General features: G+C 37.4%; 3 protein-coding genes and 1 pseudogene across 3 annotated transcripts in view; 2 read left to right on the forward strand and 2 right to left on the reverse strand.

Annotated features, from left to right (window-relative positions):
• LOC122756370 (olfactory receptor 10J4-like) overlaps positions 1 to 14,085 on the forward strand; it is an 18,235-nt gene extending 4,150 nt beyond the window's left edge. The window contains exon 2 of the mRNA XM_043962327.1: positions 13,142 to 14,085. Within this exon, the coding sequence (XP_043818262.1) occupies positions 13,142 to 14,085 (944 nt within the window). The remainder of the gene's footprint in view (positions 1 to 13,141) is intronic.
• A 35,708-nt stretch (positions 14,086 to 49,793) lies between these two features.
• On the forward strand, positions 49,794 to 116,787 carry LOC122725355 (olfactory receptor 10J1-like). The gene is given in 3 exon segments (XM_043962435.1): positions 49,794 to 49,851; positions 49,854 to 50,120; positions 115,850 to 116,787. Coding segments are annotated over 3 exon segments (1,263 nt in total).
• On the reverse strand, positions 76,867 to 92,237 carry FCER1A (Fc fragment of IgE receptor Ia). Its single transcript, XM_043962436.1, has 5 exons — positions 92,183 to 92,237; positions 91,294 to 91,314; positions 85,554 to 85,811; positions 81,133 to 81,399; positions 76,867 to 77,210 (listed from the first exon to the last, which is right to left on the reverse strand). Exons 1-5 carry the CDS (start codon positions 92,235 to 92,237, stop codon positions 76,867 to 76,869), a joined length of 945 nt encoding a protein of 314 aa, XP_043818371.1.
• A 23,163-nt stretch (positions 116,788 to 139,950) lies between the features above and the next one.
• The window catches only part of LOC122754724, a 5,183-nt pseudogene continuing 954 nt past the window's right edge, over positions 139,951 to 144,179 (reverse strand).

The raw sequence follows: 144,179 nt of genomic DNA on the forward strand, positions 1-144,179 counted from the left end.
AATCTGAGTTCCCAGAGATAGGTTGCCACTTCAGTTACATTCAAATTTCATCAGGGTCCCAGTATAACCTTGTTAAAAATAAATATACTTCATCTACTCATTATTCCTGCTCTTGAGCCCCAATCCAATGTGTTTTCTATCTAAGCAGCCAGTTGCTCATATAACACTTTTATATTTTATATATAAGCATTTGCTTAGCAATAAGGCAAATGAAGTAATATTATAGATACTAATAGATTTACACAAATTCATAAATAATAAAACATTATAATTCCCACATACACCTGGATTCCACTATTCTACCAATGCTTTCTGTAGCAACTATGGTGAAGAGTGGGCACACACTAATAAAGAAATGGCACAAAATACACGTGGGAGGTAAACTAATGTGCTTAAGGTAACTCACAACTCTAGACTTCAGGTTTCAATGGTATTGATTCTTTCAGGAACATCTGTACCACTTGAAACTGCTTCTCTGCTCATTGTTGGACTCTTGTTTCTTTCTACACTTCAGCTCTGAAATTGTTCCTCTCTTCTCTACTCAAACATGCCTATTATACACTCTGTCACTTATCCTTAACAAAACACCTTTAGAAAGTGTTAGCTCTTAATTTTAAAGTTTTCTTTAAGCTAGACAGTAGCAAAGTTCATCAAACTGGATATCCCTGGACATACTACCTGGCCCACCCAGAGAACAAATGAGCAAGCCTACTATGTACCATGTGCTGTATGCAAAGAGCCTTACAAGTAGTTCATTTAAGACTCACAAAACTCCCATAAGGTAGATGCTATTATAGTCCCCATTTTACAGTTTAGGAAAATAAAACAGAGGTTTAGAAACTTACTGAGGGTCATCCAGTCAGTAAGTGTCTGAGGATGAATCCAAACTCACATCTTCCTGATTCTAGGACCAGGGTCCTAGCCACTGTTCAGCCTAGTGGCCTCTCAATTACTGACTCACCAAAATGTTGTGATGTCCAATGAGAATGCAACTCACCTCAACACAGCTTCAGCTCACCAAGATTCCAAAGCAATTACAAAACTTCTTTTGCTTTCCCAACTCAAACCAGAGGTGGCAGCAGAGAGAAACAAGCACTTATGACAAGCTTCATCTCTAGTCATCTCTAGATGGTTATAAAGGGCAAATAGCTGTCACTGGGGCTCTTGGCCAATGAAGTCAACAATCTCTTTCAATAATCTCTTAAATAAAGTCTTCTATCAGCTGACTGATTCTAACTACCACAACTCTGGCTTTTCAGTGCCCCACAACTATATCTTCAATTTTTCTTCTTAAATTCTTTTTCATCTGCTGCTTCTGTGTTCAGTGGCTCAAAAGAGAGACTTTTGACTCTCAGTGGCTCACTTTTTACTTTAAAAATTTCCCCTACCAAATCAATAAACCCCTGACCCAGCATACAACATACCAGCAGGAACTTTGTGAGGCTGAAAATTTTCCCAGATGATAATTTTGTTTTTTATTGCCTGTCTTTCCTATTGAGGAAAGTATATGCTTATTTCCTCTGGCCACTTACAGAGGAGAATCTGGGTTCTAAACTTTGAATACAGGTATTAATTCTTTATGTATTTGGGGCAGGAAGCTGTGCTGCCACTTATTCGGAGAACAGTCAGGGAGAATGATAAAACAAAAATTGTTAAAGGGGAGGTATGCTAATTTTACCTAGAGGAAAGAACATTGAGGAAAGAATTGAATACTGATCTTAAGGTCCTTATGCATGGCATGTAGTAGTCACTTAAATACTTGTTGATTGATTGATTGAAGATTACACTTCTGAATGCTTCTTATAAATCAGAAGATCTTAGTGTTTGGTCCATCTTTGGGAGCTGAAGCTTTCTGTGCTCTTAGGTCTTGAGACCCACAGAGCAGATAGTCATGAAATCATAGCCTTGATAGGATTCCAGGTTCTTACCCCATGGTTCCAGCCTGGGATCAGAGCTAACCCCAAGGTCCCAGAACATTTACTTTGAGAATTGGGTAAATGAGGCCCACCTGTTACAAGGTCCCTTAGTACCCTGTTGTTTTCATCTTGATGCAGACTCCTTAGGGATAGGCAATGAGACTTCAGGGAGAGAGACTCTAGAGTCCTGAACCAGAGGAAACGAATCTACTTCCCAGTATCAAACCTTAAAAGTTTGTCTTCTCCACAGGGAGGTGAGGAGCTACGAGGGACTTCATGTGACTTCCCTCTGAACCCTAGCTAGTTAGAAGAGGCACAGAACAGGTCAGGTTTCAGGTGGATTCTGATGTTCCTTCCTCACTAATGCCACATTCTGGAATTATATCTGCAGTGATAGCATAAGAGAAAAAAGAATTCTCTAATCTCCATCCTTTCCAGTCAGCTTATTTCTCTCTTGCAACCTGGATGAGCAACATTGCTGCTCAAAGTGGTAAGTGATGTTGAGGAAGGGAAATTGTCAGATGGCTAGGTCAAAGGAGCAGTTGTAGAAAGAGCATAGGGTTATGATGGACAAGATCTGGCAACAGTAGTATTTAGGTCTTATTGCTTGGTCATTTTCCAGGGGCAAGTTTGTTTACCTTCCTGATTCTCAGTTTCTTCATATGTAGGATGAAATTAATAATAATTAATTACCTACCCCAATGAGGCATTATGGTGGTTAAAGGGGGAAAATGAACATGTTAATTCTATTCATTTCTATAAATATTTATTATGCATTAGCTGGCATAGGGAATCTACAGAAACTGTGCCTAAGGAAATAAAGATAAAAATAAAATGGCCCTTGATGTCAAGAAGAACTACTGGGGAGAGAGAGAACACTAACATCTGAGTGGATCATAGATAGCTTCACAAAAGAGGAGACACTTGAATTAATCCTTGAAGACAGTTAGAATGAGGAAGTTATTTCAAGTCAGGGAGCAGTGTGGACATAATCATAAAGACAGGAACCTATAGGGCTTTTTCATAAAATATCTCCTAGTTCTCTGATCAGATCCCAAAGTAACGAAAGTTTTCAAGGAACCAGTAAGTCTCTATTCTAAGATGATATTTACTGTCAAAGCATACTTAGAAAATTTGGAAGCAGGAAAAATGGAGTTTAACTCTTGCCCCCAAAGAAAAGGAGTGCATATGGAGAAGGTTTATAAGGATCTGAGAGGCTTGTTTGTCCTTCATTCTCAAAGAGGATCGTGACATCAGGATGATGTCATGACTTGCAGTGAATTGGATTTGAGTGAGGAAGGGTTGTGCAAAATCATCAGCTTGATTCTCTCCTCCAGAGCTATCTGGGTCCCATGGCAAGATATGTGTCAGGATGACTGGGAATGGCCCTGTATGCAATTGGGGTTAAGTTACTTGCCCAGGGTCACACATCTAGTAAGTGTCTGAGGTGAGATTTGAGCTAAAGTACTCCCAACTTCAGGGCCAGTGCTCTATCCACTGCACACCTAGCTTGCCTTATTCTGCCAGACAGAGATGAAGAAAAGGTGCAGCCTACACATAGGAAACAACTTATACAAAAGCCTAGAGGCAGAAGAAAGAATATAGAATTCAGAGAATAGTTTTTATTTCAATTTGTCTGGAGAATCAGGTTTGTGAAGGGGTTGGTATGAAATAAAGCTGGATAGGTATCTACTGTGCACAACTTGCTATTCCTTTAAAATATACAACAAAATTATCAAGTAAACTTCTTTATTTCCCCTTTTTCCCCTTCTCTCCACTCCCACCCTAGAGATAACTACCATTAGACAGAAATAGGTATGTCACCCATACATATAGTTATTCTATACATACTTCTATTCATCAGTTCTTTCTCTGGATGCAGATAGCATCTTTATACATACTTTATAGCTAATTTGGGTATTTATAATAGATGAAATAACTTGTTCACTCAAAATCATTCAATGTTCTTTTGATTCTACTCATTTCATTCTTTATTTCATGCAAGTCTTTCCATGTTTTTCCAAAATCATTCAGCTAATCATTTCTTATAGCACAGTAGCATTCCATCACAATCATATACCACAACTTGTTCATCCGTTTCCCAATTGATAAGCATCAAAGAAGGCTTCTTGAAAGGGATAACATGAATATTAGATAGAGTTTATATTGCAATTTCTATATTCTATCTCACTAAATTCTTACAATAGTCCTATGAGGTGGGTACTAGTTTCCTCTTCTTCTTCTTCTTCTTCTTCTTCTTCGTCTTCTTCTTCTTCGTCTTCTTCTTCTTCTTCTTCTTCTTCTTCTTCTTCTACTACTACTACTACTACTACTACTACTACTACTACTACTACCCCCAATTTTACTGATTAAGAAACTGAAGTTCAGAGGTGCTGAGTGCCTTCCCTAGTTCACAATGCCAATGAAGGAAGGATTTTAAATCCAATCTTCTCCTCATTTCAAGTTCAAGATTTGTCATGATGTCATACTGCTTCTTAATACATTTGATCTCAAACTTAAAGAAAGGTTAAGAGTTAGAGTTCATGGTTTGGGGACTGAGGGGTAGGTGTGGGCATAGTATTTCATGTGAGGAAATAGTGTGAATAGAGGCTTTAAGAGAAGAAACCATGGGGAGTGTTCAGAAAAGATCTCCTAAGTCTATGTATAGAACTAAAAGTAAATGAAGCTCTCAATGAACACATAAATGTAAATAAAAATTGCCTCACTTTCATTTATGAATTTATTAGCTAAAAGCTGTCATTTACAACATAGAAAGAGATCTGGGATTTATTGGAGCTATCTCCTAAAAAAATAAGACCTAAATACTACCGTGGCCAAGAATATCTGTGAAATAAATATTTGGCATCATAAAAAGGGCACTCAAAGCAAAATTGAAGATGTTATCCATCCCTTGTATGCAAACCTGGTTAAACTGAACTCAGGGCAGAGGGTATAGTGCTGGTTACCCCTCCATTGTTAAAAAACAAAGGAGCTGAAAACAAACGAAAACAAACAAAACAATGGAATTGGAGCAGGCTCAGAAAAACACAGTGAGATGATCTTGGGATGAAAGGGCTGGCACATTAGGATTCTTCAGTAGCTTGAAAGTCCATATTATCATTGCTGTAAATATTTTCTTCATTGATGCAGATTACAAGTCCTCTGTGCCTTAAGAAATAGTTTAATAAACTGTTATGGCCTATTTAAAAAACAACAACAACAACAACAAATGATTATCACCTGGTGGCCTACTCTCTAATACTGAACTTCTTAAATAACTGGCCCAGAGGTGATAGGTATATAGTCCATCCTTGAGGCCAGACTTTAATTCTTTCTAGCTTGATAGGAACTTCCAGGGTTTACACTTGTTCTCCTCTGGCATATTTTTTTTTTGGTGGGGCAATGAGGATTAAGTGACTTGCCCAGGGTCACACAGTTAGTACTGTCAAGTGTTTGAGGCCAAATTTGAAATCAGGTCCTCCTGAATCCAGGGCTGTTGCTTTATCCACTGTCCTGTGGCATATTCTTAAAGGTCTCTGTGTCACTTTCACATCATGAAGAGGCATCAGAGTAGCCTAGCACATGACAACAGAATGACAAAGGAGGCTCCTTCTATCTCAAAAGGCCAAAAGGAGATAAGGTGGATTTTATCAAATCATGAAGGGCATGGTGAGACTGAATAAGGCTTGTTCTTTAAATATGTAATGACTATTCTTCTTCTCTCTCCTCTTCCCTCTTCTCTCCCTCCCTCCCTTCTCTTTCTCTCTCACAGACACATACAAATATTCCATTTATTTTTTAGAGTTTGAAAGAGGTTTAGTGATGGACAGATCTACTTTATAAATGTAAATATAAAGTTTTTAAGAAGATAAAAGAGAAATTTAGATAAATTCATTGATGACAAATCTAACCCAGATTATCAAGGGAAGCTGGGATGATTTTAGGTACATCCTAAATTCTAGAGGTTGATGTCATTAATGATACCACATCACCCATCACATCTTCTAGGCTCTATGAACAAAGAGAAAACCCTGAGTTTGTGTAGTAGGCAGCTGCTTTCCTGGTGTGATTTCCAGAGCACTAGAACTATTGGTCTGTTCCCTATCATTCACTGATGTTGAATTTTTTCTTTGATATTTTTTTATTATGAGCTCATGAATTTATAATTACAGCTTGAATTATTTTTCTTTAATACTTAGTTGTTCACCCTGAGCCTCTTCTACTTTGAGGTCTATTCATAGACCTGAAATATTTGTCCTGTAAAAACTCTATTTCATTTCTAAAGCTGGTTTACATTTACATAGTAAGTGAATAAATCGAAGAGTTGTGATTTCATTGTGTAGAGAAAACTTCGGTGTGGGAATTTCCTTCACAAACATATCTTAGAACCCATTTATGACTTTGTCTGTAGTCCTTAGTAATTACCTGAGGCACATAAATGTTATGTGAATTCACCAACTCTTCAAGTAGCAGAGGCAGAACTAGAACTTGGGTCTTCCTAACTTTAAGCCTAGAACTTTATCCATTATGCCAAATTGCCTCTGCATTTGCACAATATTGATATGTGAATATCATATGTAGGGGAAACATTCTTCAAAATAGTTTTTGCTAATATCTTTTATTTTTACATTGCCCAGATTTACTTGTTTTTACTTCTCTCCCATTATTAGAGAGAGGAATCCATCATAACACTTTTTTTTAAAGAGAGGAAGAAAAAAATCAGCAAAACTAACAGAAAAAATTTGATTTTGCATACAATACTCATACCTGTGGACACCCATCTTTTCAAAGGATGTGGGGAGTAGGGGATGCTTCTCAAAACCATTTTAGAGTAAATCTTGATCTTTATACTTTTGCAACATTCAGTTGTGACTGTATTCTAGTTCTTCATCTTTTTGTTTACATTAGTGTGTATACATATGTGTGTGTGTGTATATATATACAGTATAATAATGTAAACATATATACACACACACATATCTCATATTTATTTACTCTTTGAACCTCACAACAACCCTTTGATATATTACCTCTCTCATTTACACATGAGCAAACTGAGGTTAAGAGGGGGTAAATGTTCAGGGTCTCTCAGATAGTATCTGAAGCGAGAATTGAATTCAGGTCTTTCTGGCTCTAACTCTAGCTTTCAATCCACTACAGTGGATTGATTACTCAGTCACCCAACTGCCTTAGGCCTTTGTTATATCACACACACACACACACACACACACACAGACACACACACACGCACATATGCTGCTATAAATATTTTTGTGAATTTGAAAACTTTTTTGTCAACAGCCTCCTTGGGAGAGGTCTAGGCCAAAGAGATTTTTATTCACTTTATATTATTCCAAGTTATTTTCCAAGCTTATTGGATTAATTTACAGATCCACCAACAATGTTTGGGTATGCATTTTTTTTTTTCCTTTTTTTCCTTTTCTTTTTTTTTCCGGGGCAATGAGGGTTAAGTGATTTGCCCAGGGTCACGCAGCTAGTGTCAAGTGTCTGAGGCCGGATTTGAACTCAGATTCTCCTGAATCCAGGGCCAGTGCTTTATCCACTATGCCACCTAGCTGCCCTCTGCATCTTTCTAATATTGAAAATTCTCGTTGCTCTCTTTCCTAATTTGATTCATAAGTGGTGAAACCTCAGGACTACTTCAATTTGCATTTCTATTATAGTCATTTGAAGCATTCTATCATATTTTTGTTAACAGCTTATATTTCTTTTTAAACAACTATTGTTCATATCCTTTGACCAATTATTTACTGGAAATTAGCTTTTCCTTATACAGTATACTTCTGTTGTCTCTATATCTTGTATGTGAAACCCTCACAAGATATGTTTGATACAAAGATTTTTGTTTCCAATTGACCTTTTCCCTTTTTATTCTCCATGTAGAGTAATGTTGTAAATAATATTTAGTCACTAAATCTTTAGGGAGAAAGAGTATCAGATTCTTTTCTGAAAAGGGGTTTTCATAGTGGAGAAAGGAAGAGTACAAGAGAATTACTTGACATTGGGATTTGTTGGAAGTTTATATATCCGAGAGTAGGAAGGGTGAAGACTAACAATTAGAATCTAAGAATATTTATAAAGATCTTTCCCATTTCAGTTTTCTGTGGTTTGCCATAAATAGATTACATGAACCACACATTTTGTCCAAGGTAGAATTTTGTTTCTTTGTTGTTTGTTTTTAACTTAATATTTTGTTTTCCCCCAATTACATGTAAAAATAATTCATAACATTTTAAAAATCATTTTTACTTCCAAATTATCTCCTTTTCTCCCCCATACCCATTGAGAAGGCAAGCAATTTGATATAAGTTATATGTGTGATCATGCAAAATATGTTTACATGCTAGTCATGCTGTGAAAGAAAACACTGACCAAAAAAACCCCAAGAAAAATAAAGTAAAGAAAAAGAATGCTTTCATTTGCATTCAGATTCCTTCAGTTTTTTCTCTGGAGATGAGTTGAATTTTCCATCATAAGAACTTTTTGAATCACTGTATTACTTGGATCACTGTATAGAATAGCTAAGTCATTCACAGTTGACCATTGTATATTACTGCTGTTACTGTGTACAATGTTTTCCTGGTTCCACTAACTTTACTTTGTATCAGTTCATATACGTATTTCTAGTTTTTTTTTTCCTGAGAGAATCCTGTTCATCATTTCTTATAACACAATAGTATTCCATCATAATTATATACAAGAACTTGTTTATCCATTCCCCAATTGATTGGCATCCCCATAGTTTCCAATTCTTTGCCACCACAAAAAAGTGCTGCTATAAATATTTTTGTATATATGGGTCTTTTTCCTTTGCTCTTTCAGACCATCCCCTTCTACTCTTACTTTCCTGTATACCCAACTGGGTGTGTATGTTATTCTCTGAGCCAGTTCTGATGAGAGTAAGGTTCATGTGCTTCCCCCCCACCAAGTCTTTTTCTCCAGTATAAAAGCTTTTTCATGCCTCTTTCTTGTCAGATAATTAACCCTATTCTATGTCTCCTTTTCCCCTTCTCCCAGAACATTCCTCTTTCTCATTCTTTATTTTTTAACATAATTATCCTATAATATTCAATTCACAGCCATGCCCTCTGTCTAGGTATGCTCCTTCTAACTGCCCTAATAAGTTTTAGGAGTGACAAATATTACTTTTCCATATAAGAATGTAAACAGTTTAACCTTATTCAATACCCTAAGATTTCTCTTTTCTGTTTACCTTTTTATGATTCTCTTGGGTCTTGTATTGGAAAGCCAAATTTTCTATTTAGTTCTGGTCTCTTCATCAGGAGTTCTCCAAAGTCCTCTATTTAATTTAATGACCATTTTCAGTTTTGCTGGGAAGGTGATTCTTGGTTTTAATCCTAGCTCCTTTGCCCTCTGGAATATCATATTCTGAGCCTAGTAGCAGTTCTTAAATTCTTATGAATCAAATAAGTATTCAAATGTTTATTAATAGGATCTTCTATTTCTTCATCATGTAAGACTTCTTCTTTCAATGTGCAAGGAGATTAAAGCTCATAGATGTTAAGCTCACATTCACAAATCCAGTAAATAGAAAAACCAGACCTAAACCCAGACCTTTGACTCCAAATATAATGCACTTTCTATTTTCCTGTCCTTATTGTGTTGCCTACCCTCTATGACTTAATTGGATTTCATCATACTTCTTTTAACATTATTACTAGAAAAGCAATCAACATCATGGCCAAGGTTAATTATTGGTTCAATCATCATCACTTGCTGAGGAATAAGTTGGAGCCTAGACAGCTGGGTTTCTTTGTCAACATATAAAGCTATTAACCAAGGATTTAAGAACAAGAAAAGACTGATAACAAGTCACTTAAAAAAGAACAAGTCTGGCTCACTTGGATTGTCAGGCTATTTGCTTCTAGGAATTAACATGGGCATTAGTGAATTTTCTTGTGTTTTTCAGGGAGGAATTTCCCTGGTGTGTGTGTGTCTTTATGTCTCTTCTCCAGGGCACTAATTGGTAGAAAAATAGCAAGGAAAAAAAAACTTCTCTCTCTCTGTGTCCTTTTCCTTGCTTGAGTGAATGGCATCTTGTGACAGCAATTGCCATTTTCTCTGTGGGGTAAAGGGTCAGTGTTCTGATGAGGCAGGAGTCTGTGATGAAAAGGCCTTTCAGAAATCTTAGCTGGATTTCTGAGACTGGTGCTCATTCTGAGACTTTTTTCCTCACTCTAAAGATGTATTTTGAGAGTCAAAACATGCCTCATTAGATGTCAATCTTTCTTTTTTCTCAGTGATATGTATGAAAATCATTTTTTTTTCTCTTGGGGAGTGGAGATAACTTAAGACTAAAAATAGTGACTAGATGGACAGATGGAGGAAATGATTACAAAGTTCCTTCCAGAAAAATCTGAAAATGAGGAGTGATCGTGATTTTGAAAACAATAAATAAACAATAAATAAAACAATAAAATAAATGAATAAATAAATATTAACCACAACACAAATCCCTCAAAAAGGAGTGTGACAATCCCATCCCAAAGCAGATACAAGTAAAACTTTCTTTTTTTTTTTTTTTGGTAAGGCAATTGGGGTTAAGTGACTTGCCTAGTGTCACACAGCTAGTAAGTGTTAAGTGTCTGAGGATGGATTTGAACTCAGGTCCTCCTGACTTTGGGGCCAGTGCTCTATCCACTGTGCCACCTAGCTGCCCCTAGGTAAAACTTTTAAATAGCTTCGTTGATGAATCAGCCCCAATACACGCTTTTCCAGGCTTGATTTCAATTGACCAGTCCAAGAAGAAAATGTATGCAATTTACATCTTTAAGTATAAAAGACAATTTTAGGTTCCAAAAATACCCACTGGGGTGCAGGGACTCAAAGTATGGTGCAAAAGGAAATGCCTAACTCTAGGGGAACTGAAGGAGCCTAACTAACTTATTCCACTTCTCATTAGAGAAGACACATTGTTTTCACCTGGGAGAGGGGAGGAAAAGAAGAAACTCTTTACTCTTCTCTTTTCTTTCCCTTTGGCCTCAGTTCTATTTCAGGAAAGGAAGAGGAACACTTAATGAGAGGTCAGGACATGTGCTCCCTTCACCCAAGTTTCCTGAGTCTAGGAAAAAAGAACATTCAGGAATTCAAAGAAAGTTGCACACCATGCAGATAATTATCAAGCAATGTATGCTTAAACTGTTCCACTCCTTTTGAGGTCTGCACAGGGGACAATCTGTGTGAGTGGAGGACCCATGATGGAAGTGGACAACCCTTCTTTACTATTTATACTGTCACAAGAGTAATAACTGGAAATATTTTCACCATGGACAAGCAGTAAAAACCAGGCACTCAGGGCAAATAACCTGAAAAGTAGCCATGCTTAAATAGGAGGAAAACTATATCCTGTGAAGAGAGACAGAGATCCTGGGACATGAGGGTCAGTTACCTAGGTAGTAGAATAGACAGATGGCTGGACTCAAACTCTTGAAGATCTGAGTTCAAATTATGTCTGGATGCTTACTAGCTATGTGACCCTGGACAAATCATTTGCTTTTCTGGGTAAATCTCAGCTTCTATATCCCCAAACCTTTTTTTTTTTTCATCAGCTATTTTGCCCTGTTCAGTTTCTCAAACTTTGTCCAGTCCCAGAATCCAGGGGAAATAAATAAGAGGATGAGACATCATAGAGAAGAGGAGAAATACCCCCAAGACAACACCTCCCTAAAGGCACCTCAATTCAGAATTAATCTTTCCAAAGGAGTTTGTAATGAAATGGTAGAAGAACACTATGCAGAGACGTTAATTATGCTGAATTTGGATTCAGATGATCTGGGCTGGAATCCTGGCTCTGCATTTACTCATTGTGTGATTTTGGTCAAGTCGTTTAATTTCTTTGGGCCTCAGTTTCTTTAATTTAAAGATGTAATACAATGGTACACTAGGAGAACAACTCTTTATTTCAGGAGACCAGCACTCTGGACAAGACTGGAACTCACACTCCCTCCCTGTTCTCCCTCCACCTCCTCCACACACCTATAGCTACAAATAGAGCTCAAGTGCTGCAAGTATTGACCTTTGCCCAAAGAGACAATCAGTCTGTTCCCCTAGATAATTAACTGTTATACCAGTCAAAAAAGCCAGTGCTCCAGGTGGAACTTACTTATGCCTCTCCTCTTACATTCTTCACCTCATGTCCCCCACCTTCTGGCTCTGCTCCCACATTCTTCCTGAGAAAATACAATAAGTTCTCAGCAATCCTTTGAATTTCTTTCCCAAGAAAAAAATTCATCTCCCTTGAGTAAAACACTTACGACTGGCCCAATTTTCAGTTCCAATTTTCATACTCTCCTCAGTATAACATGCATTTATTAAAACTTTGTCACTAGAATTATCTTATTTTAGGCCTATGAAAAATATAATAGCCCCTAATGTACATGTAATTCCCTCTTTTGTGGTTTTAGGTAGTTTATTTTATATGAAAAATTATGAGCTCATTCTCAATCTTTATGAGACCCTATTTAAGTTAATTTCTAACACTTAAGTAGACATTGAGCTCTCTGCCTTGATTTACATTCATATCTATATCTAATAATCCCTAGGCCTCTTTGTGATTGAGGCAAAATTCAGGTTACTAAAAACATTTCTGTAACAGAGCAACAAATTATATTACATTATCTGTGGATGGAGAGGCAACATGAAGGAAAGGTGGGGAAAGAGCAATAATTTTCTCTGGAGTTCCCTCAGTTCTTGAGTTGGTTAGTACACTAGTGACATCAGCCAATGGCTTCAGTTCTAGGATGCTTTGTTAGCCATTGGCCCTTTTCAATTTGTCCCTTCTCTGATGTAGAACAGTTTTACCTCCATTCATTTCTTGCCCCTGGGTTGCTAGTTAATTTTGATTGAGCTTGGTATGACAACACTTTTTCCTTTTTGCTTCCTAACCCTCAGAGTCTTGATATGGTTTTCTGAGATAACTCCTTCATTCTTTACTTGTTACCAGCTCTTTCACATGATGGCTTCAATTGATTCATAAAGGTGTACAGACCCTGTATGTATTCAGTTCTGATAGATTAATTCAATCAAAAAGTGTTCATCAAACAAATTAACAAAATTAATTAATTTCAAGAGGGGTGGGATCATCAATGGAGGCTCACCATTACATTTTCTGCTTCATGATTAGATGCTAAACCTATGTGATCCTTTACCTCTCCTTGTGTCTTTCAGATTGACAAGACTTTTCTCAATGCCAAGACCAAATTCGACAGTTGTAAGTGAGTTCACCTTTGAGGGGTTTTCCAGCTTCAGGTGGCAGCACCGGCTTATTCTCTTTGTGGTCTTTCTAGGCCTGTATTTTATGACATTGACTGGCAATGGTATCATTGTGACTATCATCCGCCTTGACCGTCATCTCCACATACCTATGTATTTCTTCCTGAGTGCATTGTCCATCTCTGAAACATGCTATACATTAGCCATCATTCCTCGTATGCTGGCTGGCCTTCTAAGTCCATACCAACCCATTTCAATCCCAGAATGTGCCACACAGCTCTTCTTTTATCTTAATTTTGGCATCAATAATTGTTTCTTGCTCACAGCCATGGGTTATGATCGTTATGTAGCTATCTGCAATCCTTTACGGTATTCAGTCATTATGGGGAAGAGTGCTTGTGCTCAACTGGCATGTGGATCATGGGGAATTGGCCTTGGAATGGCCATTATTCAAGTGACATCTGTGTTTGGCCTCCCTTTCTGTGATGTCAGTGTCATCTCCCACTTTTTCTGTGATGTCCGGCCTCTCCTAAAGCTTGCCTGTGTTGACACCACTGTCAATGAGATCATTAATTTTGTTGTCAGTGTGTGTGTCCTTGTATTGCCCATGGGCTTAGTTTTTATTTCCTATGTCCTCATTATCTCCACCATCCTCAAGATTGCCTCAGCAGAGGGCAGGAAAAAGGCCTTTGCCACATGTGCCTCCCACCTTACTGTAGTCATCATCCACTATGGCTGTGCTTCCATCATTTACCTCAAACCCAAGTCTCACAGCTCTCTTGAGCAAGACAGACTTATTTCAGTGACCTATACAGTCATTACTCCCTTGCTGAACCCTGTGGTATACAGTCTAAGGAACAAAGAAGTCAAGGATGCTCTGCGCCGAGCTTTGGGCAAGAAATTCCTGTCCTCTTAAGTGATCTGAGCTAGAAAGGCTATTTAGTCATAGTCTCATCCTCCCAACATCCAACAAACTAGTATATTTCATCTTATTCTCTTCTCATGTGTTGCAAAGTAGATAGTTATAATCAGTTGACATGGCAATAGCCAGTTAATGCTCTCTTCCAGGACAGAATATTATACCCCTTGTTGAGTGAGGAACTTCTTGGCATATGATCTCTCATGTCAGGAAGCAAATGATTTTCCCTATCATTTGCCACAAACTCAAATCTGGAGAAGATATGGAGGTAGCAGAGGAGGCTTCCAGAGTGTTCCTGAAGACAGATTGCTTGGGGGTGATATTTCAACCCTGAAAGAAAAATGTGAGGATTAAAGAGCAAGGCTGAACAAAGAAAGCACTAGAATTCAGTTACTATAAAGAAGAGGACATGTGGGAAGCAAAGGGAGAGATTTCTATGGCAAAACAAGACTAAAACAATTCAGAAGTGAATAAATTCATGTGGCACAACTCCTAAGCTAGATGAAACTATACTTTATAATTATATTAGCTACTTGCAATTTAACAACTAGTATACAATTTGAACATGGTTTCCTCAAATTACATGTATATATTATATGTATGTAAATGGACATACATATATCTTCATTTGCATAGATATACATTCAAATGCATGTATGTGTACATATCTATATCAATGTACAACTACACTCACACACATATGTTTATATATACAGTTACAAAACTTACTATGCTCCAGACACTGGGGGTAACCTGGCCATACAAAGACAAGAAAGTGAGACAATCCCTACCCTCTCAAGTAGTTTTCATGCTAATAGGGGAAGAAAATAACTTATGAATGAAAACTGGATAAGGGAGACGTGTTTGTGGCAGAATCACATGGAAGCCTGGTTCTGAACAATACATGGTGAAACCTCACCTATGAAAGCCTAGTACCCCTAGGGGTGACAGTAGAAACAAGCATAAGTAACTAAAGGGGGGCTCTAATTTAAGGGTTCTCCTTAATTGTATCAGAGATATTCTTCATCAAACTGATTAGATAAATTTTCATTATGCCGGGCAAAGTGTCCATGTTTCTTGGACTTCAAGACATTCCCACTCCCATGTTTTCTAAAACGAAAAAATTGCAGGTCCTCAATGAGTGCCTAAGGAAAAAAAATATCTATTCCATTCTGGAGACCCTGCTCTTTCTCTTTAAATGATCCTATCTCTGAAATGCTTCAGGGATGTGCACAGGAGAGAAGGGCAGTCAGATCAAGCAGGGCATTGTTAGATCTCAGTATGTTAAGCCAATAAGCATTTATGAAGCAATTACTCTGTGTTGAACTCTGAGCTAAGTGCTATAGGTACAAAGAAAGGCAAAACCAGTCCTTGTACATAAGTTCATGTTCTAATGTGGGAAGATAACTTGTAAAAAACCAAATAATTATAGTGTGTATATATGTATGCATGTGTGTATGTGTATGTATGTGTGCATGCATGGCAGAAGGAAGACAATCACAGAGGGAAAAGTACAAGTTATTAAAAATGGAGAATTACCTCCTGTAAAAGGTGAGATTTTCCCTCCTCATGTTATGCAGTTTTCAAATAAATTGGATAAGCCAATTGATATCATAGTTACTGGGAAGTCCATTAGCTATGATGGGAAATAGCATTTATATCCCTCATTTATTGCTCTCAATCCATGGAATCGGGGACAAGCCATGGTCAATTAATCAACATTGAGTAATGTCAACATGACTAGGCTGAGGCCACAGGGTTGTGACCTATACTGTTCCCTATGTTTAGCAAGCCAATGAGGTTAGCTTAGGTTTAGCCTGACTTCTTAGTATTTGAAACAGGCTCCTAACTCTCCTAAATTATTGGTTCATTAAAACTCCCATCTAGGCTAGTCCAGGGACATTTTTACTTCTGTTTCTAGCCTTGGCTATTCTGCAAAGGTATTAATAAAAGAGGTACCCAATGTACAGCATGGAACTTGTTGTTATTGTTGCTTGTCCTTCATTCTCAAAAAGGACCATGACATCGGGAGGTGATGTCATGACTTGCAAGTGAATTGGATTTAAGTGAGGGAGAGTTGTGCAAAGTCAAAAGCTTGACTCTCTCCTCTACAGTCATCTGGATCCATTTTCAAGATATACATCAGGATGACTGGAGATGGCCCTGGATGTTTGAGGCAATGTTTGAGGTTAAGTGACTTGCTCAGGGTCACAGAACTAGTAAGGGTCAAGTGTCTGAGGTCAGATTTGAACTCAAGTCTTCCTGACTCCAGGGACAGTGCCCTATCCACTGTATAACATATCTGTTACATACACATTGGATTAGGTACTGAAAAGGTCAATTATTCCTACACAGAAAACAAAGGTGAGTATGAAAGAATCCCTGTAAATACGAACAGAAAAAGTTAAACAGGTTTCAGTGTTTTAAACTGTTATTATTAGTATAGTCAATTACAAGGCTATTCAAGTCTAGTTGGGATAAAAAATAATTTGAAAAGACTGTTAATTAGCCATTTCACCTCCATTGGCACTGTATGATATAATTATGGATTTGAGTCAGATTAAACTCTGAGGATGGGGTCTGGAAGGTACCCAGCCCTGCCCCAGTATAGTTCGTTTAGAAGTTTATTGCTTGTCAAATTCTCACTGTCTCCTTTAAGTTTTATTGCCAATTAACAGTATTTTTACTTCTGCTCAGTCTCCCCACTTGTCAGTTACATATTAGTTTTGTCTGCAATCCATCATGTGTCAGAACCCCAGTCAGTGGGTCAGGGAGTTAGCCCACCAATTCAATACTCAGGACTCAAGAAGAAAGGACGGGGCTCGGCACAGGATGCAGCAATTGAGTTGAGACCAGATGTTAAGTGGCATTGTCTCTTTTTCTCAGAGCAGAATCCCCTTGGCCCTGGGGTCCCAACAATAGATTATTCTTTTCTTCCCAACATAACCGAAGATAAATTTTAACCCTGTCATCCTTAACAATGCTGAAGCACCTGAGTGACTCTTCCTGTTATTCAGGTTGAATATCTTTAGAGACAGGGGCCGGGAGAGGGGAGTCAGTGGGAACTGTGAGATCTGAAACATCTGACTGTCACTCCCCTGTTTCCTCTTCCTTTGGTTTGACCTTGTTCCCCCTCCCGTTTTCTCCCTTGCTCCTGGAACACGTATGCATGTCTCCATACATTGATCACGAGCTGAACACACACCCTGGGTGAGACAGGTTTGGATGTTAGATTGTGAGCTCGACCTAGTGTGCGTGGGGACTTCCCCTCTGACCAACATTCCTATATAAAGTAAAGGCATGTATTAGCTGGCGCGGTTCAGGTATTGAACTTGCGCATTCCTATGGGAATGTAATAAATCTGTCTCTGCTTGACTTGGTGGTCTCCTCAAGTTATTTGGGTAAACTGAGGCAGTTTGCTCCATACAGCACGATACAATCAGCCAACAAAACTTGATTTTTCCAGTGGTTTCTCTCAGATGTTAACTTTTCCCTTGGTGTCAATTTGTTATTGTTGCTGCTTAGGCAATCTCTTTGTGCTGATGCTCAGGTGCCTGAGAAAGGAAAGATGTCAACTACTCTCTACAATCTCACAATACTTTTGGTGCTTACAAAGTCAATGCTATAACAAAGAAAGAAACAAGAGAGGCCACAGGTCCCAATTCAAGTTTGGCTAATTGAGTCCAATTTCTGCATAAGAAGTGGCAGCCCATGCCACCATATTTCTGGGGTAGAAAAGGACTGCCTTTCTCTTTCTCTAGATGAAAGGACTGCTTTTTTTGCTATGTAAAGTTTATTAACAATTGAAAGAAACATTCTTATTCACACAATTATGTTTGAGGTGGGAAAGACAAGGGGGGCTGGTATTTTGAGACCACCATTTTGAAATTGGAAAGGTGAGAGGGCCTTCTGCATTCTGCCATAGAGACCACCCTCTCTAGGAGAAAATTTCAGCATTTCATAATGTGAGCCAGAGTTTATAGTTCTGTTGGTCTATTTTTCCTTTCTTGATAAAAGGACTTCTAATCACCTGGGTGACTCTTCAATGGATCCAGAAGCTGGAAGCCACTACCTCTTTTACCAGGTAGGATTGCATATATTATTAATTCAACAAACAATTAGGGACTCTCAGCAATGAGTTATGAACATGACCAGAAGCTGACCCTCCAGAGCATCTTTTTCATGGAGAAGCCTAGATTAATAATAACCCCTTATTTTTTAATAATTTAAGAATTCTTTAAGTCTTTGCATATATATGGAACATTTGGTCCTAAAAAAGCCATGTGATATAGTTACAATAAATATCTCCTTTTAAAGATAAAACAAAGTTCAGAGAATAAAATGATTTGAACTTATAGTTACATGGAAATAAAGACCTTTCTTCCACGTATATCGTCTTTTTTGGGGGGAGGCAGGACAATGAGGGTTAAGTGACTTGCCCAGGATCACACAGCTAGTGTCAAGTGTCTGAGGCCGGATTTGAGCTCAGGTCCTCCTGTATACAGGGCCAGTGCTTTATTCACTGGGCCACCAGCTGCCACCCCTCCACACACATATAGTCTGCATCTGCTTGCTTCTTCCCACGTGTCTTCAATTTTTGTGCAGAGAATAAGGAAGGCAAAGGACTGTATCACTTAGAAACTACATCTGTTAGGGCTATTTCCCCATCACTTTCTAAAATACTTACATTTTATGAGAGAACACCAGAACTCAAACCTGCTTAAAGAGCCAGGGCTCAAAGGAACCCTGGAGTGTGCCAGATTCTAACAACCCTAGCACTCATTCATTTCAAACTCCCACAAATCCTTGTAGAGGCCTCTTGTTTTAGAGACTTCTCAAAACCTGGCTATAGCCCACCTCAATTTCTTTACATCGAGAGAATTGTGTGAAATGAACTGATTCCATCTTGTAAAACTGACTCCATATTGAGACTTAAGTTTCAATTTCCTATAAATTCTACCTGCTTCCTAATCATAGGAATGGAGTGACATCCTATTTCATTTTGGTTTAATTTTTGTTTTTTGCAGGGCAATGAGGGTTAAGTGACTTGCCCAGGGTCACACAGCTAGTAAGTGTTAAGTGTCTGAGGCCGGATTTGAACTCAGGTCCTCCTAAATCCAGAGCCGGTGCTTTATCCACTGTGCTACCTAGCTGCCCCCCATCCTATTTCATATATAGGAATGTATACCTGCTCATGCTACCCATCTCCTATCTCCTAAAACTTGCTCATCCCCTTATCAAATGAAAAAGTCTCTAAACATAATTCCAACTAGAACTCAGATTAAGTAGTCTTAAATCCTGGTTTATATACTATTAATTGTTTGCTTTTAATGCATAAAAATCTGTCTCCTCCTGTATTCCAGGTTCACTGTCAAGTTGTGGAGGCCTCATCCTGATTTGTAATGCAACTGGCATTGTATAATAAGTCAATATGCTTAGAAGCTCAAACCTTTGTTTCCTCAGTTATTTCAGACTTCGCTCATCACATCTTTTGGCAAAGCCAGTCAGGTCAATTCAGGACTCTGAACCCGATGATGACAGCCTTTCAGAAAAAATAAAAACAAAAACAAAAGCGCCTTCCTTGCTTCATGGAATTTCTTCATTGAGGGTTGCTTCTAGAAGTAGGACTCACTTCTTGATTTCAATTCTTTTTTCTTTTTTCTTTTTTTAGTGAGGCAATTGGGGGTAAGTGACTTGCCCAGGGTCACACAGCTAGTAAGTGTTAAGTGTCTGAGGCCAGATTTGAACTCAAGTACTCCTGACTTCAGGGCCGGTGCTCTATCCACTGTGCCACCTAGCTGCCCCCTTGATTTCAATTCTTATAAGTTAAGGTGAGCCCTGACATCATTAGGGTAGATAGGGCACTAAGTGCTAACATCACTAGGGCAGGGGTTTTCTGGGAAGTCCCATTCAGGAAATATGTAAATTTCCACTTAAATTCAGGAGGAGTATGCTATGTATCACAAATAACAATGTAGACAATTGGAATGGTTGACAGTCACAAATAACCATAGTTGGTAAGTGATTGACAAACTGGTAGTTAAACCAGTTATGTCAGTTAAAACTACAAGAGATTCAGCTAATAGACTATTTTGCCCTCAATTTGGCAGTTTTGATTATTAATGAAATTAAGATTGCTCTATAAAAATAAAAATTCAAATGGGTCCCAAATTTGGCTTGAAGAAGAGACTTTCAATTACTGCAAATTTTAGGAAATTGTTCACACTAAACTTTTCTGTCTTAACATATTTTTTGAGTTTTTGTCTTTGTAAAATGCTCAGGAAAAATTTTTGTCTTGTATTGTGTTTACTGTTGTTGATTCTGCTACATTAGAAGGTTTCTAAAGAGAAAATGCAGCCAGCCAGAAAAAAATAAAATGCTATAAAACTGCCTCTAAAGATTAATGAAGTTTCATATTTGGAACAGTTCCCTCAGTTTTCTGTAATCTGATGTTAAATTCCTTGTATGCAGGATTAACTGGTTAAAAGGGGAAAAATCCTGCATTATACTTTTACTCTGTCATTTCAGCCTTTAGGGTTACAGAAATAAAGTCAGATAATCAAAGAAAAAAAACCAACTTTTCCTGGTTTGTAGATATTTGTGGCATTATAAATAAATTAGAGGTTAAATTTGCAACTGCTAAAATGTAGTGGGTTGGAAGTTTGGAAATTAGGGAGATTGGCAATTAATCATTAAAAAGTTTGGAGATTAATCATTTTAAGATTGCAGGGGAGAACTCCTGGGACTTTGAGTAATTCCAGAAACCCACCCTTTTCTCCTTAGCAGAAGTTTAACAAATGTGAACTATCTTAGTAAGTTTGGGGGCCTTAGTCTTGGAATTTTTTTTAAGGATAAATAATAAGACTGAGATTGAAAGTTACAGGATTTATCACCCTTTCTCTGATGATTCATAGAGCATTGTTTTTGTGCAAGGAAGGAAAGTTGTTTCCCTGGTTAGAAAAAAAAAATCTGCTGTTAAGAACTGCCTCTTGTTAACTCTTTCTTGATCCAGAAAAGAGAAAAGCTTGTTTAAATCAGGGAACATCTTAAAATGAATATAATTTAATTAAGGAATGGAAAAAGTGACATATCAAAGAAGGATCCACTAGGAAGAACCACCTACCCTATCTCCACCCCCACTAAGACCCAGACCCTGTTCTGAATTATGGGGATAGGTATTCACAATGACAGGAGGGAGGGAGGTAACCAGGAACTAGGAATGTCTTTTGGGAAGGATTAAGTAGAATTTTCAAAGTCTTATACAACAATTAATTGTTTAGGTAAATTAGAAGCAAAGTCACTGAAGATTTTTTAAAAATGCATTTTTAAGCTCTTAGTTACCTAAAATAATAACAGTATTATAATTAATTGAGGTGTTTTACAATTTGTGCTAACTTACAAAGGAAAAATTCAATAAAAAAGATTAGTTATTTAGGTAGTTTGGCATATGATTACAAAATATGGTACATGATTATAGGGGCATAGTCCCCAGTCCTTAGAATCTCATGAGCTCAAAAGCAAGGAAATAGGAATCTATGGCTGCCACTTGGAATTTCTTCCTATCTTTCATGCAGAGTTAAAACTGAAAAGCCTCAGGGAAATAGAGAGTGGGGCTAGATTATGAACATGAAAGAAATTTCTTTGGCATTTGGGGAAATAAAGAAAAAGTTCTAGGGAGCTGGAAGTGCTACTGAGAATCTTTGAAAAGGAGTTAATTGTTTACAATGGGATCTGACATTTTGAAGTACTGCCACAAAGTGGCTTTAAGTAATTTCTTTTCTTTTTTTTTCTTTTTAAGATTTTACCATTAGTGATTAAAATATCCAGATTTTATTTGGACAAAATTTTGTTCAGAAACTAAATTGAATGCACTTGCTAATTGGTGTTAAGAAATTTATTAACTTTGTAACCTTAAGCAAGTAACTACCTCTTTTTGCCTATTTTTATTTATAAAAGGGATAGGATTATCACCCACCTTCCATGGTTGTTATGAAGATCAAATGATATAATAATTGTGAAGTGCTTGGAATATGATAAGCACTATATAAATGTTGACTATTGTTATTATTTCCTTAATTCAATTTAATTGCTCCTTACTGACTAAAGTTTTACCAGGTTTTATGTGTGATTAATATAAAATGCCAAATGTGATAAAATGAATGATTTTCTCTAGAAACAATTTGTAAATACATTCAACTGAACTGATTTCATCTGATTGGTAATAATTGTTGTTTAATATTTAAATACATGATATTGTGTATGTTATTATTATTTTTCTAATTTTTTATTCTATTATGAAATTTAAGAAACCAATATACCAGAAATGCCATTGGACAAATAAGTTCTCTTTTAATCTCGATGTTGTTAGATGACAAATTGAACTGTTAAAAGAATGTGATTAAAAGTATATATTAGAAAACTATTAAATATTTAATAGGGCATATTTTGTTTTAAACTTAATAATAACGATGGCAATGATAATGATGACAACAACAACAATATATTAGTAATAGTAATAATAATAAATAATTAACTCTCTGGGAGGGAAAGTTGAACAGACTCTTTAAGATATCCTTACCTGTGGGATCTCTTAAGACAGTATATTCAGGTTGAATCATAAGATCTTATCAACTCTGTTGGCCACATGTTGTAAAATTTTAAAGTGCTGAAGTTTGAGAACCTAGAACTAAGAAAATAGGATTCCCCTTTCCTACTCCTTGTCAATAGGGGAGAATTTACAAGTTTACTGTAATAAAGAATGAGTTTTCATCTGAAACATTTGGTTACCACTTGTAAAATTGATGAAAATTTATATGGTGAAAAAAAATGTATAAGGTGATTTGAAGATGTGACTTCAATACATTATCATCAGCCAACTATCATGTATTCATTATATGTGTAATTTGAAAAACTCCAGAATGGGGTTATTTTTAATTTGGAAATGAAGGACAAATGAGATGCACCTATTAGGAAAACATGAGAAAACTAATAATATTCAAGCCCTAAGGTGAAGTTAGTGAAATTTTGCTATTAGTGGAAAATGTCTTGGAACTATAGCTTAATATTGTTTTGAGTTTTGATTACAAGGATGGTTGTCTGAATTTTTATGAAGCCAATAGTCCACCATTCAAAGTGAAATTGACATATGTTGCAGTCTGAGAACTGCTACAAGTAGATGTCTGTCCCTGAGAAAGGTTTAGGGGAATGACATTAATATAGCCTAAGGTAAGAGCATCTTGACTCAGTTTCCCTGTGGTGTTATGACCTTCTAAACATGAAATTTTCTTACCTGCTTAATTCTCAGCCTCACTTTGGTATTCTGAATAATATGGAACTTTGTTATATGATTGTTTGTTAAATATGACTCATGCCTGGAATCGAACAGAGCTAAGGGAGTATTTCCCATTATGGTATGTCAGGTCAACATCTTCCCTTGAGGGAACAGTCTTGACATTGTAATTCCTACACCTCTCTTTTTTCCTTTCATGGCAAATTTCTATAAATAGTTTTGGAATGTAGATTATTTTTTGTTATTGAAATACTAACTCAATTGATAGATTAATACTGAAATATTTTAATTTTTTGTAGTAAAATTATTACATAGAAATGATATCCTCCTAAGCCAGGAATTAGACAAAGTAATAGGACAAAGATACAATATAAAAGTTTTCTAATTAAATGGAATAGTAAATTTTGAGAAATCAGCAGGATTAGGCAATTTTCTCTTAGAATTAGGATTTATCTATTTATATGATTCAGTTCTAAATTCAGGCTTTGAGTATGTTAAATTGTCAAAATTGGATTAAGGATTTTATATATAAAATTACCTTGATAATTATAAAGAAAGAGAAATCATTTTCCTATTTTGAAGCATCTCTTTTCTTCTTTTTTGCTATTTAGAATTATATTTTTCCCAAATTACATGTGAAAATAAATTTTGACATTGATTTTTTAAAACTTTTGTGTTCCAAATTTTCCTCCTCCCTCCCCCCAACCAAGAACTCAAGCAATTCAATATAAATCATACTTGTGTAGTCATGCAAAACATTTCCACATTAGTCAGGTTGGGAAAGACAACAGCCAAAAAAAAAAAACCTTAGAAAAAGGAAATAACAAAAAAATTATGCTTTAATCTGTATTCAGATACCATCAGTTCTTTTCCCATAGATGGATTGAAGCATCTGTTTTAAGAGACAGAAGGGTTCATTTTACAAGTAAGAACCTTGTGCATTTTAAAAATATTCTTCCTTCAGTCTTTTGTCCATATGAATTACAGGGTCTAGGTTAATATAGAAACAGCAAGGGGTATAAAACCATAAAATTCTTTGAAATTTCAGGTTTAGAAAACCAAATTTTAGAGATTGCTCTAAATTGTATTGTCTTATTACTGGCAGATTTTAGCAGAATCACCTAGGAATTTCTATACATGACTTGGAACCAGAGAAACAGAGCCCCCTTGAGATCGAGGTACTGAGAATGAGTTCTATTCCAGTATGTCCAAGAGAAGATATTTCCAGGGACCAGATGACTACATGGGATATCTGTAATCCATGACAAAATGTGCTGATTAAATCAACATTGGGAATGAATTACTAGGATTCAGACACTTGATTTTATGTAATATTGATGATCATCACTGTACTTCTTTGGCCTTTGGTTTCATGGAGTTTGTTTTCTTAATTTTCTTGGTGACCTTATTAAATCTCCCCTTTCAAAATTAGTCCATTGTAAACTCTCTAAGAAGTTTTATCTGAAGCCTGATTTAGTTTATCTATAGAGTCTATTCAACAAGGCAGTTTCAGAGGGGAGGGAGCTTTAAACTTAGAGGGCCCTCATTATCTCTGGGACCCCAATATTTAGGCGAGCCACCCAATTAACTCTTCATATATTAACTTTGGCCCCCACAATATCATCATTATTTTTCTTAGGGTCTGTATTAAATATTATACTCAGTTATGCAAGAGTGAGTCCCAATAGTCTTTTCTTGTTATGCAGTGTTGATAATGAGCATGAGCACATAAAAAGCCTTATAAATTTGGGTTCTAGATAAGTGATCCATGGGGTGAGTGGGCTGGCCTCTTCCCTCATGATTCAAAGTGGGAAACTGAGAATATTTGGGCAATTGTGTGAACAAACTGACACCACCTTACAAAACTTACTCATCTTTTAAATTTAAGTTTCATTTTTTGGTAAATTCCACATGGGAATTGATCCTCTTTAACATCTGGGAAAGTCAACTTGCTCACTCTACCCCATCTCCCAAATCCCAAACCTTGCTTATCACTCTCCCAACTCAGAAAGTCCCTAATCTTTACTCAAACCAGAAATCAGATTATCTAATCTTGTATCCTGGTTTATATCCTGTTTTTTGCTTTTAATGAATAAAAATCTGTCTTCTTTTGTATTAACAGTCCAGTGTCAAGCAGAGGAGGATTGGTTCTGATTTGTTATGCAATTGGCATGCATTGCTGAATAAATCAGATGCTCAGAAGCTTGAACCTTTGTTTCATTAGTTATTTCAAATTTCACCCATCAAAATGCACTTAAATTGATTCTCACTCTATTTTCTTCTTCTTTTCTTCTTCTTCTTCTTCTTCTTCTTCTTCTTCTTCTTCTTCTTCTTCTTCTTCTTCCTGTCTTTGTTTGTCTATCTCTGTCTCTCTCTCCCCACTCTATTACCTCCTTTGTCTAGCTCATTTTCTCTTTCTATTCTTCCTTTCCCCTTCCCCCATATCCCTCCTTTTCCCTCCTTTCCTCCTATTCCACTCTTTTTCTTTTTTTATGTTCTTCCAATTTCCTTCACTCCCTCTCTTCATTTCTCCTTCTTTTTTCTCTTCTTATTTCTGTAACCCTCTTTTCTCTCCTACCATACTCATTTATTCCTCTTCCATACCTTCTCTCTTCTTTCCCTGGAAAGTGGAGAGCTATAACTCTTTTAGTATAGAAAACCTAAGTTCATGACAGTTGCATCCAGTAAGAAAGCCAGCAAAAGCCAATCATAATCTTCAGGCTAATTTTAAATCTATTTTTTAAATCAAATCCACTCTAGGTCCCACTTAACTATATGAATCTGACTTGGGAATTACAACACTCTTTTTAACTCCTGGGAAATCTCTGATTGTCATTCTATATGCCCTCAGTCCATTTTGGGGAGATCAAAATTATTTTGGAGTTATGTGGCTCTCCCCTATGTTTTAACCCCAATGCTCTTAACATGCAAATAAACCTGAAGCAAGGAACAAGAGGGCTGGGTGAAACCAAGTGATTTTTGACCACTACTAGAGATTCTTTGTTCTAAATTACCATCTTTTTATGTCTATCTGTCAGCAACTAAATCATTGGTCATTGTTTAATTTTATTACTAGTGAAAAAGCCTTCCAGGTCAAGTCCCATATAATGTTTCTTTCTAGTTTCAGGGGATAATTATCAGTTTGGGGTAAAAAGTAAGCCCCTTTTGCCTTCTAACTCCCCTACTCTCCTCCCCCTACCAAACAGGGTTTTGTTATGACTCCACTGGGAAGGAGATTTCTGGAGACAGTTATCATGTCCATCAGTCCTCCATTAGTCAATTCTGCAATTTTCTAATAAGGCTTCTATCTGGATACAAGCTTTCTTGTACTTCTCATTCATTTCATTTCATTGCCTCTTATTGCCTGGCAAGCTCTACTTGCTCTCCCAATTCTAATCTTGGTTCCAATTTTACTATATTTATTAGCCTTCTATCATCTATATCCTCTTCCTGCTTCCTTTTAAAAAAAGTTATTTTTTTCCAATTAAGAAATGTAGCATTATGCTCTGGCCCAACTCAAGAATAGGCCTATTACATCTCTCACTTCAGGGTGGTAGGGCACCAGGAGAAGTTGGAATGTTTCTCTGCTCTAATTTCATAAACTTAAGTCTCTCCTAGCTGTGTTCCCTCCACTTTTTGGGGACCAGGACTAGCACCCTAGTTATAATTAAACCATTTAACATCAATTAGCTTTTTTTTTTTTTTTTTTGGTGAGGCAATTAGGGTTAAGTGACTTGCCCAGGGTCACACAGCTAGTAAATGTCAAGTTTCTGATGCCACATTTGAACTCAGGTCCTTCTGACTCCAGGGCTGGTGCTCTATGCACTGTGCCACCTAGCTGCCCCTGATCAATTAGCTTTTACAAGAAGATATTTGCTTTTCAGATATATCAAGAATAAACATGCAAATAATTTCCTCAATACCTCCAGGGCATAGTCTCTCCTCTACCACTTAAGTCTCTATTTCTATATAGGATTGGTCTAAGTTCATGTCCAGATATAGAACAACTTGCAGATAAATTCTTCTACTAAGGAAGATTTCCAAAAGTCACTCCTGAAGATCACTCCATTTCTCAGGTTTCTAGACCCAAACTCTGGAATTCCATAGAAAATTTATGATGACCTTTTGAATTCACTAAGTCATGAAACTCTACTTCTTTCACCTAGAAAAGAAAAAAAATGAATGAAAAATGCCAAGAACTGAGACATTTCCTGGGGGCCACATTGCTTTACATAGGAAGAAAGCATGAAAGTATTTCAATTGGGGCAGCTAGATGGCGCAGTGGATAGAGCACCGGCCCTGGAGTCAGGAGTACCTGAGTTCAAATCCGGCCTCAGACACTTAATACTTAACTAGCTGTGTGACCCTGGGCAAGTCACTTAACCCCAATTGCCTCACTAAAAAAAAAATTAAAAAATAAGTATTTCAATTTATTATCTCTCACTAAACACTGAGTAATAAAAGGACCTGTACATGAATGAAATCAAGAGGCAACCAAAGCTGATTGAGAATATCTTGAAGGTGCCAGTAATTCTGGCTACACAGCCACATGAAAAAGGTCCCCTCAATCACATTATTAGTCAATAGCAATCACTTATGTAATATCTAGAAATACTCCATAATTTCTCCAAGGTACTTTTCTTATAATTCTCCGAGAAGACATTTCTCTATGAAAATGGAGTTTTATTATCTAAGCAAATTAATGGAGTCTGTTCATGTGCAAGACCCCCACTGCAAAAAAACAAATGGAACAAAGCTATTTTCTCTTCTAGCTTCCATGGCCATATCATCCCTTGTCTTCTGCACTCAGTAAACTCAAGTGACTTCCTATTACTTTCAGGATCAAATATAAAATCCTGTACTTGGCTTTTAAAGCTCTTCACAACCTTTCCTCTTTCTACTGTTCTAGTCTTTTTTATACCTTGCTCCCCTCCATGTGCCCTGTGATCCAGTTTCATCGGTCACCTTGCTGTTCCTCACACATGACACTTCATCTCCCAAATCTAGGCATTTTCATTCATTAACCCCATGTCTGGAACACTTTTCCTCTTTATTTCCATCTCCTGGCTTCATCAGTTTCCTTCAAGTCTTTGCTAAAGTCACCCCTTCTGCAAGACAAGGATGCTTGATCTTAGTTCCTTCCTCTGGGATCATCTCTAATTTAGCACACTCACATGTGTGTATGAAGTTTTCTGGAAACAACTGTATTGAATCAAACATTCCAACATTAATCTATATTCAATACATTACTAGCTGGGATGTGTATATATATGGATTTGGAGATATATAGATATAGATAGATAGGTAGATAGATAGATAGATAGATAGATAGATAGATAGATAGATAGATAGATAGATAGATAGATATAGATATAGATATATAGATATATAGATATATATGGATTTGGAGATATATAGATATAGATAGATAGATAGATAGATAGATAGATAGATAGATAGATAGATAGATAGATAGATATGGATTTGGAGATATATAGATATAGATAGATAGATAGATAGATATAGATATAGATATAGATATAGATATAGATATAGATATAGATATAGATATAGATATAGATATAGATATAGATATAGATATAGATATAGATATAGATATAGATATAGATATATATGGATTTGGAGATATCTATCTATCTATCTATCTATCTATCTATCTATATCTCCAAATCCATAGTTTCCCATGCCCTCTTATATGACTCTGCCCCTAAATAACTTTTGGCAATGTTTCTAGGATTTTGAACAAGAAATCAAAGATTGTAATGTATTAAAGCAACAATCCAGAATAATCATGACTCCCTTTGTGGATTACTTCCTTTAGGGACTGAAAATATTTTCATCCTGTGACCAGTATTTTAACACTGAATGCAAAGGAGAAAATTGCCTTTAGGTGGACTAGGTACCAACCACTTCATGTGGTTTTGAGGCGATGATCTTATTTAGACAGGAATTAAGTTTGGCTATCATCCTTACTCCATTTCAAAGGAAATCTAGCTTCTGTTCCTAAAGAAAAGTCTGAAAAAGGTTTAGGTGAGAGAAACAGTGTTTCTTAATATTTTCAGAGAATCTAAAATTAGTCTTAATAATATACTTCAAAAATGCTTCATAGTGGTATTGCTGGTCAAAGGATAGACAAAGTTTAGTAACTTTTGGAGTATAGTTCCAATTTACTTTCCAGAATGTATGTCTCAATTCTTAGCTCCACTAACAATGTGTCAATGCAACTATTTTTCCACACTCCCTCCAGCATTTTTCATTTTTTGAGTCAACTTTTCCAATCTGACGTGTGTGAGGTGAAATCTCAGAGGTACTTTACTTTGCATTTCTCTAGTTATTAGTGATTTGGAGCATTTGTTTCATGTAGCTACTTAAAGCTTCAATTTCTTCCCTTACGCACTTCCTGTTCATATTCTTTGAACATTCATCAGTTGGAGAATGGCTTTAAATTTGAGAAATTTCAATCATTTTATTATATATCTGTGAAATGAAATGTTATCAGAGATATGCACTGCAAAGATCTGTCCCCTCGCCCCCCCCCAGTTAATTGCATTGGTTTTATGTGTGACAAAACTTTTTTTAAATTTTATATAATCAAAATTGTGTATTTTATCTTCTATGATCCTCTTTATCTCTTGTTTGGTCATGAACTGCTCCTCATCCATAGATTTGAAAAGTAATTTCTTCCTTACTCCTCTAATGTGCTTTATGATGTCATCCTTCATGTTTAAGCATTGCATCCATTTGTAGTTTATCTTCTTATATGATGTGAGATGTTCTACATTTACTTTTTGCCAGTCTGCTTTGCAGTTTTTCCAACAGCTTTTGTTGAATAATGATTGATTACCCCAGTAGATGGGTTCTTTGGGTTTATTGAACACTAGGATAATACATTCATTTGCTTCTGGATTTTAATACCTAATCTGTTGCATTGATGTAGCTTTCTATTTCTTAACCATTGCCAGCCTAATTGTTTTAATGGTTACTGGTTCAAAAAATATTTTGATATTTGGTGCTGCTAGCCTCCCCCACCAACTTTGCACTTTTTTCATTTCTCTTGACATTCTTGGCCTTTGTTCCTCCAGATGAATTTCATTATTATATTTTCTAGTTCAAAAAAAATAAATTTTAATAGTTTGCTATGACACTGAATAAGTAAATTAATTTAGATAACTTTACCATTTTTATTATATTGAGTCTATGAAAAATATTTCTTCTATTGCTTACATCTATATTCCCATAAAGTATTTTGTGATTGTATTCATATGCTTATTATATGGATCTTAGTGAGTAAGTGTCCATGTCCTTTTTATGTGTTTTAAATAGAATTACTTTTTCTACTTCTTTCTGCCAGATTTTGTTGGTAATACACAGACATTCTTATAGTTTTATGGATTTTTTTAATATTGAGTAATTTTGCTGTTAAGCATTTTTGTTGATTTTTATTTGACTTTAAAAAGTTTTTAAGGTAAACCCTAATATCTGCAAAAAGATAATTTTGTTTCTTCTTTGCTTATATGCTCATTCTTTACTTTCTTGGTCTTGATTCATTGCCATAACTAGTATTTCTAATACTATTTCAAATGATAGTGGTGATGATCCTTATTTGCTTATTTTGTTGGAGAGAACTCTAATTTATCATTACCTAAAATTGTGATTCTTGCCTCTAGATAAATACTGTTTATTGTATCAAGGAAGGTTTCACGTCTCCTTATGTATTCTAGTTTTTTTTTTTCTTTTAAGAGCACCAGATAATGTTTCTTGTCAGAAACATTTTTCATATCAATTAATAGAATCATATTAATTTTCTATTCTTGTTATTCATATGGTATTGATAGTTTTCCTAATATTGAACTAAACCTGTATTTCTAGTATTAATCTGGCTTACTCATATTGTAAGATCTTTGTGATAGTTTGCTGTAGTCACTTTTCTATTATTTTATTTAGAATTCTTACATCAGTGACCGTTAGTGATTGGTCTATAATTTTGTTTCTGTTTTTACTCTCACTCATTTAGATATTAAGACTATATTTGCATCACAGAAGGAATTTTCCGGGACCTCTTTTTTTTTGTCTTTTTCTTTTCAATGATTTCATGGAAAAATATTGAGATTCTTTGAATATTTAATAGAATTTCTTTGTTAATCTATTTGATCCCAGGTTGTTTTTTCTTTATGGAACAAAATTACTTATTATTTAATTTCTTTTTTTCTTGGATTACACTATTTAAATTTGATATTTATTTTTCTGTTATTCTGGACATTTTATATTCTTATAAATTTTCAGCCATTTCATTTAGGTTGCCAATTTTATTTGCATATAATTGATTGTAATATGCTAGAATAATTTGTTTCTTCTTCATCTGGTATGATTTTTGTGACTGATAAGTTGGATATTCTTTTTTAAAATCCAAGTTATTAATGGTATTTAATTAGCTTTTATAAATTTTTGGTTTTCTAGTTTATTTTAATTTTCATGCATAATTCATTGATGTATAATTTTGCTCTTGTTGATGAAAGTATTTAAATATATAAACATTTGCAAAGGACTGCTTGACTGCTTCCTAAAGCTTTGAGTATTTTGTCTTGTCCCTTTATTTGATTAAATTATCTATTATACACACACACACACACACACACACACACACACACACACACACATATATATGACAGGTACTTACCCATTTTTCCCCTTTAAAGCTCTACTTCATTATCCATCCTTCAAAGTTTGACATTTATTTTATTTGGCTAATCCTTCTCTGAAAATACCTTCCCTTTTATTTTCCCATTCCCTCTCCTTATTCATTCTATTTACTTGGGATAAATGCATTTCTAAACCAATCTGTTTGTGAGTGTGTGTGTACAAATGTGTGTGTGTGTGTATGGGTTCTACCCTCCTTTGACAAATTCAGAGGAAAGTCAAGTTCAAGCATAGTCCATTCCCCAACACTTTCCTCACTTTTGGTATAATCTTCTATTTGAGCACCTAGATTTTGTGAGGTAGTTAATTTTCTCCACCTTTCCTCCCCTTAAATTTCCTATTGTAATTGTTTTCTCTTCCTTTCTTTTCTTCTTTTAAGATCATCAAAATATAACATAATGACTCCATGGTCCTCCATTTTATTTAACTCCCTCTATGACCCCTGATGACATCAAGGATCTGAGAGGACACATATTATCTTCCTCTATTGGAATGTAAAAAAATCCTTATTTGGTACCTTATTTTGGTACCTCCTTCTTTGTATTGCTCTTTTTTGTTTTTCTTAATTCCTATGTTTGTATTGTAAAGTTTCTACTATGCACTGCTATTCTCTTTTCTTTTCTTTTTCTTTTCTTTTTTGCAGGGAAATGAGGGTTAAGTGAATTGCCCAGGCTCACACAGATAGTTTAGTGTCAAGTATCTGAGGTTGGATTTGAACTCAGGTCCTCCTAAATCCAGGGCCAGTGCTTTATCCACTGCGCCACCTAGCTACCATCATATGCACTGCTATTATCAACATCAACACTTGGAAGTCCATTATGGTTTAATCCCCACCCCCCACACCTTATCTTCTGTAGTACATAGTTTTACTGGGTAAGTTAGTCTTGGTTATAAGCCTTGGTTATTTGGTTTTTTTAATATTATATTCTAAACTTTCTTCTTCATTAATAGTGGCAGTTCCTAAATCATATGTGATCCTTACTATAACTATTTGGTACTTGAAACCTTTCTATCTGGTTATTTGTAGTATTTTTGTTTTCATTTGAAAACTCTAGATTCTGGCTATCAACTTCCTAGGAATTTTCACTTTGGGACTTCCTTTTAGGAGGTATCTGGTAAATAATTTCTATTTTTATTTTTCCTTCTGATTCGATTATATTTGAGCGATTTATATGAATGATTTCTTGACATATAACCAGCCTCTTTAAAAATATATTTTTAGGCATGAACATAATTTTTGGGTCATGATTCTTAAATTAACTCTCCTGGAACTGTTTTCCAAATTAGTTGGTTTTGAAATGATATAATTTATATTTTCTTCACATTTTTAGTCTTTTGACTTTGTTTTAATATTTCTTGTTGTCTCATAGAGTTTTTAACCTTGATCCTTATAATGTTAGGAGGTAGTGGCTCTTATTATCCCATGTTTTTAGTTAAGGAAACTAAGTTAATTAGAGGTTAAGATTGAGATTAAAGATCACATAGCTAGTGTCTGAGGACAGATTTGAACTCAGGTCTTCCCGACTCCGTACCCAGTGCATTATACAATCTTTAATTTTGGTGCTATTTGTGAATTATTCTTATTCTTATTCTTATTGTTAAAGAGTAGTAGTAGTAGTAGTAGTAGTAGTAGTAGTAGTAGTAGTAGTAGTAATGGTAGTAGTAGTAGCAGCAGCAGCAGAAGTAGCAGTAGTGGTAGTATCACTAGGTGGTACAATGGATAGTTTTCTGAGTTTGAATGCTGGAAATGCTGTGTTCAAACCCTGCCTCAGATACTAGCTTTATGACCCCTGAGCAAGTCACTTAATCTCAGTTTGCCTGTTTTCTCTTCCGTAAAATGGTGATAAAAATAAGCACCTTCATTACAAGGTTATTATGAGAATCAAATAAGATAATGTATGTAAACTGATTTACAAATCTGAAAGCATGCTAACTATTATTGGCATTTTCAATTCAAGTCAAAAAGAATTAATTATTTTTTAAAAAAAAAGGCCAAAATGGATACATGACCTAGATATAAAAAGAAATATAATGAGAAAAATTTGGACACTAATTCATTACTGGTGGAGTTATGAACTGATCCAACCATTTTGGAGAGCAATCTAGAGTTATACACAAAAAGTTATTAAATTGCCTATACTCTTTGGCCCAGCAATACCACTACTAAGTCTATTACCAAAGATGATTAGTGAAAAATTAAAATAACCTCTATGTTCTAAAATAGTTATAGGAGTAAAGAACTGGAAATTGCAGGAATGTGCATCAATTTGGTAATGGCTGTATGAATTATGGTGTATGATTGTGATGGGATACTACTGTGCTATAAGAAATGATGAGTTTCCTAATTTTAGAAAAAAAATAATAAATATACCTGCATGAAATAATAAAGAATAAAATGAGCAGAACAAAGAGAACATTGTATATAGTAATAGCACTATTGTTTTAAGAACAACTTTAAGCAATTAAGTAATTTTGACTATTATAAATATCCAAATTAACTACAAAAGACATATGAAGGAAGATACTATCTACATCCAGAGAAAGAACTCATAAATAGAAATATGTATAGAATGATTTTACATAAATACCTATTAATGTCAAATGGTAGCTGGGGGGGGAAATTGCATAATAACTATTATATGTTTAAAGGAATAACGAGTTGTACATAATAGATTTGTAGTTTCATGTGCAATGATATTTTCCACTGTGTTATGGAAATGCTTGTTTTATTTTATAAATTAAATTTCACAAAATAAAAATAATTTTTTAAGCACTCCCTACAATTCAGGCACTGTGTTTAAACTCTGGGAATACAAAGAAAATTTAAAGAAAAAAAAAAACAGTCCCTGCTTTCAAGGAGCTCACATATATAGTGGAAGAGACAACATATTTAAAAAGTATGTATAGGGGCAGCTATGTGGCACAGCAGATAAAGCACTGGCCTTGGATTCAGGAGGACCTGAGTTCAAATCCAGCCTCAGATACTTAACACTAGCTGTGTGACCCTGGGCAAGTCACTTAACCCTCATTGCCCTGCAAAAAAAAAAAAAAAAAAGCAAGCATGTACAAAACAAGACATATATCAGATAAATTGAAGGTAATCAATAGAAGGAAGACATCATTAAGGGGGATTGATTGGATAATGTTTCTTTTAGAAGGTAGGATTTTATTATTTCTTTTAATAATAAACATTTTTATTTAACGTTTTAACTCCCAAAATTCTATCCGTCCTTCCCTCTCTCCCTGACCCTCTCCCTGAGGCAGTAAACAGATATAGGTGATAAATGGGCAATTGGCAATTATGTAAAATACTAAAATACTAGTCATTTTGTATAAGAAAACTTGAATAAAAGAAAAAACAAAAGAGAAAAATAGCATGCTTCAGTCTGTGTCCAATCAAGATCAGTTCTTTCTTTGAAGGTGAATAATATTCTTTATCATTAGTCCTGTGGGATTGTCTTGGGTCACTGTATTGCTGAGAGTAAGGTTATTCATAGCTCTTCATCGAACAATATTGCTGTCACTGTACACAAGGTTCTCCTGGTTCTGCTCACTTCACTATATATCAGTCCATATAAATCTTTCCAGGCCTTTCTGAAATTGTCCTGTTTGTCATTTCTTATTTCTCAGTATTACATCACAATCATATACCACATTTAGCCATTCATTTGATTTCTAATTCTTAGCCATCCGAAAAGGAGCTGTTATAAATTTTTTTGTACAAATAGATCTTTTTTCTCTTTTTGGGGATGTCTTTGGGATATAAACCTAGCAGTGGTATTGCTGGCTCAAAGGGTATGCACAGTTTTGTAGCCCTTTGAGCATAGTTCCAAACTGCTCTACAGAATGGTTGAATCCATCGACAACTCCACCAACAGTGGATTAGCATCCTAGTTTTCCCACAACCCCTCCAACATCCAATATTTTCCTTTTTTGTTATATTTGCCAGAGAGGCAAATCAGAGAGATAGGTGTGAAGTGATACCTCAGAGTTTTTTTAATTTGTATTTCTCTGACCAATAGTGATTTAGAGCCTTTTTTCATATGACTATAGATAGCTTTGATTTAGAAGGTAGGATTTTAGCTGAGTCTTGAAGGAAGCCAGAGAATGTAGGAGACAAAGACAAAGAAGTAGAAGTATCTAAGCAAGGGAAACTATCAGTAAAAATGCTCAGGATTGGGGACCTTTTTTAAGGAACAGAAAGAAATCCAATATGACTAGGTTACAGAGTATATGTGGGGGGCAGCTAGGTGGCACAGTGTATAAAGCACTGGCCCTGGATTCAGGAGGACCTGAGTTCAAATCTGGCCTCAGATACTTAACACTTAACTAGCTGTGTGACCCTAGGCAAGTCACTTAACCCCAATTGCCTCACCAAAAAACCCAAAACAAACAGAGTATATGTGGAGGCATTAGGACTGGAAGGGGCAAGGTTGTAAAAAACTTTATAAAACAAATAGAAGATTTTATATTTGATCTTGGAGGTATTAACAACCACTGGAATTTATTGAATAAGGAAAGTGACATGATCTCATCTAGGCTTTAAGAAGTTCATTTTGATAACTTGTTGAAGGATAGCCTGGAGTGTGGAAAGATATGAGGCAGAGAGAACAACCAGAAGGCACTTACAATAGTCCAGGCATGAGATGATGAAGACCTCAATCAAAATAGTATCAGTGGCAGAGGAGAGAAGGGGAAGCTTATGAGAGAGGTTATGAAGATAGAATCTCTAGGACTTAGCAATATATTAGAAATGGAGGGTGAGGGAGAAAGTGAGGACTTAAGAATGACACATAAATTTCAAGCCCAAGTAATTAATTGAGAGGGTGGTGTTGCCCTCAACAGTAATATGGAAGTTGGGAAGCAGCAAGGGTTTTCAGGAAAGGATAATAAATTTGGTTTTGAACATTTTAAATTTAAGATATTGATAGTATATGCAGTTTATGATGTACAGTAGGCAATTGGAGATGCAAGATTAGAGGTTATCAGAGAGCTAAGACATGGAAAAGTAGATCTGAGATCAGCAGCATGAAGAAGATAATTGAATCTGTGGGAACTGATGAGATTACAGAGGGAATAGTTTAGAAAGAAAAGGGAAAAGAGCCCAGGACAAAAGCTTGGGGGCAAGCCATGGTAAATGGGCATGATCTGAATGAAAATCCAGAAAAAGAGAATGAGAAGGAGCAGTCAGATAGTGAGGAGATTATCTAAACCTCAATCCTCCTTTACCTCTCTGCAGAATCTGATACTATCAATCATCTCCATTCTCTTTCTTCTTTGCATTTTCATGACATCTTTCTCTCCTGATTCTCTTCCTATCTACCCAACCACTCCTCAGTCTTCTTTGCTGGTTTTTCATCTATGTCATGCCCACTAATTGTAGTTGTTACCCAAAGCTCTGTCTTGGGTCCTCTTCTCTTTTTCCTCTATACTATCTGAACTAGTGATCTCATCAATTCCCATGTATCCACCTCAGTGCAGATAATTCCCAGATCTATTTATCCAGCCCTAGTTTCTCTGCTGAACCATAGTCACACATATCCTCAGGCACATCTCAAATTGAATGTCCTTTAGGCAACTTAAACTCAACATATCCAAAACAGGACTCCTCATCTTCACTCTCACAACCCCCTCTGTCTTCCAACTTCCCAAGTACTTTCTTTTTTTTTAATTTAAATTTTTTTTCAGCAACAAGCATTTATTTTATTTTCCAGTTACATGTAAGGGTAGTTTTCAACATTCATTTTCATAAGATTTAGAATTCCAAATTTTTCTCCCTCCCTCCCTTTCCTCCCCCCTCCACAAGATTGCAATCAGGTTATATATGTACAATCCACAAGTGTTCTTTTTATCAGTTCTTTCTATAGGGGTGCATAGTAAGCTTACTCATTAGTTCCTTGGGATTGTCTTGGATCATTGCACTGCTGAGAGTAGCTAAGTCATTCACAATTGCTCATTGAACAATACTGCTGTCACTACACACAATGTCCTCCTAGGTCTGCTCACTTCACTATACATCAATATTCATTAGTCTTTCTAGGTTTATAGGGGATCATCCTGTTTGTCATTCATTGTAGCACAAGACCATTCCACTACAATCATATATCACAGCTTTTTCCATCATTCCTCAATTGATGGACATTCCCTTGATTCTCAATTCTTAGCCTCCACCAAGAGTTGCTATAAATATTTTTTGTACAATTTTTGCCCCTTTTCTCATTTTCAAGATTACTATTCTTAACTGTTTCCCTGCCATCCTATTCCCTTCCCCATGATATTTATCCTATTATCCATATTCTTTCATCCTATCACTCTTCAAAAGGGATTTGCTTCTGTCTGTCCCCTCCCCCACTCTGCCCTTCCTTCTTTTGCCCCTCTCTCTTTATCCCCTTCCCCTCCTATTTTCCTGCAGGGTTAGAGAGATTACTTCACCCAACTGAGTGTGTACATTATTCCCTCCTTGAGCCAATTCTGATGAGATTAAGGTCTTTGAGCCAATTCTGATGAGTGTTAGGCTCATTTGCTGCCTAGATTAAATAGATTACTCCACCCAGTTGAGTGTGTCTGTGAGTCCCTCCTTGAGGCAGCTCTGATGAGTTTAAGGTCTTTGAGCACTTTATGATGAGTGTAAAATTCATTTACTGCCCTGCTCCTCTCCTATCTCTTCCCCTACTCCATAAGCTTTTTCCTGTTACTTTCATGTAGGATTTCACTTCTGCCCTTCCCCCTCCCCCAGTGAATTCCCTTCACCCCTCAATTTAACCCTAAAGATGTCATCACCTAGCTAAGTGACACAGTGGACAAAGCATCACCCCTGGACCCAGCGGGATCCCAGCCAAAACCTGGCCTCAGACACAAGACAATCACCCACTGTACGACCCCAGTTATGTCCCCCAGCTGCAATTTTTTATCGTTCCCTAGGGTCCTGTATTTGAAAGTCAAATTTGTCATTCAGTTCAGGTCTTTTCATCACAAATATCTGAAAGTCTTCTTTTTCATTAAAGTCCCATTTTTTCTGCTGAAAGATAATGCTGAGTTTTGCTGGGTAGGTGATTCTTGGTTGTAATCCCATTTCCTTTGCCCTTTGGAATATCATATTCCATGCCCTCTGGTCCTTTAATGTAGAAGCTGCTAGATCTTGTGCTATCCTGACTGGGGCTCCACAGTACTTGAATTCTTTCTTTTGGGCAGCTTGCAATATTTTCTCCTTGACCTGAGAGCTCTGGAATTTGGCTATAGCATTCCTAGGAGTTTTCCTTTTGGGATCTCTTTCTGGAAGTGATCAGTGGATTCTTTCAATTTCTATCTTAGCTTCTTCTAGAATTTCAGGGCAATTTTCCCTGAGAATATCTTGGAAGATGGTGTCTAAGCTCTTTCCTTGATCATGGTTTTCTCGTAGACCAATAATTTTCAAATGATCTCTCCTGGACCTATTTTCCAGGTCAGCAGTTTTCCCCAGAAGATATTTCACATTGCCCTCTATTTTTTTATTCATTTGGATTTGGTTTATTATGTCTTGGTTTCTCATAAAGTCACTGGCTTCCATTTGTTCAATCCTAATTCTTAGGCAATTATTTTCATCAGAGAGCTTTTGTACTCCTTTTCCATTTGACCAATTTGACTTTTCAAGCTGTTGACTATTTTCTCATGTCTTTGCTGCATCACCCTCATTTCTCTTTCCATTTTTTCCTCTACCTCTCTAACTTTATCTTCAAAGTCCTTTTTGAGCACCTCTATGGCCTGAGAGCAATTCATATTTTTCTTGGAAACTTTAGATATAGGGGCCCTGATGTTGACATTTTCCTCTGAGGGTGCCCTTTGGTCTTCCTTGTTACTGAAGAAACTTTCTATGGTCCTCACCTTTCTCTATCTGCTCATCTTGCCTTTCTTTTACTAGACTTTTAGCTCCTTAAAGTAGGGCACTGTTTCTAGGCTGCAGTATCCCAAGCTTAAGTCCCAGGTGGTATGATTTAAGGAGAATCAGGTTCTTCACTCACCTGGCCTGTTCCTTGGTCCTTAGATGACCCCAGACCAAATTGCTAATCAGCCAGATTTGTGTATTGTGGTTGTTAGCTCCAACGAGCCTGTAATCCTCCCCCACCTGGGCCACTGCTACTCGAGCCTACCTCCTGGTTCTCAGCAAGGGTGTAAAATCCAAGTTCTGCCTTAGAACCAGCATAGACCTGTTAAAGCTAAAATTCTAGTGAAACTGTCTAAAATATCTAATGAGTGGTTGCCAATAAATTATAATCTTTAGCAAGAGTTAGACTTTTAAGCATTTATTAAGGAGAATAAGAATTTGGAAAAGAGAGAGAGAAAGGCCTAGATTCATCTATGTATTATAGGGAGAGCACATTTCTAGCTCTGCTCTCTGCTAGAGTCCCCAGGAAAAGAGGAAGAGGCAGAGCGCCCGGCTCCCCCTTCATCCTCCCACCAGCAAACGTCACTTCCTGACGCCAAAGAAAAGACTCCTGGTCTTGCCCTCAAAGACCTTCACTTCATGGCAGAACTTTCCTATAGTAAGTCTCCAGTAGGTGTTGTCATTCCAATCATTACAGTACCCCCTTTGTTTCCTTAAGAAACGGGGTGTTTCCTTGATGAAACCGTCAAAAATAACAGAATATAATAACCTATGCTAACTAACAATATGTTAATAATAATATAGAAAAGGAAGAGAGGAAAGTTTTGTCCAGAGGGGCAATTTTTTGTCCTCATGAACTGGTGATTTGACATTAGTCTTGCAAAGGGAGGGCCTCTTCAGAGAGTACATGTTACAGATGGTGTATATTATAACAGAAAGAGAAAAGAGAAAAACAACAACAACAACAACAAAACAAAACTGTTCATTTAAAGTCTCTGAAAGACTTTTCTCAGATGTCCTCTAGGTGTAGTCATGGAATGGCAGTCTTTTGAGGGGTTGATGTGTAGATGCTGGTAATCAGCCAGGAAAATTTCCTACAAAATTGAGCTTAACACAACTTTAAAATAGCTTTGTCAATAATCAAATCAAACAATTAAAGTTCTCAAAAACATGTCTAAGTGAATTCAGAATCTTAGTTGTTGCACATGAAACATGTAATAAAACAAAAATGGAAACATTCTTTAAAATTAATATTACTATAGTCCTCCCTTATGGAGGGTAAATTGAGAAGACAATTGCTGTGATATTAATTTTTAAAAATAATTTTTATCTTTGTTTCATCACTTTTTGCATCATCTGCCTAATTATCCTCACGCCATTATGAGAAATTAAAAAATCTAATATAATTGGTAACAGGTGTCAAGGCCAAATTCAACACTGTATTTATCATGACACCTGAGGTAATTATGGGGGTTACCATAAAAGAACAGAGAAATGATGGGATATGAGCATTCCCATACTTGAGCAATATATACTGCCCATGTAGTATGCCAGGCTTAAAATAGGTGGATGGAATATATGTCCATGCCACTGAACATATTGGAGGAAACTGAGTCAGACTTAATCAGATGCATGGGATTGAGATGTCCATGGCATCAGGCATATAGGAGGGGGCATAGAAGCCAGGTGAAGAATGAGATGGGTGGGATCAAAACTTCCAGCCATCTGTGTTAAAGTAGGGCACTGTTTCCAGGCTGCAGTATCCCAAGCTTAAGAAGTCCCAGGTGGTATGATTTAAGGAGAATCAGGTTCTTCACTCACCTGGCCTGTTCCCTGGTCCTTAGATGACCCCAGACCAAATTGCTAATCAACCAGTTTTGTGTGTTGTGGTTGTTAGCTCCAACGAGCCTGTACCACTCGCCCACCTGTATTGTGGGGAAAAATAAAATAAAATATTAAACCAAGAGAATACAACCTCAACATTTGTCAAAAGCCATTCCCTTGGCCATACCTTGACTTCATGCATGTCTCCCCTCATGTGACAGTTCAGTGTCTGCTCTTGCATGTATTCCTCTTGTGACTGGATGGCATCTTGGCCAACGGGCATCTGATAACTCAGAATAAAGGCAATTAATGTCTTAAATGATAAATTCCCATAATCCAAATCTCATATGGATTTAAAAATTGAGGATAATAAATGATTACAAAAAATGTGAATATATCTTGACTCAGAATATAATATGTAATTATGCAGCAATTTCAAACTTCTAGAGGGTGGGTCGTTGCCTCCAGGCATGCAAAATTAGAACTTGGAAAAGCTGCAGGAATCTCCTCAGGTTTCTCTGAAAAAGTATGGTTGGGAGAGGGGGAGATATTTCCTTGTGGAAGCACCTTGCTGGCTCTTCTAACAAAAATAAAAATATAAATATAAAATCCACAAAAACAAAGCATTAACATGATCTTATCTCCCATTTGTCTGGTTAAACAGACTAAACTCAAAAATAGGGTAATTAGGGAGTTTAAAAGGTCCATTTGAAAAAATTTAAAGGGAAAACACCTGGCAATTCAGCAGTACTTCGGATTTAAATGGACAGGGTAGGGGAAATTTCTTACCCAACCAGAAGATCAGAAGAGTGAGGTTCAGCTTTCCTCTTCGTGGTCAGCCATCTATTAAGGCTAAAATTCTAGCTAAACTGTCTAAAATATATAATGAGTGGTTGCCAATAAATTATAAGCTTTAGCAAGAGTTAGACTTTTAAGCATTTATTAAGGAGAATAAGAATTTGGTAAAGAGAGAGAGAAAGGCCTAAATTCATCTATCTATTAAAGGGAGAGCACATTTCTAGGTCCGCTCTCCACCAGAGTCCCCAGGAAAAGAGGAAGGGGCAGAGTGCCCGGCTCCCCCTTCCTCCTCCCACCAGCAAACATCACTTCCTGACGTCAAAGAAAAGACTCCTGGTCTTGCCCTCAAAGACCTTCACTTCATGGCAGAATTTTCCTATAGTAAGTCTCCAGTAGGTGGCATCATTCCAATCATTACAGACCCTTGTAGTCTCCCCCCTGTCCAGGGCTCAGCCCACTCACCAGACTGTGAGCTTAGTTCCAGACAACACTGGCAATTCAGCTGATTCAGAGGCTCTGGGGGTGTGTTTTTCTGGTGAGGTCTTCCTGGGACTGGATCTGTATCAGGGTGACTGTGGGGTTGGGCTCGACTCCTGTATCAGAACAGCAACTCCCTCCTTCTGACCTTCTAAGCCATTCTTTGTTAGAAGATGATTTCAGCACATTCTTCTTTGAGTTTTGCTGCTCCGGGCATTTTCCTGTGGCATTATTTGGATGTTTTTTGGAGTGATTGTCTCCCTAGTACTTTCAAGGGCATCACTGTCCTTCCAGATCCCCAGGCTGACAACCTCAGTGTTTTTTTCTTGATTCCTCACTCTGAATTACAGTATATAGTCAATTTGTTGCTCAATCACATTGTTTCTTTCTTCAAATATATCACAAATATGTTTCCTTCTTCCATACCTTCAACCACAATCCTTGTTGAGGCCCTCTTGACCTCTCACCTGCATTAGTGCAATAATAACCTTCTAAATGGTCTTGATCCATCAAGCTTTTCCTTCCTCCAATCCACCCTCCATTTGGTTGCTAAGATGATATTTCTATAACCGATGTCTTGCTATGTTACTCTATTACTCAGTGAGCTCCATTGGCTCATTTTTCCACCAGGATCAATTATCAAAACCTCTGTTTGGTATTTGAAGCCCTTCACAACCTGACACCCTCGTACCTATCTGATATTTTTATACTTTACTCTCCTGAATTCACTCTACAATCTAGTGATACTATCTTACCTGCAGTCCCTCAAATGTTATACCCACCGTTTCCAGTTTCTTTGCCCCAGTACTGGCTGTCCCCCATGCCTATGTATTCCACTCAGAATGCTCCCTCACCTCTGCCACCTACTTACTCTGGCTTCTTTATGGATTCAGCTAAAATCTTACCTTCTCTGGAAGGCCTTTCTCACTCTCCATCAATTGCCAATGCCTTCCCCTTTCAGATTACCTTTATCTATTCTGTTTTTTGGGTTTTTTTGTGGGGCAATGGGGGTTAAGTGACTTGCCCAGGGTCACACAGCTAGTAAGTGTCAAGTGTCTGAGGCTGGATTTGAACCTAGGTACTCCTGAATCCAGGGCTGGTGCTTTTCCACTGTGCCACCTAGCCACCCCCACCTTTATCTATTCTGTAAATATCTTGTATGTATCTAGGGATGGCTAGCTGGTACAGTGTATAGAGTGCCAGGCCTGGAGTCAGAAAGACTCACCTTTGTGACTTCAAATCTGACCTCAGACATTTACTAGTTGTGTGACTCTGAGTAAAAATGTAATAAATGCTTGTAGACTCACTGACTGACTGATATGCTTAGGCTCATGCAGCTAATAAGTGACTAGGGCAGGATATGAACTCAGATTTTCCTGACTCCAAGTTTTCTAATTAAATTTGATTTATTAATGAGAAAACTGGCTTTCAAACTCAGCCTTTCAGATACTGGATTGTGTTCTTTCCAAGATCCAAATGATGCTGAGAATTTTCCCAAGATGATAATTTGTTATTTATATCTGTGTTTCCTAATGTATAAAATACATGTTTATTCTCTTCAGCTATTTACTGAGGTAGAGCTATGTGTTGCTCTTATATGTTTTTTCAATTCCTTATGTATTGGAGTGGAAAGCTATGCTGCAATTTATGCTAAGAGAGGTCTGGGAGTATGTGAAAAATTAAGATTGAGGGGAATGTATGCTTATTCTATCTGGAGGACAGAAGATGGAAAATAAATTGAATACTGATCTTAAGGCTTTTCTAAATGGCACATAGAAAGCACTTCATGAATAATTTTAGATCGATGGACTAACATTTGGACATTTGTGTGCCAGATAGGAGAGAGATGACTTTTATGTTTAACTCATTTTTGCTATCTAAAGTCCTCTCCCTGTTCAGTTTTTGAGGCCCAGAGTATAGATAATCAGCAGTTCATAACCTTTGGTAGGACTACAGAAAAATCAGCTTCCCACCTCAGGAGTCCAGCTTGACATCAGAACTAACCCCAGGTTGCCAGAGAATTAACTCACATAATCTGGTATATGGGGGGCAACTGTAACAAGGGGTTTTGGTGTCGAGCAGGTTGGATCTTGATGCAAGCTCCTTAGGGATAGGCAATGAGACTTCAAAAAGAGGGACTCTGTAGTCCCAGACCAGAAGAGAAAGGTTTATGTCCAAGTGTAAAGACTTAAAGAATTGTTCTCCAGAGGGCAGGGGAGAGGGAGGGGTGAAGAGCTGGGGTGAACTGGTGTGATTTTCCTCTCAATCTTAGTCAGTCAGGGGGTGGGGTGGAATAGATCGAGTCTGTGTTGGATTGTACAGTTATTTCTTTACCAATGCCAAAGTCAGCAGAGTGATAGCAGAAGGGGAAGAAATTCAACAATCTCCATCCCCTCTAATCAACCTCTTTTGCAGTCTTCCTTCCCTGCATCTTGGCTGAACTACATCCCTGCTCAAAGAAATAAGTGATGTTGAAGTAGCGCAATGGTCACACTATTAGGTTAAACAATATACCTAAGGAACAGCAGCAGTAGAATAGAAGAAGCACTGAATGTAGAGTGAGAACTGGCTTTGAGTCCTAGCTTTACCATTTACTAAACTACTGACCTTCATCAAATCGCTATGCTTTCTGAGTCTTGTGTCATCATCTGAGGTTAACAATGGAAGGACTGGGTACATCCATTGGCATAAAATGTTTTTATTTAAATGTTATATAAATGTTATAATTTTACTCTGAAATAAAAATGTTCATCCAATTCATTTTCTTTGGCACATGAAAAGAGCATACCATGTCAATTGATGCAACTGATCCTTCTCTAATAATATTTAAATATTTCATAGCACTGTTATGAAGATCAGATGAAATGATATATGGAGAAGAAGGAAATTTGTTTTAGTACTTATTATGCATCTTTTATGTGCAAAGCAGTCGGAATACAAAGACAAAGAAGAAATAGAACCAGTTGAAAGAACACACCTTGGGGAGGGGAAGGGAAGGGTAGGGATATGACACATCCAAATAAGCATACTACAAGGAATTCTGAGAAGAGATCAAATCTTAACAATTGGGTAGGGGAAAGAGTTATGGGTCACAGAGGAGGCAATACCTGAGGAGAGCCATGCAGGAAAAGGTAGAGATGAAGAGGGAGTGCAATCCAGGAATATAGAACAACTTGTGTGAATATATGGAGGTGGGAGGTAGAGTCCCAAGTTCAGTTTTCTGATTCCTTTGGAACAATGAATTTGTGAAGCAGACTAGTTTGGAATAAGGTGGAAACTAGACTGTGTAGTATATTCAATCTTAGTTCAAGGAATTCATATATTTGGAATGAGGAGATATTGAAAACTTTAGAGCAAAAAAAGTAATGTGCTGTTAAGCATTTATATAAATTTCAGCAGTTATGATGATAATGATTTTTTGTTTGTTTTTTGGTGGGGCAATGAGGGTTAAGTGACTTGCCCAAGGTCACACAGCTAGTAAGTGTCAAGTGTCTGAGGCGGGATTTGAACTCAAGTTCTCCTGAATCCACGGCCAGTGCTTTATCCATTGCCCCACCTAGTTGCTCCGATAATGATGTTTTAAACTTAATTGACAAATTATTATAAATAAATCATAAGGGCTAAGTCAGGTCCACTTAATTCAACAGACATATATCATTCAAAAATTTTGAAGGGACAAAAGAGCAGGATTGTGGAAGTAGAGATCATACGGTATGATTTTTTATTATAGCCACAAAGCATACTGTAGGCAAATCACCAATGTGATGTCAGTCTCTAAGGTGGAAACCCTGAGGAAATAGATACAAATGATAGAGCTTCACTTCTATGCCTGGTAAAGGGTAGAATCCATAAACTATACAATCATTGAATTAAAAGACAATGTAAAATCAGTGGCAAAAAAAAGCAACACAACCAAGGAAGGCTTCAATGGGGACCTGGCATATACCAGCAAGAGTTAGTGGGTTTTTTTTTATATTTTTAATACCTTGAGATTCAGCATGGCATAATGGATAGAGAGCCAATGTTAGAGCTAGGAAAATCTGAGTTCAAGATCTGCCTCTGAGGCATACTGGCTGTGTGACCATGGACAAATCATGTCTTCTGACAGTTCTCTAGGCAGCTACCTAAAACTATAGGTTTCAAAGAAGGTATTAAACTGCATTCACAAAGACAGTTTCCTCATCCTGGATTCCCCTATCTCAAACAAATCATAGGTCCAGTCAATATTCCTTATATGCTTTACCTCATTTGATCCTCATGGTAGTTCTGTGAGGTGGATAATAAGGTTATTATTTTATAGATGAGGAAACTGAGTCTCAGGGAGAATAAATTATTTCTATACTTCACACTGTTAGCAAGTTTTGCAGGGAGGATTTCCAATCTGAGGCTCTCCTCACTCCAAATTCATAACTTTCCCCAATGTCAAGATGCTTTTCAACATGTTGTAACTCAGTCTTGAAGGAATGTTAGGAATTCTATGAAAGAATTAGTAGTTAGAGGGTTGGAATCAGGATAGTATTTCATATGAAGAAGCAATATTATGTAAGCATGAGGAAAGGAAGCCATAGAGAGTTCTCAGGAAAAAATTTCCTAGGCCTATGAAAAGATCCAAAAGTATATGAGGTACTCAATGAAGAAGCAGAAAGGAAAATAACCCAAACTTCAGTTATAAGCTAATGAGCTCAAAGCTGTCATCAATAGCTTAGGAAAAGGATCTAGGAGTTATTGGTAGCTGTTTCTTAAAGACATAAGCCTCAAATACTACTGTGGCCAAGAATATCTGTGAAATGTTGAGGAAGGGTATTGGAAGCCAAAGTAAAAATGCTATCTTTCCCTTGTTCACAACTCTGGTTAAAGTATACCCAGTACACCTGGGTGCAGTGCCAGTCACTACCCTCCAGTAAAGACAATGGGACTGGAATAGGTTCAGAGAAACATGAGCATAGTCTAGAGTTAACATCTCTTACTTTCATATAAAATCAAATGATGGGGGCACCTAGGTGGCGCAGTGGATAAAGCATGGGTCCTGGATTCAGGAGGACCTGAGTTCAAATCCGGTCTCAGACACTTGACACTTACTAGGTGTGTGACCCTGGACAAGTCACTTAACTATAATTGCCCCACAAAAAAAATTTTTTTAATTAAAAATTTTAAAAAATCATATGATGATTCAAATTACTATGCTAATGGAAGCTTATATTTCTACTTTTAATCCTGTGGACTAAATATTAAGTAATACAAATATTATTATTTTAATTTTACAGATAGTGTGAAGTACAGAGGGGTTAAATTCATAGTCTCACAGTCAGTCAATATTACAGTAAAGACTCTACTCCAGATCTTCTGACTCTAAGTATAGTCACTATACCATGCTGCCACCTTTCATGGAAGCCATAGAAGCACTTGTCCATGAAAAGCAGTGACCTGTAGGTCACTATATATATATGTCAGTATGGGTCTCATAGCTTAGAAAAAGCATATGAGGAGAGAGGAGACTCCTTGGCACTTCCAGTTTTCCTTTTGGCACCCAAATCAACTCCCTTCCTCTTGGGTGTGGGAACCCACATGACCAAGATATCACCTAAATATAGACACATTGCCTGGAATTGTGGGAATTTGTCTTGAAAGATAATGCTCATTTATCTCTTATTGAAACTGAGATTGAGCTAGGTTGGAGTCACATGGAGCCCAAATCTTACAGATTTACAAAATGCCAGAACTGGACTATATTCATAATATATAAGGAGTCATTATTTTCTTCTGTATTTCGTCCTCTCCAGGTTGTCTGATTGTCTTGCCCAAACCTCTGGACTTCAGGGCTAAAGAAAATTTGAGAAGCCAGAGAAGACAAACTTCAGGAGAAAGAAAAATCCCTGGTATTGGGAGGCAAAGAGGATTCAGAAAGCTACAGTTTAAATGCTGCCTCCTTGGTCTCCTTCCTTCCTCCTCAGGCAAATCCTCTATTCCCCCAGGCAAGCAAAGACAAGGGATACAGTGTAATCCTGGATCCTGGGATGTCCCCCTCTCTCCTGGCTGGTTAACTTACTGCAAAGAATCTCCTGTAAAGATATCCCCCATCTAACAGGGTTAACTTTCTGATTCAAGACTGAACCTCTCTCCCCACCTACAGCCTGAGAAAGAACAGGTTTTATTAGCCTTGCCCTTTGCCTGAGGAATCCTAGAAGACAATTAAATTGCTCCCCCAGATAATCTACTGCTTTGTAATAAGCAAGTCACTGCCCTGGATGTAACTTATTTATCTCTTTCCTTTCACCTGCTTGTAACAGACTCATTCCTCACCCCAAGTACACCATCCTCAGACTATCCCCTCCTTATTCCTGAGAAACCAATAGTTTGTCATTAGCCCTTTGAATTTTCTACTGAGGAGAAAATATGCCTTCCTTGGGTCAAATCCCCTGTTATTATACTCTTGTTTCATCTCTAGTTCTTATGCCTTCCCATTCCAACATGCATTTTAATTCCCTTACATTTTCTCTTTCATGCCTATGTCTTCACCCTGTCTGAATCCTTCTCCTCTTTTTGCTTTCAGAGTTAAAGGCTTTTCTCAATGCCAAAGCTGAATTTTATATCTGTGAGTTTGCTTTTGAGGTATTTTCTATCTTCAGGTGGAAGCACTTCCTCCTCCTCTTCATGATCTTCCTCCTTCTGTACTTGCTGACTGGCCAGCAATTGCATCATTGTGATCGTCATCTATCTGCCTTGACTATTACCATCACTATGTATTTCTTCCTGAGTGTCTTGTCCATATCTGAGACATGCTACAGCTTGTCCATCATTCTCTGGAATGTGGCCTCTTGAGCCCACACAAATCTGTCGCTCTCCCAGAATGTGGCACACAGATCTTTGTCTATCTTTTGTTTGCTATCAACAATTGCTTCTTGCTTACTCCAATGGGCTATGATTTCTATGAGGTCAACTGTGACCCTCTCTAGTCCTCAGTCATCATGGGGAAGAGAGAGTGTATTCAGATGGAATGCAGGTCATTGGTAATTGGCCTGAGTATGGCCATGCTCCTGGTGATATGTGTGTTTGACCTCCCTTTCTGTGAGGCCAGCATTATCTCCCACTTTTTCTGTGATGTAACTTGCCCCTTTTGAAGCTTGCCCATGTTGACACCACCATCTATGAGATCACTATTTTGTGATCAGAGTATATGTCATTGTGTTGTCCATGGGCTTGGTATTCATCTTTGATGTCTTCATCATCTCTTCTATTTTCAAGATTGCCTCCGCTGAGGGCAGGAAGGTCTTTGCTATATGTGCCTCCCACCATACTGTAGTCAGCATCCACTATGGCTGCACTTCCATCATCTACCTCAAACCCAATTTCCAGAACTCTCTTGAGCAAGACAGACTTATTTCAGTGACCTACACTGTCTTTTTTTTGGTTTTTTGTTTTGTTTTGTTTTTCTTTTTGTGGGGCAATGGAGGTTAAGTGACTTGCCCAAGGTCACACAGTTATTGTCAAGTATCTGAAGCTGGATTTGAACTCAAGTCCTCCTGAAACCAGGGCCAGTGCTCTATCCACTGCTCCACCTAGACTCCCCTCCTGCATTGCCATCACTCCACTTCTGAACCCTGTTATATGTAGTTTAAAGAATGAGGATGTAAAAGATGCCCTGTGCTGAGGTCTGGGCAAGAAACTCCTCTCCTTTTAGTTAACTGAACCAAAAAAGATCATTTAATAACAATCCTATTTTTCCAACATCTGATTCTTTATCCCACTGATTTCTAATGGACTGTTGTATCTAGTAAGAGTGTAGAGTCCTCAGATATGTCCTTAAAGAGTAGAATAGCAATGCCCTCTGGATTGCTGAAGAGGTAATAGATATGTAATCTACTTAGGGGCAATGATTCTTCCCAAAATGTGAAACAGGCTGATATATGGGGTAGACATGTAGGAGACAAAGGAGGCTCCCAGAATGGGACTTGAAATAGAACACAGGGAAGATATGTGATCAATACTGAACAAAAAAGGGAAACATGAATGAGACAAGTTAACCTCCCCTTCCATACACACACACACACACACACACACACACACACACTTTTAGTTATGTTAAAGAAGAGAACAGGTTGGAAATGAAGGGAACTAGATGGAAAAAAAATTCAGAACTAATGGAATTCCTATGGTATACTTATCTCCTAAGCTGGACAAAACTGGTCTTGGTAACTACATTCACTATATATAGTTTTCCATCTTGTATACAATTTGCACCTTGTACTAAAAGCAGCTGATTGAGTGTGATTTCTAAAGATGTAGTATGAAGGATGATTGCTGGAGAATCTTTAGGGGAAGGGCTATGTTCATAAAATCAAAGAGTTTGTGAGCTGGAAAGGACTAAAGCAGCTAGTAGTATGAGCCATCCACAAAAGGAAGCCCCATCATAACATTCTGAACAAGTCATTGTCCCGCTTCTCTATGAAGACCTCCAAGGAAAGAAGACTGATTCATCTGAGGACAGAGTATTCTCTATTCAGACAATCAGAATTATTAGGGAGTTTTTCCTTCTATCAATCCTAAATTTGCCTCTTCTTAACTTTCATTTAAGATCCTGGCTCTGTACATTTAGGAAAAATCACCAAGCCTAATCCCTTGATAGCCCTTCAAATTCTTCAAAACCTTTCTCATGTCCCCACTCACTACCCCAAGTCTTTTCTTCTTCATGCTAAATTTGCCCATCCTTTGACCTATCTCATGTCATGGGTTCAAGGTCCTTCACCATCTTTATTACCTTTCACTCAATAACCAACCTATCTTATCAATTTCTTCATAAACTTTGGTGCCCAGAACTGACAAAACAGTCCTGATGAGGTCTGATGAAGGCAAAGCAGTGTGACTTTCACAGGAGTGAGCTGAAGTCTGCTTTAACTGACTTTCAAGAGTCTATTGCTAAATTTTCACTGTGAGCATTTACACCTCTGAATTTGGCAAATGCTATGAATCAGGGCTTAATTTATTGCTTTGCTTATTTCTAGACTTTAAAAATGATGAAGAGAGTCTTAATGATGCAGATTAAACTTACAATGGTGTCTTGTGTGCATTTTTTTTAGAATGGTGCATACATATTTGGACTCTTATCCCTGAAAGATCATATTGGCTTTTGGGGGTACCATGCCACACCTCTGACTCATATTGATCTTGCAGTTTTCTAAAAGCTGCATATCTTTTCTCAGAACAACCAGTTTTTATCCATACCTCCCCCTTATTTTACTTGTGAAGTTGATATTTTTGTACCCATGTAGGACTTTGCATTTATCCCTTTGGAATTTCATCTTATTGTATTCATCTTGATGCTCCATCCTGTTATCATGCTTTTGGATCCTAAGTTTGTCATCCACTGTGTTAGTTATCTTTCCCAGCTGAGTGCCATTTGCAGATTTCATACCTTTTCCCAGGTCATTAATAAAATGCTAAATAGCATTCTGGGGTCAAACACAAATCCCTGAGATACTCCATCCACCAGAAACCCCCTGCCATCTCAGCATTGCACCATGAACAATTATCCTTTAATTCTAGTCATCCAGCCAGTTTGGGATCCATCTGATTATATTATTGTCTAACATATATATTTCTATCTCCATTAAATTCTTTATCATAAGTTTAGTAGGAATCTAGGTAAACTGTATCCACAACATACACAGCATCTATTAGTTTAATATTCCTATCAAAATAAGGTTAAACTACCCTGTCACTTCAGTTATGTCTGACTTTGTGTGACTCCATTTGGGGTTTCATAGCAAAAAATAAATTAAATGGTTTCTTTCTCCAGATCATTTTATAGATGAAGAACTGAGGCAAAGAGGGTAAAGTGCCTATGCTCACATAGCTAGCAAGTGTCTGAGGCCACATTTGAACTCAGGTCTTCTTGGTTTTAGGCCTGGTGCTCTGTTCACTGTGTCACTTAGGTGCCCGCAAGCAACCATTACTTGCTGGTGAAGAAGCCATGCGGGTTTCTAGTAATCATCGCTTTTTTTCCATGTGTTCATATCTTTAATGATTTATTCTAGAAGTTTCCCAGGTATCAACTTCAAGCTCACTGGCCTATCCCTTATAGACTTTGTTCTATTTCTTTTTTTGAAAATTGGGACAATATTTCACCCCCAATCTTGTGGTATCTCCAATATTTTCCACAATCTTTCAAATATCCCAGATAATCACTTACATCAATTACTCTAGAACTCAAATATGTACTTCATCTAGCACTTAGCAAAATTCCTGTTACATTAGTGGGTACTTACTAAATGTTTGTTGACTGATTGACAACTAAATAGGTGACTTGAATGCATCAAGGATATTTAGGTATTCTTTCCTTTTTTTTTAAGTGAGGCAATTGGGGTTAAGTGACTTGCCCAGGGTCACACAGCTAGTAAGTGTTAAGTGTCTGAGGCGGGATTTGAACTCAGGTACTCCTGACTCCAGGGCTGGTGCTCTATCCACTGCGCCACCTAGCTGACCCTAGGTATTCTTTCCCTGTGTCCTTACTTATGCTGTTCATCAACTCTCTCTTACTCATTTTTGTTCTATTATCTATCTATCTATCTATTTATTTATTTATTTGTTTGTTTGTTTGTTTGTTTGTTTATTTATTTGTTTATTTATTTATTTGTTTGTTTGTTCATTTATTTATTTATTTATTTGTTTATTTGCAGGGCAATGAGGGTTAAGTGACTTGCCCAGGGTCACACAGCTAGTGTCAAGTGTCTGAGGCTGGATTTGAACTCAGGTCTTCCTGAATCCAAGGCCAGTGCTTTATCTACTGTGCCACCTAGTTGCCCCCCTGATCTATTATTTATAGTCCAAAATTTTAAATAAAAATAACCCCCAAATCTAAATCACAAAATTGAGACTACTCCCCCAACTTTAAGCACTTCTTGGCATCACCAACTTCAAGGAAACTTTGTTTTGGGGTTCTGCTGAATTGTATAATAGATCCTTCACCAAGCAGGTCTGAAACATTCCCATGATGTCAGGAAATATTTCCACATTTCTTAGGCATCTGGACATTCCAATTTTCTAAAAATAATAAAAAAAAATCTAGGTGTACTATGACTCCCTGGGGGAACTCCCTTTGGTCTCTAGTGGACTCTTCTCTTATTTTGAATGAACCCTCCCCCACCCCCCCACTCAGTGCTCTGAGAATGTGGACAGGATAGAAAAGCATTCTTCACATCAAGCAGATCCTTCTACATTTTCTGCTTATACTAATTTTCTTCTTATGTTATATGTTGTTGAGTTGTGTCTGATTCTTTATGACCCTGTTTACGGTTTTCTTGGCAAAAGTACAGGAGTAGTTTGTCATTTCCTTCTCCAGCTCACTTTACAAATGAGAACTAAGATAAACAGGTTAAATGATTTGCCAAGGGTAACAAAGAGAATAAGTGTCTGGGTCGGGATCTGAACTCATGGATGCATTTTCCTAACTCCAAACTCAGTGCTCTACCCACTGTGCCACCTAGATGCTCTTTTGTGTTTTATTGTTTTCAATAAAATTCGTGTCCAGTTGGTGTCACTGTCTCTTAGGAAGCCAATCAGTTGTCTTTGAAATGGAATTTTGGCATCTTATTTATTGATTTCAGTGCATAAAGTCATGGTCACTTAGTACTAAGTCAACAATGACTAAGCATTCTCTGTGTACAGAAGCCTAGATTAATAATAATCCTTTAAATTTTGTAAGAATTGAAGAGTTTATTAAGTTAGGGCATACAGTTGGGGCAACTAGGTGGCTCAGTGTATAAAGCACTGGCCTTGGATTTAGGAGGACCTGAGTTCAAATCCGGCCTCAGGCACTTGACACTTACTAGCTGTGTGACCCTGGGCAAGTCACTTAACCCCCATTGCCCCACCAAAAAAAAAACCCCACCAAACCAAAAAAACAAACAAAAAACCCAAGTTATGGCATATATTATTAACTTTTCTCATTCTGTTCTTGATTTTCTAGACTTTTCTCATATTCCACTATCCTTCTCAACCTGTGGATCCCTCTGCCCATTTGACCCCTTCCTCTGATTGTTGAATTCTTGCTCAGAACTAATATTCATGCTTACTTCTCTTTTTATTCTGGTCTTGTTTTTAGAAATTTCTCTGTCTTCAATCAATCAATATTTATTAAGCTCCTACTATGGGCCATGCATTATGCTAAATACTCAGGATACGAAAAGAAGCAAAAGACAGTCCCTCTCCTCAAGAAGTTTACAATATAATGGAGGAGACAAAATGCAAACAAATATATACAAAGCAAACTATATTCAGGGTAAATAAAAAATAATGAACAGAAGGGTTGAGAAAGTTTTTTCTGAGTTGAGACTTAAAGGAAACTAAGAAAGTCAGTAGGTAGAGTTAAGATGGTAGAGCATTACAGGCATGGGGGACAGGCAGAGAAAATGCCCAGAGTTAAGAGATGAAGTATTTTGTTTGTGTGGACAGCTGGAAGTCAGCATTACTGGATCAAAGACTATGTGTTGGGAAGTAAGGTATAAGAAAACCGGAAGATAAAAGGGGAGTAGGTTATGAAGGGCTTTGAATGCCAAACAGAGCATTTTGAATTTGGAGGCAATAGGAAGCTACTGGAGTTTATCGAGAAGGGGAACAACATGGTCAGACTTGCACTTTAGGAAAATCACTTCAGTGACTGAATAAAGGAAAGATTTGCAAGAGGGAGAGACTTGAGGTAGGCAAACCCATTTGCAAATTATTGCAATAGTTCAGGAGTCAGGTGATAAGACCCTGCATCAGAATGGTGGCAGTGTCAGAGGAGAGAACGGGGCTTATTTGAGAGATGTTGTAAAGATGAAATGGATAGGCCTTGACAACAGATTGGGTATAGGAGGTGAGAGATTGCAAGGAGTTGAGAATAACTCCCAGGTTGAAAGCTTGATGGATTGAGAGGGTGGTGTTGCTTTCTTTTTTTTTTTTTTAAATAAAAGTATTTTATTATTTTCCAGTTACATGTAGAGATAGTTTTCAACATTTGTTTTTATAAGATTTCTAGTTTCAAATTTTTCTACCACCCTCCCCTCCCTGTCCCCCTCCCCTAGACAGCAAATAATCTGTTATATATATATATATATATATATATATATATATATATATATATATATATATAACATTAAACATATTTCTGCATTAGTCATGTTATAAGAGTAGAATCAGAGCAAAAAGGAAAAACAACAGCACCAAAAACAAAAGAAATAGTATGGTTCAATCAGCATCCATATTCCACAGTTCTTTTTTTTCTGGATTTGGAGAGCCTTTTCCATCATAAGTCCTTTGGGACTTTCTTGTACCATTGTATTGGTGAGAAGAACCTAGTCTATCACAGTTGATCAACACATAATATTGATGATACTGTGCACAATGTTCCCCTGGTTCTACTCATCTCACTCATCATCAGTTCATACAAGTCCTTCCAGGTTTTTCTGAACTCCTGCTGCTCACTGTTTCTTATACCATGACAGAATTCCATTACATTCATATACCACAACTTGTTCAGCCATTCCCCAATTAATGGGCAACCCCTCAATTTCCAATTCCTTATCACCACAAAAAGAGCAGCTATGAATATTTTTGTACATGTGGGTCCTTTTTTCCTTTTTTATGATCTATTTGGGAAAAAGACCCAAAAGTGGTATTGCTGAGTCATAGGGTATGCACAGCTTTATAGCCCTTTGGGCATAATTCCAAATTGCTCTCCAGAATGGTTGGATCAGTTCACAGCTCCACCAACAATACATTAGAGTTCCATTTTTTCCACAGCTTCTCCAACATTTATTATTTTCTTTTTTTGTCATATTAGCCAATCTGATAGGTGTCAGGTGGTACCTCAGAGTTGTTTTAATTTGCATCTCTCTAATCAATAGGGATTTAGAGCATTTTTTCATATGGGAATAGATAGCTTTGATTTATTCATCAGAAAACTGCCTGTTCATATCCTTTGACAATTTCTCAATTGGGGAATGACTTGGATTCTTATAAATTTGATTTAGTTCCCAATATATTTTAGAAATGAGACCTTTATCAGAAGTACTGGTCATAAAATTGTTTCCCAGCTTTCTGCATCCCTTTTAATTTTGGGTGTGTTGCTTCTGTTATGGTGTTGCTTTCTACAATAATAGGAAAGGTAGGGGAGAGGAAGGGTTTAGGGGAAAAGATAATGAGTTCTGTTTTAGACATATTTTATTTAAGATGTCTACTGGACATCCAATTTGAGATATCTGAAAGGTAGTTCGAGATGTGAGACTGCAAGTCAGCAGAGAGGTTAGGGCTAGATATGTAGATTTGAGAATCATCAAAATAGAGGTGGTAATTAAATCCATGGGAGCTGATTAGACCACTAAATGAAGTATTATAGAGGGAGAAGAGAAGAGGGCTTTAGGAAAAACTACTGAGGGACATCTCCAGCATAAAGGGTATGATCTGGAAGAAAGTTCACCAAAGGAGACAGAGAAGGAGTAGTCAGGTAGGAGGAGAATCAGGAGCAAGTAGTACCCAGAAAACAGAGAGAGAAAAGGGTATTAAGGAAGAGAGGGTGATCAAGGCTAAAGGGAGGTCAAAGAGAATTAGGATAGAGAAAAGGTCATTGCATTTGGCAACTAAGTAACACTGTTAACTTTGAAGAGAGTAGTTTTAGTGGAATAATAAGGTTGGAAGCCAAATTTTAGGAGGTAGAGAAGAGAGTGAGAGGAGAAAAAATGGAGGCTCCTATTGTAGATGACCTTTTCAAAGAGTTTAGCTATAAAGGGAATAAGAGATATAGGTGATAGTTAGCAGAGAGGGAAGGAGCAAGTGAGGTTTTTATTCAGGATGGGAGAGACATGGGCGAATTTGTAGGCAGGAGAAAATGAGCCAGTAAACAGGAACATATTAAAAGTATTGCTAGAAGGGGTGCAGTGGATAAAGCACCAGCCCTGGATTCAGGAGGACCTGAGTTCAAATCCAGCCTCAGACACTTGACACTTACTAGCTGTGTGACGGGGGCAGCTAGGTGGCGCAGTGGATAGAGCACTGGCCCGGGAGTCAACAGGACCTGAGTTCAAATCCAGCCTCAGACACTTCACACTTACTAGCTGTGTGACCCTAGGCAAGTCACTTAACCCCAAATTGTCTCACAACCCCCCCCCCAAAAAAAACCAACAAAAAAATAAACTAGCTGTATGACCCTGAACAAGTCACTTTAACCCTCATTGCCCCACCAAAAAAAAAATAGTGATAGAATGGGGATGGGATAGAGTTGGGTGGAATAGAATGGAATCACTTGGACAGGACCAGGGGTTAGCCTAAGTAAAGAGTAAGGGCTATTTGATCCTGTAAGATGGGAGTGAAGGAGGAGATAGGGGTAGACAGCATCTGAGTGATAGAAGTTGAAATAAGGGCAGTGAAGCAATGCTCCAGTTTTCCTAAAGGAAAATATGAGGTTGTGAAAAAGTCCTCTCCATCTCACCCTCTATTGAGACTTTCACAAGCTTTCAGTTCAATCCAGCTTTCATCTGGTCTCTTCTATAAACCTAGTTTTGCACTTTTCCAAATACTATAATGCTGGTCGAGGCTTGGGCAACTCTCTGGCCAGCAGGGCTTCTAGGGTGCTTGGTTACCACATATCTTTCTTCTTGTTTTTTCCATTTACTTTTCTATATTCAAACTAACTATATTACTGACTAGAGATTTCTTCAAAGGCAAAAACCAAACCAAAACAAACCAAACCAAAACAAAAAAACAACAACAACTTTGGGTATCATTGGATCTCTGTGACCATGTGCAATTTTCTGCCTTCTTCAGTCTTTCACTGAGATGCTATATACCTGCTACATTCAATAATGAACCTAAATCTGCATCAGCTATTTTCTACCCTTTGTTCCCCATCCCACCTTCCGGAGATAAACAGAATGTCTAGTCTCATTTCCCCAAAGACAGCTTTCAAATATTTGAAGGCAGTGATTTTGCCCCTTTTAAGGCTTCTCTTCTCTAAACGAAATATCCCTAATTCTTTCACCCGGTTTTCCTCTCAAGGGCCTGATCTCCAGTTTCTTCACCATCCCCAGAGATGCTCTTCTAGAAATGCCCTGGCTTGTCAATAAACTTCCCAACATATGCTATGCAGAATGGAAAACAACACTCTAGGTGTGGTTTGATTTTGGTTTGATTCTTTGTGGACAAGATGCCTTCCTAACCATAATCACATTTGCCTTCCTATTTGACTGACTAATATTGAACTCTCACTTCACTAAAATCACGAGATCTTTCCCACAAAAACTTATCTAGTGAAATGTCCCCACACTACTGAGAGTAGATTTTTTAAAACCTAAGTGAAAGATTCTCCATTTATTTTTATTCAGTTTCATCTTGTATTCACTTTATCATTCTAACCTTTGGGAACTTTTTGTATCCCTACTCTGTTATCCAGTGTGTTAGATATCTCTCTGAAGGTCATGCCATCTGAATATTTAAAATGCGACTTTTTAGATATGCAAATCTTTGATCCACAGGGACTTTATTGTGTCATATGTATGAGAGATGGATCTAATGCCACTTTTTCACTATACTGATAACCAATTTTCCTAACAATTTTTGGTTACTAAATAATCTTTTCTCCTTTTTAGTGATCTTGGATTTGTCAAATACCAGACTTTGGTTTTACTTATGGATTATCAATTTTATTTCTCTGCATTTCTATTTCAAAAAATCTATTACTATATAGATTTCATAACTATGACTTCATAACATAATTTGAGATCTATCAATTCAGTTCTCCCTTTCTTCATTTCATTCTTCTTGATGATATTGTCTGTTTATTTGTCCATATATATTCCATTAGTATTTTATCATATTCCATGAAATATTTCTTAGTATTTTGGAACTGGTTTCCATTGCCAACTTTATTGACTCACCTTAGTCATGAACAATGGATACTTCTCAAATTATTTAATATGTTTTTTATTTGTTTAAATTTAAATGATTATCTGTTCACAGAAATTTTAGGTTAATAACAAAGTATTTTATACTTTTATTGTCATTTCTTCACAGTTTTAAAAAATAATATATAAAATGCTAATTATCTTTGTGGTTTTATGTTATGGCCTGCTATCTTGCCAAATGTATTTATCATGTTTTTGTTATTGGTTAGCTCCCTTGGGTTTTTTAAGTGAGCCAACATAATATCAGAAAATAAATATATTAACTTCCACTATGCTTATGCTTATTCCCTGAATCTATTTTTCTTGTTATTGTCCTAGCTAATAGTTCTAAAATCTAAAATTTAAATAATAATGGTGGAAATGGCCAGTAGTACTTTACCATTCTTCTTTTTTTTTTCTTGCAACAAACATTTTATTTTTTCTAGTTACATGTAAAGGTAGTTTTCAACATTCATTTTCATAAGATTTAGAGTTCCAAATTTTTCTCCCTCCCTCCCTTTCCTTTTCCCTCCACAAGACAGCAACCAATCTGATATAGGTTATATATATACAATCCACAAGTGCTCTTTTTGTTTTTTTAAAGTCTGTGTTCAATCAATATCAGTTCTTTCTCTGGGAGTGGATAGTATGCTTCATCATTAGTCCGTTGGGATTGTATTGGATCATTACATTGCTGAGGGTAGTTAACTCATTCACAATTGCTCATAGAACAATACTGCTGTCACTGTGCACAATGTCCTCCTAGTTCTGCTCACTTCATTATACATTAGTTCATATAAGTCTTTTGAGGTTTTTCTGGAATCAGCCTGCTTGCCATTTCTTTTAATTAATTAATTAATTATTTGTTTGTTTGTTTGTTTGTTTATTTTGCCAGGCAATGAGAGTTAAGTGACTTGCCCAGGGTTACACAGCTGGTGTCAGGTGTCTGAGGCCGGATTTGAACTCAGGTCCTCCTGAATCCAGGGCTGATGCTTTATCCACTGTACCAGCAAGCTTCCCAATGCTTGTCATTTCTTGTAGCACAATAATATTCCATTACAATTATTTACCACAGCTTCTTCAGTCATTCTCCAATTGATGGACATTCCTTTGATTTCTAATTCTTAACCAACACAAAGAGTTGCTATAAATATTTTTTATACATTTATCCCCCTTTTCTCTTTTTCACAATTACTATTGTTAACTGTTTCCCTCTATCCTATTCCCTTCCCCATAATATTTACTCTATTATCTATCTTCTTTTACCCTATCCCTCTTCAAAAGGGATTTGCTTCTGACTGTCCCCTCCCCCAATCTGCCCTCCTTTCTTTTGCCACTCCCTCTTTATCCCCTTCCCCTCTTATTTTCCTGCAGGGTTAGCTAGATTACTCCACCCAGTTGAATGTGTATATTATTCCTTCCTTGAGCCAATTCTGATGAAATTAAGGTCTTTGAGCCTATTCTGATGAGTGTCAATTTTATTTACTGCCCTGCTCCTCCCCTATCTCTTCCCCCACTCCATAAGCCCTTTCGTGTTTCTTTCATGTGGGATTTCACCCCTTGCTACCTCTCCCCTTGCCCCTCCTCCAGTGTATTCCTCTCACCCCTCAATTTTACCCTAAATATGCCATCATGGGGCAAACAGGTGACACAGTGCACAAAGCATCCACCCTGGACCCAGGAAGACCCCAGCCCCAATCCAGCCTCAGACACAAGACACTCACCCACTGCATGACCTCAGGCATGTCACCTAACTCCAACTTTTTATGGTTCTCTAGGGTCTTGTATTTGAAAGTCAAATTTTCCATTTAGTTCAGGTCTTTTCATCAAGAATACCTGAATGTTCTCTTTTTCATTGAAGTCCCCTTTTTTCCTCTGAAATATTATGCACAGTTTTGCTGGATAGGTGATTCTTGGTTGTAAGCCCAATTCCTTTGCCCTCTGGACTATCGTATTTTAAGCCCTTCAATCTTTTAATATAGAAGCTGATAGATCTTGTGCTATTCTGACTGGGGCTCCACACTACTTGAATTCTTTCTTTTTGGCAGCTTCCAATATATTCTCCTTGACCAGGGAGCTCTGGAATTTGGCTATAATATTCCTGGGAGTTCTTTTTCTGGGATCTCCTTCAGGAGGTAATTGGTGGATCCTTTCAATTTCTATTTTATCTTCTGCTTCTAGAATATCAGGGAAAATTTTCTTGATAATTTCTTGGAAGATGATGTCTAAGCTCTTTCCTTTATCATGGTTTTCAGGTAGATGAATAATTTTCAAATTATCTCTCCTGGATCCATTTTCTAGGTCAGGAGATTTTTTCCAAGAAGATATTTTACACTGCCCTCTATTTTTTTATTCATTTGGATTTGCTTTATTGTGTCTTGGTTTCTCATAAAGACACCAGCTTCCATTTGTTCAATCCTTATTTTCATCAGAGAGCTTTTCCATTTGGCTTTTCAAGCTGTTGACTTTTTTCTCATGTCTTTCCTGAATTACCCTAATTTCTCTTTCCATTTTTTCTTCTACCTCTCCAACTTCATATTCAAAGTCCTTTTTGAGCACCTCTATGGTCTTGAGCACCTCTAATTTTCTTGGAAACTTTAGTTATATGGGCCCTGATGTTGCCATCCTCCTCAGAAGGTTTTCTTCTTTTTTAAAATAAAATTTTCCAGTGATTTATCTGTTTTATTGTTTTTCCTCATGAAACTAGCTCCTACTTTTATTAATTGTTTCATTTTTTAACTTTCAATTTTATTAATTTCTCCTTTGATTTTCAGGATTTCTATTTTGGTGTTTAATTGAAGATATTTTTTATTTGTTACTTTCTGCATTTTTAGTTGAGTGCCCAATTCATTGATCAGCACTTTCTGTCCTTTATTAATATATACATTTGAGGATATACATTTTCCCCTAAGTACTGTATTGACTGTGTCCTACAAATTTTGGAATGTTATTTTGTCATCATCATTCTCTTAAATGAAATTGTTGGTTGTTTCTATAATTTGTTCTTTGAACAACTTTTTCTTTAAGATTACATTATTTAGTTTCTAATTAATTTTTTTTATGTATGAGGTATTTTATTTTTTCCATTACATGTAAAGATAGTTCTCAACTTTTGTTTATACATGCTTTACAATTTCAGATTTTTCTCCCTCCCACCCCTCCCTCCCCCCTCCCCTAGACAGCAGGTAATCTGATATAGGTTATATCTATATATCTCTATACATATACATATATATATATATATATATATATATATACACACACACACACACACATATACACATAATAACATTAATCCTATTTCTGCATTAATCCTGTTACAAGAGAAAGAATCAGAGCAGTGATGCAAAACCTCAAAATAGAAAGAAAAAAAAAACCAACAGCACCCAAAACAAAAGAAATAATATGGTTCAATCAGCATCTATACTCCACAGTTCTTTTCTTTTTTTTTTCTTGGATTTCTAATTAATTTTTAATCAATGCTTTCATTGCTCTTAAAAACATAATTTTTCTTGCATTATGGTCTGAAAAGGGCACCTTTAATAGTTGTTTGTGACATTTTTATGTCTTAATATATGGTAAATTTTTGTAAAGGTTTCATGTAGAACTGAGAAAAAAAGGTATACTCCTTTTTATTTTCATTCAGTTTTCTACAGAGGTCTATGATATCTAACTTTTTGATAATTCTATTCATCTCTTTAACTTCTTATTTATTTTAATCTTAGATTTATCTAGTTCTGAAATGGGAAATTTGCAGTATCTTACTAGTATAGCTTAACTATTCCCTACTATAATTTATTTAGCATTTCACTTAAGAATTTAGATGCCATCGGGGCAGAGCCAAGATGGTGGAGGAACGACAATAAACTCACAGGGCTCCTGATACAATCATCCCAAAAATAGCAATAAAAGAACCCTTGGGGCAGAAAAGCACACAAAAATATGGGCTGAGAGTTTTCTCCAGCTATAGATAGATGTCAGGGGGCTGTGCTGGGCCACAAATGAAGCCTAACCTTGCAATCTGGCCAATATACCAGACACCAGCCAGAGGAATTTGCCCCATTGCCTCTGAATCAGCTGCAGCACCAGCATCTTCTGGAACTGAGTGCATGGTTGGGTTGAATGGCTGGCCTGGGGTGGGGGGTGGTGGTAAGTGCAGGCGTACCAGTGGACTGGGGGGGAAGGATTCGACTGTCCCACCCCAGAGGGCAACCAGGAAGAAATCCTGAGTGGCTGATGTCCCGGGTGGGGGAGGGGAGCAGGGAAGCAGGCTCATCTGAAGCTGAGAACCACACCACAGAAAGCTTTGCTTTGCTTTACTTTGGTTGCTTAGTAAGTAGGCCTAAGGTTATCTCTGGACCTGAGAACAGGCCAGGCAAGATTAAAGCTTTCCCCCCCTCAAACCAAAACACCTGGGACCCTCTGATTCTGGGAACAATAGCGGAGCCAAGAAGCATTCCCCCCCACCCACCCACCCCCACCCCCCATGGAGAGTTTAAAATCAAATGAAAGCAAGGCCAGGCAGGCTGAGAAGAAGCCCAACCATCTCCTGGGCCATGCTGTAGCTTGAACAGTATGTCCTGGAAGCAGCGACACACTTTAAGAAGGAGTTAAAAGCCAAGAAATAGTAAGCCAGGATGAGTAAGCAGAGAAAGCAGAAGACCATCAAAAACGTTTTTTGGGGTAAGGTAAACCACAATACAACCTCAGAAGAAGAAGAAGATAATAACAGGGTCAAAGCTCCAACATCCAAAGCTTCCAAGAAAAATATGAACTGGTCTCACGCCATGGAAAGTCTCAAAAGGCACTTTGAAGAGAAAGTAGGAGAAATAGAAAGAAGATGTAGAGAAAGGGAAGAAAGAATGGAAAGGGAAATGAGAGCGATGCAGGGGAGTCATGAGAAAAAATTCGACGGTTTGAAAAGCCAAATGGAAAAGGAGATTAAAAAACTGTCTGATGAAAAGAACTGCCTAAGAATTAGGATTGAACAAATGGAAGCTAGTGACCTTATGAGAAACCAAGACATAGTAAAGCAAATCCAATTGAATTAAAAAATAGAGGGTAATGTGAAATACCTCCTTGGAAAAAAAGCTGACCTAGAAAATAAATCTAGGAGAGATAATTTGAAAATCATTGGACTACCTGAAAACCATGACCAAAACAAAAGCTTAGACACCATCCTCCAAGAGATTGTGAGGGAAAAATTGCCCTGATATTCTAGAAGCAGAAGCTAAAATAGAAATCAAAAGAATCCACTGATCACCTCCTGAAAGAGATCCCAAATGGAAAACCTCCAGGAATATTATAGCCAAATTTTAGAACTCCCAGGTGAAGGAGAAAATACTACAAGCAGCTAGAAAAAAAGAAAATCAAATACTGTGGAGCTCCAATAAAGATAAAGCAAGATCTAGCAGCTTCTACATTAAAAGAACAAAGGGCATGGAATATGATATTCCAGAGGGCAAAGGAACTGGGACTACAGCCAAAAATCAAGTACCCAGCAACACTTTGTATAATCTTTCAGAGGCAAAAATGGGATTTCAATGAGAAAGAGGTCTTTCAAGCATTTGTGATGAAAAGACCTGAACTGAATGGAAAATTTGACTTTCAAATGCAAGACCCTATAGAAACATAAAAAGGTAAACAGGAAAAAGACTTCATGAGGGATACTAAAATATCAAACTGTTTACATTCCTACATGGGAAGATAATACTTCAAAATCATAAGCACTATCTCAGTAAGGAATTCACAGAAGACATAGGTCTGAACTGAATATGAAGAGATGATATCTGTAAAGCATTTATGCCTTGTTCTTTGTGGGGCAGCCAGGGTGGGGTGTCTTATGTCTGGGGCTAGATTTGGGCTTGGGGCCTCCTGGGTCCAGGGCTGGTGCTTTGTCCACTGTGCCACCTAACTAATCCATGATGACATCATTAAAATAGGGTTGAGGTGTAGGAGGAATAGACTGGGGGAGGGATAAGGGGAGAGATGATCTGGGGAGAGGTAGTTCACATGAAGGAAACAAGAAAAAAGCTTATGGAGGAGAGTAGAAGAGGGGGAAGGAGTTGGGGATTGAGTGAACCTTAATTTCATTAGAATTGGCTCAAAGAAGGACTAGCATACATACTCAAGTAGGTATAGTAATATATTTTTGCCCTGAGGGAGGGGAGGGAGAAAAGGGGAGGGGGGGAAGAAGGGAAAGAGGAAAGGGCAGATTGGGGGAGAGAGCAGTAAAAAGCAAAACACTTTCAAGGAAGATGAAGATGTTCTGCATTACTGCACAAGTATGACACATTGAATTTCTTGATCTCATAGGAAGGGTTGAGGAGGGAGGGAGGAAGAAAAATTTAGAACACAGAATTAGCTCAGGTACCCTGATCTCATTGGAGTGTGCTCATGGAGAGAATAGCTTTCATACCCAATTGGGAGGAGTAATCTATTTAACCCTGCAGGAAAGTAGAAGGGGAAGAGGATAAGGAAAGAAGGGTGAAAAAAGGGAGTGCAGAGTGAGGGAGATGATAGTCAGAAGTAAAACACTTTTGAGGAGGAATAGGTAAAAAGAAGATAGAGTAAATGTCATGGGAAGGGAGTAGGATGGAGGGAAATAGTTATGATGATTGATTATAATGGCAAAATGTATGGTACCTACTTTGCTGGCTTTTATGAAGAAAATTCTCTGTCAAGCTTAAGGTAATATATACAGGTTATAATGAACAAGATACAATCAGAAAAACCTGGAAAGACCTATATGAACTAAAGCAGAGTGAAATGTACCGTATACAAAATAACAGCGATACTGGGGGATGATCTGCTGGGAAGCATGTGGTTATTTTCAGCAAGGCAATGATCCAATATAACCCTGAAGGACTTATAAAGATTGCAGCCTATCTGCAGAGAAAGAACTGATAGTATCTGAAAACAGATGGAAACACATTTTTAAATTTTTTTTTCTTTTCCTCTTTGACAATTCCTTAATCTGAAGTTTGGGTTTTTTTTTTTTTACTGTTTTCTCTCACAACTAGCTAATATGGGAATTTTTCCATGACTACTTCTGTATAACTTATTTTGAATTGCTTGAATTCTTGTGGGTGGTGGGTGGGAATGGAGGGGGGAAGAGAAGTTGGAACACAAAGTTTAAAAAATTTGGTGTTAGGGGCAGCTAGGTGGCGCAGTGGAGAGAGCACCAGCCCTGGAGTCAGGAGTACCTGAGTTCAAATTCGGCCTCAGACACTTAACACTTACTAGCTGTGTGACCCTGGGCAAGTCACTTAACCCCAATTGCCTCACTAAAAAAAAAATGGTGTTAAAATGTTGTTTTTACATATATTTTGGAAAACAAAATTCTATTTAAAAAAAAGAATTTAGATGCCATGCCGTTTGGTGCATATTTGTTTAGTTTTGATAGGACTTCACTGTCTATGGCAATGATGCCATTTCTTTGTCTATCCCTTTTAATTAGGTGTATTTTTGTTTTTGCTTTGTCTGAGATCATGATTGCTACCTCTTCCTTTTTCTTACATCAGCATAATAGATTCTGTTCCAGCTTTATTTCTCTTTGTGTGTCTCTATCGCAAGTGTGTTTCATGTAAACAACATATTTTTGGATTCTGGTTTCTAATCCAATCTATCTTCTTCTGTTTTTTGAATGAGTTTATCCTGTTCATACTCACAGTTATGAGCCCTAACTGTGCATTTCCCTCCATTCTATTTTCTTCTGTTTAGCCTTCTCTCTCTCCTCTGTGTGTGCCTGCCTGTCTCCTCCTCTCAAGCTGTCCCTCCTCAAAAAAAAAAAATTGACAACCATTGATTTCTTTTATCCACCCTCCCTTTTATAACCCCTCGCCATTTCTCTTCTACCCTTTCCCTCCTACTATCTTGTTGGGTTGCTGTTCTTCCTTCATTTTTGAAGAAGACCAGTGACATCATAGGTGATGTCTTGACTTGTGTGTGAACCAGATTTAAATGAGGCAGAGTTGCATAAAGTCATAAGCCTCACTTTTCCAGAGTCATCAAAGTCCAGTGGTAAGACAAAATTTAATATGAATGGGAATGGCATAGGATTTGGTGGATGATCTTGTCATCTTTTATGTCTGACCAAGGTCTAAGCACTCCATGGTACCTGCTTCAGTCTCCTTCATGGCTATTGAAACAAATTGTTCTGATTCAACCATTCTATTGGGGGAAGTCCTTACATGCTTGAGAGAGAAATCACCCTAATTTACTGGTAGCCTTGAGTTCTGTCAGTTACCCTTAACCTGCTTTAGCTCATCTGCTGAGATTGTTTTATGTAGTGTGCCCACTGTAAATTCTCCAGCTTTTTGGAGCCACAGGTGAGAGTTTGGTGGTAGGTGAATGCTAAGGGTGTGTGAATAGCCCTGAAAAAAGCTCAGTAAGTCCTCACGCAAGAGGTGGTAATCCCCCCTGAACATCCCAACCCCTACCTGTTAGTGAGATAGATTTCTATTTTCAACTGAGTATATATCTATGTCTATATATGTATTTGTATGTGCACATATACACAAATATATATGCACACAATATATACAAATATATGTACAAAATAGAAATATGCATACTACATATACACAAGTATATGTATATGTGTATATATGTATATATATGTGTGTGAATATACATATACATACATACATACATATACAGTCCCTCTTTGAACTAACTTAGGTGTAAGATTCAAGTGTTTCCTGCTCCCTTCAATCTCCCCTTTTACTATAAAAGCTCTTTCTTGTGAGTCTCTTTAATATAATATAATTTCCTCCTTCTGCCTCTTCCTTCCCCTTCTCCCAGGACATCTCTCTTATTCACCTATTTTTTCACACTATCTTGACATAAATAACCTACTCCCATACCCTCTTTCTATATAGAATCCCTTTAACTGCCCTAATAATAATAAAATTCTTAGAAGTTATATTATCATCTTCCCATATAAAAAGCTGAACAGTTTAACCTTATTGAGTCCCTTATGATTTCTCTTTTATGTTTGCCATTTTATGCTTCTCTTGAGTCTTATATTTGAAAGTCAAATTTCCTATTCAGCTCTGGCCTTTTCATCAAGAATGGTTGAAAGTCCTCTAATTAAATGTCCATTTTTCCCCCTGAAGGATTATACTCTTCTTGATTGTAATCCCAGTTCTTTTGCCTTCTGGAATATCATATTTTAAGCCTTCTGCTCTTTTAACATGGCAGCTGCTAAATCTTGTGTTATTCTGACTGCAGCCCTATGATGTGTGAATGGTTTCTTTCTTCCTGCTTGAAGTATTTTCTCTTTGACCTCAGAGCTCTGGAATTTGGCTATACTATTCCCTGGAAATTTTTGTTTTTGAATCTTTTTCAAATGGTGATTGGTGAAATCTTTCAATTTCTTTTTTTACTTTCTTGTTCTAGGATATTGGGAAAGTTTTCCTTGATAATGTATTGAAATATGATGTCTAGGGTCTTTCTTTGATCATGGTTTTCAGATAGTCCAATAAGTCTTAAATTGTTTTTCCTTAATCTATTTTCAGGTCAGGTAGTTTTCTTATGAGATATTTCATATTTTCTTCTTTTTTCATTCTTTTAACTTTTAGTTATTGTCTATTTATGTCTCATGGAGTCATTAACTTTAAATCACCCAATTAAAGAATCATTTTCTTTGGTTAGCTTTTGTACCTCTTTTTCCTATTTGACCAGTTTTGCATTTTAAGCAATTATTCTCACCAATAAATTTTTGTATCTCTTTTTCCATGTGGCCAATTTTGTTTCTTAAGGTGTTATTTTCTTCAGTATTTTTGTACATCTTTTACAATTTGTTTAATGTCTTTTCATAATTTCTTCCTTAGCTCTCACTTATTTACCTAATTTTTCCTTTACAACTTTTATTTGATCTTTAAAAGCATTCTTTAGCTCTTCCAAGAATTTTTGTTGGGCTTGTGTTCAATTTATGTTTTCCCTTGAATTTTTGCTTGTAGCTGTTTTGACTTTATTATCTTCTGAGTTTGTGTCTTGATTTTCCCTGTCACTATATTAACTTTTTATGGTCAGGTTCTTTTTTTTTGGGGGGGGGTTGATTACTTTTAATTTAACTTCTGGGTTTTTAAACTTTATGTTAAATTGGAATCTTTTGTTAATGTGAAGAAGGGAGGGGCACTATCTCAAACTTCAAGAATTTTACACTGCTGTTTTCAGAACTAATTCTGGTCTGGGACTTTGGTAAATTTTCAGTGCTTCCAATGTTGTATAATCTGGGGGAAAATGTGGTCACTGCTCTCCTGATCTTTGTCCTTACCCATAAAGGAGCCTAGATCCCTTGCAATTTCAACTGATATTTCTTTGCAGGAATCCTATTACTTTTTACCAGAAACAATACTATTCCTCAAGGTCCTTGTCCCTTTGTGACTAAAAGTGATACTGTTGCTCAGAGCTCCTGCTCCCTCTTGAATGAAAGTGTTCCACTCTGCCTTGAGCTATGACCCAGAAGTGGTTATAGGCCATGGATTTGCTAAACAGCATCTGATCCTGCATCCAGAGCTAGTACAAGGATTCTCTGTAATTTCTTTCTGACCATTCATCAGATCCTTTTATTGTTTCTGTCTCAAGAACTCCCCAAACTGCTGCTGCTTCTGTCACCACCACCATCTTTACCAATTTAATCTGTGTGAAGTAAAACCTCAGAGTTATTTTAATTGAAATTTCTCTTATTACATATTTTTTTTTAGTGAGGCAATTGAGGTTAAGTGACTTGCCCAGGGTCACACAGCTAGTAAGTGTTAAGTGTCTGAGGCCGGACTTGAACTCAGGTACTCCTGATTCCAGGGCTGGTGCTCTATCCACTATGCCACCTAGCTTCCCCTCTTATTATATTTTAATATAGTTATTAATAGTTTGCAATTCCTTTGAGAACTGTTTGCAATTATCCTTTGAGTACTTTTCCCAATAATTGTCCTCAGGTTGGAAGTTCTTTTTCAAGTGATTTATGCTTTCAAGTTTATTGAATATTGGGTTACTGAGTTCAAATATTTCTAATTCTATCTTTATTATATTAGAGTGTTCTATTTTTATATTTTAAAAAATTATCAAATAATTTAACCATATTGCTTTATTTTGAGGACTTGATGTGCTGTTGCCATTTAAGCCCACTTCTTTTTCATTGTTTTTCATGATATTCTAGGTTTTTTTTCTTCAAAGAAATTTTGTTATTTTTTGTCTAGCTTAGTAAAATGGATTGTAATGACACCAAATCTTTAAATTAATTTAATAATTTATATAACTTAATCACAGTCCAGCCCTGAGCTTTAAATATTCCACCAGTTATTTAAGTTATTCCTTATGTCTTTAAGGAACATTTTGTTATTGCATCTATACTATCCTAAGGGTGTTTTGGTTATCTAACTTCTATAGAGGGATAGATAGATAGATAGATGGATAGATAGATAGACAGATAGACAGATATAAATATAATTATTTTGAATGGGATTTCTCTTTCATTTATTTCCTTCTGGATTTTGAAATCAATATATAGGAATGCTGCTTATTGGCATAAGTTTATTTTACATTTTGCTATGTTAATGAAGCTTTTGTCTCTATCAATTTAATTACTTATTCTCTAAATAAACCATTATATCTTGAGCAAATAAGGATAGTTTTCTCTATCTGTATGGTTTTGATTTCTTTTTCTTGTCTTTTTCCCACTTCTAGCATTTCAAGAACTATGTCAAATAAAATTGAGAAAGAAGGCATCCTTGATTTACTCATGATTTTATTGAGAAAGTTTCTAGTGTTTCCCCATTGTGTATAATGCTAATTTTTACTTTTATTTTGATATCTTTTTAATGATAATGGTAGCATTCATATTATACTTTAAGATTTATAAAATTTTTAAGATATATTATCTTATTTGATCCTTATTATCCTTGGAAGTAGGTGATGGGAGATAGATGGTATTATTATCAATGTTTTACAGATATGTTAAATGACTTGCCAAGTATCAGTTAGATATTGAACACCTTTTGGTGGGAATAAAATATATTATTTTATTCTTTTTTTGTAGTTTCTCTTGGATGTAGAATAATTTTGTATTATTTGAATTTACTTTTAGATAAAATATTTGATCATATAAATAATAATAAACACTTTAGGGGCAGCTAGGTGGCACAGTGGATAGAGCATCTGCCCTGTAGTCAGGAGTGCCTGAGTTCAGATCTGGCCTCAGACACTTAACATTTAACTAGCTGTGTGACCCTGGGCAAGTCACTTAACTCCAATTGCCTCACTAAAAAAAATAATAATAATAAACACTTTAGGGTTTGCAGAGATTTTCAAATATTATCCCATTTGATCCCATTTGAACCTCACAAACTTGGGCAGTAGGTGCTATTATTAAAATTTTAAAGAGATTTTATGTGACTTGACTAGGGTTGATTGTATTTTGAAATCCTTTGGTTTGTTGGGATAAAAAGTTTCTCATGGTTGTGGAAGAATTTTGTATTATTTGAATTTCCTTTATTTTATATTTGAGAGTGTTCAATTTAACTACTATGTGCCTTGAAAATTGAAGTATAGTTTTTTTTTTTCTAGAGGCAATCTATGAAATCTCTTTATTGATGTTTTGTTATATGTATAAAGAAATTCTTAGGAATTTTCTTGCATTATTTCCTGAATTGTAGTATTCAGGGTATTTTGTCATATTCTCCTGGGCAACTTATGATCTTTAAGTTATGCCTGAATACCCTGTTTTCAAAGTGAGTCACTATGACTTCTATACAGTTTATGTCTTCTTTTAATGTTGTGCCTTTTGATTTTTCTGACAAGTTTTCTTGTAATTCAGTATTTTTGTTGCATTACCATTGTTCTATCTTTCAATTCTTTAGGAACATTTTTTTGATTTTGGATGCAATTTTTTCTAACATGTCAATTGAGTTTTAAAATTCTGCACTGAAAGCTCTAAGTAATGACCTATATAAATTCCTAACTACTTCTTTTATGGATTTAATTTTATTTTTAAAATTATTTTTGTATTTTCTGTTCCATGTTCTATTGGAAGCACTTTTGGGATTTTGTATTTCTCTAGGTATTGGTTCATTTTTCTTTTTATCATTTTTTGTTAAGAAAAGTTTATATTATCTTTGATAATTTAGCACTCATCCTTACTTCTGTGTTAGGCTCTTCTCTGTTGATTTAACTTCTTGCATTCTAGGCCTTTATTGAGGTCTTTTCTCCTGAAATATTTGGTATTCCATTTTTTTGTATTCTCTAATCACTAAATTTTTATCATTCCCCTTTGCTGATGGGAGTATACCCCCAAAGCTTGGTGGAAAGGCTACCTTGTTTCTTGTCCTGAGTAATCTCTGAGGGGACAAAAATGACCTCAAGTGGTATTATGTTGCCTCTCTTTCAGGTTTGACACAACTGACTATGCTCTTTGATTCCTACCTTGGCTCTCCCTTGTAATTCTCCTTGTATTCCTTTCCCATAGCTAGTCTGAACTAGCACCTATCTTATTCAGTGGGATGTGTAAAGAGGAAAGGTGTTCCAGTCAAATACATCTTAGCCTTAGGTTTTCCCAGTCATACCCTACCATAGTCAAAAGACAGTGTTCTTTCAGTATTTGAAAATGAGAAGGCTTTTTTGTTAAATATCAAGTTATAAGGTAATTCATTCTGGAGGGAAACTTCATGAATGTAATCTATGGGAAGAATTTTTTCTTGGAGTTCATATTTGGCTCATCATCTGGTAATTCATACTGAAGGGAAACTTTGAATTTATTGAATATGGGAAGGCTAAGTACAATCTAAGTACAATTTTTGCTATCAGAAAAATCCATAGTGGAGAGTAAGCTTATTAATATATTAAATGAGAAACGGCCTTCGACTGGAGCAGTGACTTTATTCAATATCATATTGGGAGAGTATGTGATTAACTACATGAATGTACAGAATCAGGGAAGGATTTCAGCAAGAAATACAGTCTTTGACTGAAAGGTAATAATGTGAACTAAAAGAAAAGCTTTTAGTTGAAAGACATTTCTAATTTCTTACTGTGGTTTTTTGCAAACCTGTTTCTTTATCCTCATGTTCCTCCCTTCTTAACCATATTTGCAATAGCTGATTTTGCCATAGTATTCTTATTTTTTTACAAGGCAATGAGGGCCCAGAGTCACACAGCTAATAAGTGTCAAGTGTCTGATTGCCATAGTGTTCTTAAGAAATTACTGGTCTTTGTAACAGGTCCTAAATTTTACCTCACAAATTCTCAGAATCATTAACCATTTTGTCCTTCTATTTATAGAAGAAAAGATATGCCTGCTTCTTGCTAAGTCTAATTATTTTTTCTGCTCCCTAAATCCCATTCCCAGTTCATAACTCCAGCAATCATTCCTTTTTCCTGCTTACTCATCTCATAGGGCTTTTCCTACCATGCCAAAGAAACCTCTTTACCCTGGAAGCTCATTCTACCCTTGAACTAATTCTCACACTGGAAGGACTCTCTGTCCCTGAGAACTCACCTTTTGGTTGACTGATTCCTCTTCATATCTCCAAATTGAGGAGAGAGACTTAGGCAAAAATTCCTTTATTGAGAAGGAAATGGCAAACTACTCTAGTATCTTTGCCAAGACAACCCAAATGGGGCAGGAAGGGTCAGACATGACAAAAAAAATGACTGAACCACAATGACATCAGTGAGGGTAGGGGGACAACAGGGATCCTAAAATGTGTATCAGTCAAAAAAAAAACATTAGTTAGTTAAATTATTCTCTTCTCTTAGCGTATGTAGAGAATAGGGTAGTGGTGGGGTGAACTTGCTGATTGAACACCTTACATTGGTGCAGAATTCCTTGTTTTAGAGGGTTAAAATTAAGATATTTTAGAGAATGTGACTAATTAGTCATCTTGTTGGTCATGTGATACTATCATATCTAATTCTTTTCTCAATTCAATTAACTTTTCCTTTATTAATTTAATTTCTATGCCATTAAATGCATAAATGTTTAAAACTCATTCTTTCAGTGTCACTGATATCTTTAATTTTCTATTTCTTTGCTTAATAATTTATGGTGTTTCCTTATTTGTCAGATACATATACTTCAACTCCAAAGTCCACAGAGGTAACCAATAGTAGAGCTGCAGTTTAAACTTATTTTTTCTGACCACCAAATCCAGTGTTTTTTCAACAAGGCCATGCTAGCCCTACATGTTATAGTTTTCTGCATATTGTAATACACCTGTCATTTTTCATTTTTTTAAAAAAAATTCATGTAATTTATACTGATTTTTAAAAATATGATGAGCATCTCTTAATTGCATGGAAATGATTTCCTTATCATAGTGGTCTTGAAGCTCAAAAATAGTCATGGGATCTCAAATTTGGAAGAAACCTTAGACACCACCAAATGCAATCGATACTGAAACAAGTATCTCCATGATAGCATACCAGCCAAGTGGTCATCCAGCCCCATTTTGAAGACCTTCATTGAAGAGAGTCCTTTTATCATTCAGATTGTCCTCCTTTGTGTCCTGTTTATGTTATCAATGTCCTTACTAAAATGTCACACTCAGGATTAATAAATATGATCTGACTAGGATGGACTAGAAGGGGACTATTGTTTCCTTGGTTCTGGACTCCACTCTTCCCTTTAATGCAATTTAAAAGATTTTCCTAGTAGGAGTCTTTTAAACCAGTGAAAGGGAGAACTCATATATTTATAGACTTTCTAACACAACCCTTTGATATACACTACTATTTTGCATGAATATCTAAAAGAGTAGGGGCAGCTAGGTGCCACAGTAGATAGAGCACCAGAACTGAATTCAGGAATACTTGAGTTCAATCTGGCCTTAGACACTTATTAGATGTGTGACCATGGGCACATAACTCTGTTTCCCTTAGTTTCATTGTCTGTAAAATAAACTGGAGAAGGAAATGGCAAGTCACTCCAGTATCTTTGCCAAGCGAACCCCAAATGGGGTCATGAAGAGTCAGACATGATTTAAATGACTTAGCAACAACATCTAGAAGAGTTACTTCCAATGATGGATAACTAGCAGGATGGTGGAAGGGGAAAAGCTTCCTCTCCCCTCAGGGTTAAGCATGAGAAGTGATGGTATAGAAGGAAAAGTACTAATATATTGACATTAAAAAGGGTTCTTGCAAACTTTTTCTTTAAGTTCTACACTCCTATTTTACAGGCAAAGAAAATGAGGCCCATGGGGAGAATTGTATTTGTCTATGGTCATACAGATAGTAAGTGGTAGAGCTGGAACTAGAACCCAGGTCTCTTGACTTCCAATGCAGTACTTGAGTCCCAAAGGTCATATGCTTTTGGGGGGTGTGATTAGTGCTTCTTTTCCTTGTGTGGTGCTCCTATAATTAATAGACATAGGAGAACAGCTATTAAAATGACTGGGTTTTTTTACTTCAGAACCTTCTTAGTGAATAGCTCCATCTTTTTCTCTTTCTAACATTTTAGCTACTATAAACTCAAAATATGCACCACACTAAAGAACTCAGAGAGGAATATCACTCCTTCACATGATAACCTTCCCCTAGCCTAACCATGGAACATTTTAGTTAACTTCAGCCACTGATGTCCATGCTCTACTTCACAACCAGTCTCTGGAATGAGAGGAAAGAGGAGGACACTGGCTATTGAATGAGATCAAGATGAAAAAAGAAGGAAGCTGGGCAGAAAGGAAAAGCTAGAAGGTTCTATGGGTCTATATGTCAAGAACAAGGATAAAGGAGGAAGAGTGCAGACAAAAAGAGTAAGTGGCAGATACTATTAGAGCTGGGAGATACTAAAATTATTTACTACCACTTCATTTTATAGATGAAGAAAAGTAGTCCTGGAGCAACATGTCTGCTCTGTGGTCTTGAGCCTCTGTTGCTCATCCTGTGACATCAGATACCAATTAGTAAGGCATTGAGTCAGGATCAGGTTCAGGATCAGGTTCAAGATCAGGATCAGGATCAGGATCAGGTTCAGGTTCAGGTTCAGGTTCAGGTTCAGCCTCAGGTTCAGGTTCAGGTTCAGCCTCAGCCTCAGCATCAGCATCAGCCTCAGCCTCTGCCTCGCTCTTAGACTCAGCTTCAGTATCAGCCTTTGGAGGGCGTCTGGATGCTAAAATCCTCTTCTTTTCAAGGAGGCAATTGAGTTGCTTCTGGGTCAAAACCAATAAGGCCGTATCCACAACAAATAGAGTTCCCATCATCAGAGGGACCAGTAATCGCATATACTTTAGACTTCGAAGAAAATCTGAAACAGGCAGACACATGAAATAGGTCCTAGTCTGAAAATCAAAACTTGGAAACGATAATTGAATGCAACTGAGTACTTCTTGTCTCTCACTTTTAGTTCTACATGGTCTTAAGATGAATGGGAGGAATGAGGAGCAGGAGGGAAGCACTCATGATGGTTGGGAGGTAATACAGATTCTTTTCCCATAAACCTTTTCTCCATAACCGGACCACTTCTTGAACCAAAATTTTGGAACATTGTCTGATAATCAGTCAAGAAAATTTTATTAAGATCTGCTATGGGGCAGCTAGGTGGTGCAGGGGATAGAGCACCTGCCCTGGAGTCAGGAGTATCTGAGTTCAAATCCGGCCTCAGACATTTAACACTTATTAGCTGTGTGACCCTGGGCAAGTCACTTAACCCCAATTGCCTCACACACACAAAAAAAGACCTGCTATATGCTAGGCACTGTCCTAGGCCCAGGAATGAAAAGACTGAAGTGAATCAGTCCCTTCCTTTGAGGAACTTGTATTCTATCAGGAGACATGGGGTAGGAGATAGTACTAACATCTAAGGAGATCAGAAAGAGACCCATGCAGAAGATAGGTATAGTCTTTGTGGGGCAAAAAGGGTTAAGTGACTTGTCCAGGGTCATGCAGCTAGTAAGTGTTAAGTGTCTGAGGCTGGATTTGAATTCAGGTCCTCTTGAATCCAGGGCCAGTGCTTTATCCACTATGCCACCTAGTTTCCCTTCTTCAGTTATAGTTTTGAAGAAAAGTAAGAATTATAAGGGGCAGAGGAGTACATTCAAAACATAGGAGAAAGTTAATACAAAGACAATGAGTAGAAGAGCAAAAAAAGAAAAGCAAGTCAATTAAACTGAAGGAAGCAAGAAGTAATGTAGAAAAAGGAGTTGGAGTGGAGTTATACATGACACTAAAATACCAAAGAGAGGATGCTATATTTGGTCCTAGAGATAATAGAAGGCCACAAGAGTTTGTTCAGTAAATGGATGATGTGGCCAGACTTCTAATTTATTAAAATCACTCTGGGAGTCCTAGTGGGTGGGAGTGGAGATAGAATGGATTAGATAGAGATAAAGGAATGAGTCCAATGAGAAGATTAATGCAATAATCTAGATGAAAGATATTGAGTACCTGAATTAAGGTGGGTTAGTGGAGAGAGGGGATATATTGATAGAAATGATAAGATTTGGCAATTTATTTGGCAATTGAACATTAAAGAAACAAGGATATTACAGGTTGCACATTGGGATGAGTGGAAGGATGGTGGTACCTTCAAAAGACATATTAAAGTTGGAAGAAGAAGGTTGGATTTGGAGGAACATATGAGTTCCAGTTTGGACATGTTGAGCTTAACATATCTGAGGGATATCTAGTTAGAAATACCCAATAGGCAGTTGGTAATCCCTAGATGGAGCTCAGTGTAGACAATAGGGCTGAATATATAAAAATAGGATTCACTTATATAGAAATGACAGTTAAATCCATGGAAGTTTATGATATCATCAAATCAGAGAATATAGAGAAAGAAGAGAATGGGGCTCAGATTACCCTAGATCATTGAAGTATAGTTACAGGGTATGATGAAGTACATTAAAGTGTAGTTAGGGGACATGATATGGATATAATAATCCAACAAAGGAGACCAAAAAGTAATAGGAAAAGAAAAAAGAGAAAATAGTATGGCAGTATTCAAGAGAAGAGAAAGTATTCAAGGGAAAGGAATGGTCAGTAGTATCAATTGACTTACAAGGGTCAAAAAGAATGAGGACTAAGAAAAGGTCATTGGATTTGTCAATTGAAAACTTTCAATAGTGTTTTCACTTGAGAGGTAATATTTGAAGTCAAATTCCAAGGAGTTGACAAATGAGTGAAAGGAAAGCAAGTGGATGTACCAAATTTGGATGACATTCTCATGGAGTTTAGGTGAGAAGGAGAGAAAAGCTACAGAAAAATAACTACAGGGTATGGTGGTATCTTGTCAAGTTTTTATGAATGGGTAAGAGAGGTACATTTGTAGACATCAGGGAAGGAATGAATAAATAGGGAGAGTTTAGAGAGAAGGTGCATAGTAATGATAAGAGCTAACATTTGGACAGCAAGTGCTTTATGTATCTGTATCTCATTTGATTTTCAAAATAACCCTTTGAGGTAGTTGTTATTATCCTCATTGTACAGATGGCTGAGGAAGAGAGTAAATGAGTTGCCAGAGGTCACACAGGTAGTAAGTATCTGAGACAGGATTTAATCTCAGGTATTCCTGACTCCAAGTCAAACATTCTATTCACTGTACCACTTAGCTGCCTCAACTGTGGATGCAGTTTTTTGGGGGAAGATGGATGGGAATAGGATTAAGGGCAATTATGGCAGTGTTGACTTGGGCAAGGGTTTGGGCTAACATCATCAGAAACAGAGAGTAAAAGAGGAAATATTTGTGGAAGGATGGTGAATTTAATGGGGTCTCAGTTATGCAGTGAAGGGGAAGAGAGAGCTCACAATTAATGTGACTTCTATTCTTTTCCCAGTAAAATACAAGTAAGTTTTTCATAAGAGGCTTGAGGATAGAAGAAAAAGTTTGGAATTTCTATTCAGAGCAGTAGTAAACAGTGTAAATAATGGTTCAGCAAAAAGGACTGTTTTATTATAAGGCACCAGTTAAGATTAGATAAGAAATTCATAGTAGACCCAGGCAACTCAGTTGTGTGATTTGATCCAGCTCTATCCTGCAACATGCTAAGTAGGGGAAGAGAAAAAAGATGAGGAGAGTCACCTAGGGCTTATGTTTGGCAAGCTGTTTGGCAATAGGAATGCAAGTAAGGAATAGAGAATAAGTGACTAAGTTGCATTGAACTGGTTAACTTAAGGGTCAAAATCTAGAAGGGAAGAAAATGAAGCCAGTGCAGGTTTTGGAAAGAACTAATGAGCACAAAATTTGAAAGTTATGGTAAGGATGAAAAATGATCTAAGTTTAGGAAAAGTGAATCATATGGGAAAATAGACTAAGTGGAGATATTATACTATAAAGGAATTTCATAATTCTTTATCATGGAAGTGGAACTTGTACAGGTGATGGCAAGATCAAAGGTATAACCATTCCTGAATGTGATTGATATGGACTAGAGGGATAGACCTTGAGAAGTGTGGAGACAAAGGGTTATTTTTAAGTGGCGCTAAAAGTGTATATTATTTTTCTTGAACGTGGGACTATCCCACATAATATAGGCTACATGACTTTCCAAACTGAACACTACTGACTTAAAGGGTTGTTTTTTACAAGGTAAGTTAGAAGCAAAATATTTTTCCCTAGGACTTGAAGATCTAAAGAAGAAATGGAGAGAGGAAATGGGATGAGACAAATTAAAACAAGGGGCAGAGCAAGACATTTAAAGATAGTTATTAATTGGCCTTTTAGTCGATTAATAAACAAATGACGCAACTGAATATTTATTGGGAATACACTATCTTAAAATGGGGGAGGGGGTTGGAATAGGTGACCATTAAATCAGTTTCTAGCTCTAACATTCTCTGTCAGATTTTATGTATAATGCACTAACTACTCTCAATAATTCTTTAAATTGGTATGGATAATGTCGACAAAACAGGTCAGAGTAATTCCCAAGTTGTTAGGTAGTTTCTAGGGGCTCCTTTACTTTCTTCAGAAAATGTAACAAGGATAAATTTCCCCATAGGTCATGGAATTAATATCAATTGCCTTCTAGGAGAAGCCTGCTTTACTTCCTTTCCACCTTCTGTCCCCATAGACACTTCCTCCCCCCCCGCCCCCCCCCGCCCCAGCCATCATGTGGCTTCCAATGTCAATTCAGACCTTCTACTCCCTGAAGTATGAGATGCCCTTCTCAGTCCTAGGGCCCTTTATTAGCTATTTCTCTGAACCCTAATGATAAAGAGTTTCTTACCTTGATCTTCATCTTTGAAATCAATATACAGAGGCTCTGAGGTGTAGGGTATTCCCCATAAGATGCCAGTGCAGTGGTATGAGCCTTTGTTCTTGATTGTGGCATAAGAAATGGAGAAGTTGTGGTTCTCATACCAGTATTTGAGGGCTTTGTTATCATGGTAAAATGTCACCTTGTAGACAGCTCGGTTCTTCCAACCATGGCAACTCAGGATTAGGGGTTCTCCCTTTTTTATGATTGGAAGTGAAGCTTGGAGGAGCAGCCAATCTGAAAGTGGCATAGAAAAAGTCTTAGGGACTTTTCTGTGGTTTTGACATCCCCTCTCTCTCCCTGAAGTATTGGAAGGATGGATAGGTGGGAGCAGATAGGGAATGGAACAGAATCTTTCGTTTTTCTCCTAGGGATTCATCTAGATCAGGCATTCTTAACCTCTTTAGTGTCATGGATCATTTTGGCAGTCTGGTAAAGCCTAGGAACCCCTCCTAACAACCCCACCTCAGGGAACTTTAAAAAAATTATTACTATGAAAAACTCTAATCTAGGGATTCTTCATTATGGGTCAGAACTGATATGTTAAGCCCATTTTAACTGTTTCTCCCCCAACCTAAGCTATATATCATTCAGGCACACCAAGCTCTTATTGGCAGTCTTAATGTGTGGGAAAGTCTATTCCCTCCTCTTCAATTCATCCATGAGTATGTCATAGTTCCTCCCTTCACTCTTTCTACAGTTCATTCAAAATATGGAGACATGACTGGGCAACCATGTACACTGGGACCTACTTTCCTTGTCACCATCAACATATATTCTACATGCCCAGCCAAAATCCCACAGCTATCATCCTGGGAAAGAATCCCTGTGGAGATGTGACCTGGCATTTGCTCTCAGGGTACTGGAATTCTTGCTTCCTCAGCAACCACAGTCACCAGAAACCCAGAAAATAAGGTTCTCACCAACAAAGTCCAGTTCCTGGCATTGTCAAATGGTTCAATTTTTATAAATGGACATGATTTTCAGTAGAAATGACATTAGAGAATATGCATTACTGTCTGTTTTGCCATTGTACCCTATGTAGCATGGAACCTTTCTATATGATTTGCTGCTGAAGTCTTCTGTTTGTTATCATTCCCATTAGAATGTGAGTTTCTTTCACTATTTGACAAAAACTTCAGGGAAAACTGGAAAACAACATGTCAGAAACTAGGTATAGACCAACATCTTACACTGTATACTAAGATAAGGTCAAAATAGATACATGATTTAGACATAAAGGTTGATGCCATAAGCAAATTAGGAGAGCAAGGAATAGTTTATGTGTTAGATCTATGGAGAAAGGAAGAATTTGTGAGCAAACAAGAGATATAGAGCATTATAAAATATAAAATGGATAATTTTGATCATATTAAAATATTTTTGCACAAACAGTACCAATCCAACCAATATTAGAAGGAAAGCAGAAATCTGGGAAACAATCTTTAGAGCAAGCATCTTTGATAAAGGACTCATTTCTCAGCTATGCAGAGGACTGAGTCAAATTTAAAAGAATACAAACCATTCCCAAATTGATAAATGGTATAAGGATATGAATAGGCAGTTTTCAGATGAAGAAATCAAAGCTATCTATAGTTATAGGAAGAAATGCTCTAAATCACTATCAATTAGAGGAATGCAAATTAAAACACCTCACAACTATTAGATAGGTTAATATTACAGAAAAAGAAAACAAATGTTGGAGAGGATATGGGAAAATTGGGACACTAATGCACTGTTGGTGGAGTTGTGAACTGTTCCAATCATTCTGGAAAGCAATTTGGAAATATGCCCAAAGGACAATCAAACTACATATTACCCTTTGATCTGGCAATGCCACTACTAGGTCTGTATGTCAAAATGATCACTAAAAGGGGAAAATGACCTACATGAATAAAATATTTATAGCAGCTCTTTTTGTGGTGGCAAAGAATAAAAAAAATGAGGAATGACTGAACAAGTTGTGGTATATGAGTGTTATGGAATACTATCGTACTATTGGAAATGATGAGCAGGCAGATTTCAGAAAAACCTGTAAAAGCTTACATGAACTGATGCAAAGTGAAGTAAGCTGAACCAGTAGAACATTGTACAGAGTATCAGCAATATGATCAACTATGAATGACTTAACTCTTCTCAGCAGTACAATGATTCAAGACAATTACAAAGAACTCATGATGGAAAATGCTATCCACAGCCAAAGAACTGATGGAGTCTGAATGCAGATCAGAGAATACTATTTTCACCTTCTTTATTTTTTTGTATTTTTTTCTAATGACTTATTTCTTCTTTCATAATGTGGCTACTATATGTTTTCATGATTGAACATATATAACCTATATTAAATTGCTAACTGTCTTAGGATGGAAGTGGTGAGGGAGAGAGATAATTCTCAACTCAATTTTTTAAATGAAAGTTAAAAAATGTCTTTACATGTAACTGGGAAAAAACAAAATACAATTTTCAAAAATGAATTCCTTGGGAGCAAGTACTGTCTCACTTTTCTATTTGTATATCTAATGCTTATAACTGTACGTTGCTTATTGTAATTAATTAATCCTTTTTCATTGGTTCATCCATGCACACATTCATTCATTTATTGCTAGGACAAGGGGTGGGAACACAAGGATGAGTCTTATTATATAAGCTCCTTAAGAGCAGAGCCTGTTTTTGCTTTTCTTTGTTTGCCCAAGCTTTAAAACTCTTAATGTTCCTGGCACATAAGAAATATTTAATAAATGCTTGTTGGCTGAAACTTCTAGAAACTAGTACTATCTTGGATAATGACCTAACTGCACCATATTGAAGTTAGAAGGAACTTCAGGGGTCATCTAGTTGAAACTGGATATGACCAAAAACTTTGCCTTTGACACACCCAACCAATTTTCATCTTATCTTTGACTAAAGACCTCTAGGTGGGTGCCTCCTGAGATAACCCATTCTACTTTGGATAACTAATTAATTTTTTGTTGGTTTTTTTTTTTAGTGAGGCAATTGGGGTTAAGTGACTTGCCCAGGGTCACACAGCTAGTAAGTGTCAAGTATCTGAGGCCAGATTTGAACTCAGGTCTTCCTGAATCCAGGGCCAGTGCTTTATACACTGTGCCACCTAGCTGCCCCCGATAACTATATCTTTTCTTAATGAAGCCTATTTTAGTCATCATAGTGAGGTTATTGACATTATTTTTGACTCAGATTGAAATTGCAGTCTGCTCCCCAAATCCCAAGATCCTTTCCAAATACACACACACACACACACACACACACACACACACACACAATGTAGTCATGTCTGTTGCATCTTGAACTTATGGAGTTGAGTTTTTAATACAAATATGAGGGTTTGTATGTGTCCCTATTAAATTTGATCATAGTAGAGCAGAGGACTTAGAGTGGGAAGGGTTGGAAGTAACTTCTGAGAACATCTAGCCAAGGCCATCACTTGACTAAGAGAATGCAGGTAATAAGCATCATGGAATGATTTGAAATGAGGTCCTCTAACTCAAACCAGAGAGCTTTCTCTTATAACATTCTGACTGTCCAACATTCAAATGTGTCAAGATTTTTTAGATCTTGACTCTGTCATCTAATGTGTTAGGTATCCTTCCAGCTTGGTATGATATGCTGACAATATAACTCTAAGTGCTCCTATCTCAACTTCCCTCCTAACACAGTTAAGGGGGCTTAGATCAGCCTTGCCTGTCTATGGCTGAGGCAATTTGAGAGCCATGACTTTCAGTTAACCCCTTTACCAGATCCCTACTATCAAGGAAGGTTGGGGCCCATGAACCAAACAAGTCCTAAGTCTTTCAGAGAAGGAAAGGGGGTGGTAAATGGAGAATATTCAGTATGGAGAATCAAAAAGACCTCAGCGAGGCTGTCAAGCAGCCAGGAAGGAAAAGCCACTAGAAAGGTATTTTTCCCTCTTTCCTTAGCCTCTTTAATAACTTCCTGGATACCAAGAGGTGTGGTCAAGTAGAAAAACTGATGTGGATGTTTATCCATTTGGATCAACTGCAAGTCAACAACTACAAGATTTCTGGAGATTTCAGGATCACCACCTATCCTGCCATTATGTCCTACAGACCCCTAGGAATTGTACTATCTGATTTGCTAATGCCCTCTAAGGACCCCTGAACCTTGACACACACTAATGCTAAATACTTAGAACTTTCAGGCCAATTTAACTTTCCTGCAACTCTATTACTTTATATGTCTTCTCTCTCCCAATTAGAATGTGAACTCCTGGATAGAAGTCACTGTGTTTGTTTGGTTCTGATTCGTACACCCAGTATTTTGTGCCCAGTGCTTAAAATACACTTGAAATGCACTTGAAAAAAATTTTTTTTCATTCCACCCTTGCCCCAGATCTCCCTAGGTCCAACACTTACCACTGTAAACTCCTAGATGCATAGGGTCACTGAAGATAGAATCTTTAGTCTTGCATCTATATTCTCCACTGTCATTGATGGTGGCAAAAGTGATGCTAATGCTGGGAGTTTGAAATGGGATTCTGGAGTTATTATGAAGCCATTGGGTCTGGTTGCTACCTGAAGTGCCGGGTCCCTCACAGTGAAGAGTCACATTCTCTCCCCTGAAAATTCTGTTCCATGGAGGATTCAGAGATAGTAAAGCCTTTGAAGTATCCTCTATAAGTTAGAAAGGAAAAGATGTCCAGTCCTGAAAACTCATACATTCAATAGTCCATTTGACAATCAATTAGTTGTCCTGACTAGCTCTGAGGCCCTATATGTTCTAGGTACTGAAGGGAGACCCAGAGGAAGAGGTCCTGACTTCCTAGCCTCCCTACCAAATCTAATAGCCTGTTCTCTGTGTTCATCCTTCTTGGCCTCTTTGCAGGCTCTGATGATGTTGATCACCCATTTCTCTTGATATTCTTTTTTTCCTAGACACTGCTTTTGTGACACTGCTTTCTCTTGGTTTTCCTCTCCCTTCCCTCTATTATCTGACTCCTCAATCTCTTTTGCTAGATTTCATGCACACCATTCCCCATAACTGGGTGTATCCCTCATTGGCCTTCTTCTCTACTCCCTTTCTACTATCTCACTTGGTGATCTCATTAGCTCCCATGGATTCAATTATCATCTATATGCAGATAATTCTCAGGTTTATTTGTCCAGTCCTAACCTCTTTCCTGTCTTCCAGTCTAACATCATCAACTGCCTGTTAGACATCTTGAACTAGATTTTTTTGGGGGGTGAGGCAATTGGGGTTAAGTGACTTGCCCAGGGTCACACAGCTAGTAAGTGTCAAGTGTCTGAGGCCACATTTGAACTAAGGTCCTCCTGAATTCAGGGCTGGTGCTTTATCCACTGTGCCACCTAGCTGTCCCTTGAACTAGATCTTGTAGCCATAGTAAACTCAATTTATTCAAAACAGAATTCATTATGTTCTACCCCTCTCCCAAACTTTCCCTTCTTCCTAACTTCCCTATTACTGTCAAGGGTACCACCATATTTTCAGTAAACCAAGCTCCCAAACTAAGTACTATCCTTGACTTCTTACTCCATCTCACCCTCCATATTCAATCAGTCCAATTCAATTGCTACATCCTGTTATTTAACCTTTCTGAGCTTCAGGTACCTAATCTGTAAAATAAATGACATAATATACTCCTTACCCCTCTTAAAGGGTTGAAGGGTTGTTGTGAGGAAAGTACTTTTTAAGTTTCAAAGGACTATAGAAATGGGAGTTATTATTATAATTATTATTATAAAGGAGAGACAGCAGGTAGGGGGAACAAAGAGAGGATAAGTCAGACATGCTTACCTTTGGGCCTTCTTAGAGCTATAAAAGACAAGAAAATAGATATTAGTTACAAGGAAGAAGTGAATACCCAAACAAGTCAAGCAAATTATCTTTATCAAGATAGGGACCTCAGAACTAAGTAGTAATTTAGATATGCCTTAATCTGGGCAGAATATAATGGGATTATCACTTAATGAAGCCTGTATGGTATATAGTTCTTAATACTGCTGCAGTACACATTGTCTATTTTGTCTGACATACTGATATTATTGAGATTATCATATTAATTTATATTGAGATTGCAGTCTCTCTAAATCCAAAGATCTTTAAAAAAAAAAACAACCTTCTGGCTAGTAATGTTTCTTTTTCCATTTTATGCTTGTGAAGTTGACATTTTTAAATCCCTTTTAATTATCTGGTGTATATAGCTTGTTGGTACATATTTATTTGCCTGTTGTTTCCCCCATTAGATTAGTGAGCTCTTTGAGGGCAAGGACTGTCTTTTGCCCTTTTTTGTATACCCAATATTTAGCATAGTGCCTGGCCCATAGTTGGCACTTAATAAATGTTAATTGACTGACTGACCTGACTATAAGAGTTTACATGTATCCCCATTGAACTAGATAATATTAGAGAAGAGGATCATAGATCTAGAGCTGGAAGCAACCTCCAAGGCCATGTAAGCCAACTGTGTCTTAAAATTGATTTAAACGTGAAAGCACTTGTAAACTGGAGCTCTTCTGTGTCTGGAAGAGATTGTTGACTGGGTTGAAGAATAACCTTCTGGAAAGGAAATTCTCATTCCAGCCAAGGTTCAGAGAAAGACAGATTGTTCCCTCCCACTCCTATTCCATGGAAGAAAGAGCTACAAAGGGTTCTCCTTCATCTTAGTTCAATTGATGCATGTAGGAGGTCTCTGACTTTCTAATAGAGTTGTAAAAATTCTTGGGGCTTTAAGCTATAAGAGTAACAGGGCCTGTTCTTCCTCTAATAGCAAAGAGACAGTGCCTCAACTGATGATTCCAGCTGAAGCCAGGAACTGGAAGCGGGGAGAAACTTCACAACTTCATGACAACCTATGGGTCACATATGGACAGCAGAACACTGACCAAGTATTGACCATTTAGTATCAACAGAGGGAGGCACTAGGCAGAAAATATATACCACACCCATGGGAGTGGCAGAGAGGAGACATTTAGCAGAGACTGTATGCAATACGAGACCTGTAGGAAACAAAGCTAATAGGAGTGACACAGAGACATCATTAGGGTGATTCTGCAGAGTCAGGGCCTCAGTTTCTCTTCCATAAGTAACACAACTACATGTGAGCCTCTCCTAATGTGTGAATTATGTTTGTTTACTTGCCTACTGGTGTGTGTGTGTGTTTGTGTGTGTGATGTTTGTGTGTGTGTGTATGTATGTATGTTGGGAAGTGTACCCAGGTTTCTGGGGACAAGATTTATTGCTATTTTCTGACTTTGCAGTTTCATTAAGAACCTTTGTTTCAAAACAGTTGCAGATTGTGGTAACTAGAAAAACTAATCATAATGGTGGGGCCTCATGAACTATGTTTTGAATTGGACCTACAAAATACCTTGAACCTGGGATAACATAATGAGGGTGTCCCACTGTGCAAGGTGGGGTTTAACCTTAAGGTTGTTTTATTTGTTTGTTTTTTGGTGAGGCATTTGGGGTTAAGTGACTTGCCCAGGGTCACACAGCTAGTAAGTGCTAAGTGTCTGAGGCTGGATTTGAACTCAGGTCCTCCTGAATCCAGGGCCAGTGCTCTATCCACTGCGTACCTAGCTGCTCCTCCCCTTATGGTTTTATATCTGTTTTTGAAGCTGAGGAATACAGGAGAGTGAAATAAAAATTTTAGATGGGAAATATAGGGAGGGAAATCCTGGGATAAAGGCAGAGTAAGAGACAGATATACTGAGGATGGTTCTTTCTTCATTACACTGAGTAAGGTGTGTTAAGAATCTTCAAATTCAGAAAGCAAAAATATAATATCAGGAAAAAGAAAAACAATAGAATCCATTCTGGAGTTGTGATAGGAAAAAAAAAAACCCTGAAGACCAACTTGTTAACCTGCGACTAGGCATCCCTGAGGAACTTCTCCCTTCCTTCCTATCTTCTCCCAACCCTCCTGTTTGCCTAGCGTGACCCCATGACACACAAGGATGTTGCAATTTGAGACAACTTTTAGCATTAACTCCCTAATAGTGTGTGTTTCTGTGTGTGTATACAAATGCTCAAGGTTTGTACTATTAGGACAAGTGAAGCTTCTATCAAGACAGGTGCTTTGATCCTCAACACCCTTCTCTCACACAGCTTGAATTGCCCCAAAGCAGCCTGTCTGTGACTGAGGCAGATTGAAGTGGCCAGCTTTCAGAGTGAACATCTCAGTGAGAACCCCACAACCATGGCAGTTAAGGTCAATGAATCAAATCAATCCTAAGTCTTTCAAAGAAAGAAAGGGGGTGGATGTGGAGAAGTGTCTAATATGGAGAACAAGAAAGTGGGGAAAGGAAAGAGATTAGAAATGCAGCACTGATCAGAACTATTTTACCGTAGCACAGGAAGTATGCATATGTATGTGTGTATACACACATATATGTATATGTATATATATATATATATATATATGTCTATACATGTACACACATACACATGCTACATCTGATATATGTAAATATGTTTATATGAAATATAATGCACAGGTACATTTGGTACATACATTCATGTATATATCTATATATGTATGTGTGCATGCATCCTTTTTTTCTTACTGCTGTTGCTATCACCTGACAGGTACTTCATTCAGGCAGCAGTTGCGGGTCAGTGCCTTTCCCCCTTATTCCCCTCAACTTCCCACACACCATGAAAGATAGCCAGGTGAGAAGCATGATATGGATCTTCATATCACTTGAATGAACTAAGAGTCAACCACCATAAACCTTCCGGTGAGATCAGGACCACCAGTTATTGCCATCTGCTCTGCCAAGTGCCCTAGAGCCCTGGGCACTATTCTCTGACTTGCTAGTTCATCCTAACGTCCCTTGTACCATGACATCCATACCCATGCTGCATTCTTAAAACTTTCAGGCCTTTATACCTACTCTGTAACTCTTATCTTTCCTAATTGAAACATGACCTCCTGGAAATACCATCTTCTTGTTGTTGTTTTTAATTTGTATATCCAAAATGTAGCATACATTAAACACTTAAAATACTTTTTCATTCATCCTCACCTTCCTGGACCTTTGCCCCAGATCTCCCTAGGTCCAATACTTACGAATGTAGACTCCTAGATACACAGGGTCACTGAAGGCAGAACCAGGAGTCCGGCATCGATATTCTCCTTTGTGTCTGGTGGTAGCAAAAGTGATATTGAAACTGAGAGTTTGGAATGAGATGCTCTTGCCATCGTGGAGCCATTCGGTGTGATTGTTACCAGAAGTGCTGGGTGATTTACAGTAAAGGGTCACCTTCTCTCCCATGGAAACTCTCCATGAGGGACTCAGGGAGACAACAGCTCTTGAAACAGCATCTATGGGTTAGAAAGAAGGAGAGGTAAAGGAGAGGATGTGTATAAAGTTGTCAAGACTCAGAAATTCGGATAATTCAAAATTCTATCTGAAAGCCAATCAGTTCTACCTTGCTTTGAAGTTCTTATATCTAGGGCATTGAAGGGAGACCCAGAGGAAGTAAGAAAATCTTTGCCTTCCTAGGACTCCTAGTTTGGTAGGGAAAGGCAAGATTCATATTCAGGAAAATGTTTAAAACTGAGAACTATGAATAAGTAGAAATCAATATGTTGAGCCAATGTTATGACAGGAAGAAACAAGAAGGGAAGGTTGTATGTGTAACTGTGGCCAAGTCATATTACATTCCCTGGGCTGCAGTTTCCTCATTTTAAAAATGAGTGACTTGGACTAGATGTCCTCTGAGGTCCCTCTTAGCTCTAGAACTATGTTCTTTGAGGTGGTGAGTATAAATTAGAATTTGAGAGAGAGCTTGTTTCAGGCAGTGACAGCAGTCTAAAAGCAGGGCAAGGTATAAAAAGGAGTGGGAAGCAGGTGGGGCAGTGTGGATATAAGAGTGGAAGTCATAAAAAAGCAGAGATGGTGAGATTCTGACATTTACCATGGGACTCCAATTAAATCATTCAACTTCTCTGAAACTCAGTTTCCTAGTTTAAAGCATGTATAATAATACATGCCCCTCCCACCTCATAAGGTTATTGTGAAGAATGTATTTTGTTAGGCTTAAAGGGCTTTAAAAATGGGAATTATTGCTATTATTATAAAATAAGAGGCAACAGGTAGAGAAGACAAAGAGAATGTCAGGAGTACTTACCTATGGACTTTCCACTTGAAGCTGTAAGAGACCAGAGAATAATGATCAGCTCTAAGGGAGAAAGGAGTACCCAATGATCAGGCCATTGTCAGGCTAGGGACTGGGATATGTGGGGAAGGTAGCCAGAATTCAAGGACAAGAGTTCCAGCATGCCTTTTTGTGGCACCCTGCCCCTATCCCTGCCCTGTGCAGTTGGAAGTTATCTTCAGAACCAGCATGTACCTACATAACCCTGACCAGGAGTTGAAGGATGCTCTGAATGCTGGGGCTCCCATATCCTTCTCCTTCCTCTAGTCATACTTAATCAGAGCTGTCACCCCAATCCAAGTCAGACCTCTGAGTTTTCATTGAAGACTTTGGTCATAAAAAGTATTGAGTGGCTCCATCCAAAAGCCAAGGGGGTGAAGGCAAACCACAGCCTTTTTACAATCTACTGACATTGAAGAATTTCTTTGCAAGCCCTTGGCTCTAGGAATTCTACACTGATGTGGCTAAAGCCTGAGATTCCTGAGAAGTCAGACCTGGGGGAATCTCTCACCTGGATTCCTTCAGCCCTTAAAAGGGTCAATGTTCTCCAGGGATTTACACCAAAAGATGTCATCTCTTTATAGGAACTTTTTTCCTCCCTCATCCAACTCTGCCTTGGCAGAGATATCTTAAACCAAGTAGGAATTAGGGTTGTCAGATTCTTAACTTCAGACCTTCATTAAGCTCAACTCAGCCTTGTTTCTTCTGCCTTCTAGTCAGTCCCCAAATCAGAATCTACAGGCACAGGGAGAGATCAGAGATCCCTAACATGCCATCCCCACTTGGGCATCTGTATAAGTAAAAGATCCATCTCTATATTTCTGTGCCTACATCCCAGCTTTTTCCAGGCCCCTCCACTTACCCCAGAGCAGTAGAGTTACCCAAAGCAATTTGGGGGTGAATGCAAAACCTCCCATAGGAACATGAACTACCTCAACAGCCTGCAAGGACTGGAAAGAGAGGAGAGAACTGTAACCAACAAGAGTACATAAAAAAGAGGAAGTATGTGCTTTTCGTATCAGATTTCATTAGTCACCAGTAACCTCTTGGCTTCCTTCCATTTCCATAGATGATACTCAGTAAGATTACATGGTTATCCAATTCACATCCACAAATTCACCTTCTCTTCACTTTACCCACTTCCCACAAACTCAAAAACTTGACAAGAGTTTGACTGAAGGGAGCAGCCAGAGCAGATCCTTGACTGACAAAGGAGAGCCATGGGTGTATAAGGGTAAATTGCGGGGGTGCGGTATATATTCAGTTAAGCAAGCAATAATTATTTGTTAAATGCTACCCTTTGGAGGAGGGGACAGAATATATCTTTAGTGTCAATTCAAGTAAAAAAAAAAAAGAAAAAAGACATTTATCATGTTGAAAGCTCTGAGGGAAACACAAGATAAAGACATAGTCCCTGCCCTCATTGATCATAGGATTTTGAACTTGAAGGAACATTAGAGATTGCTTTATTCAAAACCCAGTTTTGATTGCTCAGAGTGAGTGTAAATAGCAATTGTTTCTCTTCTGGTCCTCCCAAATTGATTCTTTTGTGAAAGCAAATTAGGCTATCTTTTCCCTCCATTCCTACCTAGTTTTTAATAACTGAATGGATGTTTCCTTAGACAAATTGAGACCTGAGAAGGACCTAGCTTAAAAAGGTTATCTCCAACTGCATCCAGGGCCATTGCCAGTCATTCTGACCTATGTTTTGCCACTGGACTCTGATGACTGAAGGAAAGAGGGAGGCTGATGACTTTGTACAACTTTGCCTCACTCAAATCCAAATCATTTGCAATTCAAGACATCACCCTCTTAATGTCATTGGGCCTCTTTGAGAATGAAGGATAGACAACAACAACAGCAACAATTTTACAGATGAGGGGACTGAAACTCAGAGATAAAGTGACTTGTTCAAGGTCATACAGCTTGTAATTAACAGCTAAGATTCAAACAATTAACAGCTAAGATTCAAACCTAAACCATACGGCTACAGAATCAATGGTCTTTCAGTGGCAGGAACACATTCTAGTTGGGCACAATGAGGACTAAAATGGAATGAACAGAACTTTGCTTCAACATGAAAACATGATGGGAGGGAGGGGAGAAATGGTGTTCTTTTGCCCCAGAATTCCATTGCCTAGCTGTCCTCCACCTCCCCCTAAAATCCCAGAGTGACCATCGCTATTCACTCTGAGTGTCCCATTATCATATTGCCACTTATCTAGGACATGCCTTTTTTCTTTTTAATGTCCTTTGCCTTCCACCTCTTCCTTAGGCTCTCCTTCCTTCTTCCCAGGGCTTTAAAGCATTGTTGGCTGCACATCAGGGGTATAGGCTGGATTCTCTGACTATCCCTTCCCAAAGGCAACTATGTCTGATTGGGGAAGATTGTCCAGTACCCACTCCACAACTGAGTGTGTCCTAATTCAGAGTTTCAACTCTGAGCTTAGGAAATATGACACAGTCACAAAGTGACAACAATAAAAGCAGAATAGAATAAGTCCGTATAGAAGACATAAGGCATGTTATTACAAAGTAGAAAATGTGTTATTTTTGACTGAGCAAATCATAGAAAGCTCTGTGGATGAGGTGGCATTTGATCTGGGATAGGAAGGGGGACGCTTGAAGGAATTCTACCAGTAGAGGTGGAAGGAGAATATGAACAAGCATAGGAAGCAGTGTAAGCAAAGGTTCAGAGACAGGAAAGCTCCTAAGGCATTCAAGAAAGCACATAGTATATGAAATAGTAGTGGGGTAACAGGCTGAAAGATAGCTTGGAACAAAACTCATAGACAGCTTTAAGTGGTGTTCTTACAGCATGTCAAATTCAACATGTCCAAAATGAAATATTATCCCTCCCCCAAAAACCCAGTTTTTCTTTCTCTGTCTCTCTGTCTCTCTGTCTCTGTCTCTCTCTCTCTCTCCATTTTCCTCTCCTCTTTCTGTGTCTGTCTCTCCCTATCTTTTCCAATTCTCTCTCTTTCCTGGTTCTCTCTTTCTTTCCTTATTTTCTCTCTCTGTCTGTCTGTCTGGCTTTGTCTGTCTGTCTATCTGTCTATCTCTCTCTCTTGTCAAAGACGGTATCATTTTAAAAAAAGACAGTACCATTAACAGAATCTACCACATTCAAAAAACTTGCAGTTATCTTTGACTCTTCCTTCTCCCTCACTTTTTCATCTAATCTCTTTTCTTTAGTTCTTAATTCTTTAGTCTTTCAGATCCTACCTTAATATAGGCTCTTATTATCATCTATCTAATCAAATCCCTCCTAACAAGTTTTTGTACCTTCCCTGTTGCCCTCCAGTCTATCTCTCACATAGCTGTCAGAATAATCCATATGATGCATAGAGATGTCCCTTTAAAATGCTCTGTTCAAAAATTCAGGGAACCTTCAGTGCTCCCCTATTCTTACCCCAGTGGTTCTTTAACTTTTCAATTTCAGGGACCCCTTTTCACTTTTAAAAGTTACTGAGGACGGCCCCTCAAGAGTTTCTGTTTATGTGAAATACTTAGAATATTACAATACTTCCATTATTAAAAATTAAAGTATATTAATATGACTATGAAAATTGTTTTGAGTTCATTGGCCCCCTGAAAAGGTCTTGAGGTCTTTCTAGGAATCCCCAGGCCACACTTTGAAAAGCTCTGGCTTTTTAAATAGACACCAATTTCCTGAAGGAACCATATAATTTGGTGCCATAGTACTTTTACTACCTTACCTGGCCACTACTTTCCATTACTAACTTGATGGTCTAACTGACCTGGATTATTTTCATGCATCCCAAGTTTTCTCACCTCTAAGTTTTTGTCCATTTTGTTTCTTAAGCATGGAATACTCTTTCACCTTACTGCATTGCTGTAAAATGGAAGCTTTCTTCCCACTAAGAGCTAGCACTGTGCCTGGCACACATAACACATCCGTTTATTGCCTATTGAAATTCTGTCCATCCCAAGAGACCTATCTCAACTCACATCCCTTCCATAAGGCATTCCTTGATTCCTCCTGGTAGGAATGATCTTTGCTTCTTCAAAATATCCAGTACATTGGGCCTTTCTTATGGCCTATTGTTCTATTTAACATACATTCTACTTATGTGTCATTTCCCCTCTGCTGGGTGGTAAGCTTCATGAAGACAGAAACTGTCTTATTTACATTTGTATCTCTTCTAGACATTTTAGCTCTGGACAGAGTAGGCTCTTAATGAAAATGCATTGAATCTGTGGCATTTGAATGATTTAATCCAAGAGATAGCAAGTATAGCCAAATGGATAGAGAACTGGCCTTAGAATAACTAAGACCTCAGCTTACATCCTATCTCTGACACATATTGGCTATGTGACACTAGGCAAGTCAATGAACAACTATATGCTTGAGGCAACTCTCTTAGGACTAAGTTGAAGAGAAGATGAAGACATGCAGTTCTACTTCATTTGGGAGATCCATATATCAGTGAAAAATCATGGGTCCAGTGTTTATCTATAACTCTATTATTCAGGCAATAGGGAACCATTTTTGATGTGTGATAATTTAAAAAATATTCCTGAAATACAACTATGTTACATAGGTGAAAATGGACCAGGGCCCTAGTTGGGGGATGAGTCTGTTAAAATAGTCCATCTAAAAGGCAATGAGGTCTGGCAAGCCATTTCTCCTGGATTGGCTTCACTTTCTTTATGTGAAAAATAAGAGGGTTAAATAGATGTTCTTCAGAAGTCCCTTCCAACTCTGATAGTATCATGACAGTTAGTTTTAGAGGAGTTTGGAAAACTCTGATATGATGGGAAGACTAATTATTGATTGTCTGCCCTGCAATCCAGGGCTTTAGTGTGGATTATTCCCCTTGGAGTACTTGTGACCTCTGCTGGCTCAACACAGGAATTATTCAAGCTGACCCAGAGATAAGTCCATTTTGGAAGATGTCTGTCTAGGCTTCTGAGATACTTCCATGGGATTGATGGTGGTAAAAAGGAGAAAGGACAGCAATGAACTGGATAGGTGGAAAAGAGGCAAGAATGGGAGTATATGGGATTCCTAGGCTGTGAACCTTGGAGATAAGAAATTGAGAAAGGGTAACTTAGAGAAAGAAGATAAACTTAGTTTCTAATAGGGGAACTAGTTAGCATCCGAGGCTGGGCTAGGGCCACAATTTGCCCATTATCTTCTGAAAATGCTAAGAACGAGCACGAATAATAATATGTTTCTTAGTGCTTTGAACATTACACAACACTTTCCTCACAACAACCTTATGAAAGTAATATTATTTCCATTTTACATATGAGGATACTGAGTTTCATAAAGGTTAAATGATTTGTCCAAGGTCAAGCTAACAAATAATAGGGCTACAAATGTAACCCATATCTTTGAACTCCAAACTTTTCACTATTAAATACTGAACTGCTCTCATAGAATCATATAGATTTAGAGTTGTAAGGAACCTTATAGATAATTTAGTTCAATCCTCTTTCTTTACAGATGAAGAAACTGAGGCACAAACAGGTTCAGTGACCTACCCAAGGTTACATAGTTAACAAAAACAGGAGTGGTATTAATTATATTTCCCCCTAACCACTCTGTTCTTCCAAACTTCATTTCTGTAGATTGCACTACCATCCTTATAGTCACCCAGGTTCACAAACTCAGAAGCATATTCTCCCTCCCTGACCTCCCATATTCATCTTCCTAGTACTATATTTCTATCTCCACAACATCTCTGACATTTGTTCCTTTCCATTCCTACAGACCCTGCTCCACTTCAAGTCTTCTTCACCACTTGCCTAGGCTATTGCAATAGCCTGCTAATTGGTCTTTCTGCCTCAAGTCTCTTCCTTCTTTAGTTCAATTTCCATAGAGCTGCTGAATTAATGTTCCAAAAACACAAATATGCCCATGTCACCCCTATTCAAAAATCTTCAATAAGCCTCTTGTCTCTAGAATCAAATCCAAAATCCCCTGTTTGGCATTTAAAGTCCTTTACAATTTTGCTTCAGACTACCTTCTGCACTTATTGTGCATTATTCACCTTCATATAATCTATATTCCAGTTAAACCAGCTTGCTATTATGTTGAAGCAATAAAGAACCATTTATGATTTGGGATATTTAGGAAAACCAGTCTCGATATTATGTATAAGAGGGAATAGACAAAGGTCTTTATTAAGCCTAATTCCACTCATTTCATTTCTTTGGAAATTTACATGTTTTTTTTTACAAATCCCAATCATAAGAAAAATCAGTAGAAAAATTGGGAAAAAGTAGTATAATTCTCCTGTGAGAATTAAAGTTTAATGATCAACATGGAGACATTACTGATTCAAAGAAATTCATTGACGTCAAGTCAAAAGTAAGAGCAGTTACCAAGGACATGCACAACATTTCTGGGAACTGAGATAGAAGCACACAGGAGAAAAGTGATTATAATCTAATCAGTTTTGCTTGTAGCTGTTGCCATGTTATAAGTGTGTGATCATGACCCTGTTTGCTGTTAAGTGAGTCATTCTTTCAAGCAAAATAAATATTAATAAGTTTATACTCAGTATATTTTTATACAAACCCTACGAGTGATGTTCCAAGAAATTACAAGTTTTGGAAGCAAATTAATTCCTCAAATTGGCAATTTTTACATGTGATTGATTCTGTGTAGTGCTGAGAGCCTTGCTAGGGTATCTGAATATTATATCATTTGAATACTACCCAATAATGTTTGCTAGAGTTTTCTGGTGTTTGAATATTGCGGATAGGCTTCAGTCCCAGTGCTTAGCACAATACCTGGCACATAGTAGGCATTTGGCAAATGTTTACAGATTGACTTATTGACTTTTCATAAATACTACTTAATTTAATATTTCTATTTATTAAATAAATTTTAAGATAGCAATAATAATGAGTAAAGTATGAAGGATGCTTGAAGTAATTTAAGAAAGATAAAGGAAATCAGTCAGCTCATTGACAGATATGTTTAAAATTGTCAAAATATATTCATTGACAATAACAATAAATCATGCATTTGTTATCACATTTTTTTATAGAAAAATCTATGAAACTTTTAATGTAACATTATTACAGAAGAATGTTTCACTGTCATTCATTATTATTTTTAAATACAGAAATAAAATGTTAAGAAAATACAGGATAACATGATTTTAGGAATTCCCAAATCCCAAATATTAACATCTATTAGGAATTTAGAAACACTATGAGAAAAGGTAGTAAGGTCTGGGAATTCACTTACCATGTTTGTGCCTCACTTTTTTATCTGGAAAATGAGATGGTTGGAGTAAATGGTCTTCAAGGGTCCCCATACATTGCATTCTAAGTTCCATCTCTTTGCCTTTGAATATGAGTAGTCAGTCCCCCATTGCCAGAAGATAATCCATCTTAATGTCTGTCTTATAGGATCCCTAGTTTTTTTTTGTTTTTTCAAATCAGAGATCCAGTTCCATCTCCTTCAAATGGTTTGTTCTGATCTTCCCATCTTCTCCTTCCCCATCCCTCAGTACTTAGCATTCTTTTTCTTTTTATTTATTTTTTATTCTCTTTCTCTTAAAACTACTTTGCCTTACTCTCCATATACATTTTGTATTTAGTCACTTGTAAATATATTACACAGTCCTGCAAAATGGAATATAAGCTCCTTGATGACAGAGACTATTTCCTTTTTATCTATGCATCCCCAGTGCTTAATACTCTCCCTCTTTCACGTATTAGGAATCGAATGCATTCTTGCTGAATTGAATGAAGTAAAATTGAATGAACTCAAGACCAGTGTTCCAACTTCAAATCCATACCTCCTTCTACTTATACCATGAGATAAGTAGAGACTAGATGCAAGGGACCTCAAACAATTTCTAGTCCAATTTCTACCTGATTCACAAACTTCCTCTTAGACATTTCCACTGTTTTTCACCCTATAACAGTTGAACACCTCCAGTAATGAAGAAGTCACTAGCTCCTTCTGCTTTTGTACAGGTCTATTTCTTAGGAATATTTTCTTTGTTGTTGTTTTTGAGTTGTTTTGTGACTCCATCTGGACTCACAAAGATACTAAAGTGGTTTGTCATTTCCTTCTCCAGCTCATTTTACAGATGAGAAAACTGAGGCAAACAAGGTTATGTGATTTACCCAGGGTTACACAGCTAGTAAGTGTCTGAGGCCACATTTGAACTCATGTCTTCTTGACTCCAGGTCCAATGCTCTATTACCTGGGTGACCAAATAATATTTTCCATATTTTGAGTCTAAATCTGTTTTCTTCTAGTTTTCAACCATTGGTCCTATGTCTCCTCTCTGGGATCAAGCAGAAAAAAACTTGAATCTCATTTTACATGGAAATCCTTTAAATATTTAAAGACATCTACCAAATACTAATTACTACTCACATAGTATGTTAAGACTTGCAAAGCACTTTACATATGTTATCTATCTCATCTGATCCTCACAACATTGTGAGATACATGTTATTATTACTTCCATTTTACAGATGAGGAAATTGAGGTTGAGAGAAGTTGAGTAATTTGCCCAGGATGACACAGCTAATTTTAGAAGCAGGATTGAAATTCATCTTCCTAACACCAAGTCAAGGAAACTGAGGCTTCCCCAGGGTCACATGGCTAGTATTTGACTTGAGAAATACTTTGAGGTAGGTGCTATTGTTACCCCATTTTACAATTGAGGAAACTGAGGCTGAGAAAGGTTAAGTAATTTTCCTAGGGTCACTAGTTTGTTTTAGAAACAGAATTTGAACTCAGATCTTCCTGAAATCAAGTCCAACACTCCTATCCACTAGACTACCTAGCTACCTAAACCTTCTCTGCTGAAAACTAAACACCTCTCATCCCTTCAATCAATCTTTATATAGCAGAGTTTGAAGTTTCCTCACCACTCCTTATTCCTCCTCAAGAACCATTCATGCTGTTGCTATGTGCCTCCTAAAAGGCAGTGCCCTAAATTGGACAGATTACCACAGTAGGGGACAGTGAAAAGAGTGATGGGTTTGGAGTCAGAGGACCAGGGTTCAAATTCTGATATTTTTACTTCTGCACTTTATGACCGTGGCTCGGTTATTTCTCTCTGGATTGCAGCTTCCTCATTTATTTATTTTTAATGGCTGTAAGGTCTCTGCTAGCTCTAAATCTGTTACCTAGAGATCCAGATGTGGCCTGACAGAGTGGAGTGGGAGTCTCACCTCCTTCATTGTAGACACTGTGACTTTATCAATATATCTTACAATCACATGATGTTTTCAGTTGCCACATGACATTGCTGATAATATTGTGCTTTACAACCCATGAACCACTCCCCACCTCTCCCTTCTAAAATAATTTTAATTGTTTGTTTATTCTCATACATTGGTTACCTCACAACAAACTATATTTTTTTTTGGCTAGGTATATGATTTTACTGGCAAAGGGAACTTTTGATGTGGAAACTTCCTCTACAAAGCAGATTAGCAATTGATCTGTCTGTAATGTAGGTTCTTGAGTGTTTTCTGAGGCACTGAGTGCTGACTTGAATGTAGGTTCATGGCCAGCATTTATTTGTTAGAGAAAGGGCTTAGAACCTGGTGTTCCTGACTCCAAGTCCAACCCTTTATCCACACTTAATAGTGCTTTTGTTAAGACTTACTAGGGGGACATTAGGTGGCACAGTGGATAAAGCACTGGTCCTGGTTTCAGGAGGACCTGAGTTCAAATCCGACCTCAGACACTTGACACTTACTAGCTGTGTGACCCTGGGCAAGTCACTTAACCCTCATTGCCCCACCCCCCAAAAAATTACTCCCATAAATAACTTGTGATAAAATAATAATAATGATAATAAATTAGTTAAGCAATACTGCCTGACATAGCATTTATGAATGTCTATGAATAATTGCTTATTTTTATAAATATGGTAGTTCTCAGAACCTAGAGAGTCTTGGCTTGCCACACAATAATATAAGCGGGAATTTGAAATAAAGAATTTCAATAGATGGCAATTCCTTGAAATAATTTTATGTGTAGGCTTTTGTTTCTTTTCCTTTCCCCTTCTAATTCATTTTCATGGAAGACCAAAGGAATCCCAGGGTTGAGAAAACTTTAGATCTCAATAGGCTTTGCCAATTTGTTGGAATGTCACCCCCTAAAATTATGCTAAATAGGTGTGTTTAACAATTGATATTAAATAGGGAATTACAAAGATTTTCTAATCTTAAATTAAATAGAAGCTTAGGACAGGGACATTGTGCTTAGTGAGGAGGAGATTGAAATTACAAAAGAGACAATTCTTATGGGCACTACTTGGTTGTCTGTCTGTTTTGTCTTCAAAAATACTCAGGGTCTAGGATGAGAACTTTCCTTCAAAGAAAATGAACTAAGCTTGTTAGAGCCTACAGACCTACAAAGTTTACTTGGGGTGGGGGGAGCAGAGAAGAGTTTTTTCCTAATGATAAGTGTGTGAAAACTTTGTCTTTGCAAGAAAAAATGTAATTAAGGGTTTAGGATTTTTTACATTAAGAGATAATGAGCTAAGGATTTCTAGTGATGTCAAAGGTTGGATGCAAAGAAAAGTATCACAATTTCCTACCCAGTTGAGCTGTCCTTGTCCGCAACTACCAGTGATCATGGGGCCAATGGATTATTATTATCCAGCAGTCATCACATTTGACCAGAAGACAGTAATTACCAGAAGATACTATAGGCCATACCCACATACCTAACAGAAAATACAAAACTGACAGAGAATATATTCCACCCAAGACTAGTAGGAAGCAAGATTAGTTGGAACAACCCAATGACATTACCAGAATACATTGGGAGCCCTGATAAATTAGAAAAAAGACAATCAAATGTATCCTGGACATGTGTCTGTGTGCTTCCTAGTGGTATACACTCTTCCCACTGATGGCACTTACTTAATTTTGGGAGAAAATGTTCTCTTGTTACCTTTCTCACTCTGATATTTTGTTAAATATCTTTATTTTGAATTAATTTTGTCCTCTGGCTGACTAGTAAAAGTCAATACATTAAAGGAGATTTGTGAATTATGTTATTTTAGTTGGTTGGAACATGCAGGTTTCATTGAACTTGAGATAACTCGGTCTTAGGTGAACCATATTCTAATAGTGAGGTTTCCCTGGGTACTATGTAGTTTACCATTTGTTGGGGGCGGCTAGGTGGCGCAGTGGATAGAGCACCAGCCCTGGATTCAGGAGTTCCTGAGTTCAAATCTGGCCTCAGACACTTGACACTTACTAGCTGTGTGACCTTGGGGAAGTCACTTGACGACCATTGCCCTGCAAAAAAAAAAAATAAAATTACCATTTGTTAACAGAGGAAGGGTGTGTAGTTTGGAAGCAACATTATCTGTTGTATTTGTCATGAACTTTGTTTCCTTTTAGTTTTGTGTTCACTTACATGATTCAAATCATTGTGGAATTTGTTTGGATAGGTATTTCTTTATTCAGCATCAATTCAGACTATACTTCTAGTTTTTATGGGATATAGTTGTGAAGGAAAAGGATGAGCCAGGTGGATGGAAAAGGAACAGTAATAGAAGCAACTATGGAGGTGATTTGGAGGCCTTTGCAATTGTGAAGAAAGCAAGAAATTTAGCTGGTTAGGGAAAATTTGGGTGGACTTTAAAAGAAGTTGTATAGGATGATTTAATCTGAAGGAAAAGGGCTAGAGATAAGGGAAGAGAAGAATTTGAGAAGGATTTGAGAAAGATGAAAATCAGGAGAAAAAGAAAAAAAAGACTAGAGAAGAAAGAGGGAGATGAGGGTACTGTGATTAAATAAATATAATAGGAATGAATGAATGAATGAATGAATGAATGAATGAATGAATGAATGAATGAATGAATGAATAGCATTTGCTAGGTGCTTACTCTTTGCCAAAGGGTATATAGGTTACTCAGGAAGGGCTAGCACCTCTGGTGTGTGGACTTGCTGAGTCCTTTCCAGGCCTGCTCATCCACCTTTGTTGTCCACCTCTCACCTGTGGCTCCAAGAAGTTGTAGCATATGCAGTGGCCACACTGTTGTAAAACCATCTTGGTAAAAGAACTCAATCTGGTTGAAGGTAATCAAACAAGCCTCAAACCTGTCTGTGAGTTAGGGGGATGTATATTCCAAGCACTTCCCCTGGAGGATTATACGGATGAGAACAATTTCTTCCAATGTCCATGAAGGCAGCTGAAGTAGAAACCATGGAGCACTTAGAGCTTGGTCAGATATAAAAAAATGCTAACATTATCCACTACAATCTAGGCCGTGACCAATCATTTTGACTTTTGTCTTGCCACTTGACTTTGATGACTCTGGAAAAGACAGTAAGGCTGATGACTTTGTACATCTCTGCCTCACTTAAACCCAATTCATGTGAAAGTCAAGACACCACCCAACACATCTTAATGTCATTCAAAAAACAAAGGACAAATAACAACTCTTTGCCAAGGACTGGGTGAAGTGAAAGGACATAAATACAAAAGCAATACAGTACAATTCCTTAAGAAATTTACATTTAAACAAGGGTTAACACATGGAGAGGAGTAGAAACAGGGAAAGGTGTTTTGGTTTGAGAGATAACAGGGATGATAAATAGAAGGGAATAAATCACCATGCCTTCTTCATACCAGACAGAATGATATTATTAATTCTATTGTTATATCCAGAGAAAGAAGTTATAAAATGGAGGGGGTGGGAGCAGCTAGGTGGTGAAGTGGATAGAGCACCGGCCCTGGAATCAGGAGTACCTGAGTTCAAATCCAGCCTCAGACACTTAACACTTACTAGCTGTGTGGCCTTGGGCAAGTCACTTAACCCCAATTGCCTCACTAAAAAAACAAAAAAGCAAAAAAAAAATAAAATGGAGGGGGTACAAGAGGAGGGAAGAGTTATGCACAAGTTGTCAAGGTATATGAAAAGAAGAATGCAAAGGTCAATGGTTGTATGGATCTTAAATGTGGTTTAGTGCTGGTTACATGTAGTATATCATGTGAATATATTGAAACTCTTCATTTTACAGATGAAAAAACTGAAGGCCAAAGAGAAAGATGAAGATCAGAAGAAAAAGAAAAAAATAGATGATAAGAAAGAGGAAGATGTGGGGGTACTATGATTACAGAAATAGAATATGAATGAATGAATGAATGAATGAATGAATGAATAATGAATAAAATAGCATTTGTTAAGTGCTTACTCTTTGCCAAAGGGTATATGGGTTACTCAGGCAGGACTAGCATCTCTGGTGTGTGGGCTTGCTGAATCCTTTCCAGGCCTGCTCATCCACCTTTGGTGTCCACCTGTCATTTCACTCTCACCTATTCCTCCAAGAAGTTGTACCATGTGCGCCTCTCAAGGTTACACAGGTAGTATACAGGGGCAGAGCTGAGATTCAAGACAAGGGCAATGAACCAATCAACATTAGGTACCTACTGTGTGCTGGATACCATGCCAGTCACTAGGGATATAGACAGAAATAAAATAGCTCTTGATCTCAAGGAATTTATATGCTATCATAATGGGCATTTAGATATATAAGTACATACAAGATATATACATAATAATTTTATGGGGGAAGAACTAGTAGATATGAGGATCAGAAAATACTTATCTATTTCTGTCAAGAACAACACCATCCTTCCAGTCACCCATGCTCATAATTTCAGAATTATCCTTAACTTCTTGTTCTCCCTCATCTCACAAATGGAATAGGTTGTCAAATATTATAAATGCTACTTCTACAATATCTCCCACATCTGTTGTTTTCTCTCCATTCATGCAACCAGCATTCTAATTCAGGTCTTTGCCACCTCTCACTTCGACTCTTGCAATAGCCTTCTACTTGGTTTGCCTTTCTCAATTCCCTCTTGTTTTTTGCTCATATTTTCAGCCTATTTCCTGACTTTTAATTTCAAGTTTAAGTTGTGCTTTGCTCCCAGGTTGGAAGGGACACTTTCCCAAATTTCATGGGTTTTGTGCTGCTGCTTTCATAGATAATTCTGAGGTATCTGTAAGTTTTTGGTTCTTCTAATGTGGTATGATATAAGGAGAGGTGTGGTCACTGATCTCCTGGCCTATGCTTTTGTCTATGAGTGAAAACAAGCACTCTTTTCCACTTTAGAAGTGTTACCAGAGCCCCCAGTTCCCTGTGGTTACAACTCTGTTGTCCTAATGCTTGTCTTTATCCTTGGCTTGTGACCTGGAACCATGTATGGGTAACTCAAGAGTCCTGCACCTAATGCCAGCAAAGTTTCACTATAATTTTCTTCATTCTGGTGGGGCAAACCCCTTGCCTTCTGTGGGCTGAGATCTCTGGAAAATGTTTCCAATGCAGCTTCCCCCAAGGCCTGCTGCTGGCATGCAGGGGTATATCCTGTTTTCCATTCTCATCCTTGTGAGATTGACCTTTTTTGCTAACCTTCTAAGTTGTCATGGGCTGGAAAAATCTGTCACCCTGATCTTTTGTTGGTTCTGCTGCTCCATAATTTGTTTTGAGCAGTTATTTTAAATTTCTTTGGAGGGAAATTTGGAAGAGCTCAGATAAGTAAGTACCTGGCTTTATTCAATCACCTTGACCTTTTTTCATTTATTTTATATCATATTACTTTACTGAAACTATTGCCTCAAGATTTTTGATGTTGATTCTCTGTGGTTTTCTTATTTAACCATCATGATAATATACCACCATGTCTATACATGGGAATAATTTTTCCTCCTCCTTGGCAATGCATACTGTTTTCATTTCTTTTTGTTAATTTATTGCTACTGCAAGTATTTCTAGTACTAGTCAAGGCATCTTACTGGAAAAAAACCCAAGTATTTTTCTATTTCAAAATTACTAGTTCTGGGGCAGCTAGGTGGCACAGTGGATAGAGCACTGGCCCTGGAGTCAGGAGTACCTGAGTTCAAATCTGGCCTCAGACACTTAACATTTACTAGCTGTGTGACCCTGGGCAAGTCACTTAACCCCAATTGCCTCACTAAAAGAAAATACTAGTTCTTAATTTTTAGATATTTTTATTATATTAAAGGGGCTCTTCTGTTACTTTTCTTTTTCATTTAAAAAATTAAATGAATTCTATATTTTGTCATATGACATTTCCCTTTAATATCTTTTGATATCATCATATATTTGTTAACATATAATTATACTCATTGTTTTTCCTGAAGTTGAAGCATCCTTGGTATAAATACAATGTAGTCAAAATTTTTAAAAATGTTTTTGGATAGTAGTAATAAGTTTTTAAATTTTGAATTATAAATTCTCTGTCTCCCTCCAGCCCTTTCTTCCCCATTGAGAAGGCAAACAGTATGATGCCCATTATACATGTGAAGTCATGCAAAACATATTTCCATATTGGCCATGTTACCAAAAAAAAGCAAGAAAAATTAAGGACTTGAAAAAATCTTTCAATCTGAACTGAGAGTTCATCAGTTCTTTCTGGAAGTAGATAGCACTGTTTATCGTGAGTCTTTGATAGTTGCCATAGATCATTATATGTAATAATCATTCATTTTGTGAAGTAGTATGCTTTAGTAGATAGAAAAATAACCTTGAAGTTGGGAAGACATGAGTTCAAGTCCCACTTTTGACAAATTCTGGCTATATAATCCTTGGTCAACCTCTCAGTGTGACTTCATGAATGCCTCATCAACTTATTAAAATTGTAAATTGCAAAGCAGTTACTGTTCTTCATTGGTAGGAATGTCCTCATCAGAAGTTACATCAATTGGAGCTCCTGAACTCAAGACATGATTGCTCAAAAAAACATCCAAATAATACCATAGGAAAATGCCTGGAGCAGCAAAACTCAAAGAAGAATGTGCTGAAGTCACCAGAAGGAGGGAGCTGCTGTGCCAATACAGGAGTCGAGCCCAACCCCACAGTCACCCTAACACAGATCAAGTCCCAGGAAGGCCTCACCAGAGAAGCAGACCCCCAGAGCCTCTGAATCAGCTGAAGCACCAGTGTTGTCTGGAAATAAGCTCACAGTGTGGTGAGTGTGCTGAGCCCTGGACAGTGGGGAGACTACAGGGATCTATGCTGGTGCTAAGGCAGAACTTGGATTTTACACCCCTGCTGAGAACCAGGAGGTAGGCTCCAGTAGCAGTGGCCTAGGTGGGGGATGGGCACAGGCTCATAAGAGCCAACAACCAGAACACACAAAGCTGGTTGATTAGCACGTTGGTCTGGGGTCATCTAAGGACCAGGGAACAGGCCAGGTGAGTGAAGAACCTGATTCTCCTTAAATCATACCACCTGGGACTTCTTAAGCTTGGGATACTGCAGCCTGGAAAAAGTACCCCACTTTAAGGAGCTAAAAGTCTAATAAAACAAAGGCAAGATGAGCAGACAGAGAAAGGTGAGGACCATAGAAAGTTTCTTCAGTAACAAGGAAGACCAAGGGGCACCCTCAGAGGAAAATGTCAACATCAGGGCCCCTATATCTAAAGCTTCCAAGAAAAATATGAATTGGTCTCAGGCCATAGTGGTGCTCAAAAAGGACTTTGAAGATAAAGGTAGAAAGGTAGAGGAAAAAATGGAAAGAGAAATAAGGGAGATGCAGGAAAGACATGAGAAAAAAGTCAACAGCTTGAAAAGTCAAATTGGCCAAATGCAAAAGGAGGTAGAGAAGCTCTCTGATGAAAATAATTGCCTAAGAATTAGGATTGAACAAATGGAAGCCAGTGACTTTATTAGAAACCAAGAAACAATAAAGCAAATCCAAATGAATAAAAAAATAGAGGGCAATGTGAAATATCTTCTGGGAAAAACTGCCGACCTGGAAAATAGGTCCAGGAGAGATCATTTGAAAATTATTGGTCTACGAGAAAACCATGATCAAGGAAAGAGCTTAGACACCATCTTCCAAGATATTCTCAGGGAAAATTGCCCTGAAATTCTAGAAGAAGCTAAGATAGAAATTGAAAGAATCTGCCGATCACTTCCAGAAAGAGATCCAAAAAGGAAAACTCCTAGGAATGCTATAGCCAAATTCCAGAGCTCTCAGGTCAAGGAGAAAATATTGCAAGCTGCCCAAAAGAAAGAATTCAAGTACTGTGGAGCCCCAGTCAGGATAGCACAAGATCTAGCAGCTTCTACATTGAAGGACCAGAGGGCATGGAATATGATATTCCAAAGGGCAAAGGAAATGGGATTACAACCAAGAATCACCTACCCAGCAAAACTCAGCACTATCTTTCAGCAGAAAAAATGGGACTTTAATGAAAAAGAAGATTTTCAGATATTTGTGATGAAAAGACCTGCACTGAATGGCAAATTTGACTTTCAAATACAAGACCCTAGAGAACCATAAAAAATTGGAGCTGGGGGACATACCTGGGGTCATACAGTGGGAGGCTGTCTTGTGTCTGAGGCCAGGTTTTGGCTGGGATCCCCCTGGGTACAGGGGTGATGCTTTGTCCACTGTGTCACTTAGCTAGGTAATGACATCTTTAGGGTTAAATTGAGGGGTGAAGGGAATTCACTGGGGGAGGGGAAGGGCAGAGGTGAAATAACAGAAATAACAGAAATAGCAAAAGGCTTATGGGGTGAGGGAAGAGATGGGAGAGGAGCAGGGCAGTAAATGAATTTTACACTTATCAGAAAAGGCTCAAAGACCTTAAACTCATCAGAGCTGCCTCAAGGAGGGACTAACAGACACACCCAACTGGGTGGAGTAATCTATTTAATCTGGGCAGTAAATGAGCCTAATAGTCATCAGAATTGGCTCAAAGACCTCAATCTCATTAGAATTGGCTCAAGGAGGGAATAATGTACACCCTCAATTGGGTGGAGTAATCTCTCTAACCTTGCAGGAAAATAGGAGGGGAAGGGGATAAAGAGAGAGGGGCAAAAGAAGGAAGGGCAGAGTGGGGGAGGAGACAGACAGAAGCAAATCCCTTTTGAAGAGTGATAGGATGAAAGAAGATGGATAATAGAATAAATATTGGGGCAGTTAGGTGGTGCAGTGGATAGAGCACTGGCCCTGGATTCAGGAGGACCTGAGTTCAAATATGGCCTCAGACACTTGACATTTCCTAGCTGTGTGACCCTGGGCAAGTCACTTAACCCCAATTGCCTCACCAAAAAAAAAAAAAAGGAATAAATATCATGGGAAAGGGAATAGGATGGCGGGGAAACAGTTAACAATAGTAATCATGAAAAAGAGAAAAGGGAGAAATATTGTACAAAAAATATTTATAACAACTCTTGGTGGAGGCTAAGAATTGAGAATCAAGGGAATGTCTATCCATTGAGGAATGATGGAAAAATCTGTGCTATATGATTGTAGTGGAATGGTCTTGTCCTACAGGAAATGACAAACAGGATGATCCCCCCAAAACCTGGAAAGACTAATGTATAGTGAAGTGAGCACAACTGTAAGGACATTGTGCATAGTGACAGCAGTATTGTTCAATGAGCAATTGTGAAGGACTTAACTACTTTCAGCAGTGCATTGATCCAAGACAATCCCAAGGAACTAATGAGGAAGCTTACTATGCACCCCCATAGAAAGAATTGATAAAAAGAACACTTATGGATTGTACATATATAACCTGATTGCGATCTTGTGGAGGGGGGAGGATAGGGAGGGAGGGAGGGAGAAAAATTTGGAACTCTAAATCTTATGAAAATGAATGTTGAAAACTACCCTTACATGTAACTGGAAAATAAAATAAATGTTTGTTGCTGAAAAACAAACAAACAAACAAACAAATGTACATCAGTTAATTAAATCACCAGTCCTGCCTCCCCAACATCCCCCAAAATAGTCTTTTTGTTCATTTTTAAATGGAAAATTTCATAAATATATTTAATTATGTTGGTCAATAGCTCTTTCTCTGGCTTATCTTTCTTTGATTTGATCTCTAGACTATATTTATACCATAAAAGAGTTTGTATAAGAGTATCTTCTTTATTTATAAGACCAATTTAAGTAGCATACAAACTAGTAGCTCTTTAAATATTTGATAAGGTTCACTTATAAGTTTGTTAATAATGAGACTTTTTCCTCTTTGAGTGTTCAGATATAGTCTCTTTGGTGTTTTATTTTTTTTTCCTGGGATGGGGATATTTGTTTCCTGATTTGTTGGTATTGATTATTTTATGTGTTTTGGACATATTTATGTAAAATTTTGTTTTGTTTTGGTTTTGTGCCATCATGGTTGGCCTGTTTATTTTACATGAACTCATTTCTGGACATTCCTTACTTGTCCATTTCATTTTTAAAATCCAAGTATAGGACCTTGTACTTATTCCTATTAAATGGAATCTTACTTGATTTGGCCCATCATTCTAGCCTGTTACCATCCTTTGAATCTTTATCTTATCATCCAATATATTGACTTTGTGATATCTACAAATATGATATACATGATATTTTTGCTATTATTTATAATCTGAGTGAACCTGCTAAGGGGAAAAAAGTTGTTCTTAGATCCAGAGGCTGAAAGTTAGAGCAATTGGAATTCCCTTGGCATATGTCTTCTATGTTTGTACAGGCATACTTCATTTTATTGTACTTCACTGTATTTCACTCTGAAGATATTGCATTTTTTAAAAATTGGATATTTGTAGCCACCCTGTATCAAGCAAGATTTTAACAGCATTTTCCCAACAGTATTTGCTCATTTTTTATCTCTGTGTCACATTTTGATGATTCTCACCAAATTTTTCACCAGTTCTCATTTTGGTCACATTTTGATGATTCTCATCAATATTTCAAACTTCCATTGTTGTTATTATTATTATTATATCTGCTATGATAATTTGTGATCACGATCTTTAATATTACTATTGTAAATTGTTTGGTGTGCCATGAATCACACCCCTATAAGACAGCAAACTTACTCTGTAAATGCTGTGTGTGTTCTGACTATTCCAATAACCCCCATTGCTCCATCTTTCTCCCTCTCCTCATGCCTCAATAGTCCCCGAGATACAACAATATTGAAATTAGGGCAATTAATAACCCTACAATGAACTGTGAGTATTCAAGTGAAAGGAAGAGTCAATTGATGCCCAGTAAATTTCGTTGTTGCCTTATTTTAAGAAATTGCCATAGCCATCTCAATCTTCAGCATCCATCACACTTAGCAGCCATCAACATCATGGCAAGACCCTCCACCAGGAAAAAAAATTACAACTAGCTGAAGGCTCAGATGATTAGCATTTTTTTTAGCAATAAAGTATTTTAACTAAGGTATGTACATTTTTAGACACACTTTAATAGACTACAGTATAGCATAAGCATAACTTTTATATGCACTAGGAAATAAAAAAAAAATTGTGTGAGTCACTTTATTGTGATATTCACTTTATTGTGATGGTCTGGAACCAAATTTGCAATATCTCTGAGATATGCTAGTGTTTATTTTTAGCATAAAATTTCTGCAGGGAATAGATCTGTGATTTCATTGGTCTAGGGAACTCTTAGTATGGAAACTTTCTACCAATTCAGATCAGCACATTCTCTGAAATGTGTGATCTTAGATAATTGATGAGCACTGAAAGGTTAAATGATTTGTCATGAGTCCCACATGTCACTGGGACAACTGTAACTTGGATCTAATATCCACTATGGTACACTTTCTCATTTTCTCTGATGGGCCTGATTTCTTCAACTCAAGTGATTTTGATAATCAGAAATTAAATGGAAACAGCTTTCCTTTCTTAAGTTCTTAATGAGGCCTCCAGAGAAGGGGAGTCAGACTCTGTATTGCCTAACCCCCTGTGCCTCTGAGTGATAGGTACTCTAGGGGAAGTTCCCTGGAGCTTTGGGACAGACCTATCTCATCCTCATCTGGAGGCCAAACAACCAAAGATGCTTGAAATTCAGATTTGAACAGACTCCATCTCTCCCTTATGAAACTCTTAGGCTACAAGAGCCAATGGCTTTGACCTCTCATTTCATAATTGTGGTTGGAGGTCCACTCTGGCCCCAGGAGAGCTGGTTTCTCCTTGGATTTAATTTTAAATTTCTCCTATCAGGGCTTCTTGGAGACCGGACACTCTCTCTTGTTTTTCTCTGAATAGGTAACAGTTACTTCAATTCTTCCTAAACTTTCCTGGTTGGGGATAAACCCTCTCCTCCCCTTTGATGTGGGCCAATAGAAATGAGTGGTCTTTGGTAGCAGTGAGTGACAATTTCTTAAAGTCCCCCTGAATTCTTAGTCGTAGTTTCTCGAGATGGGTATGCCATATTGATTTTCACATTCCCTCATGCCATTCTTGCTATAGTGATAGACAATAAATGACAAAAATATATTTTAAACTACCAGGTAAATAAGTAATAAACTAAGCAGTTTGAAAATGGTGGAAGACTATCCTTACAATGAGATGCTCATAGTATGAAGTAAATGACAGCAGCATCTTTACCACAGAGATTATCACTCTCTAATGGCAAATGGCTTCTCTCTACCAGCCTAGGAAAAAAAAAATGCCCTCTGCGGGGAGTTCTGAATTCAGGAAGACTTTCCTTCTGTTACTCCTAGTTGGAAATCTAGAACCCAAGACAAAGGGAGGTAATATTTTTATTACATTTTTCCTTCACATGACTAAAATATGAGGAGATTCAGGATCTAAGGAAAGCAGAGTAGACCCCAATACCCCTAATGAGGCCACACATCACTGTGACTTTGCTTTCTTTTTGTGTCAATGGGTTTTGAGGTTGTTAGGGAGAGAGAGGTTGTAATTCTATTACTTTTGTGACCTTGGGTTAGCCACTTAGATTTTCTTGTCCCCAGTTTTCATATTTATAAAATGAGGCAAATTAGACTAGATGATTTTTGCTTGAAGCACCTTCCAACTCTAGATCTGTGATCCTATCATACTAAGTCTTGCTACATTCAATTTCCTCTCTTCTTACCCAACTCCTTTCTTTTCTCATCATCTCCCCCATTCCCTTTATCACCAGGAAGATAATTCTCTTAGTGATAGCAGTGTGCCTTCTTCTTCCTTGTTCAATAATGCACCACAGAATAAAGCTTAGAGTTATTGAGGGTATTCAAACTTCTCCCTCTTCTTTACCATTATCATAACAAACATTTTTATATATGTTATCTCAATTTATCCTCACAATAGCCCTGGGAGTTGGGTGCTAGTATTGTTCCCATTTCATAGATGAGGAAACTGGGGCAGAGAGATTAAATGACTAACCCAGAGTAATATATTTTGTAAGAGTCTCAGGCTACATTCAAATTCACGTCTTCCAGACTCCAAGACAGATACTCTGTTCACTCTACCACCTAATCTCCACACAGAATTTTACTTTATCTTTTTTCAATGACTTCATTCCCATATTTGTAAGGATCTTCAGAGGCAAAAATTCTCCAACCTAATACAATTAACCTTTCACATTTCATACTGGTTGTCAACAGAAAGTTCTTCCTTATGTCTGACCTAAATTTGTCCTTACACAGTAAGAGTTAATATTCTCTTGGTCTATCTTCAGTAGAAATAAAGATTCTTAAGTCACCATTCCCATAAAATGTCTTTAGAGACTTGAAGGATGACATTTTTCTCTCCTTCAACCCTCCCTTCTCTCAGCTAAAACAAGTCCATTCATTTGTCCTTTCCTCCTCAGTCTTTCACTCTTGCCTAATGCTTCTTCTGACAGAGGATGCATTGTTAATATTCATTCAAAGATATGACATGCCAATATCTTCAACAAAATGTCAAATTAAGACTTGTTTTTTGCTGTGTTTTAACCCTTGAACACAGCTCTCATTTCTGGAACTCCCTAAGGTTTACTATGCATCTTTTAAGGCACAATCTTTTGTAGTTTGTAGGACAAATAACTTCACTTGTTTTATAAATGAGAGAATAAAGTCCCAAAGAACTTAAAAGACTTTCTCATGATCAGGTAATAAATTCATAGCTTGGATATAAACCCACATATCTTGACTCCACATCCTGTACTCTTTCCTTTATATTCTCTCATTCTTTTCTGCTTTTCAAAGGTGAGGGGCCTGTGATTGGGCAAAAGCCCTCATGGATTCTGCCTCAATGGACTGTCTCCTAAAGCCAGAGCTTTGCTCCAGTGGGCCAGCTCCCATACTTTTTGAATTTCATTTTCTTTCTAAGATGGAGGGGAACAAAGGATTTGAAAAGTAATGCCTCTGAGGTCACCCTTCTTATAGAGCTCTTTATTAATGTTATAAGAGCATTAGTCCCTCATAGAGCTCACCATTTAATAAGAGAGATGAGAGAACTATGATTATATACATTAAGATAGCATCTGGAGGGGCAGCTAGGTGATGCAGTGGATAAAGCACTGGCCCTGGATTCAGGAGTACCTGAGTTCAAATCCGTATTCAGATACTTACACTTACTACCTGTGTGACCCTGGGCAAGTCATTTAACCCTCATTGCTCCACAAAAGAAAAAAAGATACCATCTGGAGAAACCTGAAAATACAGAGAGAACCCACTATAGCCTATCTCACCAAGACATTTTAGGAATACAGATTTTAAACTGTAAGGAACCTAGAGGCTTTATAACCCAGGGCCTTCATTTTACTGATGATGAAACCAAGAAACAGGGAGCCAGGGTGATTTGCCCCAAATCCCACAGGTAGCAAGGGTCAAGGGCAGGATTTGAACATGGATCATTTTGATACCAGAATAAGGACTCTTTCCACAGCACCATATTACCTTGCTGCATAAAAACTTGGTATAGGCTGAAGAATTGGAATTATGAGTAGGATTAGTGTGAAGAAGCAGAGAGCTGAGTCCACTTTTAAAGGAGGGAGGTGGGCCATGACTTGGTGAAAAGATTGCCATCTAGTGGTCTGGGTTTAGGGAATGAACTAGGTGGCATTGCTCCATGGAAGGAATGGGTGAAAATTGAGTAGAAAGTAATGGGTAGTTTTGTGTGACTCAAGCAAAGAGTGGAGTCTGGATTGTAATGAGAAATAAGGGCAGTTTGTTAAGCATGTATGTAACCTTAGACAAGCCACCCTACCTTTCTGAACTTTAGTTTTCTCATTTGAAAGTAAAGGCATTGAACTAAATAATTTCTAGAACCATTTCAAGTTCTAGGATGTTAACTTCTAAATAAAAAAAAGACAATGGGAGAAGCAAAAAGTATAGATGGGTAAACGAGTTTTTCCCATGGAAAATACTGAAGTTATGGTTGCATCTATGACAATGACTAGGACAGGGTGACAACAAGAAAAATTTGAAAACCTTTATTATTCACTCTCTCATCCTTCCATTTTCTTCCCTAAGTCCATAACCCTTTCTTCATACGATGCATTTATCAATGCACCTTGCTTTTCCTGGCACTACAATTCCAAATAAGGTTAACTTTGAATTCTCATCACTACATTTCTCCCCCAGCAGAATTTTATGAAATCCCATATAACCATAAATTTCTTTCTGGTTATGCTAAGTTAGATTTTTGACACATGTGTTCTGTTTCTCCAAATATACCAGGAACAGCTTGGGATTATCTCCATTTCCCTTAGTTAGTACAAAGTTCTCTGAATAATGTATGCTTTTTTTTATTACATGACCAATTGACTAAATCTATGTTTCTTATTTTTCAGATCCAATGAAGAGAGAAAACTATTCAGAGGTGAGTGAGTTTATTTTTCAAGGGTTCTCCAGTTTTGGGGAGCACCAAATTACACTTTTCATGGTGTTCCTTGCTCTGTACATCTTAACCCTTGCAGGCAATACTGTTATTGTGACCATCATCAGCATGGACCGTCACCTCCATACTCCAATGTACTTCTTCCTAAGTATGCTGTCCACTTCTGAGACCTTGTACACATTGGTAATTGTCCCACGAATGTTGGCCAGCCTCACCGGTCTGAACCAGCCCATCTCTTTAGCAGGTTGTGCTACCCAGATGTTTTTCTTTATCACCTTAGCTATCAACAATTGCTTCCTGCTCACAGCAATGGGATATGATCGTTATGTGGCCATTTGCAACCCCTTGAGGTACACAGTAATCATGGATAAGAAGATGTGTGCCAAGTTAATATGTGGCGCATGTGGCATTGGTCTGACTGTTGCAACAGTTCAGATTGCATCTGTGTTCAGACTTCCCTTCTGTGAAGCAAAAGTACCCCATTATTTCTGTGATATCCTCCCAGTAATGAAACTTTCCTGTGCTGACACCTCTATTCATGATATCATCAACTTCATCATTAGTTCATTAGTGATTGTAGTGCCCATGGGTTTGGTCTTCATCTCCTATGTCCTCATCATCTCCACCATCCTAAAAATTGCATCTGCTGAGGGGCGGCAGAAGGCCTTTGCTACGTGTGCTTCTCATATCACTGTGGTCATTATCCATTATGGATGTGCTTCTATTGCCTACCTCAAGCCAAAGTCAGAAAATACCAGGGACCAGGATCAACTGATCTCAGTGACTTATACTGTTTTCACTCCACTGCTGAATCCTGTTGTATATACTCTCAGGAATAAGGAGGTCAAAGATGCCCTGCGCCGGGCTATGGGAAAGAAATCCCTATCCTAGCATCTCTGTGAGTTTGGCACAAGGTCAAAAGACAGTATATCTGCCACAAACTAGAAAATCTTTTTTTTCTGACTGGCCCACTGTAGAACAGCATGAATTTAAGTAGTGTCAGCAGTGGGGCATGGCCAATAATGGCTTCTACTTGAGGATAATGATTCTTAGAACATGTAGTAAAACGTGTGGAAGACTTGAAGTCAGAGAACCTGAGTCTGAATCTTGGATTAAATATTTACTTTCTCTGTGATTATAGACAAGTCATTTAGCATCTAAACATGAATTTCCTACACTATAAAATGGAGTAATAATGCTTACACTGTACAACTTACAGGGTTGTTATGACAGAAACACTTTGTAAACCTTAAAGTGATATAACTGACTTATTATCAGTAATAATAACAATATTTACCCATATTAAATACCATTTTCCCAGGGAGAATAAACTAAGGGTTTTAATGAGTTTGATATTAAAGAGTCAACCCACTCCTGAATTTTTGGTCTGATATTTTGTGTCTTATACACTTGGTGTTCATGTCATATGACTCTTTGAGGCTTAGTTAGCCACTTTCTACAAACTGTGGGACTGAGAGCATTTTTATTTGATGGATTATTATAAACTTAATAGAAACAATCAGATGAGTAGCCAGAATATCAATGCCCAAAGAGGTGAGAGGTAGAAATGGAAGGGCCTTAATACAGACAAAATAAGAGATACAGCTCCATGGTGATGAGCAAGACATAATCTGTAAAGTCTAACATAGGATTTGATGGCTTCTAGGGAGATGTTAAGGTTAGATTTTACTAGACTGGAATTTCCATGAAAAAAGGGATGGTATCCTAAACTTAATTTTAAACTTATTTACCTTTGATTCCTCCTTGGCTGGTTGTGATTAAAGTGATTTAAAAAAATAAATTAATGATAATAATAAAATAACAATCAGTAAATGTTTGAATTGAGGAAAAACCACTAACCTTTCATGACCCTTCCATGATATATACTCAATATAGATATACATAAATATATACATAAAAATATGTACATATAAATACATACATACATATATATGTATTTATATACACATAATCTCCAGGTCTAAAAGATAAAAAGGCTTGGAATAAGTCAGTTTGTAAAATTGGTAGAATTATTTTTTTTCCTTTAAAAACATGTTTGTAGACCTGGAAGTCAACCAATAGTGGGGGGCTGGGGGAACAGATACACAGAGAGAGAGAGAGAGACACACACACACACACACAGAGAATGGGGAGGGAGAAGGGGAATGGAAGAGGAAGGGGGGAAGAAGGAGAGGGAAAGGAAGGAAGGAGAGCCAGAGCAAAAGATATAGAGAGAAGGAGATGAAGAGGAAAGGAGCGAGAGGGAGAGGAAAAGAGGAGAGACACAAAGAAGGAAGAACACTATGCTCTTCAGTGCTTATTCTTGCTTTGAAGGGGAAACTTACTATAAGAGTGTGAGAGTTGGCACAGCTTCAGCATAGAGAAGGCCTGAGTTTCAATTCTGCCTCTGACATACATTGCTTTTTTTACCCTTGGGAAATTCCTAGATATCTCAAGGCCCATGCATAAGATTTATGCTTCTGTAAGACCATAAGTCAGAACAGGTGGGACTCTACATAGGTAAGGGAAGTTTCCTGATTCAGAGTACCCTAAACCAAAGAAATTACAGGTCTAATCCAAAGCAACAACAAGAAAAAGAGCGAGGAGTGGGGAAAAGTGAGTAGGCTGTTGTTTCTCATCATTCTTGGAAGTGTAGAGACAAAAAGGAGAGGCCCTCACAGAAGTTGTGTTGAAAGGAACTAGACACACATTTGAGTATAGGAATTCTAAAAGAGCTATCCATATTCACTTAAAACTAGGCTTCAGGGGGAGGGAGGAGCTCAAGACATTGGGAACCCTTTATTTCCTTTATCAGAACATCTTTTGAGGACTCCATGCATTTTTGTTGCTGAGAGCTGCCCTCCTTCCTATCTGACAGTAAGTTTCCATAGGTGAGGGCCCATACTTTCCCCTTCCTTTTTCTTCCCTCACACCAGGACTCTGTACATAGTTCAAACACAGAGACCTCAGTTCTGCCTCAGCCTCCAGTCCTAGTAACCTGGAAACAATCCTAGGTGTCCCTGGTGTGATATTCCTAGAGAAGGCTCATTGGAAGAGAGACTCAAAAGATAGAAACATCTCCTGGGGAATGAGTAATTTTATGTCTGACAGGGGGAAGACTGAAAAGGAGAGGACAGGGAAAGTTAAATGGGAGATATGTGAGACTGAGCTGGACATAGGGGAACTTACTTGAATATAAGGCATCTAGATAGTCTAGGATGTAGACATGGTTGTGGTTCAGGGGCAGAAGTTGTCCTTACCACGGTATAGAAACTTTGACAGCTACAGAATTTAAAAAAAAAACTTAATTTCATTTTTGGTTGTAATTCCCTCTCAATGAGTCTCAGTGTCAACATATACAAAGTGATATTTAAACCTAGGTGACACAATGGATAGAGCACTGAGCCTGAAGACAGGAAGAATTATATTCAAATTCAACCTCAGACACTTACTGTTTGACTCTGGGTAAATCATTTAACCTCTGCCTCCGTTTCCTCAATTCTAAAATGGGGCTGATACTTACAGCACCTACCCCACAGGGTTGTTGTGAGGATCACATGAGATAGTATTTGAAAAGCACTTAGCACAGTACCTAGCATATAGTAAGCACTTAATAAATGCTTTTTCCTTCTTTCTTTTCCTTTCAAATCTAGATCATGTTATCCCAAGCTTATTGACAAGGTAAAGAAGCATTACCCCCAAAAAACAGAATAAAATCCAATAACCATTAGAAATATAAGGGTTCTTAGAGAGTTTCTAAACTATATAGATATTCTGCCACCACCACCATCGGTAGCAACAAAAATAAGGGTGCAGGTTGGGAGGATTAGAAGGTATGGAGAAGGACAAAACTGTTTTTCCACCTCCCTTGATTCTCACCATTGATTGGGACTCAAGGGCAAAGCAGAATTGGTAGGGATGGTCTGCAGTAGATTAATCAATCAATAAACCTTTAAAATCAATGCTGTCAAGTTTATAAGGAAAGTAGAAAATTGGAGGAAAATTTATAGTATATTTTTTTTCTAATAAAGGTCTCATTTCTCAGATATAGAGAGAACTGAATAGGAATATGAGTCATTCCCCAATTGATAAATGGTCAAAGGATATGAACAGACAGTTTTCAAAAGAAGAAATCAAAGTTATAAATAGACATATGAAAAAAGCTCTAAATCACTACTGATTAAGGAAATGCACATGAAAACAATTCTGGGGTACCAGCTCACACCTATGAGATTGACTAATATAACTTAAAAAGCACAGGATAAATGTTGGAGGGTATGTTGAAAAATTGAGACACCAATGCACTATTGGTAGATTTGTGAACTGATCCAACAATTCTGAAAATAATTTGTAATTATGCCTAAAGAGCTATCAAAATGTGCATACCTGGGACATCTAGGTGACATAGTGTATAGAGCATTGACCCTGGAGTCAGGAGGACCTGAGTTCAAATCCAGCCTCAGACACTTAACACTTATTAGCTGTGTGACCCTGGGCAAGTCACTTAACCCCAATTGCCTCACTAAAAAAAAAAAAAAAGGTATGCACATTTTAATTTTTTTTTTTTGTGAGGCAATTGGGGTTAAGTGACTTGCCCAGAGTCACACAGCTAGTAAGTGTTAAGTGTCTGAGGCCAGATTTGAACTCAGGTACTCCTGACTCCAGGGCCAGTGCTCTATCCACTGTGCCACCTAGCTGCCCCTGTGCATACCTTTTGATGCAGCAATACAACTACTTGATCTGTATCCTAAAGAGAACAAATGAAAAGGATCTATATGTACAAAAAATATTTATTCATAGCAGCTCTTTTTGTGGTAGGAAAGAATGAGAAATTGAAGGGATTTCCATCAATTCAAGAGAGGCTGAACAAGTTGTATTATATGATTGTGATGTGATACTACTGTGCTATAAAAATGACTAGTAAGATAGTTTCAGAAAAAAACCTGGGAAGTCTTACATGAACTGATGGAAAGTGAAGTGAGAAAGCCAGGAGAACATTGTACACAGTAACAGCAATACTGTATGATGATCAGCTGTGAATGTCTTAGTAACTATTCTCAGCAATACAATCATCCAAGACAATTCTAAAGGACTTATGATAAAAATGCTATTTACCTTCAGAGAAAGAATTAATGGTGCCCAATGCAGATCAAAGCATACTTTTTTACTTTCTTTCCTTTTTTTGGTCTGTGATTTCTTTCACAACAAGGCTAATAGGGAAATATGTTTTGCATGAGTACACATGTTTAATATATATCAAATTACTTTCCTTTTCAAGGGGTGAGGAAAGGAGAAAGGGAGGGAAAATTTGAACTTTAAAATAAAAAATGAATGTTAAAAATTTACATGTTGAGAAAAAATGAAATAATAGAAAAAATAAATAAAGATTCATTTACTATTTTTCAGTATCTTGGTAAGGTTAGAAAGGGTTATGAATTAGAGGATGTGGGATCAAATCATGATTCTTCCAATGACTACCTAATTGACATTAGGCAAGTCATTTTATCTCTATAGACTTTGGTTTTCTCATCTATAAAACAGGAGCACTGAATGACTTTCACATTCTTCCAAGTTCTAAATCTATGATCTTATGATTCAATGACTGAGATTTGTTGCTAGGTGCACTGATTCCCTGCATTATGCCTTGGGAAGAGAATGGGAATGAGGTGAAGGTCACTGGGATGTTCACCCTATTCCACAAACTCCATGGCCCTTCTCCAATACAAAATCTCTGCTGACTCCAGGGTCCCCTATGCTGCATGGTTTGGCAACAACATGAGTCCAAGAACCACCTCCTTTGGGCTCAAACTGAATGGGATCCCAAGTAAGCAATCATCATTCTGAAGGTTCAGAAGTAATTTGGGTGACCCAAAGGGAACTGCAATACATGATTACTGCCTTTCATGAATTTGACCTCCATTGGCTACCTCTATTTCCTCTGTACCTCCTAATTCTGTAGCTCTTGGCCATTTGACTTCCATTGCAATCACCTTAATAAAATTACTCTCTCAAAGGTCTCTTCATCCTTCATCCTGCTTGCTCTCACTGCCTTTTGACATTATTGAACATCCCCTTTACTTTCTACTTCCTTGCCTTCAGTGATATTATACTCCCTTTATTTTCACATTTCTATCATTATTCCTTCTTTGCTTCTCCATTCTCCTTTGCACTAGGTGTAAGTATTCTTGAATGCTATGTAATTGACCATCTTCTCTTTTCTTTCATTAATAAATAGTTAAATCAACAAGCCTTTATTAAGCACCCCATACTGCCAGGCATATGCTAGTAACAGGAAATATGAAGACAAAAGTAAAAACATCCCTTCCCTTGTGATGAAATAATGAGATTTAGCAGATACTCAAAGACCCACCTGGAGATTAATCTAGACTGATTGAATCAAGTGAGAGTGATTAACTTCTGATTTAGCCTACTTCAGGTTAACTGGATTGTAATCACACCTTGAGAACACCTTCAGAACCAATGGATTTGGATGGATAACACCAACCAATCAGCTTGAAGCAGTGTGTAAGAACCGCCTCTGTTCCAGACCTATAAAAAGCTTCCACAATCAGTTTGCTGGAGAGAGTTCCTGATTAAAGCAGGCTCGTGGAGGAGGACTTCAGGAAGAACCCAACCAGGCTGGAACTCTAGGCTAGATTTTAAACATCACACCCTCAAGGAGTTTACATTCTAATAGGGGAGACATCATGTACAAATTCAGATATATGCAAAATATTTTAAAAGTCAACACAAACTAATCATAGAGAGAAAGGAACTAGTCACTTGGTGATCCTGGAAGAGACTCCTAATAAAAGTGAAGTTTGAGCTAAGCCTTGAAGAAAATCAGAGATTCCAAGAAGTGGAGGTAGGGGGGGGGGCAGCTTTTGCAAATGCATGGAGATGGGAAATAAAATGTCATGTGTGAGGAACAGCAGGAAGGGCAATGGTCTGACTAGGACACAATATTTTTATCAAAGGATTTGATTTTACATGCCTTTATTTCTCAAATTTACATATCTTCATCACTCTCCTAACTTTGTACCTCCATCTTCCAGCTGACCTTTAATCTCTTGCAAAGATACTGGAGTGGTTCACCATTTCCCTCTCTACATCATTTTACAGATGAGTAACTGAGGCAAGCAGGTTTAAGTGACTTGCCCAGGGTCAAACAGTTAGTAAGAATCAGAGTCCAGATTTGAACTCAGGAAGTTGAATCTTCTTGACTTCAGGCCCAGTACTCTACCCACTGTACCACCTAGCTGCCATATTAAAAAGTTCAGCCTTGCTCAGTTTCAGGGTGTTGCTTCTTTATAGTACTGAGATTGTGTCTCTGTGTGAAATGCTTCCTTCTCTACATCTGTAAATAATTAAGAATGATCCTTCAGTTTAGCTGCCAAAGTATAGCAATGGGTCTATTTTTCAACAATTTTCATGCTGTGCCTTGGATGAAGCCCTGCTCTGTGACTAGTCAGTGGCATTTTTTGGTCTTGCCACACCAAAACCCTAAGACCCATTCTAAGTAAAGACACACTTTAAAATTACTAATCAGGGACTTGGTGAGGGTTGGACATTTGCCTGGGCTGCCTGAATCAGAAAGGTAAAAATATGCCCTGATCAACACATTCTCCCCATGGGGAAGTTTTAATTTCCTTTTCTTAGTTAAACCATGAGGTGATTTGGCTCTGCCCTTGACAGTTGTACTGTCTTTTGTGGTTAATAGCTCCAAAAAGTTGCATCTAGTATTAAGCTAGCTTCTGGTGTTAGTACCTTCTAGTGTGTGTGTGTGTGTGTGTGTGTGTGTGTGTGTGAGAGAGAGAGAGAGAGAGAGAGAGAGACAGAGAGACAGAGAGACAGAGAGACAGAGAGACAGAGAGACAGAGAGACAGAGAGAGACAGAGAGAGAAATTGACTCTTTTTGATACATAGTAGGTTTTAAACCTGCAATGGAGTTATCTAGGTTTGTCTTTGTTGAATGTATTAAGTGAATTTGGCACGAAGGGATCTTCAAACTTCATGGATACTCTCTTGTTGTGAGTTAGATCTGTTTGGCATTGACTGAAGGCCTCATAAAACTTCTAAGTTTAGCCATGTCTCTGGTTTCTGTTAGTCTTGTCTGAAAACCAGCGTCTATGCTGCTTAGATAAGGCTCTGCTGTCTGTTTTATCTGGTTTTCTTGGAACTTTCTGATACCCTGAAATGACCCTATCTGTCTGTCTTTCTATATCATGTCTATAACAAATTATGGCTTCTTATTTCTCTTGTACCTTCCTTTTTCTGTGTTCCAGATATCACCATCTTCTTTTCTTCTGAAAGTCTAATATCCTTTTTTTCTGTTGAGTCATATAGTATCATGGGAGGAGGTATACTCTTGAAGTCTTATCACATCCCTCAAGAAAGATAGAACTTAATTTTCAGAAAAGTAGATTTTTATAATGAGAACAACTCTGTAAACAATACTTTGATTAAAACAAGTGTATTTTTTTTTGGTGAGGCAATTGGGGTTAAGTGACTTGCCCAGGGTCACACAGCTAGTAAGTGTCAAGTGTTTGAGGCTGGATTTGAACTCAGGTCATCCTGACTCCAGAGCCGATGCTCTATCCACTCCGCCACCTAGCTGCCCCAATTATCTTTTCTTTTTTTCTTTTTTGTGGGGCAATGAGGGTTAAGTGACTTGCCCAGGGTCACACAGCTAGTAAGTGTTAAGTTTCTAAAGCCAGATTTGAACTCAGGTCCTCCTGAATCCAGGGCCGGTGCTTTATCCACTGCACCACCTAGCTGCCCCAGTGTATTTTATTTTTCAATATTATTTTTCAATGACCAAATATTTATTTTTTCTTCTACCCCATTAAACAACGAAAAGAAAAAAAATCATAACAAATATGCATAGTAAATAGAAGCAAATTCTCTCGTTGCTCACCTCCAAAAGTATATGTGTCATTTGTCATCTCACTGTCAGAAGATGAGTATAATCTTTCATAGGTCCTGTGCTTTGCCATTGCATTGAGTAGAGTTCTAAAGTCATTCAAAGTTGTTTTTTCTTTATAATGTTTTTAAATAAACTCTTTTGTTTCTGCCTCATTTCACTATATCTGTTTGTGGTAATCTCTCCCATTTCTTCTGAAACTGCCCATTTTGTCATTTCTCTTGGTGTAATATTTTATTACTTAAATTACTTACTCATACCCCAGTGGGTAGGGATATGTGTGTGTGTGTGTGTGTGTGTGTGTGTGTGTGTGTGTGTATCTTTAGGGGTATATACCCAGTAGTGGTATAGGTAGGTAAAAAGTTATTTATAGTTCAGTGACTTTTTTAGCATAGTTCCAAATTGTTTCAAAAAAATGGATAACTTTCCAGCTCCACTAACAGGGCATTCATGTGCCTGTTTTCCCACAGTCCATCTATGAATTCATGTGAGTGTTTTCCCACAGGCTCTTCAGTGTTTGCCATTTTCCTAGGATGACCAGCCTTGAAGAAAGGGAATCAGTTTAAAAAAGAAAAGAGATCTCAATTTGAGATCTTTTATTTCCCATGATTTGGCCATATTAGAAGACAGGAAGGAAATCATGCACTTGAGATTGCAAAAATACTCTCTCTTGTTCCTGAAATTATTTTTTTTTGGCAGGGGTGGGGGGGGAGACCAAATTTTTGACTCCATCAAAGAAATGAAATGTAATTATTAGAATTCATTTTCATGTAGTAAGAACCATAGCCTACATAGTCAGGTATGAACTTTTGATATGAATGTTCAAATTAAAATGGAAACAAAGTTGACTTTATCCTGAATTTCATAGTGAAGTTTCTCAGGATTAATTACCGATTATTAAATTAGAAATTAATAATTTTGAATATATTCAACAAATTCTATTATGAAGATAATTGATAAAGGAATACCCTCAAATCCTGTTCTAATATTTATCTTCTTTAAAATGTAAATGCATTTTGTATGGATCAATCTAGAATGTAAGGACATTTTGCTGTTTTGTTTTCTCTCAAAGTGCTTTTGTGTTTGAGGTGATTTATTACTAAAAAGTGTTTAAGTTAAACTCTTTTTTCTGCCTTTTAATCTTTCCTCTCAACTGAAGGAGGAAATATTTTTTGGAAAAATCAGTACTTCCATTTTTAGGGAGAAAACTATCAATTGCCCATGAGCATCAGTATAAATAAATGACTAGGTTGAATTAAATTGATTAGCAAAATGAAGCAAAGTGTATACAGATCTAGTTGTAATTATCTAGGAGGAATAAAAAAGGAAAATTTATTTTTAGTCCCAAACATAGAAAGTGTACTAAATTGCAAAAAAGAATGAGTGGGAAGGGGCAACTAGGTGGCACAGTGTATCCTCTGTGCATCTGCCCTGGATTCAGGAGGACCTGAGTTCACATCTGGCCTCAGACACTTGACACTTGACACTAACTGTGTGACCCTGGGCAAGTCACTTAACGCTCATTGCCCCACAAAAAGAAAAGAAAAAGAAAAAGAGAATGAGTGGGAAAAGGCAAACTAAACTAATGTTGTTATTAAAACACCACAAAACATGAGTTGGAAACAGATATGTTTAAGGTTAACAAATTAGCAATAGTGTACAAAAAGGAAGGTGAAGTATCATGGATATATAAAGAAAAATGTAGTAACTTACAAAAGAATCAGTCTGGATTACCAGACAATTGAAAGTTATTGGTATTGACAACTGAAAATTAGAAGGGAAAAAAAGATACAAAAATCATCTTTGGAAATAGCCCTAGTAGTGGTCTTGCTGGGTCAAAGGTTATAGGCTAGAAACCATCTGGAACAAGAAACTATCTCTGAAAAGACAATTCCTATCAAGAGAGATGGGAAGATTTGTACTGATTTTTCAAACTTAGTTTCACAGATACTTGATTCCTAGGGTAGATTCAAAAAAAGAAGTTGGAATCTTTTAGCTATCTTAAGAATTGGTCATTTCAAGTTCAAATATCCATTGGCTTCGATAGATTAGATGGAGACAAGTATTATTCATAGTATAGCTGGTCTGGACTGTAGATAGTAATTGATGGACAACGGTACCATACTTCTACAAATGAAATACTGATATTGACAAATACTCTATTTTTAAAATGTAGCCTGAATGGAATCCCAAATTAATAGATTCTGTACCAGGTTTCTTCACCACCAATAGATAGCTAATCAATGCCATGGAAGCAGCATGGAATGTCAAATTAGGAAACACATGCATGTTGCTTTTGGTTTTTTCCAACTAGATAATTTAGGGATGCATTCAATTTCATGGTTCTTTTAATTTTAATCATGTATGGTTGCTTTAAATTGATCAATAATCCAATAATTACTAAGCATTCATTCAAATTTTAGTGCATGCTAGGAAGTATGCTAGTTATTAGGGACACAAGGCCAAAAGTGAAAGTCTCTGTACTCAAGAAGCTTACATTCTAATGGAGAAGACATCATGACTACATAAAAAGTATACTGTTCATTTTGTGTGTGTGTATACACACACACACACACACACACAATGAATACAAGGTGATTATTATTGGAAAGCCAGGAAGACTAGAAAAGGATTCATTTAGAAGATGATACTTGAGCTGAATGCCAGGTTTTACCAGGGATTTGAAGAGTGAGTGCGTTCAAGGCATGAAAAGCAGGTAGTGAAAAGACAGGGAGAAAAGTTATGATGGAGTGTCATGTGTAAAGAACTGCAAAGAAATAATTTACAAATTCCCAGCTTTATACTTTTAGAAAGAATTTTATAGCTGGGGGACATGGCACACTCCTTCTGGCTAATGATTCTTTAAATGTATACAGCCTGGCATGTGAAGTACTAATTCTGTTTTGTTAAGCACTCAAAAGACAATGCATACTGTAGAGAGATATTCTTGATACTAGGTAGAAAACATAATAAATGTAAGGAAAAGATAGAAAATTCTTAAACTGCAGTTTCAAAAATGGCAAAGAGCAGCTGACATTAACTAATCATGATCACAAACTGTTGACTTTAATTTCTTATTGTCCAATAGCAGGAAGAGTTCATGCCACATTATAACTAATAAGCTAAATAAAGGCAGCTCAGGTGGCTGAAATGTCCTGAATTTTTAGCTTGAAAATCAATTGAAATCTTAAAGGCTCCCATATACATTTTAATGGACATCAGTAGTCTTCTCAATGTGTTAATTTGAAACTTGTGTAGGAACTTTAAAGTTCTATATTAACTATGAGTAGTAGGCTACATCGATTTTTATCAATTTAGACAACTGGATAGGTGCTTATTTATGAAAAATGCCTAAAGGTATCTGAGCCCTGTTCCCCACTCCCCACCACATAAGAAGATAGTATTTTATAGCAGTTTCATAAAGAGCTTATTTGATACCAAATTCATTCAGATCTTTTTTAAATTTTTAAATTTTTTGTATTGAATAAAATTTTATTTTCCAAAATATATGTAAAAACAAATTTTAACATCAATTTTATAAACTCTGTGTTCCAAATCCTCTTCCTCCCTCCACTCCCACCCCCCACCCACAAGAACCCAAGCAATTCAAAATGAGTTATACATGAGTAGTCATGCAAAACATTCTTGCATTAGCTAGGTTGTGAGAGACAACAGTCAGAAAACCAAAACTTCAGATTAAGAAATTGTCAAAGAGGAAAAAAAAATTTTAAAAATGTGTTTCAATCTGTTTTCAGGTACTATCAGTTCTTTCTCTCTAGATGGGTTGCAATTTTCATAAGTCCTTCAGAGTTGTATTTCAGCCTTGCTGAAAATAAGCACATGCTTCCCAGCAGATCATCTTGCACTATGCTGTTATTTTGTATACAGTACATTTCACCCTGCTTCAGTTCATGTAGGACTTTCTGGGTTTTTCTGATAGTATCCTGTTCATCATAACCCGTATATAGTACCTTAAACTTGACAGAGAATTTTCTTCATAATAACCCAGCAAAGGAGGTAACATATGTTTTGCCATTATAATCAATCATCACAACTATTTCCCTCCATCCTATTCCCTTCCCATGATATTTATTCTATTTTCTATCTTCTTTTAACCTATTCCTCCTCAAAAGTGTTTTACTTCTGACTGTCCCCTCCCCAGCTCTGCACTCCCTTTTGTCACCCTTCCTTCCTTATTCTCTTCCCCTCGTACTTTCATGTAGGGTTAAATAGATTACTCCTTGGGCAGCTAGGTGTCACAGTGGTTAAAGCACCAGCTCTGGATGCAGGAGGACCTGAGTTCAAATCCGGCCTCAGACACTTGACACTTACTAGCTGTGTGACCCTGAGCAAGTAAGTTAACCTTTATTGCCCAGCAAAAAAAAAAAAAAAGAAAAAGAAAAAGAAAAAGAAAAAAACAGATTACTCCTCCCAATTGGGTGTGAATGTTATTCCTTCCATCAGCCCACTCTGATTTGATTAAGGTCTTTGAGCTAATTCTGTGTTCTAAATTTTTCTTCCTCCCTCCCTCCTCAACCCTCCCTTTAAAATCAAGCAATTCAATACATCATACTTGTGCAGTAATGCAGAACATCTTCACCTTACTCAAAAGTATTTTGCTTTTTACTGCTCTCTCCCCCAATCTGCCCTTGCCGCCTTCCCCTCTTCCTTCCACCCTCATCTGCCTCCCCTCCCTCAGGGCAAAAAATATATTACCATACCTACTTGAGTACGTATGTTAGTCCTTCTTTGAGCCAACTCTGATGATATTAAGGTTCACTCACTCCCCAACTCCTTCCCCCTCTTCTACTCTCCTCCATAAGCTTTTTTCTTGTTTCCTTCATGTGAACTACCTCTCCCCAGACCATCTCTCCCCTTCTCCCTCCCCCAGTCTATTCCTCCTACACTTCAAGCCTATTTTAAAGATGTCATCATGGATTAGTTAGGGGGCACAGTGGACAAAACATCAGCCCTGGACCCAGGAGGCCCCAAGCCCAAATCTGGCCCCAGACATAAGACACCCCATCCTGTCTGCCCCACAAAGAACAAAAATTAAATGCTTTACAGATATCATCCCTTCATACTCAGTTCAGACATGTTTTCTTTGAATTCCTTACTGAGATAGTTCTTATGATTTTGAAGTATTATCTTCCCATGTAGGAATGTGAACAGTTTGATCTTTTAATATCCCTCATGAAGTCTTTTTCCTGTTTACCTTCTTATGCTTCTCCAGGGTATTGTATTTGAAAGTCAAATTTTCTATTCAGTTCAGGTCTTTTCATCACAAATGCCTTAAAGCCCTCTTTTTCATTAAAGTCCCACTTTTTCCTCTGATAGAGTATACTCATTTTTGCTGGGTAACATGATTTTTGCTATAGTCCCAGTTCCTTTGCTCTCTGGAATATCATATTTCATGACATCCAATCCTTAATGTAGATGCTGCTAAATCTTGTTTTAGCCTTATTGGAGCTCCACAGTATTTGAATTCCTTATTTATACCTGCTTGCAATATTTTCTCCTTGACCTAGGAGCTCTGTAATGTTGCTATAATATTCCTGGAGGTTTTCCTTTTGGGATCTCTTTCAGGAGGTGATCAGTGGATTCTTTCAATTTCTATTTTGCCTTCTGCTTCCAGAATATCAGGGCAATTTTCCCTGACAATTTCTTGGAAGATGCTGTCTAAACTCTTATTTTGGTCATGGTTTGCAGGTAGTCCAATGATTTTCAAATTATCTCTCCTAGATTTATTTTCCAGGTCAGCTTTTTTTCCAAGGAGATATTTCACATTACCCTCTATTTTTTCATTCATTTGGATTTATTTTACTGTGTCTTGATTTCTCATAAGGTCACTAGCTTCCATTTTTTCAATCCTAATTCTTAGGCAATTATTTTCTTGAGAGAGCTTTTCTATTTTTTTCCCATTTGCCTTTTCAAACTGTTGACTTTTTTTCATGACTTTCCTTCATTCCTCTCATTTCTCTTTTCATTCTTTCCTCCATCTCTCTAAATCTTCCTCTATCTCTCCTACTTTCTCTTCAAAGTCCCTTTTGAGTGTTTCCATGGCCTGAGACCAATTAATATTTTGCTTGGAAGCTTTGAATATTGTAGCTTTGACCCTGTTATTATCTTCTTCTTCTGAGGGTGTATTGTGGTCTACCTTTTCCCCAAAGAAGTTTTTGATGCTCTTCTTCTTTCTCTGTCTACTCATTCTGGCTTACTATTTCTTGGCTTTTAACTCCTTCTTAAAGTGTAGTGCTGCTTCCAGGACACATTGTTTGAGCTACAGCATTTCCCAGGAGGTTATTGGGCTTCTTCTCAGCCTTCCTGGCCTGTGAGTAACCCCATCCCCTTTCTCTTTGACCTGGAAAGAGAAGTCTGATTGAACTCTGATTCTCTATGGTCACAAGCTTGGCGTGCCTGTGCCCCTCATCCACTGGGCCAACACCACTTGATTCAGCCTACCAGTTAAGACCCAGGTTGCTTTGCTACAACTCCAGCAGAGACTACCTCCACTTCGCCCTGGCCTACCACCTAACCCTCTCACCAGTCCATGATCGGAGCCTCAGAAACTACGGGTTCTGAAGACTCTGATGGGCACTGGAAGCACTGTCCCTGGCTGGGTCAGGATTTCATGCTGAGCTATTCAGCCTGATCAGTAGGTGATCGGAATTGCCCTCTTTTGCTGAGAAATAGTCTCACTCTGTTCTTATGTGCATTAGGCTGCTCTGGGTTCTTTTTTTAAAATCATATTATTTGGGCATGAGTGGACAGGTTTATCTGGAGCTTGTGGGAGTCACAGCCTCTCCTCTACCATCTTGGCTCCACCCTCTCATTCAGATCTTCTAACAAGCTTTTTCTTGTGCAATACTGAGTAGACAGTGCCAACTTTAAAACCACGAAAATAATGCCTTGAAGATACTATAGTTCACAAGTACTGTAAATATATGGAATGCTATCAACATTTATTCAGGAATTATAGGAAGATAGTAGAATGTTAGAACCTAGAGGAGCCTAGATCCTCTATAAGCATCCCTATAAAAATGGGGTATAAAAGTCCTCCAGTATCCTTAGAACCATCAATACCACTACTGGGTCTTTTTCCCAAAGAGATCCTAAAAAAGGGAAAGGGACCCACATGTACAAAAATATTTATAACTGCTATTTTTGTGGTGGCAAGGAATTGAGCTACCCATCAATTGGGGAAAGGCTGAACAAGTGGTATATGAATGCAATGGAATTCTATTGTTCTGTAAGAAATGATGAGCAAGAAGAGTTCAGAGAAACCTGGAAGGACTTGCATGAACTGATGATGAGTGAGATGAGCAGAACCAGGAAAACATTGTGCACAGTATCATCAACATTAGGTGTTGATCAACTGTGATAGACTTGATTCTTCTCAGCAATACAATGATGCAAGATAGTTCCAAAGGACTCATGATGGAAAAGGCATTCCAAATCCAGAAAAAAAAGAACTGTGGAATATAGATGTAGACTATTTCTTTTGTTTTTGGTGCTGTTGTTTTTCTTTGTTGAAGTTTTTCCTTTTTGCTCTGATTCTTCTTTTATAACATGACTAATGCAGAAATATGATTAATGTTATTGTACATATATAACCTATATCAGATTACTTGCTGACTTGGGGAGGTGGGGAGGGGAGGGAGAGAGAAAAATTTGAAAGTAGAAATCTTATGAAAACAAATGCTGAAAACTATCTCTACATGTAATTGGAAAATAATAAAATACTTTCATAATTAAAAAAGAAGAAGACATGAAAGACAAAAATAAATAAATAAAAGTAATCCGGGAAGGTATAAAGTTACACAAGGGGAAACAATGATGAATAAAACCAAAGAGAATCCACTCTAAACTCATCTGTTCAGTGCAGGATCATGATAAAAGACTGTAATTATCCAAAGGAAACATAGAGTGAAGGCAAGCTAGGATACATAGAAGGTAAAGCATAAAAGAGTCCAGACCCATAGAAAGATTCAGGGTTAGAGTATCACTCTAGATAGGATGATCTAGAGATATCATATGAAAGCAGGAGACAGGGCTAGAGCAGTGTCTTGACTTAGCAATAAATGCCCAACCCAGCATCCAGGTAGCCTAGGTCTGAATTATACCAAAAGACAAGGAATTAAGGGCCTAGACTCAGCCACAGAATGCAAAGTCATGGAAGACCTACCCACTGCTTGCAGTAGTACAGGAGTAGAGAATTATTTTCCATAAAAGTATTTTATTATTTTCTAGTTACATGTAGAGATAGTTTTCAACATTTGTTTTTATAAGATTATTTCTAGTTTCAAATTTTTCTCCCTCCCTCCCCTCCCTCCCCCCTCCCCAAGACAGTAGAGCAGTCTTATAAAGGTTATATATGTACAATCACATCAAACATATTTCTGCATTAGTCATGCTCTGAAAGAAGAATTAGAGCAAAAAGAAAAAACCTCAAAAAGAAAAACAACAATAACAACAAAAACAATAGAAATAGTATGGATCAATCTGCATCTAGATTCCACAGTTCTTTTTTTATGGATTTGGAAAGCATTTTCCATCACGAGTCCCCTGGAACTATCTTGGACCATTGTATTGCTGAGAAGAATCAAGTCTATCCCAGGTGATCAACACATAATGTTGATGATACTGTGTACAATGTTCTCCTGGTTCTGTTCCTCACTCAGCATAAGTTCATGTAAGTCCCTCCAGGTTTCTCTGAAATCTGCCTGCTCATCGTTTCTTACAGAATAATAGTATTCCATTACATTCATATACCACAACTTGTTTAGCCATTTCCCAATTTATGGGCAACCCCTTAATTTCCAAATCTTTGCCACCACAAAAATATCAGGTATAAATATTTTTGAATGTGTGGGTTCTTTGCCCTTTTTATGATCTCTTTGGGGAAAAGACCTAATAGTGGCATTGCTGGGTCAAAGGGTATGCACAGCTTTTTAGCACTTTGAGCATAGTTCCAAATAGCTCTCCAGAATGGTTGGATCAGTTCACAGTTCTACCAACAATGCATTAGTGTTCCAATTTTTCCACAGCTTCTCCAACATTTATTATTTTCCTTTTTTGTCATATTAGCCAATCTGATAGGTGTCAGGTGGTATCTCAGAATTGGTTTAATTTGTATTTCTCTAATCAGTAGTGATTTAGAGCATTTTTTCATATGGCCATAGATATCTTTGATTTCTTCATCAGAAAACTGCCTGTTCATATCCTTTGACCATTTCTCAATTGGGGAATGACTTGGTTTCTTATAAATTTGATTTATTTCCCAATAAATTTTAGAAGTGAGGCCTTTATCAGAAATATTGGTTATAAAATTGTTTCCCAGTTTTCTGTCTCCCTTCTAATTTTGGAAGCATTGCTTATGTTTGTACAAAAACTTTTGAATTTAATGAAATCACAGGAGTAAAGTTTGACTCAAGCACAAGTTCTCAATCTAGAACCTGAGGCAAGAGATATGAAACAAAACAAAACAAAACAAACAAACAAAAAAAAACAGAAGAAAATGCCAACGGAGAAATAACTTGGACTTGAAGAAGTACAAAGAGTAAACCCAGAATAATTCTGCAAGTCCACCTAGAGTCTCAGAGATAAGAAAACCTTGGCCACAAAGACTAATGGAATTCATGGAAGAAATGAAACAAGATATACAAATATGATGGCTAGAGAAGAATTAATGGCCAAAAATTTACACTTTAGAACAAATAGTACATTGTTGGTGGAGTTGTTAACTGATCCAACCATTCTGGAGAGCAATTTGGAACCATGCCCAAAAAGCTATAAAACTATGTATATCTCCATTAGATTGTAAACTCCTTGAAAGCAGAGAGCATTTTTCTTTTTTCTTTACTTTTCTTTGGGGCAGGGAGGGGTGGGTATCCTTAGCACTTAGTGAAGTGCCTAGAACATAGTAGGTGATTAATACATTTATTTTTTGGGGGGTGGGGTGGGGCAATGGGGGTTAAGTGACTTGCCCAAGGTCACACAGCTAGTAAGTGTCAAGTATCTGAGGTTGGATTTGAACTCAGGTACTCCTGAATCCAGGGCTGGTGCTTTATCTGATTAATACACTTCTATTGAATTGAATATAGTCAAAAAATTTTTTGAGTCACTCACTAATCACTTTGTAATTACTTTTTTCCATTTATTTTCAGATCATTTGTTTTTCTTGTATTAATAACTATTTTACTATTACTATTGCATTGTTTTGAAAAGGATACTTAATATTTTTGTCTTTTTTATATTCATTTATAGTTTCTCTGTGTCTTAAGGTAGGTCTAGTTTCTTAATGTAGGTTGGGAGACTAAAATGTGTGTATTCTTTGTCCAATAGTTTGTTGACATTTTCCTTTCTCTTTCTCAAGTCAACTCAAAAAGCATTTATTATTAAGCACCTTCTATATTCCAGGCACTAAACTAAGTGCTGAGGACACACAAAAATGACTAGAAAATAGTACCTGTTTTGAAGGAGCTCACAGTCTAATGGGGGAGACAGCATACAAATGACTATATATCTTAGAATCAAGACCTATACCAAATAAGTTAAAGATAATTTCAAATAGAAGGCATTACAATTAAAGACACCTGGGTAAAACTTCTTGTAGAAGGTGGGATTTTTAATGAGACTTGAAGGAAGCCAGGAAAGGCAGGAGACAGAAATGAAAAAGGAGAGAGAACTCCAGGCATAGAGGACAACCAGTGAAAAGCCCAGAATTGGAAGAAGGTAGTACGTAATGGAAGAACAGCAAGGAGTCCATTGTCACTGAATCAGAGTACATGGAAATGACTAAGATGTAAGAAGACTGAAAAGATAGGAAGGCATGGGGTTATGAAGAATTTTTAATTTATCCAGTTCGCAGAAAGTAATATTAAAGTTTCCTGTAATTGTGTTTATATTATCTCTGCTTTTTCACAATTTATTTTCCTTACTTAGAGGCCATAATATTTGGTATGCAAAAGTTTAATAATGATAGTTTTTCTGTGCCTATAGTGTATTTTTGCATGAAATAGTTACCTTTTGGCTATTTCTCTTGAACCTGAAGATTTTTCTTTATTCTTTTTCTTTTTCTCCTTTTATACTTATTTTATTTTTTGACAATACCATTAAATCTTTTTTAAAAATATGATGCATGGGGGCAGCTAGGTGGCGCAGTGGATAGAGCACCAGCCCTGGAGTCAGGAGTACCTGAGTTCAAATCCGGCCTCAGACACTTAACACTTACTGGCTGTGTGACCTTGGGCAAGTCACTTAACCCCAATTGCCTCACTAAAAAACAAACAAACAAATAAAAAAAAAACATCAAACTCCATTTAAAAAACTTTGTTTTTTAAATAAACTTTGTTTTGCTGTTTCACTTAATTTTCTGTGTTTTTAGTTTTTAAAATGAGTTTTTTGCATACGCCAAGCTTTTTTGTTTCATTGTATTATCCCCTCAATTATCTTCCTTTATTTTATTGGGAAGTTTAATCCATTTACATTTAAGATTATAAGTTTTAGACTTACATTCTCCTTTATCTATCTTCTGAAGTTATTTCTTCTTTTCTCTTTTAATTTTACACTCTCTCCCTGTGACTAATTTTGTTTGCTTTAAACTGATCCCAGCCTTTTTCTACATACTATCTCAAGGTAGAGATGATTTATATATATACTCTAATTGGTATATTCTATTCCAAATTCCTTCATTTGACTTGAATTATTACTCTGCTATTTTACTCATTTCCCCACTGACCCCACAACTTTTGTTTTTCTTTTTTTCTAACCCTAATGACAGTTTGCTTCATTATCCCACTCCAAATTCTTGAGTGACATTCATTGATGATACTCTTTTCCAAGAATATTCATTTATTTTGTGTACCTCTTTATTTCTATCCCTAATCTAGACTACTAAAAAATATATTCTCTCAAGCATGGGCCATATACTTACCTGTTCCTTCTTTATTCTTTATTTGTCTCTCACACAAGACTGATATAGATGCATAAGGAAATGAATAACTTGTTTATATATATATATATATATATATATATATATATATATATATATATATATATATATATATATATAGTAATGATTGGAATGTTGCCACCTGCTGGAGAGCTACTATAGGAAAGCTCCACCATGAGGAGAAGGCATCTGAGGGCAAGCCATGTGGTTTTCCTTGGCTTCAGGAAGTGACATTTGCTTGTGGGTACTGTCTATAAAAAAGGTGAGGCTTGCTCTCTTTGTCTTTTGCCAGGACTCTCATGGAGAGCAGAGCAGGAGAACTGTAGCTCCCTGAGATAGATAGATGAATCTAGGCCTTTCTCTCTCTCTTCACCAAATTCTTATTCTCCTTAATAATTGCTTAAAAGTCTAGACTCTTGCTAAAGCTTATAATTTATTGGCCACCACTCATTAGATATTTTAGACAGTATAGCTATAATTTTAGCCCTTTCTATATAGATACATATGTGTGTGTGTGTGTGTGTGTGCGTGTGTGTGTGTGTGTGTGTGTGTGTGTGTGTATAATATATATGTGGCCCAACTCCTGGCCTTCTTGTGGCAGAACTGTTTCCACTAACAGGAGAAGGGGTGAAGGCGAGTCACTGGCGCCTTAAAACCAGTTGCTTCAAGCAGGTGGGGCTCATTAGCCTTGGCAGGCAACCCGCCTAGGGGAAGGAAATGCTGATTTTAAACCTCTGCTGCTGCTATACCCATATATGGGAAAGGCTTCAGGAGTTAACCCCGAGGAAAAATCAGGAGTTGGAGTCCCTTAGGCAGTTGGATGTTGGACATCACATCCCATTGGCAACTCCTGCGGCTGCACTGGTGCCAAACTGTATTGGCTCTGCCTCTCCTTTGGATCCACCAATGTTGTGGAGAGAGAAAACCTGCTGCATGGGCAACAGCTTGTTTTGCATATTGATCTGCCCAGGCCAGCACCTTGGAGAGGATACTCCAGCTACTCCTTATGGGGTAGAAACAACACGGGATGTGGCAGTTACTGGTTATAAGTCACTCAGAAGCTGCAGCTCCCACATCGGACTGCACAGCCACACTGTGGCCTGTGGCTCTTCAAGGTGCTGATCCATGGTTGTCTGTGACTGATGGAGGCCTACTACTACTATACACATATATGTGTGTAAAGAATATATAGATATGTATATATGATAAAAGAAATAATAGGTAACATAATTAATGAAAGTATGGTATGGATCTATAGAAATTAAAGTCAAGTCTCTTAAAGCCAGAATGAGTTCGAGATGACAAGGGGAGTTAAGGGCAACTAAAATGTTATTTTTTGGCATATTGCAGTAAGTAGAATAAAAAGGAGAAATGGGATGGCTGCTTTGGGTAGATGGTAAAGTGAAAATTGCTCAATTTCTATTTTGCTTCTCTTCCAAAGCGAATTTGAAAATGAAATGACACAACAAAAATAACTAAAAGGCAGTTGACACTCAAAATAAGTAAGGCAATTGTAAGGGAATATCTATCTATCCTTTATCAATTCAGATCACCCTTCCAAGATGAACTTCATCCTAAGATACTGAAAGAGCTAGCAGCTGTGATTACCATGCTATTACCAGTGATATTTGAAAATGCATGGAAAATTGGAGAGGACTGAAGTAGAGCAAATGTTGTACCAATTTTCAAAGAATGAAGAGAACAGATTCTGCAAACAATAAATAGACCAGTGAGCTTGACTTAAATTACTTAGAATATTCTATAATGGAACATTCAACAGATAGTGAATATCTAACAAAAGAACATTGATTACAAAGAGTAGTGCTAGACTCCTATTGGGTTGACTTGATTGAAAAGCATCATGGCCAGTGGGGAAAGGGGGAGGAGAAAGGAATTTCCTCTGATCCAGTCAGTGACAGACAAAATGATCACAGAGGTCCTTTGCCAGAGCTTCCACTTTTTTGTTGTTGTTGCCAGGGCTCCCACTAATCAGAGATCCTATTCCTCCACTGACTTAATGACTTCCACTGACTTTCTTTTCAAAGGACCTTGGTAATGTAGTTGATATGTCAGCCAGTGGAAAGCTGCCTTTCAGTTCTGCCAAGTAGAACTTCTCACTTCATAAAGTGGTAACAAAATGAAAACACTTCTTTGTATTTAGGACATTATTGTGTCTCTGCTATATTACTTTCTGTCTTCACATCAGCTGGGCTGGGAAGACATCTATTAATCAGGGGTGTTCTAACCTCTCTCCCCAACCTTGCAACAACTATATGTATTCTCTTTATTTCTTGTAGTGTGGAATAAATACTATGCTGTACTGGATATCTACATTGGTATCCTAAGTGCTACTAAGGGAGCTGGGAATTCTTGAATCACATCATGGATACCTACATACCAACTATATTTAAAGCATATTCTAAGATTTCACAGAGGGCATGTTGGGTGGGAGCAACATAAGTAAAAGAAAGAATTGTCTTAAGAAGGTATTCTCAAAGATTAGATCCTGCTCATATAACTTATACTTGAGGTTCTGAACCACAGATTACATAAGACATATGTAGTCACACTCATTTTAGTCAGCAGCTTCATAATCATCATTGACCATCTCCCAAGCCCCCGGAAAAGGTGACAGGATAGATCATAAATTTAGCTGGAAGGGACCTTGGAGGCCATTGAGTCAAACGCTCTCATTTTATAGGTCAAGACAATTAAAGAGAGTAAATGGCTTCCTCTTGGGTGAAATAGCTAGTAAGTGTATGAGGTAAGATTCAAACTCAGATGGGGACAAAGTTATCTCCTCCAGAGTGACTTAACCCAAGGGGTAGGGGAAAGATTCTGAAATTAGTGTGTTTTTCACCTTAGTTGTGGTAGAGAGGAGCAGAATTTGGTTTTGACCTCCTTAAAACAGCCCAACCAAGACCCAGATGCTACAGTATATTTTCACAGGCCATGCTTAGCTCAGCCTGGGTGAAGTATGTCCTCAGACTGTAAAGAGAAGAAGACATTCCCCAAGTTTTGATTACACCGAACATACCTGGATGTTCCTTGGGGGACTAAACAAAACAATAGAAACATCAAAAGCCAAGACAGAGAATCAATACTTTGAATTTCAAGGGGTATAATAACAATATATTTTATCTTGATTTGTGCTCACATTCTCTGAGGAAAGTGGGAATCAAACCCAAAGATGGGGAGCAATACACACATAGCCCTTTGTCTCATATTTCAGGTTCTCCCAGCTTAAGACATTGCCACAATAACCATTGGCCTTCATCTCCTCGGATTAAAGTACATAATCCCACATACATACATTACCAATCTCTCCAGCAAAGGATTGATTTATATCAAACCCACCCCCATAGGAATCCTGGTCCTGCCCCAGAATGATATCAGCATTTGCACTCAAGGTGTATCCTACTTTCCTAACCCTTCTCCCCAATGGATTCCCATTTATCCATAGCTCAGTGACCCCTGAGGCTGGTTCCCAATAAGCACAGACATCCACTGGGGTAAGAAGAGTCTCAATCACCTGGAAAGTAACCTCTTGGGGCAGCTAGGTGGCGCTGTGGATAGAGCACCAGCCCTGAAGTCAGGAGTACTTGAATTCAAATCTGACATCAGACACTTAACACTTAACTAGCCGTGTGACCCTGGGCAAGTCACTTAACCCCAATTGCCTCACTAAAAAAAAAAAAAAAAAGGAAAGTAACCTCTTCCCCCCCCCCCAACTCTCAAACTGTACTGTCCAACTCTATCCTTGAAGAGGAGGATCTCATTGGCTGAACCTTGAGTGGCATAGGAGAACACACAGTAGCCACGGGGCAGTTCTGTGTAGGTCCACAGGCACGCAGTGAAGTTCTGCAGCTGTTTGTCCACCAGTGGGATCAGAGTAGCATAGGAATCAGCTGATGGTTTTGGGAACAGGAACACCTTCCCCCAGAGGTCTGTGGATGAAGAATTATGTAAAAAAAGAGCTACCCTATGTTTTCTTCTATGCTACTTTCCACATGGATAGGAGTGTTGGATTCACAACAATAGAACATAAACTCCTTGAAGGCAGGGACTGTTTTTCCCCCAAAATCATTGTATTATCTAGGACACTGACTTATAAATAATGCTCAATAAATGTTTAATCAATTCATCTGAATGGAAACTAGGCTTGGATATACACAGACAAACGTGTATTGCAGATGAAGAAAGTGATTCACAGAGAGGTTAAGTGACTTGTCTAGGGATATATAGCTAGTAACTATATGAGGTAGGATTTGAACCCAGGTGAAGACAGATTGTTCTCTTCAAGAGTGATGGGACCCAAGGGTTAGAGGCAGGCTTCTGAGTCTAGTCTGTTTTTTTATTCCATGTCAGCTACAGTAAATGGGATCAGAAATTTGGAGATATATATGTGTATGCATTTATGCATGTATGCATGCATGTGTTATATGTGTGTGTGCATGTATGTGTATGTTTGTATGCATTGTGCATATATGTACATATATAGACAAATATACGTGCATGTCTATATAAATATATACATATATAGTTATATATAGTATACATACATACTTGTGTATATTATTGTGTATGGATGGATGTTTGTGTGCATGTGTGTGTATACACATATATGGGTTGTGTGTATATATGTAAACTATATATATTTTTTCACCTCAGTTGCAGTAAAGGGACCAACATTTTGGTTTTTAAAATATTAATATAGATATATAGATATCCATGCACCTGTGTATATATGCATATACATGTATATGTATATATATCCATGCATACATATATACATATGAGTATATGTGTATAAATATACACATTCATATAAATATGTATATTTATCACATATACATGGGAATGAAAAGTGTGGGGTCAATGCCTTTTAGCCAAGGAAGAAATAAGAGTCTAACTCACTAGCTAAGCAATGAATGAAAGGACCCAGGTTATTGTGAATGTGACACTGGGGTCTACTTTACCCATGAATCTATCCTTTAGTAATTTTACAACTTATGGCCTACTACCTTCCCTACCAACCCTTCAATGTAATTCCACCCAGATGGGGAATAACAGAACACAGTAATTTTCCAGAATCACAGTAATAGAAGCAAGATGTTGGTAGTTATTAAGACAGTGTTATAGCAAAGAGAAGTAGAGTAGGGTAGGGGCTCTGAAGGGTGTTACTACTTGGCTGTGATTGAAGAATCAGATAAAACCTACTACTACTTTCTCACTGGTCAAGGTTACCCACAGAAGCATCTCCTTGGATCCAGAAATAAAAGCTAAGTGGGACTAGAAAGACAATGATGATGATCTGCATAGCCAGAAAGAGACAAATTAGAGGCAGGTACCTTTGGAATTGAGTCAGGCAACAAGTATTCATTAAGTGCCTGCTATGTTCTAGACACTCTGCTAAGTGCTGGGGATACAAAGAAAGGCAAAACAAACAAATTTCTGCTCTAAATAAATCTAATGGGGGAGATATGCAAGCAATTATGCACAAACAAGATATATACAGGATAAAATGGAGATAATCAACAGTTGGTATTGGGTAACAGAGGTAAATTAGATGATTGTATAGAGTTATTATCCAGAAATGAATGCTCTCTCAGTAAAGCTACTCTCCAAATCTAGAGTCTAAGTCCCTGCTTGACCTGTCCTAACATATTGCTTGTACCCCACATTCACACTTATAGTAAATAAACTTTAATTACTCTCATAACACCTGACCAGAGAATCAGGTTTCTATGAATAATTTACTTCTTAAAGAAAGGAGAGAAGGAGAAGAAGATTATGCTCTAGAGTGTGTAGCTAGCCTAATAAAGAGTCCAAGTTCCTCAGCAATTTAAATCAGAAGAGACAGTGAAGGCAGGGGAGGAGCCCCTTGTGTGATCACAGAGGAAAGGATAGAAGAGGGGCATTAAACTCTTCCATGGGAAGATGTGATTGGGACAGGCATGCTAAAAAAAACAGTCAGGAGCCAATCACTCTTACCCTCTGGAGAACTATAGAACTCTATAGAACTATAGTGTACCTTCATAGAGCAGGTAGGAAGTGAATTAGATAAGGTCTTCCTACAGCTAGTATTAGGGCAGCTAGTTGGCACAGTGGATACAATGTTGGGTCTGGAGTAAGGAAGACTCGTCTTCCTGATTTCAAATTTGGCATCAGACACTTAATAACTCTGTAACTCTCTATAAGTCACTTAACCCTGTTTGCCTCAGGTCACATATATGCAAAATGAGCTGGAGAAGGAAGTGGAAAACCATTTTAATATTTTTGCCAAGTAAACTCCAAATGGGGTCACAAAGAGTCTGATGTGACTCAAAACTACTGAAAAACAACAAAAAGTTCAGACTAAATAATTACATGATTTTATGAAATCTCCCTCTGATAAAGGCCCTAAATCACTTCTTTTTCCTTCAATATTAGTAATATCAAGCCCCCCAGCTTTAGAGCCAGCTTCCTGTGTTTTTTGCCTGGTTTCTTTCTGTTGTTATGACATCAACCTCCCCTGTCTTGTGTCTGTCTCAAATAAAGTGGTTGGACTCAACAACCTTTCAGGACCCTTCTTTTTTTTTTTTAATGTATGAGGTATTTTATTTTTTCCATTACATGTAAAGATAGTTCTCAACTTTTGTTTATACAAGCTTTACAATTTCAGATTTTTCTCCCTCCCACCCCTCCCTCCCCCCTCCCCTAGACAGCAGTTAATCTGATATAGGTTATATCTATATATCTCTATACATATACATATAGATATATATACACACACACATATATATACACATAATAACATTAATCCTATTTCTGCATTAATCCTGTTACAAGAGAAAGAATCAGAGCAGTGATGCAAAACCTCAAAATAGAAAGAAAAAAAAAACCAACAGCACCCAAAACAAAAGAAATAATATGGTTCAATCAGCATCTATACTCCACAGTTCTTTCTTTCTTTTTTTTTCTTGGATTTGGAGATCCTCTTCTATCATGAGTTCCCTGGAACTCTTCTGTACCATTGCATTGGTGAGAAGAATATAGTCCATCACAGTAGGTCAACACTCAATGTTGATGATACTGTGTACAATGTTCTTCTGGTTCTGCTCATCTCACTCATCATCAGCTCACGTAAGACCCTCCAGGTTTCTCTGAACTCTTCCTGCTCATCATTTCTTACAGCACAATAGTATTCCATTGTATTCATATACCACAACTTGTCCAGCCATTCCCCAATTGATGGGCACCCCCTCAACTTCCAATTCCTTGCTACCACGTAAAGAGCAGCTATAAATATTTTTGTACATGTGGGTCCCTTTCCCCCTTCCATGATTTCTTTGGGCAAAAGACCTAAAAGTGGGATTGCTGGGTCAAAGGGTATGCACAGCTTTATTGCCCTTTGGGCATAATTCC

The sequence above is a fragment of the Dromiciops gliroides genome, chromosome 4 (genome assembly GCF_019393635.1).
Source record: "Dromiciops gliroides isolate mDroGli1 chromosome 4, mDroGli1.pri, whole genome shotgun sequence".
In the NCBI taxonomy this organism is placed as follows: domain Eukaryota; kingdom Metazoa; phylum Chordata; class Mammalia; order Microbiotheria; family Microbiotheriidae; genus Dromiciops; species Dromiciops gliroides.

What these genes read in the sequence shown, in the direction of transcription:
- FCER1A (XM_043962436.1), bottom strand. Translation starts at nt 92,237, where the DNA reads ATGGGAGGTTTTGCATTCACCCCCAAATTGCTTTGGGTAACTCTACTG. An exon ending in GGTAACTCTACTGCTCTGGG is followed by an intron (nt 91,315 to 92,182) that starts GTAAGTGGAGGG and finishes GGTCTCTTACAG; the next exon opens with CTTCAAGTGGAAAGTCCATA. An exon ending in TTTCAAAGATGAAGATCAAG is followed by an intron (nt 77,211 to 81,132) that starts GTAAGAAACTCT and finishes TGCCTGTTTCAG; the next exon opens with ATTTTCTTCGAAGTCTAAAG.